The sequence below is a fragment of the Cygnus atratus genome, chromosome 8, assembly GCF_013377495.2.
Source record: "Cygnus atratus isolate AKBS03 ecotype Queensland, Australia chromosome 8, CAtr_DNAZoo_HiC_assembly, whole genome shotgun sequence".
NCBI classification, from domain to species: Eukaryota; Metazoa; Chordata; class Aves; order Anseriformes; family Anatidae; genus Cygnus; species Cygnus atratus.
Genome location: NC_066369.1, coordinates 4201931 through 4346109, shown reverse-complemented (window position 1 = coordinate 4346109; position 144179 = coordinate 4201931). Strand labels below are relative to the sequence as shown.

General features: G+C 41.0%; 4 protein-coding genes, 1 long non-coding RNA gene and 2 pseudogenes across 6 annotated transcripts in view; 3 read left to right on the top strand and 4 right to left on the bottom strand.

Moving 5' to 3' along the window:
• Positions 1 to 35839, top strand: part of LOC118243634 (uncharacterized) — a 49177-nt gene extending 13338 nt beyond the window's left edge. Inside the window, exons 2-6 of the long non-coding RNA XR_004777296.2 lie at positions 29425 to 29527; positions 30665 to 30782; positions 31965 to 32201; positions 32998 to 33093; positions 35760 to 35839. This is a non-coding gene — a long non-coding RNA (uncharacterized LOC118243634). The remainder of the gene's footprint in view (positions 1 to 29424; positions 29528 to 30664; positions 30783 to 31964; positions 32202 to 32997; positions 33094 to 35759) is intronic.
• A 34838-nt stretch (positions 35840 to 70677) lies between these two features.
• LOC118243427 (pancreatic alpha-amylase) lies at positions 70678 to 75436 on the bottom strand. The gene is made up of 10 exons (XM_035537451.2): positions 75269 to 75436; positions 74506 to 74652; positions 74084 to 74281; positions 73117 to 73347; positions 72549 to 72682; positions 72339 to 72461; positions 72125 to 72224; positions 71844 to 71965; positions 71609 to 71734; positions 70678 to 70874 (listed from the first exon to the last, which is right to left on the bottom strand). Exons 1-10 carry the CDS (start codon positions 75434 to 75436, stop codon positions 70685 to 70687), a joined length of 1539 nt encoding a protein of 512 aa, XP_035393344.1. The 3' UTR covers positions 70678 to 70684.
• A 2212-nt stretch (positions 75437 to 77648) lies between these two features.
• Positions 77649 to 82444, top strand: LOC118243426 (pancreatic alpha-amylase-like; annotated as a pseudogene).
• Positions 82445 to 87935: 5491 nt separating this feature from the next.
• LOC118243425 (pancreatic alpha-amylase-like) lies at positions 87936 to 93380 on the bottom strand (annotated as a pseudogene).
• A 2208-nt stretch (positions 93381 to 95588) lies between these two features.
• On the top strand, positions 95589 to 100398 carry LOC118243424 (pancreatic alpha-amylase-like). The gene is made up of 10 exons (XM_035537450.2): positions 95589 to 95756; positions 96373 to 96519; positions 96725 to 96922; positions 97699 to 97929; positions 98376 to 98509; positions 98597 to 98719; positions 98834 to 98933; positions 99093 to 99214; positions 99324 to 99449; positions 100191 to 100398. Exons 1-10 carry the CDS (start codon positions 95589 to 95591, stop codon positions 100378 to 100380), a joined length of 1539 nt encoding a protein of 512 aa, XP_035393343.1. The 3' UTR covers positions 100381 to 100398.
• A 4173-nt stretch (positions 100399 to 104571) lies between these two features.
• Positions 104572 to 113252, bottom strand: LOC118243423 (pancreatic alpha-amylase-like). The gene is made up of 11 exons (XM_035537449.2): positions 112853 to 113252; positions 110688 to 110903; positions 109726 to 109872; positions 109230 to 109427; positions 107601 to 107831; positions 106573 to 106706; positions 106363 to 106485; positions 106149 to 106248; positions 105868 to 105989; positions 105633 to 105758; positions 104572 to 104889 (listed from the first exon to the last, which is right to left on the bottom strand). Exons 2-11 carry the CDS (start codon positions 110853 to 110855, stop codon positions 104700 to 104702), a joined length of 1539 nt encoding a protein of 512 aa, XP_035393342.1. The 5' UTR covers positions 110856 to 110903; positions 112853 to 113252; the 3' UTR covers positions 104572 to 104699.
• Positions 113253 to 114862: 1610 nt separating this feature from the next.
• Positions 114863 to 130270, bottom strand: RNPC3 (RNA binding region (RNP1, RRM) containing 3). 2 transcript variants are annotated; one of them, XM_035537447.2, is made up of 15 exons: positions 130000 to 130270; positions 129005 to 129052; positions 127772 to 127890; positions 126566 to 126646; positions 125736 to 125847; positions 125172 to 125240; positions 123503 to 123651; positions 122456 to 122581; positions 121523 to 121659; positions 120663 to 120824; positions 120384 to 120478; positions 120245 to 120303; positions 119564 to 119696; positions 118675 to 118747; positions 114863 to 115086 (listed from the first exon to the last, which is right to left on the bottom strand). In XM_035537447.2, the coding sequence occupies exons 1-14, from the start codon at positions 130201 to 130203 to the stop codon at positions 118688 to 118690; spliced, it is 1554 nt and encodes a 517-aa protein (XP_035393340.1). In that variant the 5' UTR covers positions 130204 to 130270; the 3' UTR covers positions 114863 to 115086; positions 118675 to 118687. The 2 variants fall into 2 exon arrangements, with proteins under 2 accessions (XP_035393340.1, XP_035393341.1); XM_035537448.2 differs by having other exon boundaries at positions 114863 to 115974; positions 130000 to 130242.
• Positions 130271 to 144179: the final 13909 nt, after the last annotated feature.

The following is a 144179-nucleotide window of genomic DNA, read 5'->3' as shown; positions in this document are numbered from 1 at the left end:
ACTCAAAGCCTGTTACCGTGTCATCTTTTCTCTAGACAGGGCAAATTCAGCAGTCGGTTTTCTTTCCTAACCACTCATAATACAATAGTTACTGTCTTCTGAACTTTGAGGATTTATTTTTTGTTGTTTGCTGGCTGCCCTAGTTAGGTCTCTTTTTTAAGCTACTGCTATTTGCCACTAGGGAATGTTCACAGCGGTGCTGATGTAGCCTTACTAGTGAGGACTATGTAAAATATTTCAATTCCATGTATAATACCTTTTTTTCATGTAGCCAAAAGGACAGTAATCTGGGATATCAGAAAACACTAAATTTGACAGAAGTCGAAGTCACTGGGTACTGTGGAAATTGGTGAAAAATGACAATTGAGAGTTTAAGGAGAATGAAGTATCTTAATAATCTTGTTAATAATACCGACTTGTAGATTTTTTTTCTTTTTAAGAAAAAAAAAATGTTAAATTTTATTTTTTTTAAAGAAGAACTTAGAAATAATATTTAAAATCCTTCTGTCCTTGTGTTCTCCACAAAACATTCTGGGCCAAGCTCCTTCAGTGATGAGCTGCCAGTCTTGAGTCAACCAAAGCCACAGTGCTTCACATGGTCTGCAGGGCACCTAGCTGGTGCCACTGTGCAATGCACTGCCCAAATGGCACCTCCTATTGTCTGGTTAATGCATCACCTCCTAAAGCACAATATTTACTGAGTGTAGGTGAAATATCTTAGCATGAAGGCAAGGTCCAGTTTGAAAGAACCTGCACTAATTTTGATTCAGAGTTAGGAGCATCTGTTTATAGTGATACCATGAAAAGGAACATGCAGCATATATTTTTCAAAATTCTTTTTAAATTGAAGGGATGAAGGGTTGCCTTATGCATAGATTATGTGTTTGTTTGCTTTATTTTTAATTTGCAAATAATTGTGTATAATGTGCACTTAAGATTATTTGAAACAAATGTACAATACCCCATCTTCTTTCTCTCTCAACACAGTGCCAAAAACTAATGGGGGAGAAGGATAAATCGCTTAAAAATATAAACCTTTAATTAAAGGTATCTGTATGCGAAGGTTTTTTTCCTCAGAATATTATTCAATGTTGCCACCTTCAGGCCAAAGTCTGTCAAAGCATTTAAGGAGATTTGACCAACCCAGAATCTTACAAATCTGTATTTTTACAGGTTTAAAACCCAAGGTAGTGCTTTCTCTTCTGCGTGTTGGGAGGGCGAGGGCAGGCAGGGGTAGCAATGTGAATTTGGGGAAATTAAATTCCTTGCACTTACGGAAGGGAAAGCCAAGGGGAGAAAAATACTACAGTTAATACATTAAACCTATAAAATGTATGGTGTCCTTTAATAAATCATCTCAGAGAATTAGAATGATGCTTGTTGGTCTGCTGCAGTTTACTTTTTGTTGCATTGCCTTTTGCAGATCTTTCCCCAGACTTTCACCTTGTCTTTCCAATTCTACCCTGGCAGGATAAAGGTGAATTGTAAAGTGATTATATTTGGCTTGGTTGAAATTCAGATCAAAGTTAAACCTGAACTTATAGGAGATATTCACTTAATTACAGAGAGAGTAAATTCTGCCAGAAAAGAAGCAAGTTCCTGTTATAGTAATTAAACTTTGATCTCAGTATGTAGCAAAATTGCTAAAGCTATTTGGTTGTACCAAATATTTGAGACTCTCTTTATGGGTTCAGTGATAAAATTGATAAATATAACTAACACTTCTAGATAGACACTCACATTAAGTAACATTCACTGTGTCCACGTTCTTGCCTCTGCTGGTTTCTTCCAGTGCTAAGTAGGGAGACCAGTCCATCGAGCTGAGTTATCGATTAACTGATGACACGGTCCCATTTCCTGTGTATCCAAACCCAAATCCTTTCGAAATACAGCATTACACAGACAGTGCCTTCCACCCAGAGAAAAATGTCGTGCTGTTCAGTAACAACAATGGCAAACACTCCCTTTGGACTGAGGCATAACGCTTCACTTCCCTCTTAAATGGTTTTGCACTGTTGCACTAAAGAGCTGGCACATTACTCCCCACAGGTGGCTGCATTTTAGCGGCTGGGTGAAGTGATTCTATTTCATCTTTCAGCCGAAGTGAGTACTAAACATAACATAGGGCTCCTCTATTTCCACAGGCTATTAACCTTCCAAAACATTCACCTCGGAGGCTAAACTTCGCAGTACTTCAACTTCGATTCTGAGAAATGCCTCTATTCCAGAATGACACATTAAGTGAGAGTGAATTAAGTCCCCGTGCAATAAATGGTAAGCATGTGCCAGAGCTAAGCAGGGGCTTAAACAGCTTTCTGAACTTAGTTCTTATCAAAAGTAGTATTTTTATTTTAAGAGATTTGAGCAAAACCTCTTCATCTGTCTTTAAGTAACGAGAGAATGTGAATAGGACACATGACCTGAATGAACTACTTTCTTTCTGTAAAAACATTTTAAAATATGGCACATTACCAATAGTATTTTCATAGGATGTGCAAAACAGAGCAGAAGTTCAGAAGAACTGAAAACTGACATCTCCAAAAGAAAGCAGTAGGTCTGCAAAGAGACTGGTCAGCATCCTTGACATTAAAAACAAACAAAACAAACAAACAAAAACCACCTAGCTTTCTTTCAGGGAAATAAAATCCTCAATCCTCATCCAACTGACAACAGGACCGCCTAAACAAATAGTTTAAATTCTCTTAGTTGATGGTAATATTTGCCTAATAGGACAGATGGAAAGGGTTATTCACAGTAAGTAGCAGGGCTTGTTTTTAAACCACTGGCACTTCAAGAGCTTAAAGTGTGAGTACAATCCCAAGTGAACTTTGAGGGAGGAGCTTTAAGAAGTAAAGGGGGATATGTATATATGTTACAGCTGGGTTAAACAAGATGCTGTATATGCCATACCTATAAAGTATTGCACAAAACCATAGTAGAGAAAGGCAATAGCTAAGTTCAATACCTTATTTTCATTCCCACTGTCATTTAGAAAATATGTCTGGAAATTAAATATTATCTGCATTTATAAAATGGACAATTATAACAAAAAATGAAGGGTTGTAGAAGTGGGTGGTTAGTCAGAAATACTATCTAATATGGAAGGAGGAAATAAAAGTGAATTTAGCTGTTGAAGGGAGGAAAGTGCATCCAACAATAATTCATCATTCAGTCACTGGAAAAGAGAGCTTAGCAGTCCAAACAACAGATTTTGAAGTATTTAATCTTCAGGATTTGTGGATTTATGTATAGGAATAGGTGTCTTGACTGTTTTCTCAAATTAAATTGATTCAGCTCTGTGCATTATACTACATGGATTTATTCTGATTAGATCTAAAGCTAAATGTCTTTCTACCCAAGGGAGATTCTGAGGCTCAAGAACTTTTTTTTTTTTTTTTTTTTTTTTTTTAAATAATGTCATGGATTTGTATCAGGGACACTGCAGCGTTGTTTCTTCATCTGTGGTAGCTCAGATACCAGCATGCCAATTGACTGCTCCCATGCACTTGAAAAGCTGCTATAGCTCAGTGTGGCTACACGGGGGCACTTATAATACACTTGTCACAGTGGTATCTAAGCACTGTATAATCTCTAAAGTGCTTGAGGATGAATGGTGTATATAAATGTAGAATATTATTACTGTATACTCTACTTAATTGGGACATGCTGAATAGGGATAGCTGCTTTACTGGGTCTATCTCCGTGGAAACTGATGACAGTGTATAGTAATGACTGTTAGTTAATCAAGGTAGTATTGGCATATGTTCTGCTTAAGAGGTCTGATTTAGTTTCTTCCAAATCAAGTGGTGTTTAGCCAGGTGACAAATGAGTGTGAAATACTGAATTGTTTTTTTAAATATGTAAGTTGCCAGATAAAGATGATGAGGTATATTTTCCTACATGCTTGGGTGCTTCAGTCCAGCATGGCTGAGTTCGGTGGCACTGGCTGAGGGTAGGAGCAGCCCACCAGTATAGCACCAGATTGCTTTGGATCATGGCACTGACGAGCCTGCTGGCAGTGCTAATTCTCACTTGGCATTTCTGTAGCTTGGAACAGGTGAGTGAGAATGTGCATTGCCCCACACACAGATATGCACCAAATACCATGTCACACCATCCGGTTATGGGTCTGATCATTCCAAAACAGCCCAGGGTGTGTGGTGTTCCTTCTTTCTGGTTTTCCCCTCTGGAAGGTATCAGAGCTTAGGGATTGTGTGCGAGCATGTCGCTCTCTTCAGCAAGTTGCCTTGTTATTACTTCTTCCTTGTCAGAGCCTTGAAAACCCAGTTTCAAGCACAGATGGGCCCAAGTAGATATTTTCATTTGAATTCAGTAAGTCTCCTTGGACTGTGGTTAAGTCAAGAGCAAAGCAGGACTTCTGCTAAATTTAGCTGCCGTCTGTAGAAGGACTAATTCGATTTTTAGGGTTGAGAAACACTGGCTTGATGGACTTGGCACATAGATGGAATTGCTACCACTTTATCATCTCAGATAGCCTTAATCCATTTGCTTAGCTGTAATATATGAGCGTATGAGTACGTGCCTTATTCCGTAAGAATGTTGATCTTCTCTCACCTGACAAATCATATATTCTTTTCATAGGAAAGAAACACAGTCTTCTCTGTTAGAAAGGTAATCACATTAGTAAATGTTGCAAATCATTGTATTCTTTGTAGCAGGGTACTAAAATGAAAAGCCCACAGATGCTCATTAATAATTTACAGCCTCACTATACAGCTGGTAAACACCATGGATTGTTTTATTTTACCATGGAACCAAAGAGAATTTACCCTTTCTCCCATATGAAGAAACCCTAGAGATACTGATAACTCATTTCTGATTAAAAATAAAAATGTAAAGTCACCATGAAAGCACTAGCTGATCTAAGAAATTATTTGAGCATTCTTTTCAAAATTATTATTTCTTTTGATACAAGAAGTACTGTCTTCCATATGAGAAAACACTCTGTGCAACGGATCTGGTAACTGCTAGAAGCCATCTTGCTAGAGCTGCTTGAAATACACATTGTAAAATTAAAATCATTCAAAGTTCATTCTTCTGAATTCACAGAATTTCCATAAAAGTTCGGAGTTTCCATAAAAGTTCCGTAACAAAAAAAAAATAGCGTTTCTGTGATTTTTCTTTTCACACAGTTATTTCTGCACTATAAAAAACTTTGGATTTGCTTCTTGTCCTTAGCTGAAAGGCATCAAAAAAGCTGAATGAAACCGTATGATGTTAATCTTCGGTTCTAACCTCAACAGCAGGTGTTGTTTGCCTGTGTACCTTGTACCCTACATTTGATATGTTTCTCAAAACTTCAGCTGCTGAAATCACATGCAGAACTAATCTTATCAGACTTATACTGTCTAAAAATGAAAGCGTCTGTTTTAAACTGGTTTCCTAAGTACTCATGCTTCATACACAGCTGTGTAAATAGCCTGTTTGGTGGAGTTCCAAGACAAGGTCAGGTGAGCCTCTTTCTGGAGATGCTTTTCTGGCCTTCTCCACTAACAGAAAGGGACTCTGGCTGACATGGATAGCCAAAACAGTACCTCTTTACTTTCTGAAACTCATTGTCTGGGATCTTTATGTTAAACTGCCATAACTCTTCACACACTTTTGATTCTCTACCTTCAAGAAGAATAGTGCACTGCATATTGTTTTTCTTTGCAGTTTCTTTTCAGAATAACGTACTGTCTAATATGGCTTCTATACTTCCTGCCTATTTCACATTCGACTGAAGATGGGGCTGGAAAGGTCTTTCTACTGCTCTGTATCGCAGGTACTGGAGCTCTTATCTGCCTCCCTGGTGAGGAAGGTTCTCGGTTTCCTCAGTGCAGAGGAGCCACCTAACCACTTTTTGTGGGACCAAAAAAGAATCGGGGTACCTCCTTGATGAAGCTCTCAGCAGAGCTCTTGGGACAGGCCATAAAAGCATTTCACATGCAAATATTCTACTCACATTTGTAGTTGTATAATCTAGATAAGTACCTCCTGATTTAGAGATTTGAGAACAAAATGTAGCCCTATTAACTTAGCTGTTCCTAGGCTGTCAGAATGTCAATTATGACTAGTTGGACCCTGGATAATTAGACAACAAATTTCTTGTTAACTGCCAGTAGGAATCAATTTTTTGTATGGTCTTAATTTATTGTATTTCACAGAGTAGGTGTATTTCACAGACTGATGATTAGTTTTATTCTGTGTAAGCCCTTTCAAGTCACAGGATGAAATAAAATTATGACCAAGTCTAACAATGTCCATGGATCAAGATGTTTTTTCTCTGTGTCATCAAATGCAGTGTTATGAAAAGGTTTCCTTCCATTATTAGTTTAGGAAAGAAGGCTAAAGTTGAAAAATAGAACAGAAAATAAAGGGAAGGCTATAGTCTGCAGTAGGCAGAGAGACACTATTTCAACTCTTACCAATTTGCTAGAAAATATCTTTGCGTATCTCATCACTACTTTTGATTTTCCCCATTTTCAGCTTCTGTTAAAATAGTCACTGAGGCTGTTGCCTTAAACTACAGTGGCTAAACAGCTTTAGTATGGGGTGAATTTGCAACAGGATTGTTATAATTTGTGTCCAGGGACTGGAAAGAACTGTACATCATTATGCAAGTGGCATATGCAATAATCTAAATGGTGAAACAAAAAGGAAAAGAAAGGAAATCACTCATGGACATGCCTGGGAATTGACAAAATAGTTTCCTCAGAAGCAATTCTTTCATATTATGAAAATATATGCTTGGACCATTTTAAAACTTTTTATTATTTACTCAATAGACTGTAACAGCTCTGAAGCTTACTGCAGTGTTTATTCAGTAGATCAGCTCTGTATTTCTGGTCTGTCATGTAAATATATATTGGAACAATTCTAAAAGGGTGTATTTCACTCAACAGACCATAGTGGCCCCTCTGGTACCTGTTACATTGTACAGTATTTTGTAGTATGTTGCAGCTCCAATGTTAATACAGATATACTGATCTCCATGGCGTGCTCTTTTCTGTGCTCTAAGGACTGCTTTCCCAAACCACTCAGGTGCCTGAATGGAAAGTAAGATTGCTCCAAGCGGTATTATGGTGTGCCATGCTCCTGTCTCTCTCTTTAAAAACGAGGACCTTCTGGAGATGAGCAGTTGGGAATTGCCACTGTCCAAATTTTCCTAGAGGAACCTACAGTTAAACTAATGTGAAACAAACACAACTTCCTCCAATCTCCAGTAGTCTCTAAATGCATATTTGAATATTTTGGTTTGCTGGTTTATCTGTGAATGTCTCAGTGATGTTATCTTAAACACACAGGATTTGATGTCTTTTTGAGATAGATATTCAGCTTTGCCCAGTTCTTGTCAGGACTCCCCACTAAGGATTTGCATGCTTCTAGTGACCCAAAAGCAAAGCTGGAGCAGCAAGCTGGAACATTTTAATAAAGTCCAAGGTGCAAAGGTTTACTTCTGAAGCCCTGAGCATCTACAGGTTGTGGGAGAGAAGCACTTCTACCAACAGCTGTTACTCAAGACTACAAGGCTTTTCACCTGTGCCTGGCTTTCCCACACAGTGACAAAACCTGAGTTTGAGTCATTTACCTCAAATGCTCTGACAGGACTAGGATCCCGCATTAGCCAGGGAAACACTTAAAGGCTGGACTAGAGTCTCAGTGCATGTTGGCTGTATCACTGGAAATATTTTGTATTGTTCTCTCTGTTCTTTCCCTTATGTTGGTTAAACAAAGTTGATTAGTTACTGGGGTTTGTTTTCTTCTTTTTTTTTTTTTTTTGATTTTTGCCTTTTCTTGTTTTCTTAGTTCTTTCAATGCTGCTGGCATTGCTGAGGCATTAACACCAATAAGAGGGGAGTTTGCATATGCAAATTTTACTCCCTTAATTAAAATTGGGAGCACTTGATTATGCTGCTAAGCCCCACAGCTGCAAATATGTAAACAAAGGTTACATGCTTAGAAAGGAAAATTGAGCCTTAAGTCATGTTTTTGTGATAGACTTTTGTTGGTTCTTAGTCTACTGTTAACATGAAGCCCAGTGCCAAATTAAATTCCTTATTCCTAGATTGGAGTGCATGCTGTTCCAGGAACTCACTTTGTGGTTATTTTGTTTAGGTCTGGGATTGCTTCATTTTCATTTTGTATTTGCTCATCTGACTTGGAACCCCTTGCTTTCTGTTTGGTAGGAATAAATCAGATCAGGTGTAGCTTGTATAATGTGATGGGGACATCTACAAAAAGTGATTAACAGGAAAAAGAAGCCATGGGGGGTTGTTGGTTTAAATTATATTCCAATGTGTGGCCTTAGGCCTTGGAAACCCAGAGAATGCTGTGTTTTTGCTATCTCCAGAAGTTATGTATGATTTTCATTGGTGGACCTGAGAATGCAGGTTGGTGAGATATTTTCTCTTGCGGTAGACACCTTTCTCAAAATGCTTGTTCCCACCCTTGCACAGTAGTCTTTAGCAAGTTTCAGTTATGTCAATACAGCTCTCCTCGGTAATTGGATCATTCAAAAGATCCAATAAAAAGCAAAGCAATAAACCCAGCAGAACACTCTAGTTCTGTGTGCTTCCTCTAAAAGAGCTCACTTCAGTTATATAATTCAGAGCACAGTTCTATGCTATGCTGGTACCACCAAGAGCTGTAGTGTGAGCCAGGGAATAAATGGCTGGGGAGATGTAAATTGAGGAGCAAGAATTTCTTAGACTAGATAGAATATACCATTGTCATGACTGTACTGTGCAGATGGACTCTCTCTGATACAGACAATGCCATCGCATTTCAGTTTTCCTTATTTTTTCTAAGGATAAAACAACGTTGTGGTGCAGATTTGTTTTTCTTACAAACATATGGCTTATTGAGTTGTTAACTTCTCTTTTTCTGACCAGTTGTCTTCTAGTCTTAACACGTAACTTCAGTCTCAGAACAAATGGGAATTAAAAGGACAATAGATGCTTATTCCCACACACCCACATCTTCCCTAGGTGTTTCCTTAAGAATCCATGTATATGGTGCAAAGTAGGTGTGATATTCTGCCTTGCTGTTTTGTTATACTTGTTTTGTAAGGCAAAAGTGACTGTACGAGTCACTTGTCAGTATAAGACTGTTGTTATAGGCAAGAAGCTCTGAGATTTCCTAAGGCTTGATGTGATGTGCCCTGTTAAATTTTTAAGAAGGAATATAGTTGAAACTTATTTTTTTCAACATTGTTCTTAACTTTAACACTTTGAGGTCTTCTGTTATTACTGTCTGACTATCTATCGTTTTTTGTGTAATGTGAAATATATGCATCAAAATTCAGTATCTGCACAGACAATTTTTCCATAAATAGGCAGGCTTGGGAAATGGCACTGTCCCTCAGAAACAGCAAAGGACAATGCCAATACACCACATTTCCAGTTTGCAAGTTCCACCAATTCATTTCACTGAAGGATACAATTCAAGTCCACTCATCACCCTCCACATGCAGTCTCTAATTGATTAGGGATGACAACTGTAACAGAAGTTGCCACAAACTTCACGGGCCCCTGGGGAAACTCCAGTGAGAATATAGCTGTCGGGACCTAAGTTCGAGGCAGATCACAGCTACCTAATCACCTATCAGAGTACAGCCTTAGGTGAGATTTAGTGCAATTAAGAAATACAGTTTTGATCAAATCCCATAGAAGTAAAATATGTATTCACCTACTCTACATACTGACCCTGACATAAACATGCAAATTGCTGTGCTTTCATCTGTGATATAGAGAGAGACTTCACATCATCTGAAAAATGGATCTCTGCAGTTTGTCTTAATTTTGCAGAGTATTTAGATGCATGGCCACAGCAATACCCAAACTAGATTATTAATAGAAAGCAATGCATTTTCTAAAGATGAACTGGAACCCAAACACAAAGGGCAAGTTTCAGTTATCAAGATAAAGTATCTTCTTTTGTCAGTTCCTGCACATATTGCATTAACATTAATGACAGTTTCAGCCACACGCATGTGTATCTCTCATTAACACTAATGGGCAATACATGCACATAGATCTCTGGTTAATACTGGTGGGAATTACATATACGTGCAACACTCATTAGCATTAATGAGGGTTCTCCTGTGGATATCTAATGATCATTAATGGGAGTTACACGCATGTATATTCCCCATTAACATTAGTGGCACGTGCATCTCTCATTAATATTGATGGGAAGTACAGGAAGCCATATCTCATTAATATTAGTAGGAACGATACACACACTGCAAGGAGACAGCTATTCCTGCTATATCCTCAGTGAAGGAAGTTTGAGATGTTATTAATTGTGTTCGATGGAATCTTTAGTTTGTGCTGTATTTTCTTGGTGAATTTTCCAAGGTCTCCATGACCTTGGCCACAATGCACAGGTTTCCTTCCCACATGAATAACCTCTTTCTGAAAGAGCCCAAACGTTCTTTTCTTTGATACCAGGTAGCATGTCATCTCTGCAATTTTTCTAAGCAAGCATAGTTCTGAACTGCTGTTATTTCAAAGGAAATCTGTATGTGCTTTTCACAGCATAGGGTGGCACACACCAGCTGCTGAGTTATTACAAATTCTTGTGATCATAACTCCATTTTACATCATGCAATAATGTGGTATTGTGTTAAATTCTGATATGGTTCCTGATGAATGTAGTAAAGACTAAAGGCCATAGTTTCCCTTTAGAGTTTTAGGGGAGGAAAAAAAAAAGTGCAGAGAATAGCTACAAAGCTGGCAAAGGGACTAGAAAGCAAAACACATGGGAAGTGGCCGAGGGAGTTGGGGTTGTTTAGTCTGGAGAAGAGGAGACTGGGGGAAACCTCATTGTTCTCTACAACTACCTGAATGGAGTTTGCAGTGATGTGTTGTGTCAACTTCTTTTCTCAGGGGACAAGTGACAGGACACAAGGAAATGGTCTCAAGTTGCTCCTGGGTAGGTTTAGATTGGACATGAGGAAGTATTTATTTATGGGGAGGGTGGTCAAGCACTGGAACGGGCTGTCTGGGGAGGTGGTAGAGTCCCCATCCCTGGAGGTGTTTACGAGACTTGTGGACATGGCACTAAGGGAGACATGGTTTATTGATGGGACTTGGTAGGTCAGATTGATGGTTAGAATTGGTGATCTTGAAGGTCTTTTCCTGTATGACTCTATGATTCTCTTCTGTGATTCAGTGTTGCATTCAAAAATGTGTTCTCACACCTGCCAGACGGCTTCTGCGGGACTGCCTATAGGACTGTATGTTAAATCTCCTTTTTGAACATCTGTCTTTGCTGGTGCACAGTGTCAGTGCAGAGATCCATGTTTCATGTGGTGGGGCAGACCTGTCCTGCTGGGCTGCTCCTGGGCTGCTCTCTCCTCCTTGAGGCAGCCACACCTGGGCAGGAGCTGAAGAGCAAGGGAGAAAGCGCACGTGGTGTCCTTGTGGTGTGAACAGGCAGAGCTGAGGAAGGCTGATCTCTCTGCCAAGTTACGTACATGGAGAGAGGGGAAGGTGTCATGTAAAGTTCTGGTCTGCGAATCAAGTGATCTGCAGTCAGTTCTCACCTTCATATCCCATTGTAAAATAAATTATTTTTCTGTTTCATATACCTACCACCTTGTACACAGGAATTATAACCTTAAATAAGATAGCCAGATGCCACCATAATGGCTTAGCTACAGTTAATGCTAACAGTAACAGCCATATCAGATATATGTTGTTTAAAACAGAAAGTAATATATCTAGTTTTAAAAGTGTCCTTTGGTAAGATAGTCGTATTGCTTTTCTCATTACTGTACAGAACTAGAATATTCATTGCCCATGCAAATTAGTTACAAAAAACGTTTGCAAATAACAAATGAAAATTAAAGGATTATGCTTGGCAAACACAAGTGTACTAAATCAGATTCCCTAAGGCTGGGGGAGGTATAGTGCACCTCCCTGTGCCAGTAAGCCCCCTGCTGTACAAGAAAGCTCCACCACAGGCAGAGGCAGGCTGTACCAGGGCGGCTGCTGCTCCATTTCAGGAGCCTTCTGGAGAGAGGGAGTGGAATGAGAGTGTGAGAGCAGTTTTAACTCCTGCAGGAGCTGCGCAGAAAAACTGCCTTGCACAATCCTTTTCCACCTGCCTTAGCTCTATACTTTTGCTAGCTTGCACAGAGTACTCTTTTGTTACATATTGGTTCCTTATCATTACTGTGGTGCAAAAGTTGTTGGTTTGTTTACCAGCAGATGCTTCATGGCTGGGCTCCCTGACCTTGGCGGGGTCCATATGTGTCCTGTACGTAATCTGTTTCAATTCACATGAAAATCAATAATGAATTTAGATACAGCAGGCATATATGCCTAAAACTTTGTAAGAGCACACATACGGACTCAAACATATGCTTGCGTAAGACATGTGCATCCACATTCATCCGTTCTGGAAAGTCTAATGCAGGAAAGGTGATTCAAGTGCTAAAGGATGACAGATGTCAGAAGACATCAAGGAATATCATAACAATAATATTCTGTTTGGCTACAGCAGCATTAAAGATTCTAAACTGTAACTACAGCTTTCACTTATAATTCAGAATTCAGCTGCTAAACAAACTAAATAATTTATCAAGTACAATATGTTCTAACTCTGCAGCTTGCAAAAGCTGCAGCCATACCTTTGTTTCAAAAAGTCACCAAATGGTGGAAATGTCAAGCTCTTCCTTAAAGTGCATCTTCCTCAATTCCCTTGGTAGATACAACTGATTTTTTTTCCTAAAGATGTTTTATTGTTTTTCTACTTTTCATCAGGGTGGGGTTGCCATGGCAATAAAGTAGGATGTCTTGCTGGATTTCACCTTTGCTGTCTTGCTTCATATGGTTCTCTCTCCTCAGAGCAAACATGGTGGATGCAGTGCACATACAGATGTCTGATTTCAGATTTGTTTCTCGAGTGTGCTTGGCAGCTGCTCTCCTGAGACAGGCAAAGCAGCACTTCACAAGCAGCAATTTGCATTCATCCTCCCACTCTCTAATGGCCACCATCACGTCTCACTTGCTTTGTGAGCTCTCTTTCAAGACGGACAAAGCTTTTCTTGAAAGACTTACTCCCAATGTGAGCAGAAACTTTTGTTTAAGCATTTCAGTTAACTAAACGACCAAATCAATTCTGTCTGTTGAAGTTGGTCAGGGTTAAATGCTGAAATATGCCACAACAGATGGATGATTAGAAACATCCATCTCACATCCCAGCAAAATGCCCAGAATTAAGCTGGTTACTGGATTTATAAGGCTGGTTTTAGGCTGTGGCAGTGCCACCATGACTGAGCCTCTGGATTGGTCTCTCTTTTTTCTTTCTCGGTTGATTTTCACCTCAGTTTTCTTGGTTAAACCTCTAGAACTTCTCCTAGGAAAAAAAAAAGTTCAAAATTTAAATCACTCAGATTAATGTTTTTCATTTTATATATCTCTCCTCACATCTTTCAAATACTTGATTGTAAATCTGTTATCTATATCTAAATTTCACAGTATTAGAATCTCAAAAACCCAGATAAAAAAAGGGATAATAAATGCAAACTTAAGTGACAGTCCTTCAGTTTGAACCTTGCTGATGAGCTCTCCTCTCCTCATGGATTACTGTTAGTGGAAACAGCTGATATTTTATATCCCAGTAGCTTTATGTCACCAATAACATAAAATAATAATGTGATGTCAAACTTTTCACTTCAGTATTTTGATTTCTCTTTGCAATTCAGCCAAATTAAAATTATGGTGATGTTTCACACAAACACCTGTGGATTAGTAGTGATGTCTGCCTTTGCCATTTCTCAATACTCTACTTGAAATGGCCAAGCTGAGAAAAAAATTCCCAGTTTCCAGTTCAAAGTCTTATTCTCTGATTTCCTTCTGTCTTACTCAGTAGAGTTGCATTAAATTTCCTGAGTCCTCTGACTTCACTAACATTGCCCTGGCAGAACTTCAGTGTCATTTTAAAGTATCCCTATATTTGCTTATCTAACTACATTGGTCTCTGACTGCTGGTCCCGCTTTTTCTCTTGAACAGATAGTGTTAGTATAATTATTATTCATGCATTGTAGCACCCAGGAGATACAGGCATTGCCTAGCTCTCAGTTAATGCCTTAGAAATCTTACAGTCTGGGTAGAAGACAAAAAGCAGCACATGGATAGCAAGACAGAGGGGAACAAAGGTGCACAGAAACTACATGACTTTGCATACTAAACAGCAGTATCAGCACTGTGATATTACCTCCTACTTTTTGGGTATCGTGATAAAAGTGATTGAAGGGGAACCTCTGGAGCTGTCAGGTGGTTGTGCAGCTGTTCCTTCGGGAGCTTTTTCATTGGATGATGGGCCAAAGAGCATGAAGATATTTGTCTGAAAATCTTGCAGTTAGCATAAGAGGTTGGCTTGACAGATGAATGGGTGATAGGAGTTGATATCTTAATAAAGAAGTCACTCCGAAGATTGAACAAACTTTTCTGTGAGGTGAGAAAACTTAGTGTACTTTATTTTGATGAACTGAGACTTCAGTTTTGAGCGTGGTAATAATGGCCTGCAAATACAGATTCACTCCTGTCATCATGACAAGAACGGTATGTACTTTACAAGACAGACTGTGTTTACCATTTCTACCCCAGACTAACACTTCCAAGCATGGTATGTCACAGTTACAGTGATAATCATGGTTGTAGAGCAAGCTGTGCTTTGGCTTCTCCTCCAGATTGCTTCTCAGAGCAAAGGCCAAAACTTCCTGCAAGTCATTCACACAGGACCAGGAAATCCTGCAGTTTTAATACAGACCTCAGCCCAGTTTGCTCACACATAATGTCCAGCTTCGCCTGGCACCAGAAACCTTTCCTCAGAGCCGTTGACAGTGCCTAGTTATACTGACTCAAAAGCAGGCTCTGCACAAAAAGTGTTCATTCTCTCACTTGATACACACAGTGTGTATAGGTCCCTTGTCCTGGAAAAATTAAACTGTGGCTGCTGACATGCAGCTATTTTAGGAATGCACCAAACTGCGCATAGCAAGAAGAAAATTAAAGGTTTTTAAAGGTAGTTACATTGCTTAGCATCTTTAACAGGAAGATTTCAAAAGATTTTGTGTGAGTATTACTATTATACCCAGATTATACATGGTGAGACTGAGATAAAGTGCTGATCAACTACTTCTTCAAATACATGAGAGAGTTAAGTGATTAAATCAGGAATGGGACCCACCACCTTGGCTTCCCATTGCATGTTGTAACTATCACATAGCCCCATGTCATGTACATTTGTGGTATTTATGATTCTAACTCAGCTGTACTCTGTGCCATTTAATTCAATGAAAATATGTGCAGTTTGTGTGGAAAAAAAAAAAATATTTTCGGGGCAAGCCATGTGTGCTGATTACAGTCTAAAATTCATTTAGTGTGAAAATCTGATGGCTCTTGAAAATATCTTCCTGGACTTTTTTTTGCTGAGCCTGCCAAAAATACTGATAATTAACAGAAGTCATTTTTGTGACAGAAGCAAAAAGACCGACCATATGTTTTGTTTATAGTCCTATACCATTTCGCTGAAAGAAAAATGGAACTTCAAATTAAGAAATATCGGAACTGAAAACTTGGTTTATTACTTCTCATGTTTACACTAAATAAAACCAGAATTTAGTTTTTACATTTAGTTGTGTTATTAGAAACATCTAATACTATATGATTAACAATTTCTTTATAGGCTCAAGGACACAGTTATCTGAGCTGAGGTGCTGAACCATATTCCAGTGTGGTATTGCCTATGTTCTAGCATGTGAACTGTGTCCATAGGTGACTGAAATGGTAAAGTTCATGAGCTACATATCAGCTTTGTCATGTGTATAGTAACCATGATGTCTGCATTACAGCAAAGGTTCAGTCAGGTCCTGTTATTTTCCCCTAGCTCTGTAAAACATTTCCATTAAAATAAATAAATAAAATATAAAAAAGCTATCTCAGATTACCTTATTCTGGGGGAAGAAAAGAAAATCAACGTCTGTAGCTGGAGATGATTCTCTCCTCAGTTCTGCTGAATGAATAAAGTTTTCAGTGGCTTCATTGCTGTAGAATAAAGCCAATAAAATGTAGCACTGTGACTACAATAATGATGGACTACGTAGAAGTGTTTAATATGTATATATGTTAATATGTGAAATACATTTTATTGTAGTCCTTCAGAAAGTTTTTGCAAACCAGATAATGAAATGCCTTAGATTTATCATATCATGTTTCAACAATAACAGTGGTAATGGGTAAATTCTACATATAGTAACTTCTTTGTGCTGAAGTAGTAAAGTTATCTGTGATTGTCATCTAAACAGCAGATTCCCCTAAGCAATACCTGTCCCCATTTCAAGTAATATTTCATATATGCATGCATCAGGTATTTATTTGGCAACTATGTAAGTTGTAGTGTTAACAAATATTTTTTTAGGGTATCGGAATGAGTCTTCCTAAGATGACAAATACTCAGTCACCCTTCTACTCGCTTTCTAATCTTTCTGTTGAGATGCCCAGTGAGTCTGTTAATTGCTACTGGTCTCATGACAGGAACAGCAGTAGAGGGACCTGTGACCCTCTCCTTCTGTTTAGGAGGTTAACTTCAGCTCCTTTCTGCTGACCTGTACTGAATTCAAATTGCTATCCTAAAAGGAAAAGCCTGTGCAAGGGCCAAGACAAACTTTAAATGCAGGTATATTTTAGGACACTTTAGCAGGGGGCAAGTGGAGATGAGTAAGATCCTGAACCAAGGAGACTGCTGCACCTCAAACAAATAGTGAATATCTGACCTATAATTGAATAGAGGTCATAGTGTCTTATTTTTTGTGTGTATTATAGTACCCCCAGGTAGTCCAAGAGGCAGAGGATTTGTGATATTAACACAGTTCATATGCTGACGAGCCAGAGTTCTGTCATGTCAGAACTCAGGTACAGTTTGTCCATGCAACTGGATGAGAGCCATTTCAGTTTGTTATCCTGGTACTCTTCAGTTCTGTGATGCTTTAAATATTACCCATTGTTTTTATTTCTGTATATGAGCAGTTCCCTGAAAAGGGGTACAACATTTATAATCTTAAATAGGTTAGAAATTTGTTGATATATACTGGTGAATGCTTTAATCACCTTGCCAAACGAAATCAATAAGCAAATATCTGTTGCCTGGAAAATGCTTCAGATAAATTAAGCAGTGTATCTGTATGCATTTCTTACTGCAGCAGTAGTAAACAAACCAGGTCTGAATATTCTCGTTACCAGAAATTTGATGCAATGTTGATTACAACAAGCAAGAGGAAAGAAAGAAAAAAAAAAACTTTCTGATTAAAGAGGACAGGGAAGAGCAGGTCAGCAATTGATTTGGTTGCTCATTTTAGACACATGATGTGAATACATCACTGTTATAAATCTGAAGGACTTAAATTTGTCAGTTTTATAGTGGACCAAAACTAAAATTCTTGACAATCACACTACTCAGCCTGAGAGAGCAGGACATTTTCCCCACTTCCAGAAACCTGGAAGCGCTCTCTGAAAACAAGACCCAGTTTGTATCAACACAACATACAGAGAGGTGTCAGTGAGGGCTGTAACTTCAGTCAGGCATCTCAGAGAAAAATTGGATGAACTCTTTAGTAACAACAATTCAACGTTAGTGCAGATGCCACTAGTTTTAAAATAGAAAGGGGAAAAATGACATGCTGTATAGGTGAAATCTCAGTAGACTGATTCAATTTTTTTTTCCATGAAGCATTAACAAGGTTTTAAATAGCTGCAAACTGCATATTAAAATGCCCATGTGTATAATACATGAATAAGGGCACCTTTACTGAATATATTTTGGAACTGAGCTGTTTTCACCCCCTTCACAGTCTTTCTTTCACTTGATTATGTGAATACACAGGAATAGTGAGGAGCCCTTATCAACACTTAAATTTGACAGTGAATCAATGGATTAAGATGCTATATAAAAAAAAAAAAAATCACTCCATGCATTCCTTTCTTTCCACTGAATTCTCAAATCAGGCCATTTCTCTGCAGCTCTTTATTTAGACACAAAGCCTGGTTAATGATCATGTTTTATCCACAGACTGGGTTGTCTTTTTGGCTTTTTGTTGTTGTTCGTTCACCTGCTACTCCAGCAAAGAAATAAATAATCCTATCTTCATTTATATACCTAAGAGATGATTCAGATACAGGAAAGAATGTATGCTACTGAAAGGAGGCTGTTACATCTGCTGTTCTTGATGTATGTGTACTGTGGCAAAAATCTCTCTACAGTTGTGTTTAGGATGAGAGTATGTAATAATGCACTTGCAAGGCAGGAATGACTCACTGAGTATTTCAACAAGATATGTAGATCTTATGCTGTGCTATTCAATAAAATATATTTATTTAGATAAACGGTATATTTCTGGCACATGAGCCCATTTCAAGAAGCAGATGCAGAATTTTTGGATCAAAGTAACTTGATTTTTTCCCCTTAAGTAGTGATTCCCTGTGTAACCATTATTTTTCAGCTCTGTAGAAAGGCTAGCAATTCTGCTTTTTAATGATGCACTCTCTCTAATGATAGAAAGAAAAAGAGTGGAAAGTTTTGTGGTAGAGATGGCTCTTGTCTATGACACTGGTTTTTTAGCTCTCAAGTCAGTGGAAACAACGTATAGCTCCAAGTGACAAAGCTTATGAATTGCTGTTATCACTGAGAGCTTGCTGAGAAAATGAAGTGCATGCCTACACTTCTATTTTATATTTCATGGAAATTAAAACAATTTTAGGCCCTGCATGCAGGCCTATACATATACCCGAACCATGTTTTTTCCATCTGACTCATGCCTTTGTGAATCATTCACAGCACTTTCATAGGCAGAGAGATTTTCTAAGCTATTTATGATCCTTCTTTGAGTATACTTAAGCCCTCCTTTTTAATGGGGGCTAGGGGTGCACAGAAATAAAGTTAATTCTGGACAATGCTTTACAATGAAATAAGTTACAATTGTGTTTAGAAAATGAAAAATCCCTTCCTACTGTGACCACAAACAATTTCTAAGTAGGAGCAGGCTCTAACCTGTACTTCCTAAATCTCATCATAAGTAAGGAAACCTCTTTTGCCCCTTCTTGTGTGACCCTGACAAATCACACAATCTCAGCAAACTAAGATTTCACATGGCTTCAGAGTTCTTCAAGTCCTAGGCTTCACACAGTGGCAGGGCAGACCCAGCCCTGTGTGGATGCTACTGAGATTGTGCTGGAGCAGTTGTTGGCAGGGGGGCACTAAACTGGCAGAGCTACTGTGTTTGCTTAAATTAAAAATAAAATCAGCAAACAAAGGCATTGGAAAGTAAAGGACTCAGGGTTTATTGTTACCTCCAGTGTAGGTTTCACTGTCCTTGTGTTGTGCAGCATCCTATTACACTATGGGTATGGAATTAAATTTTCTTTCTTCTCCGGGACTATTTGCAAGCTGCTACTGAGTCCCGCATCAACACACACTTCTTTCTTGGAAATGGCTGCCAAATTGTGAAGATAAGAAAACAAATAAATCAATTCCTGTTTAAAATGATCAGATAGTAGTTAGCAAAAAAAACACATTTTTTTTCTGGCTGCGTTTTCAAACCCCTAGTGAGATAAAAGGGATGTGTGTGTGTGTGAACAAATCTGAAACCTCTAAGACACAGCCCTTTCCTCACAAGGTTGGAATGGTCTTTTCATGGCTTTCTTTTTATTTTGATAATTTTCAGAAATACAGATTAGAACAGACTAAAGAAAAGGATTAGACAGCCTAAAAGGAAAACATGAAACAATATTTAAATGATGTGTGACTTCATTCTTGCCTGAAGGCATTCTGAGTTCATGAAGAAAGTCCCCCAGGATATTTCACAGTGTGGTGGTACACAGGCTGCTTCCCTGACAGGTCATTATTGCACATCACGCTGGGATCTGGTACATGGCACACTGGTGGCTGCTCAATCTGCCTTGGTCTCAGGGTAGCCCCTGTAAATATAAGTCAAGGTCTCTGTCTTTGGAATCCCAAAAGTCCAGGCAGGCTCCAAAGACAACAGGTGATTGATTTGCACAACAGGATAGTACTGTCAGAATAATTTCTCTCAAATTCAGAAGGCTTGCAGACGAGCTTCTTGCAAAATCTGGACAGCAACATGGACATCTGTGTGGGGCTGACTTACTGAAGTATGCCTTTCTGACTTTATGCAAAGTAGCAGACTAATTGAGTGACTGAAAGAAATTCATTAAAAAAGGGGAAGGAGCAGAACAGCAAGGAGAGAAGAATAGGAGGAATGAATGTAAAATACATAATAACAATGTGTTAGGATGGATGAAACTGCAAGGAAAAAATACTTCATTAGTGAGCTGTGGTGAAGGTACAGCTCACAGCTGGCAGAAAACCTGCCTTTCTGTGTTGCATGGTGTTTCTCAGATAAGAAAATCTGTGGTTGGTATGAGGGTTTTGCACAGCCATTTCAAAACCTGGGCTGGCTCCTTCTGACTCACAGGAGGTGTCAGTGGCACTGATGGCTCTGAAGAGCAAAGAATTCCCACACAGGCTGTGTCCCTCTGGTAAGAAAACACCATCCAGCCCTGGCCCGTGTTGTGCCCAGTCAAGTAGCACAGCAGCAATAGAGTAAATAACGTGTATTCGGAGACTGGACTGTTTCACAACCAACTTGAGGACATTGCACTTGCATTGCTTGTACAAACTATTGGTGAATAAAAGCTTCTCAGTAGTGGCTGGTGTTTATACATGACTTTGAGAGGAAAAACAGTCCAATTTCCTCTCTGAAAATGAGTGCAGCTGTGAAAGTTTTAAGAATACATGGATAATGGGAAATGTAATTTTCTTTCTCTCCAGTAAAATACCTAGCCTTCTGGAAGCAGACAAAATTTGAAGGCTTTTGGGGTATGTTTGTTATTTAAATCTCTTTGCATTTGGATTCAGAACTCGAAAAATGAGTCTTCTGGCAGTATTAGTATACTCTTAAAGCTAAAATACCAGTTAGTAATAATAACATAGACTTTCAAGTTATGCGCATACAGTGTGAAAAACAAACAAACAGAAACAACACAAAATGTCCAGCTTTCATGCTAGATATACCAAATTTGACATTTGGCCAGTTAGAGTAATTCTTTGAATCTACTGTTGTCTTTTTGTAACTTTTCTGACTGATTAGATTTTGGAATTGTTTATTTTTTGAAATGTAGTAAGAAAAAATAATCTGGTTAGTATTAGAGGGGAATTGTAACCTGTGATCCTGTTGTTCTGATTTCAAGTCTGAGTGATTTTTTTCTTATTATTGTGGAATAAAAAAATGTGAGAATCAATAAAGGGTGCTTTAGTATTACCTAGCAGAATTCAGGAAGTGCAGCTGAGGATAAAAAATAGCTATAGGCTGCTTTGTAGTGGTTACTAATCTACCTTGTGAAATCTTCACCTTTGTACTTTTCTTTTCTTCCTTTCTTTCTTCTTTCTGAGAAGTAGCTTCAGTCAGTTTATCGATTTGTTTTTACCACAGCTTTTTAAATTGTAAAAGTAGTTGTGACTCCTAGATACCATCACCTTGACAGCACTTGTAAGCTTGAATCACAGCTACCTGCTATGTTTGGGAAAGTCCTTAGGTTAAGAAGGCCCTGCTAGATAGTAACTGAAGTTATCTTACTGCACTTGTTTGCAACACAGCAGAATACGTCAATGGAGTATGCATCAAATGTGATCTTTAATAATAGTAGTTTCTTATTTCAGCACTAGTGTTTTTTAAGCTGGCAACACAATAATATGATGACCGGAAGGCAGGGTGTGAAGGGCAGTTATTTATCAATGTGGATTAAGGAATAAGTGAAAGGGTCAATGCACTTATTATATGATGACATGGCTAATCAATGCATGCTCATTCTCTGTTTGATCTGCTTTCCTGAGTTAAATCCTGCTGCTGTCCTTTGTGGGTACAGAGGGCTCCTTTGCACTACAGTTTTTTCTATGGAAAGATAGAAAATGGTGGGTGGCCACATGGGTATACATGGCCAGTAGACTGCACAAAGCTTAATTTCTTCACTTACTCACATAGTAGTAACAGCCAGTAGCAGAGCTGAAGTAGAAGAACTACTAATTCTAGAATAGAGATAAATTTAATGCCTAGTCTCTTTCTGTGTGTGTAGCATTAGTGTGGTCATACCATGCCATATCAGGAAATGAAGCTTCTCTGTCTCAGCTTCCCCATCTTTAGAAGAGATTTAGAATCATAGAACAGTTTGGATTGGAAGGGACCTTAAAGACCATCTGGTTCCAACCCCCCTGCCATGGGCAGGGACACCCCCCAGTAGACCAGGTTGCTCACAGCCCCATCTAGCCTGGCCTTGACCAGGGATGGGTCATCCATAACTTCTCTGGGCAACCTGCTCCATTGCTTCATGACCCTCAAAGTAAAGAATTTTTTCCTCATATCTAAATCTACACTGTTTAAGTTTAAAGCCATTCCCCTTTGTCCTATCACTCCACCCCCTGACAAAGAGTCCTTCCCCACCTTTCCTGCAGCCCCCTTTAGGTATTGGAAGGCTGCTGTAAGGTCTCCCCAGAGCCTTCTCTTCTCTGGGCTGAACAATCCCAACTCCCTCAGCCTTTCTTCATAGAAGAGATGCTCAAGCCTTCTGATCATCTTCATGGCCTCCTCTGGACTTGCTCTAACAGGTCCATGTCCTTCTTGTGCTGGGGGCCCCAGAGCTGAACACAGCACTCCAGGTGGTGTCTTAGAAGAGCAAAGGGGAAAATCACCTCCCTCACCCTGCTGATCACGTTTCTTTGGATGCAACCCAGGATACGGTTGGCTTTCTGGGCTGCAAGTGCACATTGTCAGCTCATGTTGAGCTTCTCATCAACCAATGCCCCCAGATCCTTCTCACCAGGGCTGCTCTCAGTCTATTCGCCACTCAGCCTGGATTCGTGCTTAGGATTGCCCCAGCAAATATGAATTTGGTCTGTATAGTTTCTTGGCATCATTTTTTTTTTTAACTACTCTATTGATCATGCAAGTTTTCTTCCAGGATACTGTTCGTAATTTAAAGTGGTTCCTAGTTAGGACACTTTTCTTCATGCATATTTGCTTTTCTAATAACCCAGTATTTCTAGTTTTTAATATCTATATCCCATTATTCTCTCAGCCCACTCTCCTAAGTTCTTCTCCCAGCATGGTGATAGTTACCATACAACCCTTGGTCAATGTTCAGTTACATTACATAATTCTCATAAATGTTTCTCATCATTCAAAATGTTCTGGTGCTTAAACATTTGCATTGCTTTTTTTTTTCCTAAGCTCAATATCTCACCATCTATCATTACCCTTCATTTATAGCTTGTCAGCCAATTTTAAATCCATGAGACAGTGCTCATTTCCAACCCAGCTGAGATTAATTTCTCAAGTACGATTTCTGAGGTATTGTATATGATGTCTACTAACACTGGGTACATGATCCAAAATTGTTCGTTCTTATAAATTTGCAACCCCCACTGTAGTCACCCTGTGTTCCACCATGTATATGCAGGGTCATAATTTCACTCATTGCTGTTTTTTGCTCATGTTTCTGCTGTCAGGTGCTCATTTTCCTTTTTTTTTTAAAAAAAAAAAAAAAAAAACTCCCATTATTTTCCTAGGAATTGTAATGTGATTTACCAGATGATAATTTCCACAATTACTCTTTATTCATCTTCTAAAGTTCAGTGCCATCCAGCCATCTGGTGTCTCATTAGTTCTGCAAAAGCCTAGCCTACAAAGAAGAAAAAATTACTCACATGGCTAATTTTATGTATGTGAATCCTAATGATGCAAAGGAGACTGCTCATATTTTTTAAGCCAGGCGTATAGATAACTCTTGCAGGACCAGGCCATAAAATAAATTCAAAGGATTTCTTTAGGTTAATTGCATAAAGTAATTAGTATGAACACTGCAATGTACTTCACACAGAAGTGCTAATAGGCCCGTATTAAGGTTTTCCATGCATTTCTTTACTAGCCTTTTATCAATTACCTAGGCATTAGGTTTTTTGACAATATGAAGAGCAGTGTAAATCAGGGTTAGTATGAAGCTTGTTGATGAATGTAAGCTCTAACAAGAATTGAAATCGGATGCAAAGTCTTCATTTCTTATCTAGCCATTTTTCTTTCTCTCTCCATTGTAGTGCTAGAGACCGACATATAAACATGCTGAGTTTACTGTGATCTTTTTTGGTCTTCTTCTTTAAATAGCAGATTTTCTGTCTCAAACTACTTGTTCTCACTGATGTACATATAAAGCCTCATCTTATTTGTCTTGTATTCTGCAACCAGAATTCACTTTTTCTGTCTTTGAAAGATGTTACTGCAAAGGAGCAGCCCTTTTCCATACCCCCTTTCCTTACTTCATCTGGGAAATACCTTTCAAATCGTTAATGCACTGCTCAGTAAACACATCCACCCTATATGAATTTAGAGTGGTATTATTAAGGTTTGAAGCATTTTGTGAAAGGCAGCTTGTTATTGCTATATATTGCAAATATCTGTCAAACACCCACTCTTTGAACTTGTGACTCATCAGTCTGGCATCTCAAATTCCCTTCTGCTAATTACAAAAAACACTGATTTTTCTCATTACCATCATAACAATAACACCTAGTTAGGAAGAGAATGCTACTTCTTCTGGCAAACTGCAATGTCTTGTGTTTCATTGCTTTCTACCACTTAGCTTATTAAATCAGCTAGCGCACAGCCAGTTTTTCACACGCCTCTGCAAAATCCTGAATGTTCTCTTGTAGGCTTCTGAATTCAGCCTGGTTGACCTGGAGGACGTGTCACCCTGTCCTGAGCAACATGTTCCCAAAATACAGAAATCATAGATTCAACCATGGATGATACTAAAAGGCCTCCCTTTGATGCTCTGTTGTAGGAAGTAGGGACAGGAAAACTTGGGTTTTCAGGGAGATATTGCAGAGGGAAAGAAATCCAAGGCTTTATCATGTTACATGATTTATCAGAAGGGAGGTGCAATGAGGTGTTTACTAGTAGTATTTTATTCAACCATTATTTTTTCTTTTTTAAGATCTTTATAAAGTTCAAGTCTCAAGGGAAAGAAGTCAAACTGGAAATCAGAAGGTCTGATTATTTGTTTGCAATACTTAGAACACTTTCATCAATAAATGTTTCCTATTTGAGGGGAAAAAAAAAAGTGACTTTCACCTTACATGAGAAGATTGTAAAGCAGAGTTGTCTAGAAAGGCTTTCACTGGTGTGTTTTGACATTGATATATGCCACTTCCTCAGAACATCTCTAGAAGCATGTTTAGTTTACTGATTTTCTACTTTAAATGTGCTCTCTGTCCTGCCATTTGGCTTGCCACACTATTCCATGTCTGCTCTTACGGGCCTGAGCTTTCCACAAAGCCCTTGGAGCTGCTCCATAGCAGGACAGCTCATAGGAAACCACGCTCCAGGTAAACCTGCAACCCCAGAGCAGGTAAATTCTCCTGCAGCCGGCCAGCCAGCTGATTTGCCTCTCAGTGCGTCTGCCTTTGTTTGGCTGCCTTTCCATGGGCTCCATTGCCCTGGAAGATGGGCAGGACCTGGAGAAGGGAGGATCTCTGTTACCTTTTTCTTTTTTTTCCTTCAGGATGAAAACTCAGTGCTTTTTGTTTGGTTTTCCTACTGTGGAATGTTCCGTGACTGATCCACTCTTTATTTGAGTCACTGACTGATGAATACTTAAGAGTCTGAGGAGTGACCCGTAAGAACCTGTTGTGGTTTAATCCGGCTGGCAGCTAAACACCACACAGCCGTTCGCTCACCCTCCCCCCTCCCTCCCTCTCTGGGATGGGGGAGAGAAATGGGAAAGTGAAGCCTGTGAGTTGAGATAAAGACAGTTTATTAAGACAGGAAAATAATAATAACAATAATAATAATAATAATAATGATAATAGTATTACTAATAATAATGTGTACAAACAAGTGATACACAATGCAATTGCTCACCACCCGCTGACCGATGCCCAGCCTATCCCTGATTAGCCGGCCCCCCCACCCTGGCTAGCCACCCCTATATCTTGTTCAGCATGACGTCAGATGGTATGGAATACCCCTTTGGCCAGTTTGGGTCAGCTGTCCTGGGTCTGTCCCCTCCCAGCTCCTGCTGCACCCCTAGCCTGCTCGCTAGCAGGACAGAGCGAGAAGCTGAAAAGTCCTTGGCTTGGTGTAAGCACTGCTCTGCAACACTTAAAAGGTCAGCATGTTATCAGAAAACATAGCACCCTACCAGCTAACAGGAGGAAAATTAACTCTGTCCTAACTGAAACCAGGACAGAACCAAAGCCAGACACCTCGGTTAGTTGGTGGCAAGGAAAATTAGGGCACCTCAGAACATCGCGCTAGCAGTATTTGACACAGTTACTGCCTATCAGAGACTAGTCAAAAGAAACCAATAGCAGAATGTCAAAGATCCTGAATGGACCATTCAAGGTGTATAAAGGTATCCTTTTAATCACAAGTAAACATCGGATAAACATCCTGACAAAAGAAAAAAATCGCTTTTTTTGGACAGCCTCCAAATTAAAAGCACTGTGAATTGATTTCAGGCTTAGCATAACGGTCCTGGTGGACCAGTGTGCTCTGTGGGATAAGAAAACAGAACATCTCCAGAAGGAGGAGGCTTCAGTGGAGCCAAGTCAGTTCAGGATCATTTAATTCAAAATCTCCACATAATTTCCTTTTATTTAAGCCATTATTAAGAAATATCCTTCAGCTTATCACATGTGAAGCATAAGCTTCCTTTGGTATTAACTTTGACACATACAGAGCACTTGGGGGATTATATTAATTTAGGTGATAGTACCTGTTAGTGAGCATTTGATTTTCCTCAGTGCAGAAGGATTTACTCTTGTTATTGATTTGTTGGCAAATATATTGGGTGGAAATCCCCCGGTATTGCTGGTAGCTGCAGATTCCAAATTTTATTGGATTTGTGAGCAATTTTCCTCTGTGTTTAAACTTGTGATCGCTTTATAAAAAGAAGAGCCCAAGAGTAAGGTGAAAAATGAATGCTAGTTTTTATTTTGCTGAAAAGGAAAGCTGCCTTGTTTTGCTTCTTTCCTGGTTGTTGATTGCATTAGTCTGGCTTTTGTCATGGTTACTCTTGCAAGAGGCAAGGAACCGAGAATACTTTGCTACAGGAGACAGCAAGAAAGAAGCCATTACCGCTAATGGGCAAGGGGTCATCAGGGCAAATTTGTCCTGTGCAGAGGGTAGAAATCAGACCCATCCACCCTTTTAAGTGCCACAAATAAACGTACGGGCTGGTGTGACTTCCTTTATAGCACTGTTTTCCTCCTAAATAATTTTCCTTGTCCCTTTAGGCAGCAGTTAATGAAAGCCGAGAAAAAGTCAGGTTGAACCTTTGCCATCCTGACCCCAGAGGCCAGGGCCACGTGTGTCCAGGCAGCTCTGTCCCACTAATGCACACTGAGGCAGGCCAGCCCTGGGGCCAAGCAGGTGCGCGTGGGCTGCCCCAGGGCTGCAGGCAGGACAGAGCCAGGGACAGGTCCAGGCACCACTGGGAGCATCTGCTGATGGCAGCAAGAGCACCAGCATCCCCATTCCCATGCTGTGCCTTGGTTTGTGCTCCAACAGTCATTATGTTCTTAGTCCTTGTTACCGCATCCCCAGAAAAGGCAAATTGTTTTGTCTTTATCTGTTCTTTGCAATGCCTGGTCCGTCTGTGCCTACACACCGAAAATTCTGGTAGAATACCAGAGGAGTGTCAAATAATGAATGCAGAATTGGGCCTCTAGGACAGAGAAATGTCTCCTCTTCAGATTTTCTTAAGACTGAATCATACAACTTGATCAGAGTTAACAACAACAAAAAAAGGGAGTTTAATTAAACCCATATTGGAAAATATCTAAAGAAATAGTGTTTCATTATATTCTCTTATTATATCCTACAATATTGATCCAATTAAGGTTAGCACTCAAGTTATTTTTAGTATATGGCATGAATAAGGTAACCTAAGATATGGTATGTTTGCTCTAGCTGAGACATAATAGTTGAAAGTCAATTTTTCCAATAAAAATAACAGTGAACAGTGCTATTAATTCATGGTGATGATGCCACTGGGAGAAGTATATGATTTCTACTGCTGAATAATCAACAAAAGTAAATTAGCTTTAAGCAGCAGAATGTGTGTGTATATCTGTCTGAGTCTTAATGACCTTGAGAATAAAGAACTGAGAAAAGAGAATTAAATAGTTTTAAGCAACACAATAATATATTTTTAAACTATATATTTTGAAAAGTAGTCCATGTGAATTCAAGAGTCTGCAAAGCATAGTGAATTGTCTTTCTCTTCTTATGTATCTTAACTGAAATGCACAGATACATACATCTACCTGAAACCTTTCCAAATTTCAGCTTTATCACATGAAGAAATATGGTTCCTGGTACATTTTATTTTTACTTCTAACTCAAAATCAGAAGCAAAACATTGGTTGTAATAAATCTGTAGTTTCTTATCCTTTGTTTCTCAGTCCTCACCGTCTCTTTCAAGTTGGCTGCTACTTAAAGAGAAAGCATTTATCTCCATTGTAGACACTTTTGATCAGCCTTTTAAAGCTAACTTAAAACATTCAACATCTTAACTTTGTAAAATCATTTTTTATTATGCATATCTATTAACTTTTTTTCTCTTCCTTTCTAACTCTTCCTGCCTCCCAGAAGGGTACATATTTTTCTAAAACTGCCTGTTTTTCACTTTAAGTACGTTTTTACAATTTAATCACGTGCTCCAATTGCACTTTTACCTCTTCAAAAGTAATTGGATAGCTCAAATACACTCTTCTCAGCTTTGAAATAAAATAATTTTTCTTCTTTTTGCAATCCATTTCTTACATTTTTTTAACATATGTAGATACTCTACTCACCTCTACTCACTCATTGCATCTTTGCATTTCTTCAGATCACTTTCCTTACAGTTCTTTGTATAGCTTCCACATTTTAAGAAACTGAAATCTTACAGATATGGTAGCATAAAAGATACTAATGTACAAAACCTCATAGTATTTCAGAAAATCTTGAAAATTAAAGAATTATTATGACAAGCTACTGTGTTATAAGATTTTGAAAGAGTTAATGTGCTCTTGTTTTGTTTTGGAGTCAGTTTCCTCCTGTAAGAACCACCATGGGAAAAAACACACAATCATAGTACTTCCCAGAAAATTTCGGCCAACTCTGCTGCACTGTCCTTCCACATACTCATCTGGGGTCCCATCTTCCTACAAGGAGTTGATTGTTCTGGAGAAGGACTCAGAGTGAATCAAACACTTCTTGTTAATGAAGACATTATTAAAAGCTTAATTTGGTTCATGGAAACTTCCTAATAGTAATCAGTCTTACTTTTTTTTTTTTTCAGTCATGCTTCAAATAAAATTGGCACATTAACTTGGAAGAGGAGAGAAAAGGACAGTGGAGGAAGGAAGCTGAGCAGAGAGATGAAGCTAAGCAACATCTGAAAGGTAAGCACTTTCTCCGCATGAGGCAATGTGTGTTGATACATCCTATGTGTGCACATATAGGCACACTCATTTTACACCTTCTAACAATAGCTTGGTGAAGAATCAACACTCAGTATACCAGTTGTAAGATTCAGACTCTTCTTGGCAATGAATTATCTGAAATAAATGGTGCAATGTTCACATTTATCCATTATATGGTATTATTCATTGAAAAATATATAAATAATTTTGATTGTGTATCGTAAGTTCATTGTAACTATGCTGGGTGTCACTGGATAAGTAGACAAATATGTCTTTCATTGTTTAGAATTTATGCCTTAGATTTTTGTTCTCTGGAAATATCTAAAACTGAAACATTGCAGCTAATATAAAGTTTATATTTTCTTTTATGTCTCTTAATGATAAATCTTTTTTAAGGCATTTCCAGAAGACAAAAACATCAACAAGCCACTAAAAAATAAAGAGCTGTTGGAAAAGTTTGTAATGTTTTCGCAAGTTGACACAGAACATAACATCTGCAGGTATTGTCCCAGCTGAAATTTGGTTATCCTAAATGTATTCCTACTGAAGACATGGGAAGTAAAGAGAGAAGTATTGACTTTCGCTAAGTCTGAATTTGATACAATACATATATTAAACAACATCTAAGAAGGCTGAGTTAAAACTGAGAATCCAAGAGCGCCATCTGGGAAAGGGCACTCAGTAGCTGATTGGCAACTGAGATGGTGATGAAGTCACTTAGGTCCAAAAGTTTTCCTTTTTTGTTTTTTTTTTTTTTTTTCATTTTCACATATCTATAGGCTAGGCAATTGACAAATTTCTACTAGCAGAAAGCGATAAGACAGATTTTTATCTTTGCAAGTTGGGATTTGCTCAGTGAAAGTTTTCTGCAATATGACAAATGTAATTATTTCAAACTCTTGCAGGTAGCTGGACAGTGCAATGGATGTTTTAGACTCAACAAATACCCTGTTAAGCTAGATTCCTAACATAGCCATGAATTTTCATTTCTGTTCTGAAAGAATTTGGATCTGATGTAACCCAGGTGTTTTAAGTGTGTGGTTTTCAGAGCTTTCTGCATACAGAAAACATATTTGGTAGAAAATTAATTTACCTATATCTGAAAATGTACCTTAGATTCATGAAGAATATATGCATAAAAGTATTAGTCCTGCCAGAAATATTCCAGCCCATCAAAAGAGAATAGAGAAACTTGCTGAACTCTGGAAGGCAGTGGTTATATGGAGAAGAAAAGGTAAGAGTAATTTCTATGCATTTCTTAAGGTATATTTATTTGAAGCCTGGCATAATTTTTTTTAATGATAGAGGTTTTTAGGTACATAGTCTAGATGCATAGGTTTTTTTACAGATCATATCAATGATATAGGGAAGAACACTGGACGTGTTAGGAAATGAAATATTTCATGTATTTCAGAATGAAAATGCAAAAAGAAAAGCTTCTGATCTATTTAAGTTTTGGGAAAGAAATACATATTTTGAAAAATATATTACAATGTAAAATGTTAATAACAGAGAGACTTGCCTTTTATTAAAATCTTTGTAACTTTTTCACAATTCATTTTGTGGTTTTAACTCAATTTTGGAACAAAAAAGTCTCTGAAAGCATAAATTCCCTAGCAGAATATATATATATACTGGTTCAACTGTAACTTTCTGCTTGTGAACATAACCGTATTCTCAAACTGATTTTGCAATGGAATTTTTAAAATTAATTAAACTTATTAAATTACTAAAGGTCAAGGTTTATTTAAAAGCTGGGTATTAAAAACTAGGCCCCAGTAACTAAGAAAGGATTTTCAGTGTAAAAAGTATTGGCAGTATCTAAGAGCAAATATCTAAAAGACTGAAGTAGTACTCCTGGCTTTTTGGGAGATGGCTAAGATGCGTTGTTTAGATACAGTTTAGAAAATCATACTATCTAAATTTATCTTTGTATTTTGAAATATGTTAGGTATCTAGATATCGTTACTAACTTCACTGTTGCTGGTATTTATTTTTTCTCACCTGTTATACAACCAGATAAAAGAATCCCTTTCAAGTTAGCAAGCTGAAGCAGGTGCATTTGAGGCCATATTTGGTGTTTTGAGCAAATTTGGTGTTTTGAGCACAGATTTTTTTTTTTTTTTTCCAGAGCTGCCATTCTATCAGGTAGTGCTCCTGCTACTTTTGCAATAATAATAATAATTACGCAAGTTAGGAAGACAAATCATGTCATCCTTTGGCACAGATGATAATTTATAAGGAAATCAGAAATAATCTAGACTACCCCCAAAATCCATAAAGAGATTATTTTGTAAATTGCAAACTTCTGATTTACTTTGCTTGTCATATTTGATACGTATCCTATAGGGGACAACATCAACCAGTGTATTGAACACCAAGTGATCTTAGCTTGTAATTTCTTCATTTGTTTCAGGCTGCATTTCAGTACATCAGAGTTCAGATGTTGTATCTGATGATGCAAGCAGGAATTTCATGTGCTTTCCATGCAACAGAAATAATAGATGAATGAAAATGTCTGCCATGCAAATTCTTTACTGGAATGGTAAATGAGTTTGTGACCTAGTTACTGATTAGAGGTGATCACTACAGTATTGATTCATACTGTTCTGAAGCCATGGTAACTAAGGAGAATAATGCTTTGGGCATACAGGTAAAATTTCAGGGAATTATTTAAAAATATGGATTTTGTACTATTTCTTAAATTCCTTTTCAATATATGTACTGCATATTGTTTCCTTTATATAAAAAAAAAAAGTCAGAATGCTTTGCTTATGTTTGTTAGTAGGTTAGTCTAATTCATTTGTTTTAATTACCTCTATCTGTAAAAAGTCAGGACCAAAAAGGCCAGAGTTTTGTTGGCTCTCATCCAATAAATCATCCAGCTCTCATTAGCTCTCATCCAGCTAAATATTAAGCTAAAAACTATCCATGTCTTAAAATGTGTTTGTCTTTGAGTTTTCTGTTTCCATTATCAGTTTAAAATGAATGTCATTTTACTAGGATAGTAATTTAAGCATAAGAACAGCTTTACATACTTTTGTGTGTTGATCTGATTCTAGTTAGATGTCTCAGAGAAGACAGATGCTAGGGAAAATGCATAAATGCAGTAAGTTACCTATGATAAGCTTGAAGAGGAAGTTCCTTTCCTTTTCCTTGTGAGCAGATAATTCATGAATAACATTTTGTTCGATTCATGCAGCCTATTTCTGCTCAAGAAATATTCATATAGAAATAGCAATTTTTCTCAGATTTATTCAATATTCAAATGTATTATCCAAATAACTTTTAAAATTGTTTTATCTTTGGTGTGATCTCCAGTTCATGTTGTTTTGTTTAGCTGTGAGCTGCCAAAAGAGTGGTTTGCGTGTTTTTTTGTCTGTTTGTTTTTGTTGTGTTTTTTTTTTCCCCACGCACTCGCTCATTAGGTGATCATCCACAAATTTCAGTTTACAGCACTGAAATGGGCTATCTGCACAAGTACCAGGAAAGGGCATCAGCCAACTGTCAGTTAGAAACAAGGACAGAATGACTGCAAACTTAAGGTAAAGAAAATTCATTCACAAACACTTGTGAATAATTATACCGTTAGCCAACTTGTTCTAATCTTACCCAGTTATACCATACATTAGCATAAGGCTTAAGCTATTTGCAGACTATGCTCAACACTTAATGTTGTGTGTGAAAACAAACGCGCAACTTCCAGCTCTGTAAACAAATGAGGAATATCAAGAAATATTTTGTCTTGTCCTTATAAAGAAAGAGGAGGTAAGACAAGATGGCAACATTACCGGAACAGTACTTTGCGCAGTGGGAGTCTGTAGGCAGTACGGTGCTGAACTGCAAAACAGATTTCTAGGACGCTTTGCACTAAAGTGAGAAGAGTGGATTTCTGGTAAGGGTATATTGTCTGCAAAGATCTAGGGAGTATTTTTGCTGAGTTCTTTATAATTTTTCAGTTAAAGAGTCTGATGGAAATACCAGCTAATGGCTGATTGCAGTGAGTAAGGAGAGGCATATGTATGTGTTATCCTTTCAGTCCCACCTGGGGGTTGCATTAATGCTGCTTTTAGCAAGCTGGAGGCAGAAGATTTTAAGTCTGCAAGGATGTGCCCTGGTGGGAAATTTTGGCCATTTAGATCTTGTGGTCTTTCTTCCAAATGTTTTTGAAACATGACTTTTTGCATATTGCCAGATTTTGCGATATTTGCAATAATGGGAAATGTTCGGTCTTTCTGTAGTATATGCATTAGAGTTGTTCAGCGTATTACACGATTTATCACCAGACTGTCCTTCCCAGAGAGACTTGTGTACTGCATCTTGAGGAAAAAATGAAGTAAAAACTGACATGAAATTGTTTATCACAGGACCATGTTAATTGCTGACTGTGCAGGGTATGAAATTTGTCCTGTTTTTCTGGTTTCTGGGAGTTGGTGGGCAGGCAGGGCAATGATGATATTTCTTTTGGGGTTTTGTCATTTACTTTTCTGTTAAAGATAAGATGATCTATGTTCAAATGCCCATGACATCTGTTACCAGAGCAGGATGATGTCTCGAGCATCACTGGAAAGAAAGATGCTGTTGAAAGAACGAACAAGCACACCCCATGCCTCCCCCTTACCACACACACACACTGTATAGAGTCTGATGGGCTTCAGTGATCTTCAGAGTTTTGGAGAACATTAGACATATTAGTGTCAATAACAGAAAAGGAAAGATAGAGCATTTATATGACAGGAACTCTTCTTAAGCTACTCTGCCATCCTCCTCCTTCTCCACTTCCCATATTATGGCCATGGGGCTCCCTCCCACACTCCTCCCCCCCACCCACCCACCCACCCATAAGCACAGGGTATGGGAATGCTCTCAATTCAGAACTGAAAAGGAATTGTGACTTTGCTTGAATCACATCTTATTTTCAGGTTTTGTCAATATCTAAAATATTTTTTATTTGACCTGTTAATTTGTCAGGTTAGAAGAAACGTTAACCTATGTGGTAGGTGTTAGTGTGCATAGCTCTGTATGCTAGTCAGAAGGACAAATTCCAGCTGCTACAGCTGTGAAAGGCAGAACAGCGATCACTTAGTGTGATCAGTATCCTTCAGAGGACAATTGGTTGCATGCAGCATGTGTGTGCTTGCATGTGTACATGCGTAAAGCAGTCACAGACTACCTGGACTTTCCAAGCCCTATGTTTAAGTGGTGTTTCTAGTATTGACGCCTGAAAGCTTCAGCCCTGGTTAGATTTTATTATTATTATTATGCCTTGAAAGTACCCCTATACTGATAACCTGAGAAGCAGCAGAAATAGTAATGTACTTGGGGTCCACTGTTTCTCTGCTTTGTCGGGTTTTGTGTGTGTTTTTTTTTTTTTTTTAGTAGCACTTTGTAAAGTAAAATACTTGAAGAAATTTCATATAGACTAAAAAGATGAAGTTTTAAGGATCTTTAAAGATTGGTTTAAAAAAAAAAACAAAGTCCTTTACAAGGTTTTATCCAAAGTGTATCGATGTTGAGCATTGCATGGTAACAGTGAGGAACTGCACTGTGTCTCAGCTGTATCCCAAGAAGACCCGTGGCTGAAGTAGTGTTTCAGAAATTTTCAATGGACTACCAGTATGATGCAAATATGTGTCAAAGTGTGAGTCAGACACGAGAGCCCTGAAGACCAAAAGAGCCAAACAGAAAATCACGTTTTCTCTAAATTCAGGCCACCTAGAAATTTTAAACAGTGATTTGAAACTTACTGGCTAAATCTAGATATGAAAACCCAGATTTAGGGGATCAGTTTTGGCACCTAAAGTGATATTTTGCAATTTGATTTATCCTGAATCCTGACTGGTTTGTGAACAGGCTTAAAGCTTTTTCTCCTCTATGATTTATGACATAAATCATATATTGTTTGCTGACAAAATAGCAGTTGGCTTAACATTTTTGTAGTTTAACACAAATTGCACAAGCAAATCCATAAGAACAGCTAAGGTGCAAGTTAATGGTAATTAATTCTAAATGGTAATTCTAAATTCTAAGTGGTAAAGGAAGAGCTTGTTTTTCATTTCTTTTTCCCCCCTGTGAAACAGCAGTTAAAAACTCACTCACAGATTTATTTTTTTTTTTAGTAAAGCTGAAGAATCTTTAAAACAAATGGCCCTTATCTAATGCCACGCTAACCTATTATTATTATTTTTTTTTAAATATAATCTGACTCCAGTGATCTGTACTTTGGCCTTTGAAACAGGAGTATACTACAGAAGAACCTAGAAGAAGCAGGTATTAATAATGGATGTTTTTTGTTATTCTACGGCACTACCAATCTCATTTTCAGTTGGGCAAGTACTTACATGCAGCTGAAAGTGCTTTTATAGAGAGAGATGCTACACAGTTTGTTTTGCATGCTCATTTGGAGTTCTAAGAGAAACTTTTCAGGACCTGAGGTGAAAAGTCCTCCTAAGCAAATAAAACTGTAATAGTGATCTAACATATGCCTTCAGCCATCTGTGCTTTGCTGGCTTATAAAATTTTTATGAGAGTTTGTTTTGATGATGTAAGCAGCATTTTCTCATGCTTTCTATGCATGAGACTACAGACAAATGCAAGTATATTACATTGCCATTCCGTAAATGAAATATTCTCAATAATCTGTTTTCTGTGGGAGACAATACTATACTGGCACTCTGTATCTTCTCCACTATTTATAAAGCTGTAGGCCCAAGCCTTAGGAAAAAAATAAGAAAGAGAATAGCTGTCTTATTCATGTAGATTGTCTTCTTCCTCCCCTTTCTTCTAGTAAAGCAAATATTACCAAAAAGCATTGTATAAATCTGATGTAAGGATTCCTCTGTTCATATTTAACAAAAGCAGGAAGGGTTTAGAGAGATCATCTGACACAGAACAGGAACAAAGCAGTAATATATGATTAATGTGAATTTCTAAACTAAAACTCCTGAAAAGAGATAACATTTTTCTTTTAAAAAATGAAGAGGAAGACGGCTTTAATATCAGATCTCTTTGATGCTTTAAATTTTCCAAATAGATTTTAATCTATTTCCCCTAGCATAAATCTGAAGCAATGAAATTTTTGTTTTATTAAACTGGGTGGTAAAGCCACCATAGCAGGTTTCTCCATTTCCTCACAGTTTCTAGGAGCAATCATTAAGATTGAGCTTAAGTGTCCATGCTCTTGAGAACCTTTCTGTTAAATGCAATCTTCTACTCTTCTGACTTAGAAATTCAGCTGAAAGCTTATAAACACAAAAATAGCCCCTAGAGAGCTTTGTCTGAAGTGTTCTCTGGACTACGCGTTTTGCAAATGTGCATTACACTTTTGAAGCTGTCTTCTCTTTGTAGGGCTGTTCAGTGTAAGTACTAGGTGTTCAAAGAGCTGGGAAATCTGCTCACTTTACCAATCTGTCTTTTACTCTTCTGGTCAGTACTTCAATAACATGTTGAGAAACTAAATTTATAATTAATGCTTTGTTTTCTTTTGTAAAATTAGAATGTTTGCTTACTAAATAATTTACCTTGCAAAGGTGTTCAAATTACAAGATAACTGTCTATTGAATTTTTAATAAGAATGACAAAACTCAGACTATTTTCGCTTTCATCAAGCTTGCTGATGTTAGAGCTTTGCCTGAACCCCTTTTTGCTTATTTTTATATCTTTACATGGGAGTTTCAAAAATGCATTTCTTACACAGATGGACTCCCAGTTTTCTGACAAGGAGAGCAAGAGAACCAGTGAAAGATACACAAGCATAATGCCAAATGAGAGGCAAAATTGTAATGGAGTCCCTATAGGGGACTTTATCCCCAGAATGGATTTAGTTCGGGTAATACGGGAGAACAGGAATGATGAGGAAGAAGAATAAAAACTGAAAACTGTTCTCATCTATATGTTTTATTTTCGTAGGTTAAAGTTAGATGTGCTATCCAACGGATGCAGAACAGTTCACCGCATCTCGCTGATCATTATCATTTATTCTTCCTTTTTCTAGTTCTAGTAGTTTATATCATTCTGATTTGGGGGGTGATGCCAAGGGGAGAGAGGTAGAAATTTAAACACTTGTGTTAAAACTGTTTTAAATACTCTGCAGCAGAAGCATATAGGCTGGAGATAGATTCCAAATACTGCAATGCCAGCAAAGTTAAATAGAGAGTGACTAACAGGGCATTGATACAAGCATTGGAAGGGGATGGTTTAATTCTGAGGGGAATGGTAACCACACCAGCTATGCTGAAAGCAGCCAGAAGAGCATGTTTGACTACATTGTGCACAGGGCTGCCTTTCTTTTGCTAGAAAAACTTTCAAAAACAGAATAATCTTTGAAAAGCAGAACATAGACTTGAGTAGCAGAGGAAAGAGTTTGACAACTTGCAGACTTCTTGCAGTCTCATAAAAAGCTGAAAAAAAAATTCTACAAGAGAACCGTAGAAATGTAGATGAGTTCAGCCATATGTTGCTAAAATGATTAGGGTAAATAAATCTATAGAAACATGTTCAGAAGGCGTGATTTAACAGATAATATTTCAGCTGTAAAACCACTTATTGTGAACAGCTTAGATTCTTGTTGCTAGTAGGTTGATTTCACAAGCCTTCAATGTGTTAGCAGTATTAGTTTTGGATAGTAAGGGCTTGTCTACAGAGGAAGTGACTGCAAGGTAAGCATAAAGATATGATACTGTAGTATGCTGGGCTTTTCTGCATTAATTACTTTGTAGGCTAACTATGGGCAAAAAGCAAAAACTAACCAATTCCACTTTCAGTAGTTTTTCAAACAGTGTGTTGGGACCTCCAGAGGATGAAAGACATCCAGAAACAAAGACAATCTGATCCTTCTCCTGGTCTCCATCCACTCTCTGCAGACTGTCTTCGTCAAGGTCGTGTGTCTTCAGCCACCTCTCAAAAAACAAAACAAACAAACAAACAAAAAACAATACATGCTTCTTATCTCTGTGACAGCACTGTTGCTTTTAAATGGCAAATAAAAACTGTAAGAGAGAGTTTTTGCTGTAGGAAGGAGTCTTTAACCTGAAAATATTGGGAAGAAATAATCTGTGTTATATTTAAAGGAGGCTAAAGAATGAAAAGGCAAGAAACTCTCACGCTTAGAGGCATAAATGAGCCACTCTTTGAGCTAAGTAAGCAATCAATCACATCTAAAGAAGTCATCCCAGAATTTTCCCTTACGTCTTTTTGTTGCACTTTTTATAGAAGCTGTCCACTTTCAAAGGCAGAACATTAGGCAAAATGGGCCATGCTTCTTCGCTGGAACAGCAGATCCAGTGCTCATAGTCAAGGCAATTTACAGCACAGCTGTTGTCTTTTGGTCCTGTGGCATGTTCCCTATGTCATCCTCTGATAAGGTATGGCAGAGTGACAAGTCACCTAGATGCATTTAATGTGAAATGAAGTATGTTGCTTTTTGTTGCTTCTGTTTATTAAATTTTTATTTTAATGGCATGCCATCTTAAAATATATACTTGAATATACTTTGGAACTTGGGAGCATATTAGTCTACAGGTCACTTTGTTATTTATTCGTGCTTTCTTCCCACACTGATATGCTACCAAAATTGCAGCAGATTCTGATCTTTAGGAGAGCTGGACAATGTCACAGTGCAGAGTTACAAAATAATAATCCATAGTATCACACATTACTATATTGTTTTAGTGTGTTTACTTGTGATTTTTGAAGACTACTATACACAGTCTGGCCCATAGTCTTTGCAGAAGAAAATACTGCAAATTATCTGGTAAATTCTTTCCTGTTCTGAGCTTCCAAATCTCCCCTTAGTCATTGGACTTTTTTACATGCTGACCTGTAGCAGTTATGGCTTATTAAGATAAATCATGAAATGTTGTTTTTAAGTACAAAGGCCATACAGTTTTCCACGTACTGGATACTACGGGCTTGATGTTTTCAGCTGACTGCATACATAACCTTCGTTGTATTTCATTGAATACAAATTGAAAATCTGAGTTGGAAAGTAGCTAAGATGCTCTTTGCCTAATCAGCTGTAAAGGTAGAAGTCCCCATATGACAAGCAAACTTGCAGTTATGTGAGAACGCCTAACCTAAATTATAGACATATAGGAGAAAAATCTATTTCTAATACTTCAGTGGGGAAATGTTACTTCTTTCTCAGGAAAACTCGAATTGAGACAGAGAAGTTACACTGAAGTCAATGTGAAGTTTTTGCTGTCATAGAGAGTAGATGTTAATATCTGCTGATGATAACCACTCATAACAATCTAGCCTAAAAGTCATGCCTGAGCTGTACATCCATAATGCCTAAATGTTTAGGTGAGCAGCGGGTAGAAACCATGGATCCATCTGCCACTTTATGTCAACACGTTGAAAAGATTTCCAGTTGCAAGAGACTGTGCAATTCAAGATATGAGACGGATGAGACCTATAGAAATAAACAGATACTTGCTGTTGGTTATTTTTAAATTACTTATGTATTTTACAGTAGGTATCTCATTGTCTAATAAGTTTTTGGTTTGAAATAGTTTGGTTTAAAACATTTTCTTAGGAGTTACTATTTCCTAGAAATTCTGTAAGACTTTTCCATGAGAACTGGGCTCAGCATCTCAGTTCCAGTAGAAATGGCCGTATGTGGAGATAAGAACTGCATTCTTACATTAATATAAACAGTAGCTGTTCATAAGCATCCAAAGACACTGTTTTCTTTTTTCTCAGGGTATGTTCTACTTCATTGTTTCTGAAGTCTATACCCCTTTAGAGTTTATGGGAGTTACATGCTATAGTATGTATGTATCAAGGAAAAAGATATACCCCGTAGTTAAATATAACAACATTTCTCTTCGTAGATGGAATCACTGTATTCATGTTACTGAAAAAAGTATTTTGAAAGAGGTTCTGAACTAGCAATTTGTGTAGTTATTTGCATCTGTGAATGTAAATAGATATACTGAATTTGTCATGGCAGTTCGTAAACTAACACAAACTTCTTACAGTTCCATGACAAACCTTTAGCATGCAAATCATTTCTGCAGCCTGCAACTGCCATCCTCCAGCAAAGTCCTGTATGAGACAGGGACGTAAACAGTGAAGTGCTTGCCTGCTAAAAGGGATTTCCCTCATAATTTCAGAGGCGCGCGTGTGTGTAGGACTCCTCTGGCCATTATACAGTGCGCAGACAACACTAGATTTTCTTTTCATCAGTATGTATCTTCCTGGAATTGAGTTTCCTGATAATTTTTCCAACATTCCTTTTAGTGCTGTGTGATCATGCATATGTGTATTTATGTGCATTTCTCAATGAGCTCGTATATTTTTGGAAAATCTTTTTGCCTGGCTATGGGACCATTTAGCTCTCACTCATTACTGGTAAGGCTCACCACCTACCTTTTATGAGCTGCTGCTGCATAAGTAGTTTGTTTTGGTGTAATTCTTCTCTTTTTTTTTATTTTTTTATTTTATCCCAACAGATAATATCATTAAGTAATTAATAACATAGCTAGGCAGTGCCCTAGAAATGAGAATACAATGTGTACCCTATATAGTATTCTTTGATCTGCTTGCTCTGACTGGCACCTTTTGTATGCCACACATTTTGTATTGATGAAGCAATGCTGCAGCAGCTTCCTGCATCTGCTCTCTTTCTGCTGCCTGAAAGTGGCCGTAATTATTAACGTGAGAGCTAATCAACAAAAATAGCTGCCAGACACTGTTTAACGGCCTCAAACTTCTCATCTCCCGCAACTGGGGACATGAAAGAGAAAATGAGTCTGCAATATGTTCACCGATTGCAGTTTGTTCATTCTTATCTTTTATAGGTTTTGTGTTGAAATCCAGCAGCACAGTTCCACTGGAGTTTGAGCCAAGATATTGAACAAGAACCTGTTCTACAGTACTTGTTAAAAGAGAATCAAAACAAAGCCTGTGGACACCACTAACTTGTGATTATCTTCCTTGAAAACACCCATGTTGCACTGTAGTTGTAAAAAAGCGTTACGCATTCTATCTGTTATGAATGGTCATAACACTATTGTTTTAGTTCAGTAAGCTTTATATTTAAAACAGTATTGCCATCTTGTGGTTCTGACAAGTTTCATCAATCTGTTTCTTTCTGCAGCCATTTTTTTCTTTATTGTGTTGCCAAGAATTCCTGAAATGCCATGGTACGTAAAGTGGAACTGGTATTGTACTCTTGCAAAATGTGCATAGAACAATAAAATTAAAGTAAAATAAAGTAAAATAAAATAAAGTAAAATAAAGTAAAATAAAATAAAGCCTGTATCTGAACGTCAACAACTATTTTATCAATCTTTCAACAATATGATTTTTATTACCTTGCCCTGAAAGAAAGGGATCACCCACAGTCTAAATAGATCTGAACAGTCTTAAGAATACTTTTATTTCAGAGATTAATAATAAAGGCTCAGAAAAATGTACTGAATTCAAGGTAGAAGAAATCCAAAATGTTTTTTGTCTGCTTTCTGTGTTTATACACTGCTAGTGTAATGGGATCTTGCTTTGACTCACTTGTTAATAACATACTAGACTTAGAGGATGTCCTGTCAGAGTGCAAGGTGTGCAGCCCATTTGGCAATGGATAGGACTGCTCAGTACTTCAGATATTGAATGCAACAAGCCTCTCAGTCCAGAAGACTGAAGATACAATGACTTTGTCACCTTCAGTGACAAATCAAGCCTTTTCACTGCACAAGTCATTTGTCAGATAACTAGAGAGCTCTGCCTCATCAGGTGAGTTGTTGAGCACCTGATGTTACTCAGTCCCACTGAAAGAAAGAGGTCATGACTTCTGGCACAGCTTTAGAGATGGGCAGGTTTATTTCTTTTATTTCTTTCTATGAAAAATGCCAAGTTGCATATTTTCTGCTCAGTTTTTTTATTTTATATTTTATTTTATTATTTTTAGTTTTTTTTTTTAACAGAGAATAGCAAATCTCATACCAGACAAACTCATATTCTTCTGGTGACCCCAAGAGAGTGGCACCCATCCAGCCTAGCACCAGGGCTTTCCACATCTGAAGAACCTGTAAACGAGCAATGGTTTCCCTGGGGCTTTGCTCTTTTCTACTCATCCTGGAAGTGTTCTACTTGGTATAAAATCAGTTGCTGTCACTATTCTGAGTCTGAGGTCCTGTAGAAATCTGTACATGTTAAAATCTCATCAACATCAAACACTGTATTCAGTACATGAACTCATTAACTTCCTGTTTTTCTTTCAGTACAGTTTCATGCTAAGCCCAAGGACGTGCCACATGGTCAGGGAGGAAGTTTTATTGACAAAGAGCTTTTCTTGACAGACCAAAAATTCCTGACGAATTTTCTTCCTATTAAAGCTTATCACGGCTATATATGTCTGAGAAATATTTTGCTTTTGATCATAGAATCATAGAATCATCTAGGTTGGAAAAGACCTTCGATGAATACCTTCTCATGAAAAAAAGCCATAACCTCAGAAATGAGACAATCCTTGATTTACAGTATTGCATGTGAAGAGATAAGTATATTTGACATCTATACGCTTCATAACATTGTGCTCTAAAAGTCTATTCTGAATGTTTTTTATTGCTATTCAAAGACCCCGTACACTAAGAGTCTGCGTTGCGTGCTGCCCTATAGTGGTGAGTAAGGGGTAGGTTCTCAGGCTGTTCTACACCATACTGATAGTGACTTTACTCTCACCAGGTTGATTTTTTGTCAAATTGTTCCAAGTTGAAGTATTCTGTTATAAGTTTCCTCATGATAAATACATAAAGATAAGTTTCTGGAAGTATCATCTACAGTCTGGAAAGTCTGAAGATGAGTAGCCTTCTAATGGAAGTAAGCTAAACACAAACAGAATCTGTATTTACAAATGAGCTTCAGGGCTGTTATATGCATATATAATTTTATATATATATGTACATACACACATACTGCCATCAAGTTTTTGGTGCTTGAGCAGCGAGCACTGCTAGAGAGGACCTGTGCTAAGTAGTTCCTATTTTTACTCCTAAGTTGAACAGCCTATTTTGAAAATAGTATTTTTTATGAGTAAGAAAATGTTTATCTGTAACAATGATGAAACTATAAAGCAAAGTTATGAAAATAAATTGAGATTTTAAAATTATTTTATCCTCTGATATATCTGTAACAAGGGACAAAAAACAAGGGACATCATTCTTTCACTGTAGTGATACCAGAAAATGAAGAGCTATCATGGTTCAGTTTTCAAAATACACTACACGTGACATAGCACATTCTTTACACCTAGAATCCAGATTTAGGAGATAAAAGAGGAGGATTATGTTTGTCTATGCATGAATGTAGGGAACATCTGCCAAAATCTATCTAGTTATTTTCATTCTCTTTTTCAAGAAAGTTGACCATCTGCTCTGTCATCAGCAAAGATCTTGTTATAAAAGCTAAATCAAAAGATCACCCATCTTGTGCACCTTGTTTTCACTTAACATAAACAAAGTTTTAATGGTATCCATCTGTAAGTGCGATTAGTGACCTGAAGCAGGTACATACTCACTGAGTCAAAATTAGCAGCTGGAGACAGAATGATGATTAAAATATGTATACTCTATTGGTAAATAAAAGGCATGCAATTGGGCGTACTGCTTAAAACAGTCCTTTTGTATAATTATACTATAGAATCTTTAGACGCTTCTAAAAGCCAGTGACACAGAAATTAAAATATACAAACTCTCCTCCACGTGATGCTAAAGCCTGCAATGAACCTGTTGTGTCTGTATTTTCCTCGTATTTCTGGGTACACATATAATAACACGGAAAGATTCTATCGCTGTGTAAATATAAAATGTAATACAATAACAGATTGAAAGTTTAGTGTTTGATATGAGAAACTGAGTTTCGTAATGTTTTGTTTTACTACAGAATAATAACATATATTCTGCCAAGTTTTTAAACTTTTTTTGTTTCCTTCCCTGCCAAAATGAGGGAAAATAAGAGGCAGGTGTTAGAAGCTTTACATGACTTCAATGCTTAAAAAAAGAGGGAGGAAGGGAGGGAGGGAAAGGAGAAGAGAAGAGAGAAGAGAGGAGGGGAGGGGAGAGGAGAGGAGAGGAGAGGAGAGGAGAGGAGAGGAGAGGAGAGGAGAGGAGAGGAGAGGAGAGGAGAGGAGAGGAGAGGAGAGGAGAGGAGAGGAGAGGAGGATATTATCGTATCATTGGAGTTAGTTAATGGGCTTCTATGTTGCGTGCTTTGCCATTGCTGGCCTTGCAGTTTTCTATTGCATTAGTTTTATCAAGAGGGTGGAAGCTTCGCAGGACCACAAAGTCTTCAATAAAGTACTAGTTTCTCATAGGAAGAAGACAGCCAGAGCTAGTAATCACAGGGACTGACCCCCCCCCCGCCCCCGGCTCAGACTGCTGGAGCAGCTGCACTAGCAGGAACCTCAAAGATGCATGTTACTGCAGCTCAGGCCAGCTGAACCAGGGCCTGCAGTCTGCTGCAAGGCCTTGCAATGTTTTGACTTCAAGACCTGAAGTTTCCTCTAATTAAGGCTGCAGACAACAATATATTAACAAAAGGCAGCCTTTATACTAGGTGCATATTTGCAATTCACTAGAACTATGTCATTTAGTATTGGAGTGAACTTATATCTGTTCTCAACGTATAGTACTATCAGCAAAAATTACATGACTTCATCAGTCTTTCTTAATACCAATTAGTAGTTATTTTCCAGTACTGTACAATTTAGATTAAACTATAATTAGTACTTATATTATCCTAATGATCGTGATCCAGCTCCTTTAATTAAGGACATCAGCACATCTATGTAAAGATTGCTCTTAGGTAGACAGTCTTCACTTTTTTTTTTCTTAGAGGCTCATTAACCTCACTGACACATCACGTTTTATTCCAAGAAAGACATAGCAATCTGGCCTTATCTCTGAATTACGTGTGATCTTTTTGAAAGATTATTTAATTGAACAATCATAGGATTGCATTCAAGGAATAGGTGACGTGCGGAAAACAGACTCCACAATCAGTAAGATTGTAAAGTAGGTATGTTTATTCAGTGCTGGGCAGCACGGGGGGGGGGGGGGGGGGTAGCCCCTCCAAATTCATGCGCACCTGACGCGGCAACTTGCCATGGTTATATGCAGCAAAGAGTTACATACGCATGAAGTTTCACAATACACCTATACATATTCATAACCTGTCCCCGCTTCATATTAAAATTAGTTCCAAGGAGTCATTTCCATAAACTCCTCCCATCTGCACTTGCGCAGTGTATTCTGGTGGTGGTCTTCGGGGGTCATGGGGATGAAGATTGATGGCTCTTCCTCGTCACCACTAGTTGACCTCTTGTCTCTGTGCAGACTCAGTTGCTTCTTGGATCTTGTCCATCTGCAGGACCAGTTTCTAAAGATTGGCTCACACTCTTATTAAGAGACTGACCTTGGTAAAGGGGCCCAAGGCTTCTTGCTTTAATTAATTTGCACAAGCACCATAGTTAGTAAAGACACTAAGTAGCATCCTAGTTTCATGCCGTCAGCACTCTTTCTCTACTTGCTAAGATTCCCCTAACTCCCTCTCTCAGTCCCCCATTCTCTAAAAAGTTAGTAAATTCTTTTCTAAAAAGTTAGTAAGTTCTTTTCTAAAAAGTTAGTAAATTGTTGTATTCTCCTAACTCCCTCTCTCATAGGGATGATTTGAAATAAAAAATTCACTGCATGCAAACTTAGTCTGTATATTAGTAGAGGCAACAGACTAAAATATGATGTTTCCTTACAATGAAAGCAAATTTCTTTTCTCTCCTGTGACTTTACTGTGTATCTGCTGCAGCACCCCTCACCACAGCACAGTCACCAGGCCCACACACAGGATTAGCTTTGCCAGGCGCAGGGAGAGCGGCATCACGGTGAGGCCGCTTGGGCCCCGGCAAGGCGGGCCAGGGCCTGCTATGGCTGGACAGGACCTTGGTGAGGCAGCCAGGCTGCAGCCAAGAAGGGAGTTGAGCCATCCCATTGGGGTGAGGCTCATCGAGGTACAGGGACATGGCATGGCTGGGACACAGGTGAGGCAGGGAGTGACCTTCGGGAAATACCCACCCTGTCTGCCATGGTGTCCTCCCCAGGCTGCCAGAAGGCCTGTGTGCATGGCTGCTCCAGCATGGCCTACTCCATAGGCTGCCAGGGAATCTCTGCTCCAGCACCTCCTCTTCCCCTCCTTCTCTGACCTTGGTGGTCACAGGGCTGTTTCTCACACTTTTTTCCTCACTCCTTACTGCCTGGCCAGCATTTTTTTTTCCCTTTGCCTTAAACATGATTTCACAGATGTGCCACCAGCTTGGCTGCTGGCTCTGCCCTTTGGCAGGGCTGCTATGGAGGCCTCACAGACAGCACCTCACCACAGGCACCCAGTAGGGTCCCTGTAAGGGAAATACCCTCAAACTCACACTCTATTTAGCTTTAAAGAAGTTCAGGCCTCCACATTTTCAAGGACTATAAATATAGATATTGACTGACTGTCATCAGTAATGTTGTAGGGGCATTACATGCATAAGATTAATCTAGTAAAGCCAAATATGCACAACTCTGGAGCTTTTTCAGACCAGAGTCTATGGTGAGAAGCAGACAAGGAGAGACCATCTACCTCTTCCAAAGGAGAGGAATAGAGAAACCCTTGATGTTTTTATTTAGGTAATAATATTTTAAGTATCTGTTTTTCTCTTAAATTTTCTGGAGACTAAGAGCTATGGCTAAGTGACAAGGGTAGTTTCTCATGTATGAGGTCAGTGAGCTCTGTCTTTGTTTTGCCTTCCTGCGGTCCAGACTCTCACAGCTACAGGGGTTTTCCTGAGGCCTCATCCTGTCCTCAGCCTCTTGCTGAGTTACTTTAGTTAACTGCTCACCTGGAAACTACTGGGAAAAAGAGGCCTATGGCATTTAATATATATCTGACACAATTTTTACAACATACAGAATGGCTTGTATGAATATAGCAGTTGTTAAAATTTGTGTTATAAGCATACTAACTCTGAACAAACCACTTTTCCTCTGCACTAAAATTGTCCAGGTAATGGTGAATAATTTTGAAGGTTGATGTTAAGTATAATTGAATGCATTGAGAGAACTGCAAATGTCTTGAAGCTGTTATTAACCATGCAAAACCACTTCCTCCGTGACAGTTTGTTGAGCATAAAAATTGAATTCAAAGAACCTAAGCTACTTATTTCAATTCAATGGGATTCTCAGCAAAGCTAATAACTCTGCTACATTCAGTAGAAATGCAGCACTTCGTGAACATACAGATGATCCCATCTATATTATAAATATAGATACAACACTTGATTTGTGTATACGTTTGTATATGTAATATATTAGACATCAGCAGCTATGGTACGAATGTATTTATTTTGCACATTTTAAATACATTCACAATTAGTGGCAGAATTGTGGTTTTATACACTCTATCTCTGTTCTATCGCATATGGATTATCAAGTAAATAGCAGAATGATTTAATATAACAAAATCAAGACCATGACGTCAACGGCACCATGAACAGCTTCACTAGAATCTCTAGATACTCACTTTAGAAAATATATTCATGCCTACACATGAAAAGTTTGGGGATTCCTCTGCTTTGCTGATCCACGCATTCATGGAGCTGGGTGGTATGAATCTGAGCTAAAAACAAGATAAAGACATCATAAACATAAAGAGTATTTTATTTTTTTTCATAGAATCCTAGAACCATTGAATAGTTTAGATTGGAAGGGACCTTAAAGATCATCAAGTTCCAACCCCCCTGCCATGGGCAGGGACACTCCCCACTAGACCAAGTTGCTTAAAGCCCCATCCAGCCTGGTCTTGAACACTTCCAGTGATGGGGCATCCACAACCTTTCTGGGCAACCTGTTCCAGTGCCTCACCAACCTGAATTGAATTCTTCACCTGAGTGAAGAATTTCTTCCTAATGTCTAATCTAAATCTACATTGTTTTAATTTAAAGCAATTACTCCTTGGCGTATCCCTACACCACCTGACAAAGAGTCCCTCTCCACCTTTCCTGCAGCCCCCTTTAGGTACTGGAAGGCCGCCGAAAGGCCTCCCCCGAGCCTTCTCTTCTCTGGGCTGAACATCCCCAGCTTTCTCAGCCTGTCTTAAAAAAGAGGGGTGCCCCAGCCCTCTCATCATCCTCGTGGCCTCCTGTGGACTTGCTCTAATGGGTCCATGTCCTCCTTCCTGTGCTGGGGGCCCCAGATGTGTAGCACTGTATATTGTAGCACTTAGAAAATTCAGTTGACATTTGAGATACTGTAGATTAGAAATCTTATGCAGATTTAATTTCATGTTATTACTGTCATTATGGTAGTAATTAAACATAGTTGTTAGCAAAATAGTTTTCTAATGATAAGACACAAGGATTTCTTTTTGTTTGTTTGCTTGTTTTTTAGGGCAGAAGTGCCTATTATGTTTCAAAAATGTATGGAGCAATACACTGAATAGGTGTTGCAAAGGTTCTCTATGGTAGTACATACTTAAAACTCTAAAGTAATTGTAATTAGCAGCGCAAATGTTTTTTGAACAGCTGAACAATGTTACCATGAGTCTGTAAACACTAACTGGTGGCCACTTTGCTCACAGATAAACTGAGTAATGTTTCCTAGGAATTGCCTTCAGACAAAAATCTTCAACTAGTGCATTTATAAGAAATAATTATAAAATATAAATTTTATTAATTTTCAGGCTTCTGGTAAGCAGAGATACCAATAAAATATCTTTATTTTCAATCAGGAGACAGCTTTTCAGTTACAGAAGATTTAAGCTGTATATTTTTCATGTATTTTTTTTTCATTAGATCTACTAAATATAGCTTTAAAATATTCACTTTATTGCACAACAGTTAAAGCATAGAAAAGCACAGTGGTTTGAAGCATTGTTAAGACAGTAGGAAAAAGAACACTAAGTTGTGTATATAGTTAATCGAGTAGTCAAAAAGCAATAAAAACATGAGAATAGACCATTGTGACAAAATAATTGTCTCATTCTCATACGATGAATTTCTTGATATTGAGTTGACGTTTATTTTTCATTGTTGTTTGGGCGTTTAGATTGCAGCTTTATCCACCATTGTGTTCAATTTACTGAATTATTCCCTAAAAATAAACTACATTCTATTGTAATCAATATAGCTAATATCATGCTACTGAGGATATTTTGCATTATTTATGATATCATCTTGATCTTGGACTCATTCAAGTCAGAGGTCCTCTTCAGACCACGGGATGTACTACTAGCAGAGTTGCTACATGCCTTTGGTACATAAGATGAATGATTAGCAACCCTTTCTGAGAAGTTAGTGGATGGGAACAGGTTAGGCTTAAGGCCTAATTTCAGTCTCGGGGGGCTTTGGTGCTCTGCTCCTGTATTTGCTCTACTAGGCTGCAGGTTATATGGGAGGGAAAGGAAGGGTGTCCTCTGTCTTCTGTTGAAACTGTGCCGCTAACTATCCAAAGTTCAGCCAAAGAGAGAGAGACTAGTCAGCAGTAAGGCTGATGCTGTGCCTAAATGAGATAAAGAGCAGTTTCCTTTAAGAGGAATGCTGGGGCTCTGGCTTCATGGGACAGCTGAAATACTTTTCAGCCCAGTGCGTCTTCCTGTTTCACATCAGGAGTATAGGACTGTCCTACAGAAACACCCATGGCTCCTGTACCAGTGATAATTTTATGGGTGTTATGGAGCTATTCTGAGGCTTCCACAACACTGCCTTATTCCTGCCTGAGTCTGTTCTGACCAAGTCCTTAATTGTGCAGGCTGATGGCCAGGCAGATCCAGGCTGTTCTTGCCTCTTACCTTTCCATAACACAAATCCTTCCCCAGCACAAGTTGCTGTGACAATAAAATTGTTCATATTTTCAGATTTTTTTATCTTAGGAGGAGAAGGAAGGGATGAGGTGTATAAATGCAGATATAAATAGACGTGGCCTTATTCCTCTCTTAGCCTTAAATTGAGCTCAGTTTAAGACAACTATTACTGTAATTAATGATGTCATTCAGAGAGTGACTGCCTTGTAATCAGATACCAAACAGACCTGTCAACTCTCATGCTTTCTTTATGAGACTCTTCCACGTGGACCCCACATGTTATTCCCCAACCACAGTATCGGCATAATAAGCACTCCCAAGGCAACTCCCTGGCTCCAGGCTGCACACCAGCATGAGCCACCGTGCTGCTCTGAGCTACAGCAGTGATGTTGTCTCCTGCTGCAAATCCTGAATTCCAAAACATCCTGCAGCATGGTCTGTGGCCCATGGCTAGGCTCATGATACCATAGTGATACCATACCTTCATTATCAGATGCTTATAGTCCACCAACAGAGTATATAGAAGGTGAGAAAAATCATCTTTCATTCTCTTTTTCTTCCTTCCAAACCTGAAGTTGCCTCCCATAGCTGTAAATATTTTGAGTAGCCATGTAGAAACAAAGTCTATACCTGCAATGTTGGTTACTGGCATCAGACATGAACAGGAAAACAAAAGCTTTCCGGAGTCAGATCAGCAAGGCATCAGGATGAAGCAGAGCAAGCACTTCCCCTGCACTGTTTGTCAGGATAAGAGTGAATTAAAAGTCCAGCTACGTGCAAAATCATACAGGCATCTCAAAAGTTGAGATTAGAGCTCAATATGGACATAAAAGTCATAATGTCACACATTTTAAGGGAAATACTCATACACCACAAAAAGGCTGTACCTGATCGTTGTGGTCTCAGTGCCTCTTTTTTTTTTTTCATACCAATTTCTGCTTGATAAAAATTCTTGATGCAAAGGTAAGAGGCTGGACCATTGATTATCCCTGAAATAACCCTTACTTGCTGATTCAGATCTCTTAACACTTATGACAGAAATAGAACATAATGGGAACTTGATATATTTCATATAATTTCCATTTAACTACCTAAGGGGTGTCCTGTAGGCAAAATGAATGAAAATACATACATATAAACATCCATTACTTGTATATGCATTATATATAATATGTGTATGTATATACATACACTCATCCTTATATTCTCCTTGATTTTGCATTAGCCAGACTACTTGCTTCCTAATCTTTTCATGGTAGACAAATGCATTGAAACAAGGTTATACCTATGATCACTACAGGTTAACTAACAAAGTTAGTATAAGTATCAGATAATGCAAAGGCAGAACAACTACTAATTCATGCAGGATCAGAAAAAAATCCTTTACCAGATTTTTGTGTCTACCTAGATAAAAATGAAGAAGGGAAAAAATGAAAGTGGCTTTCATTTTGTGACATTAGACTTAATTTTAATTAATCTATGCAGCACTGACGTACACTGACATTCAGCATAATACTAATTTCTCAGCTACCGAGAGGAAATGTCAGGGAAAGACAAGGCATTATTTAAGGTGATTAAAGAGTAATAAACTGTAATATAGAAGTTTGAATTTTGCCTTACTGATAAAAATAGTCTGTCTATGAAGTCCATTAGGCAGAAGATCAGCTTTTCAAAAGAAGCCACTGAAGCAACAACAAAGCTATGTTCAAAGTAGACCAGATAAAACTTAGGCGATTAGTGGAGAGGATCAACTTGTAATTGTAGTGCAGCTGAAATGACCCCGGTGGTCTTATACAACCTTCTGATTGCTAGGTGTGGAATAAACAGAATACAGCATTTGAGTGTGAAGACTGAATGATCAGGAAGCTACCTGTGACACTAAACATTGAACATTTTTATGAAGTCAGCGGACATGCAAAGAAAAATTGTTTTGCATTCGTGACTGTCCTGGTTTCAGTTAGGACAGAGTTAATTTTCCTCCTAGTAGCTGGCATGGTGCTATGTTTTGGATTAGAATGAGAAGAGCGCTGATAACATGCTGATGTTTTAATTGTTGTAGAGCAGTGCTTACACCAAGCCAAGGACTTTTCAGCTTCTCGCTCTGTCCTGCTAGCGAGCAGGCTAGGGATGCAGCAGGAGCTGGGAGGGGACAGACCCAGGACAGCTGACCCAAAGTGGCCAAAGGGGTATTCCATACCATCTGACGTCATGCTGAACAAGATATAGGGGTGGCTAGCCGGGGTGGAGGGGGGGCCGCCTGCTCGGGGATAGGAGGGGCATCGGTCAACGGGTGGTGAGCAATCGCATTGTGCATCACTTATTTTGTACACATTATTACTATTAATACTATTATTATTATTATTATTATTATTTTCCCTGTCTTAATAAACTGTCTTTATCTCAACTCACAGACTTCACTTTCCCGTTTCTCTCCCCCATCCCGGAGAGGGAGGGGGGAGGGTGAGCGAACGGCTGTGTGGTGTTTGGCTGCCAGCCGGGCTAAACCACAACAGTCCATTTGGCGCCCAACGTGGGGCTCGAAGGGTTGAGATATCGACAGATTTGACCAGAGTGTGTTAAACTAAAATTGGTATAAGTATTCGACCTGCTTAATAGTTGCTAGTCACAATGTTGATTGCCTTAATCTCAAGTCTGCTGTGCCTTTTTCCCAAATTGAGTTTTATAGCACGTTACTTTCTGTATGTGCTCCCTGTCGTGCTGTTTATCCTTTCCGGGCCCTGGTTTAAGATTGTTATGGTACTGTGTGGTGTAACGATGGCTTATGAAATGATGAGATTTCTGGTCATGACTCTAACCTGGTATTTGTACTCAGCACTGTCATCGACTCTATACTTCGGAAACCATATCTCAGAAACTATTAGCAACTACACCTATTGCCTTTTTTCATCAGGGAGTAAATCTGTGGAGGGGACAGGGGAAGATATTTTTTCCTACCTGTTCACTCTCCCTTCCTCCTTCACCACCCTCTTATCCCCCAAGCTAGTTACGGTAGCTCTCCAAGATGTTGAATATCCTTGGGATACTCAGACCAGCATGTTCTTGTTGTTATGTCTCCTGAATGCGCTTCAGGTTTTGTTTAAGGTTAAACAACTACTTAGGAATCTCATCCGGAGATCTGTCTTGAGGCGGGATAGTTGTGAGTGGCAGGGAGTGTGGGAGGATATGGGCAGGTTTCTAGAGCAGTGGGCACCTCCAGTGTTTTGGACATTCACCCCTGAACAACTGCAAAATCCTAAAAAACTGGTAGAATGCTTGAAAAAAAGGTGTCATGACTCTGGCAGTTCCAAAGTGACACAAATCACTGTGGTGTGCTGGGGTCTGGCTTGTGCCTATCGAGCTGCAATTGATGCTACTATCAACCTAGTGACAGACCCTGCGGCCGTTCCAGTCCCGGCTCCTGCAGCCATTCCAGCTCCAGCTCCCGCAGCCGTTCCAGCTCCCGCAGCCGTTCCAGCTCCAGCTCCCGCAGCCATTCCAGCTCCCGCAGCCGTTCCGGCTCCAGCTCCCGCAGCTGTTCCAGCTCCAGCTCCTGCAGCCGTTCCAGCCCCTGCAGCTGCTCCAGCTCCTGCAGCCTCTCCCATTCCTGTGGCTGGGTCAGAGAAACGAACTGTAGCAGTGCAAGTTGTCCCTGCAGAGGGTATTCCAACCCCTGTGGCAGACCCTGTGGCTGGGTCGGAGAAACGAACTGTAGCAGTGCAAGTTGCCCCTCCCCTGCAGAGGGTATTCCAACCCCTGTGGCAGACCTGTGGCTGGGTCAGCGAAACGAACTGTAGCAGTGCAAGTTGCCCCTGTAGAAAAGGTGAAAAAATGGTATAGAAACTCAGGTCGTTTAGAACGCAGACAGTCTTCTGCTAAGTCTGGGTATGGAGAAGACGGGGCTGGGCCATCAAATGTGCAGGAGGATGAAGATGAGGATGAGGATGTCGAAAAATCAACAGTAACTACCCGAACCCTATACCAGCGTGAGCTACGAGATGTGCGAAAAGATTTTGGTCTCTGTATAGGTGAACAGCTTGTCACCTGGCTGCTCCGGTGCTGGGACACTGGAGCCAATGGTGTGGAATTAGAGGGCAGGGAAGCCAGGCGGTTGGGATCCCTTGCTAGAGATGCAAGCATTGACAAAGCAATTGGAGATGAAGCACGATCTCACAGCCTCTGGAGGCGTCTCCTGTTAGCTGTGAAGGAGAGGTATCCCTTCAAGGAAGAACTTGTATGTCTACCAGTCAAGTGGACCACCATGGAGAAGGGAATTCAGTACCTGAGGGAATTAGCCGTACGGGAAGTAATTTATAAGGACCTAGACGACGCACAAATATCAATAATATGACAATAATAACCTGGAAAGACGGTGAAGACCCCACAGTGGGTGAAATGGCTAAACAACTCCGGGAGTACGAAGGAAATCTCTCCTCTTCCCTGCAGGCCTGCGTCTCGGCTGTGGAGAAACTCTCTGAAGAGTTCCACCAACTTAAAGAGAATTTATCTTCCCCCCCACCTGAACGAACCAGTGGCCACCAACTGAAAGAGAATACTTTGGAGAAACTTTTTGAAGAGGTCCACCAACTTAAAGAGAGTGTATTTTCTTCCCCACCTGTACAAACCAGCGTCTCGGCTATTAGGGGTAAACGCGCATCCGTGCAAAGAAGACAATATGGTGGGTACACACCCCGCGCCACCCTGTGGTTTTACCTATGTGACCATGGAGAGGACATGAGAAAATGGGATGGAAAATCTACTTAGACCCTAGAGGCACGGGTACGTGAGTTGCAAAAGAAAACAATCGGGAGAAAGGGGTTCTCTGACTGTGTGGATTCGATGGCCTGGCACGTCTGACGCACAGAAGTATAAGGCTTTAGTAGACACCGGTGCACAATGTACTCTAATGCCATCAAGCTGTAAAGGGCCAGAGCCCATCTGTATTTATGACGTGACAGGGGGATCCCAGCAGTTAACTGTATTGGAGGCTGAAGTGAGTCTAACTGGAAATGAGTGGCAAAAGCACCGTATTGTGACTGGCCTGGATGCTCCGTGCATCCTTGGCATAGACTATCTTAGAAGAGGATATTTCAAGGACCCAAAAGGGTTCCGCTGGGCTTTTGGCATAGCTGCCTTAGAGACAGAGGACATTAAACAGTTGTCTACCTTGCCCGGTCTCTCAGAGGACCCTTCTGTTGTGGGGTTGCTGAGGGTTGAAGAACAGCAAGTGCCAATCGCTACCACAACTGTGCACCGGCGGCAATATCGCACCAACCGAGACTCCCTGATTCCCATCCATGAGCTAATTTGTCAACTGGAGAGCCAAGGAGTGATCAGCAAGACCCATTCACCTTTTAATAGTCCCATATGGCCAGTGCGAAAGTCTAATGGTGAGTGGAGACTAACAGTGGACTATCGTGGCCTGAACGAAGTCACGCCACCACTGAGTGCTGCAGTGCCGGACATGCTAGAACTCCAGTACGAACTGGAATCAAAGGCAGCCAAGTGGTATGCCACAATTGATATTGCTAACGCATTTTTCTCCATCCCTCTAGCAGCAGAGTGCAGGCCACAGTTTGCTTTCACTTGGAGGGGAGTCCAATATACTTGGAATCGGCTGCCCCAGGGGTGGAAACATAGCCCTACCATTTGCCATGGACTGATCCAGTCTGCGCTGGAGCAGGGGGAGGCTCCTGAACACCTGCAGTACATCGATGACATCATTGTGTGGGGTGACACTGCAGAGGAAGTTTTTGAGAAAGGGAAGAAAATAGTCCAAATCCTTCTGAAGGCCGGTTTTGCCATAAAACAAAATAAAGTTAAAGGACCTGCACGAGAGATCCAGTTTTTAGGAATAAAATGGCAAGATGGACGTCGTCAAATCCCAATGGATGTGATCAACAAAATAACAGCTATGTCTCCACCAACTAGCAAAAAGGAAACACAAACTTTCCTAGGTGTCGTGGAGTTTTGGAGAATGCATATTCCAAATTACAGTCTGATTGTAAACCCGCTCTACCAAGTAACCCGTAAGAAGAATGCTTTTGAATGGGGCCCTGAGCAACGACAAGCCTTTGAACAAATTAAGCAGGAAATAGTTCATGCAGTAGCCCTTGGGCCAGTCTGAACAGGACCAGATGTAAAGAATGTGCTCTACACCGCCGCTGGGGAGAATGGTCCCACCTGGAGCCTCTGGCAGAAAGAACCTGGGGAAACTCGAGGTCGACCCCTGGGGTTTTGGAGTCGGGGATACAGAGGATCTGAGGCCCGCTATACTCCAACCGAAAAGGAGATATTGGCAGCATATGAAGGAGTTCGATCTGCTTCGGAAGTGGTCGGTACTGAAGCGCAGCTCCTCCTGGCACCCCGACTGCTGGTACTGGGTTGGATGTTCAAAGGAAGGGTCCCCTCTACACATCATGCAACTGATGCTACATGGAGCAAGTGGGTTGCACTGATTACTCAGCGGGCTCGAATAGGAAACCCCAGGCGCCCAGGAATCTTGGAAGTGATTATGGACTGGCCAGAAGGCAAGTACTTTGGGATATCATCAGAGGAGGAGGTGGTCCGTGCTGAAGAAGCCCCACTGTATGACAAGCTACCAGAAAATGAGAAGAAAGATGCCCTGTTCACTGATGGGTCCTGTCGTATGGTGGGAAAGCATCGGAGATGGAAAGCTGCTGTATGGAGTCCTACACGATGAGTTGCAGAAGCTGCTGAGGGAGAAGGTGAATCGAGTCAGTTTGCAGAAGTGAAAGCCATTCAGCTGGCCTTAGATATTGCTGAACGAGAAAAGTGGCCAGTTCTCTATCTCTATACTGATTCATGGATGGTAGCAAATGCCCTGTGGGGGTGGTTACAGCAATGGAAGCAGAACAACTGGGAACGCTGGGGCAAACCCATCTGGGCTGCTGCATTGTGGCAAGATATTGCTGCCCGGGTAGAGAACCTGGTTGTAAAGGTACGCCATGTAGATGCTCATGTGCCCAAGAATCGGGCTACTGAAGAATATCAAAACAACCAGCAGGTGGATCAGGCTGCTAAGATTGAAGTGGCTCAGGTGGACCTGGACTGGCAACATAAAGGTGAATTATTTATAGCCCGATGGGCCCATGACACCTCAGGCCATCAAGGCAGAGATGCAACGTACAGATGGGCTCGTGACCGAGGGGTGGACCTGACCATGGACACTATAGCACAGGTTATTCATGATTGTGAAACATGTGCTGCAATTAAACAAGCCAAACGGTCAAAGCCTCTTTGGTATGGAGGACGATGGCTGAAATACAAATATGGAGAGGCCTGGCAGATTGATTACATCACGCTCCCCCAAACCCGCAACGGCAAGCGCCACGTACTTACAATGGTGGAAGCAACCACCAGATGGCTGGAAACATATCCTGTGCCCCATGCCACCGCCCGGAACACTATCCTGGGCCTTGAAAAGCAAGTCCTATGGCGACATGGCACCCCAGAAAGAATTGAGTCAGACAATGGGACTCATTTCCGAAACAACCTTATAGACACTTGGGCCAAAGAACATGGTATTGAGTGGGTGTATCACATCCCCTATCATGCACCAGCCTCCGGGAAAGTTGAACGATACAATGGACTGTTAAAGACTACACTGAAAGCAATGGGTGCTGGGACATTCAAAAATTGGGACACACATTTGGCAAAGGCCGCCTGGTTAGTCAATACTAGAGGATCTGCCAACCGAGCTGGACCTGCCCAATCAAACCTGTTACGCACTGTAGAAGGGGATAAAGTTCCTGTAGTGCACGGAAGAAACATGCTGGGTAAGACAGTCTGGGCTACTCCTGCCTCAGGAAAAGGCAAACCCATTCGTGGGATTGCTTTTGCTCAGGGACCAGGATGCACTTGGTGGGTAATGCAAAAGAATGGGGAGGTCCGGTGTGTACCTCAAGGGGACCTAATACTGGGTGAGAATTGCCCATGAGTTGAATTTAGTATGTTAATTATCATGTAACACTGTATGTCATCACTACCATGGTTGCTATATATCATAGATGAAAATGGTGATTAATTAGAAGGTATTGGAAAGAGTGTAACCTGAGCATGACATAAATGGTATGGAATAAGGGGTGGATATCTGTCCTGGTTTCAGTTAGGACAGAGTTAATTTTCCTCCTAGTAGCTGGCAGGGTGCTATGTTTTGGATTAGGATGAGAAGAGCGCTGATAACATGCTGATGTTTTAATTGTTGTAGAGCAGTGCTTACACCAAGCCAAGGACTTTTCAGCTTCTCACTCTGTCCTGCTAGCGAGCAGGCTAGGGATGCAGCAGGAGCTGGGAGGGGACAGACCCAGGACAGCTGACCCAAACTGGCCAAAGGGGTATTCCATACCATCTGACGTCATGCTGAACAATATATAGGGGTGGCTAGCCGGGGTGGAGGGGGAGCCGCCTGCTCGGGGATAGGAGGGGCATCGGTCAACAGGTGGTGAGCAATCGCATTGTGCATCACTTATTTTGTACACATTATTACTATTAATACTATTATTATTATTATTATTGTTATTATTATTGTTATTATTATTATTATTGTTATTATTTTCCCTGTCTTAATAAACTGTCGTTATCTCAACTCATAGACTCCACTTTCCCGTTTCTCTCCCCCATCCCGGAGAGGGAGGGGGGAGGGTGAGCGAACGGCTGTGTGGTGTTTGGCTGTCAGCCGGGCTAAACCACAACAGTGACAAATGGGAAGATAGTAGTAGTAATTCAGGGCTAGATGATGTGATGGTTTCTTCTTTTAGAAAAACACAGCCCTGTGCAGTGAAGTTACATCACTTCTCCAATTCGCTTTGAAAATAAGCTGCAGACTTGTTGAGACAAACGTTCTCCAGTCTCGTGGAAAAGTTGTGCAGTAAGTTTATGATGTTCACACAGTGCTACAATGGAATGTCAGGAACAATACTTGGCTTTCCTCATGAAGAGAGGTTAGAAGGCAAGAGTCCCTATTCCCACAATGTAGAAAATCAGAAAAGTGGTATTTATTGCAGCTATTGTGACTTCTGGTTTTGCATATATAGGGGCTTCATTTGCAGAACTGCAACATAAACTTCACTTGCCTTGGCAGATAGCAAGCAACAGAGCACTTATCTGGAGGGCACTGCTTAATCTGCAGTATTGAGACAGGGGTTGAATGTGGCAACCATGATATATTAAAGCTGGCAAATAAAAAAAATAAATTTGTAGACACAGAGACTGAAATGGATTCTAAAATGTGGAAAACTAGGTTCAAATCTAAAGCTCAAGTTTTCCTGCCACATCTCCTTCTGTCTTGTATCATCTGAAGTCTCCTATCAAGAGTTTTAACATCCTACTCCTGTTACATAGCGTACAATCCTGACAGTACAATGCGGCAGTCTATTTTTGCTGACAAGATTATTACTTTTATTCCCATAGAGTGTATAGACAATTTGCTACAGGTTAAAGCATCATAACAATTCTGTCATAGTTGTTCTAAGACATAAGTTCTTTTCTCATCTACAGCATCAAAGTCCCATCTGCTATACATGAGCACAGCACTTGCTGATCCACTTGCCTTCCTCCTGTCTCTTTGTTATTTCAACCATCCACAATTGCTACCTGTGAATATATAGTTTGGCTCCCTAGCTAAATTATCCAGAAGGAGTTTGCCTAGTCTCTGTGTTCTGTCTTGTTGTCTGTTATTTGTGTTTGTCTTGTCATATTACCCATTTATCAACATCAGTATTCATTCTGTCTTACTAGCTATCTAATTGTTCTGCCATGCTGTCTATTCACCACTGACTACTCTATTGCATCACTATCACCACTGTGCATACCAGCTGTCTGTCTCTAACTACACTGTCTAGCAAAGGGCAGATTTAAGGAGTATTTATGCAAAGGCAGAAATGTGCACTGAACCCAAACTGAGAAAGCTAAAATTCTTTCCTTATATGCTATTAGCTTTTATTGCCTTGGCTACTGCTCTAATCCATTATCTGTCAGGGGAACTAGTTTGAGTTGCAGTGAGGTTAGCTTATGGAAATCCACATTCCCTCTATTGCAATTTTTCCATCCTAGGGCCTATGCCATCTTAACAGGAAGGATCTGATGTATTATTAATCCTTCTATTATCTGTCTGCAGCTCCACAGTAAGATATTGCCCTGCCATTGTCTACCAGATTATGCAAATTATATATGTCTAAATACAATCAAAATGGATGTTACAAATGCTGAAAAGTGGGAAAGTAAAAGACAACAGAGGTATTCAGATGTCCTTAGAGAGGTATGGATATATATTTGTGAATCTACTTCATTTCCAAGAAACTTCAGTTTAGGAAAGTGCTGTCCTTGCAAATTTTATTGCCCTGTGAGAAGCATTACTAGGCCCGCAGACCAATGTTGCAGTTGCATCTGTTGTACTTTTAACAGTGTACTGTGACTCCATGACTCTTAACAAATGACTATGAGATATGAGAGTATGAGTGGTTTTTTGTTTGTTTGTTTTTGGTTAACTGAGGCTATTCAAGAGTATTTTTCTGTTTAGTTTGGGTTTAGTGCTGGGTCTGGGAAGTAAGTGGGAAAAAAGGAACTCTTCCTCTCTTTCTGGACTCAATCTGGCTAGCTCAAAGTTCTTGTCATCATCTTTTTGTTGTTGCAAAACATTATGGTTGGTGAGATTCAACTTGATTACGATTTAAATTACCTAAATTTTGTCAGTGGCTATTCTGCAAGTAATTTTAGCCTATGAGCTCAGGCGGCAATTACTTGAGCTTAATCTTCACAATTCCCAAGACACAGATATGTTCACAAAATTTCAAAGACAGAAGAGGAGACTTTGAACAATAATGATTTAACGTATAGTTCATTTTAAACACAGACGAATTCTGATACTTAAAATATACTACTCAAAGTACTGTAATATGTCAAGATGATGAATCAAAATTTTAGTGATTGCCCCCCTCGCACATTACAAGGGAATAATACCAGCATAAATTAGTCTACTATATTAATGTTCATCATTGTAAACATAATGAGTTCCCTGTAGTCATCTTGCCCAAATTCTTAAGGTTAACTTTTTTTCATGGGTCTTCTGATTGATTTTATATTCCACAAAACATTCAGAACATTGCCAAAATTAGCATCCAGTTATTACCATTTGTCAATTACAGACAGACAGAAATTGCAAAGCTTCCAAAGGTTTTCTTCCCAACTGGAATGAAAAATAAAATACGTGTACCATTGCACATGATGTCACCCATTCTTTGTTTCTGAAATAAATAAATAAATAGATAGATAAATAAATAAAAATTCTTGGGATAGTAAGGAAGTATAATGCAGCTAGTTAAAGTGGCTACTTCTCAGTCTTGGTGGATGGTTAACGCAATGCAGTTCTTAGTTTAGGACTAAGGAGGACAATGGAATTTCTTTTTCTGACAAATATTTTTTTAACTCACAAGCGTCATAGAATCTCTCATGTTTTACTCCTCTTTTAAAGGGTGTAAGTCAGCTTCTGCATCATACATGAAATGTTCTGGCTATTTATCCCAGAGAAACTGGTGTGACAACTGGGTGAAAACCCAAGCACTTTCACTTTGGTTGACTGGAGATAATTCACCACTATCTCAAACTGTCACCAGAATATTTATGATGAAGGCCTTTGTATTAAATGTCATCTGAAGGGCAACATATTTAGTAATGTTATTTCTACTTTCTACTTCATTTCTTCTTACACCATTCTGATTTAAATTTAAGGCAAAGTGAAAATTGCTATAGCATGAAAACATTTACAAAGGCAATATCTGTACGTTGTTCACAAAATGTTGTGCAGTGAGACTGGTAGACTAAGACAGTTAAATATACTAATTGCATATAAAGGAACCATACACTTGATCAGCAATTTAAAAGGTAGTGTTTTGAGTTTTCATTTATTTCCCTTTAAAACAAAATGCTAAATTAAATAAGATTTTCACAGGCTTTATTGAGACAATAGACTGCTAGTTTCCCTTTACAGCGCTTTCTTCTGCTAGAAAAATAACAGTGGTTCAGAGAAATAAGCTGACACAGAAGTATGTAAGGCTGAACAGAAGTTTCCAATTATGCTGTTGCATTGAGATGGGAAAATAAATTGCCAAGAATAATTCAGTAATTTTAACCTTCTGGTCCACTCATAGAAAATCAGCTAGAAGGTCATGATTTTTCTAAATACATTGGTTATTTCACCTTATTTCACAAAAACATAATTTTAACTCTGTGGCTTAAAAACACCAAAAGGCCAAATATATAATAATATTGTGATGTATCAGACCTCCCATTTCTCTTTTTTGATTGGGTGATTGTGAAAGCGTTTGCCTCATAAATATGCCTATATGTTTAACTTTTATTTATTCTTGGTCAGGTTCACATACAGTGTTGCCATTCACTTTGCTCTATGGCACATCACTTCCATTAAATTCTGATCACTTCTATATCTGTGGAAAGCTACACATAAAGATAGAACTATAGTAAGAAATAAATATAAAAAAAGATAGAAGTATAAACTCATTATGCATGTACAGAATCATAAAATAAATTATATTGGATTTTGGTTTTGTATAAACATTGCCATGGGTGTCAAACTATACCACATTGTCTTTGAGCCACTGAATATTTCACCTAGATTTCCCTAATAGTCAGATAAAATATGGGAATTGACAGTGATTTATTAAAACTGACTTTATTGAAAATATATTTAGCCAACATTCCTAGAAAGCTGTACAGTTTGGAAAAGTTGCACAGCTCAGTAGTGAATTATTTTTCCCTGTTCTAAAGTGAATGCTTGCAGATGCTGAAGTCTTCAATCTGATTGCTATTGTTTTAGTCTGCATAAACAGAAATGCTATAAATATTCACTGAAAACATAATACTTTTGTGAGCAGATTAGGAAATGCAAGAGATAATTTATAGCAGCATAGCCTTTATAGCTCTAGGCTCAATATTTCATGTAAGGTTCTAATGAGATTGAGAAACTGCTTTTCTGAGGATATTTCTATACTTTATCTTCCTCTCATAATCTACTGATAACACTAAAAATGTCCAATTTATAACTTACCTGGTTCACTAGTTACCACTAGTAAAACATTCTGTTCTGCTCAATACAGTGCAGGGAGCTTTGTCTACACATATTCAGAGAACATGTGGCCTAAGCAAAGGGACGCAACAGGAAAATGACATTTATTGCTACGCTTCCTTTTTTTGTTCTTTTTCTATGTTTTAATTGCCAGAATTTTAAGTGAACAATAAGTGCTTTATACTTACAGGATTGACAACATTCTACTGCCTTTCCCATCCCATGACACCCACTACAATTAAAACACTTCTTCGCAACAATTATTTAGAAAGCAAAGGACATTTATTTCTTTATGACCGAATTTAACACAAGAGCAATTATTGAATTGAGTAAAATTTGTAAAGAGCACCTCCTCTTCATGGCTGCCTGAACCTAACATACAGCCACAGTTCCTCTGAGCTTTCTGAAGGACATGGGAAGAGCTGACTAGGAGTGAAGTGGTATTCAGCACGTGGCAGATAGAGCAGAAGAACAGGAAAAACAAAGCTGTGGCAAAGGTGTGGAGAAGTATAGTAGAAAAAAAACTTTTGCACCAGACAAATAGAACACAGGGCAGTTCAAAGAGCGAAGCAGAGGCAAAGGAGAAAAAGAAGGCCAGATTTCTCAGATATGGTGTTATCCAATTTCTAATATGTGGAGATGGACAGATTCACCTTCTTCCCCACAGAAGTCAACTGAGCAGTTCCTCAGACATGTAAATATTTTTCTGCAGTGAAGGAACTGAAAAGGAAATTGTGTAACAGAAATACTTAAACTCCTCTAAGAGAGAAATCTTGTACATACCAAGGAAAAATAACCGATTACTATCCACGATCTTTCTTCCATTCAATCTTAAACCAGTCTGACAATCTCATACTATGTAAAAAGGTAAGAATATTTATCTCTGCTAGTAGTGAAGTTTCTTACAACCTGCTACATTAAAAATAATTAATCTAAGAATGTGTAGGGTTTGAGCTGTTGTTCTCCAAGGCTTGAGACGGGCAATATTGCAACAAAACTTTAGAATATCAGTCTATAACAGGTTTTGACATTACTCAATTAAACTGACTGTTGAACAAGGAAAGTGAGCACTGCTTTGTTTGTGACAGAAAATAAACTATTGCATAATGCCTACAAAATTCTGAAATATTACACTTCAGCAAATTGATTAGATGTCCTGCTGTGCTCAGGAAAATACATTACTTTTAACTTCATAAATTCTCATAAAATGACTTCAAATTTTAATCATTACTGGCATACAAAAATAAGGCCTTAATGATATCACTGCATATAAAGCAGAAGAAATAATAATGAAGAAAACAGCGCTAACTAATTCTGAAGATCAGCAATAAACTTGACAGTACCACTAGGTTTCCTGACTCATCTCAAAGACCTGTTGTTGTTCTGGAAGATACTTGCTTTTTTCACCTTCTTTGCATTGTTTTAGGAGGCAAATACGTACCAAAAAAAGCTTGAAACAAAAGGAACAAAAACCCTGGATGCAGGCCTGATCCTTCAAAAGCAGTGAACAGTTTGGCCACCAAATTTTGAATTCACTTAAGAAGACAGTGACAAGATTTATTTTCTTCGACGTGGTATATAGTTCTACAATGAAAGAGACAGCTAAGGCTCACTCTTCAATTGCTACATCACATAAAATAAATGCTGCACACAAACATCATGGAAAATTTGGATTCAGGAATGATCACAAGCACAGATTTATTCATCTCTGTATTCTGCATGCCTTTATTGCCTAATACGTAGAGAAACCTCAGGCAGATACATGTCATTTCAATCATTTTCCACAAAAGGTATGGTGGTTAGAGCCTGCAATCTTTATGGCTAGACTTTTACATTTTGGGTTAGGTAATGTCTGTCTAATAGCAGAGAAACACCCAGCTTGTAAGTGTTAGAACTGAATGTCAACATGGGCCAGAAATAAAACTAAACAAAAACAAAAAACAAACCACAACCAAGAAAATAAAAATAAAAATAAAAATAAAAATAGTAATAATAATAATAATAATAATAAAGAGGAGGAACAGCCTGTGGAATCGCCAGCATGGCCCTTAGTTTGCAGCAAGCCACTGGGGATAACGGGATAACAATTATTCCAGCCTCTGACATCAGTCAAGCCAGTGAGTGGCCTGGTTCACACTCAGTTTAAGCCCTTTAGCAAACGAAAGCTCAGTTCTCCCACCGTTATACCCTTTGGTTTGCTGCAAACTAATGTTCATGCTAGCTGTTCCAAAGGTAAATATGAAATGCATGTCTTTCTCAGGCATACTCAACTTAGACCTTGTGAACCAGTCTGAAGGCACAAATCATATTTGTATGTGTTTATATATAATGTTTAATTCCACTGGTACGTGCAGTGCTGAGGCCGAGTCTTCAATTTCTACATCACATAAAATAAATGCTACAGTCCAACATGATGGCAAATTTGGATTCAGACATGATCACAAGCAAAGACATATCCATCTGACAGATGATGCCAAGTTGGGGAGACGTGTCTGTCTGCCAGAGGGTAGGAAGGCCCTGCAGCAGGACCTGGACAGGTTGGATTGATGGGCAGAGGCCAATGGGATAACGTTCAACATGGCTAAGTGCTGGGTCCTGCCCTTTGGCCACAACAACCCCATGCAGCGCCACAGGCTTGGGGCCGAGTGGCTGGAAAGCTGTGCAGACGAAGAGGATCTGGGGGTGTTGGTCAATGCTCACCTGAACATGAGCCAGCAGTGTGCCTAGGTGGCCCAGAAGGCCGACGGCATCCTGTCTTGTATCAGGAATAGTGTAGCCAGCAGGACCAGGGAGGCGATCGCTCCCTGTACTCTGCTCTGGCAAGGCCGCACCTCGAGTACTGTGTTCGGTCTTGGGCCCCTTAGTACAAGAAGGACATCGAGGCCCTGGAGCTCGTCCAGAGAAGGGCTACAAAGTCGGTGAAGTGTCTGGAACACAAGTCTTATGAGGAGTGCCTGAGAGAACTGGGATTGTTTACTCTGGAGAAGAGGAGGTTCAGGGCAGGCCTTACTGCTCTCTACAACGACCTGAGAAGAAGGTGTGGGGAGCTGGGCGCCGGCCTCCTCTCGCACATTACAAGAGGGAATGGCCTCAAGTTGCACCAGGGGTGGTTCTGGTTGGAAATTAGGAGAAATTTCTTCTCAGAAAGAGCAGTCAGGCACTGGAATGGGTTTCCAGGGAAGTGGTGGAGTCACCGTCCCTGGGGGTGTTCAAGGAAAGATTGGACTTGGTGCACAGAGACATGGTTTGGTGGGTGATACTAGTGGTAGGGGGATGGTTGGACCAGATGATCTGGGAGGTCTTTTCCAACCTTAATGATTCTGTGATTCCGTGATCTCTGCATTCTGCATGTCTTTGTTGCCTGTTATTTATGGACACCTCAGGCGGATGTATGTCATTTCAATCATTTTCCACAAAAGGTACGGTGGTTAGAGCCTGCAATATTTATGGCTGGACTTCTACATCTGGGGTTAGGTAATGTCTGTCTAATAGTTAGCAGAGAAACACCCAGTTTGTGAGTGTTAGACCTGAATGTCAACATGGGCCAGAACCAAAACTAAACAACAATCAACCAACCAACCAAACCCAAAATCAACCAACCAAAACAAACAAACAAAAAAACTTTACAACAACCTAATGCAGCATGCAGACAAGCATACGCTGTGCTCCAGTCTCTGTCCGGATATCCATTGCAAACCTGTCTTTTGCCCCTGGGATCAGGCCAGGGAGCACTCCTGCCCCTTTGAAAGAGGCTGGCTCCCCATTCCAGTTGCTGCTTGACTGCCAGGAGCCTGTTGCTTGCAGTGAGGGATAGCACAAGGCAACACAGAAGGCAGTGAAAGATTTTGGTCAAGCCACATCTGCACAGACAGAGAATGACTTAGCATTGTTTGCTTGGAAGAAAACAGTTGTCTTACTCATGAGATATGTCATGAACAAATTATTGATGGTCACCATTTCCAGAGAACACTTCCTAGCAAATGGATAAGCTTTAATTAAGTGCTCTTTTGCAACAATCGTTTTGATCAGAATAGGATCAGAATGGGATAGCTTGCAGTTTCCACTCTCTAAATTAGAGATCTCTGTCTGAGATGGTTTTCTTCTGCTGTTCTTTTGGTGTTGTTCGTGTTTTTATGTGTTTTTTCTTTTCTTTTTTCTTTTTTTTTCCTTTTTTTTTGCCGCTGATCAGCTCCAAAACTGTGAAGGTTACAGACTGATTTTAAAGTGCACCTTGTCAATAAACGGAGCTTTAAACTTTGCACTGTCAGGGAGGGAGGAGATCTGCTGGTTGTAAAAATTAAAGGAAGGCTGAGTACCTCCATTTTTTAGTGTCCTGATCAAGGATGAAGTGACACAAACTTGTCCTTAGACAGACACAGACACAGATTTCTAGGTTGGAAGAGACCTCAAGATCATCGAGTCCAACCTCCGACCTAACACTAAGTACCCCACTAAACCATATCGCTAAGCTCTACATCTAAACGTCTTTTAAAGACCTCCAGGGATGGTGACTCCACCACCTCCCTGGGCAGCCCGTTCCAATGCTTAATAACCCTTTCGGTAAAGAAGTACTTCCTAACATCCAACCTAAAACTCCCCTGTCGCAACTTTCGCCCATTCCCCCTCGTCCTGTCACCAGGCACGTGGGAGAAAAGACCAACACCCACCTCGCTACAGCCTCCTTTAAGGTAACTGTAGAGAGCGATAAGGTCGCCCCTGAGCCTCCTCTTCTCCAGGCTGAACAATCCCAGCTCCCTCAGCCGCTCCTCGTAAGACTTGTTCTCCAGACCCCTCACCAGCTTGGTCGCCCTTCTCTGGACTCGCTCGAGCACCTCCATGTCCTTCCTGTAGCGAGGGGCCCAAAACTGAACACAGTACTCGAGGTGCGGCCTCACCAGAGCCGAGTACAGGGGCACAATCACTTCCCTAGACCTGCTGGCCACACTGCTTCTTATACAGGCCAGGATGCTGTTGGCCTTCTTGGCCACCTGAGCACACTGCTGGCTCATATTCAGCCGACTATCAACCAATACTCCCAGGTCCTTCTCGGCCAGGCAGCTTACATGCTTACATTCTTACATGCTTACATTCTTACATGCTTACATGCTTACAGCTTACATTCTCGGCCAGTCCTTACATGCCAAGCCTCTTCAGTGTTGTGTCACAAGAAGCAAGAGATCTCAGTGGAAGGGAATCTGAGACGGAGCAGAGCTACTTCAACACGGAGACAATATTATGCTATGCTTTAGCTACCATCAAGAGGACTAAGTGATGCTTGGCTATGCACATAATCACACAGTATCATCTAGGCTGGAAGAGACCTCCAAGATCACCGAGTCCAACCTCTGACCTAACGCTAACAAGTCCTCCAATAAACCATATCACTAAGCTCTACATCTAAACGTCTTTTAAAGACCTCCAGGGATGGTGACTCAACCACTTCCCTGGGCAGCCTATTCCAATGCCTAACAACCCTTTCAGTAAAGAAGTTCTTCCTAATATCCAACCTAAACCTCCCTTGGCGCAACTTTAACCCATTCCCCCTCGTCCTGTCACCAGGCACATAGGAGAAAAGACCAACACCCACCTCACTACAGCCTCCTTTAAGGTACCTGTAGAGTGCGATAAGGTCACCCCTGAGCCTCCTCTTCTCCAGGCTGAACAATCCCAGCTCCCTCAGCCGCTCCTCATAAGACTTGTTCTCCAGACCCCTCACCAGCTTCGTTGCCCTTCTCTGGACTCGCTCGAGCACCTCGATGCCCTTCTTGTAGCGAGGGGCCCAAAACTGAACACAGTACTCGAGGTGCGGCCTCACCAGAGCCGAGTACAGGGGGACAATCACTTCCCTAGCCCTGCTGGCCACGCTACTTCTTATGCAATCCAGGATGCTGTTGGCCTTCTTGGCCACCTGAGCACACTGCTGGCTCATGTTCAGCCAACTATCAACCAGTACTCCCAGGTCCTTCTCTGCCAGGCAGCCTTCCAACCACTCATTTCCCAGCCTGTAGCGCTGCTTGGGGTTGTTGTGCCCCAGGTGCAGGACCCGGCACTTGGCCTTGTTAAGCTTCATACAGTTGGCCTCAGCCCATCGGTCCAGCCTATCCAGATCATCCTGCACAGCCTTCCTACCCTTAAGCAGATTGACACACGCACCTAACTTGGTGTCGTCTGCAGACTTACTGAGGGTGCACTCGATCCCCCCATCCAGATCATCGATAAAGATATTAAAGAGGACTGGCCCCAGTACTGAGCCCTGGGGGACTCCACTAGTAACCAGCCTCAAACCGGATTTGACTCCATTCACCACAACTCTTTGGGCCCGGCTACCCAGCCAGTTTCTAACCCAACGAAGCGTACACTAGTCCAAGCCAAAAGCAGCCGGTTTCTTGAGCAGAATGCTGTGGGAAACGGTGTCAAAAGCCTTACTGAAGTCAAGGTAGACCACATCCACAGCCTTTCCCTCGTCCACCCAGCATGTCACTTTGTCACAGGAGATCAGGTTAGTCAAGCAGGACCTGCCTTTCATAAAACCATGCTGACAGGGCCTGATCACCTGGTGGCCCTACAAGGTGATGCAGCTCACTTCACATTTACGGGGGAAATAGCAAGCATGAACGTTAGTTTGCAGCAAGCCAAAGGGGATAACGGTGGGAGAAGTGAGCTTTCGTTTGCTAAAGGACATAAACTGAGTGTGAACCAGGCCACTCACTGGCTTGACTGATGTCAAAGGCTGGAATAATTGATTGGCACAGCCCAGCTTCATCTGCTGACCTGGGCTCCACGTTGGCTTTGCCCCAGAGAAGGGACATACTGCCAGCAAGCAGAGGCACTGCTTGCAGCTGCCTGCCACAATGTGCCTGCTCCAGGTTACGGCTATGCGTGCACCTACCAGCCTTGGAAATAGAGCATTTTAACTTCCTCAGGTGCTGGCTCCTTTTGTCTTATTTTTTATTTTCTTCTGTGTTTCTGTGATCTGGGAAATGCAGTGCTCTCTTGGTAGCCTTAAGAGCTACCAGTGGTATTGCCCCTGGTTATGATGTGATAATGCTACTACGATCCAGTTCGTTAGGAGAAGAGACATCACTCTTCAGTTTGATTGCCATTTATTATTCACTGGGTACGGAGAATCACTCATTCTAGAACACCAGGGAATCGCAAATGGGGGAAACAGCATACGTACAGACCGACAGGAGAGAAACAAATTTTGATTGAAGTTATAACTTGGCATCAACGTGAATTGCAACAAATGGATCTTCGTCACTGTTACTGATCTGGAAGTTAGCCTTTCCATCCCCGGAAACATACACCTGCTTTCCAGTACATTTGTTGCCCTCCTTTTGTCCAGAAATAACATCACAGTAGGTACCAGCAGGCAGACCAGTTTGCAAATTGGTGTTCATGTACCTGTGTGAAAATCAGTGAACGCTGCTTCTCCATTGATTTCAAAAAAGGTATTTCAAACTGGGTAAAGGAATTCTGAAACTGATGCTATTGCATGGCTTGGAAGGGCAATGTAATGCAAGGGAGTTCTGAGCCTGACCCTGCTTCTCTCCCTGCACTCTCTTTTGGCCCTCCAGAACTGGGGTGCCACTGCGTGAATCTAGCTCAGGCTGTAGGAGTTGTTCTCATTGGAAGAAAAGGACGGGACAAAATCAAAGCATAAAAGAGCTTCACAACAGGACATGTGCTCCTAAAGGTAATCCTAATTGTGATGATCGTTCAATGCATTAGGGTTGAACTGGGCTGGACTGGCTTGGATTGGACTGGCAAGTTTCGATGAGGGAAGTGAGAGAGTTCCCTCTCTACTCAGAATTACCAAAACTTCAGCTCCTACTGCTTACATCCTTGGGCACTGCTCTGCCTCAGCCTCTTCTAATGTGAACTCATATGTGGGTGCACTGGAGACGACATGATACGTGAGGGAGACCACAGGAATGGGATGCTCAAGAGGTTAACGAGCAATCTGTACATCTTCAGACACTCCACTCAGACACCTCAGCCTTGCTTTCGATATTCTCCATTCACCTGACTGTGCTCTAGCTCAGGGACATTCCTCCTAAAAACATCTGAGCCCCTTCAGCGTTCCGGTTGGGAAGCTATGCTTCTACTTAGGGATACGGTCTCTCCTACCGACTTACCAGTCGTCGTTATTAAAGACGATGAAGCCTTTATTGCCACGGCCAAACGCTATTTGATTGCTGCCGTTGTCCCACCAGTTTGAGAAAGGCTGGCTGCCTACCACGTTACGGAAGATAACCATGTTCCTGAAAATGCAAGGAATGGCTGTCACTGCAGTTGCAAGAGCTCCACAGCCAAGAGGCTCATGATGCAAAAGTCACTGCTTTTACTGCGTTTTGCTCCAGAGTCTCCTACTTTATCTGCCGCCAGCGATGTTCACAAACCCAGCCGTTGCCACAGGTGGTGTCCGCATTGATTGTAACAGACTTTGTTGATCCATCTGAGTTGCTAGGTGGTCCGATCCAGTCGTTGGCATCCTTTTATTGAAAAGAGACATTTGAAAGTTCTTACTGGAAAACGCAGAGCAAAAAGCGGGATGGATGGCACATCTAATTTCCACCCACCCGATCCAACACGGGACAGAGAAATCACTTGAGAAGGTTAGCAAATGTGAATCTTCAGCGTTACAAACTTACCTGCCCATTTACAAAATTTCTTGTCCAACGATAACTTGACATCACACGTGTGAACCCATACGGATGAGCCAACATGAAACCAACGGCCATTTTATAAAGCCTGATGGGCCAAAAGCATAATGAGACGTGGCAAGAGAAAGCGTGCCGGGGAACAAACAGACAAACAAATCAGCAAGAGGAAGAGGCATCACCCAGACAACCCAGCATTCCTTACCTGGCGTCCCAGAAGGTTAGAATGGAAGCTCCACCAGCCCCGTGCCCCCGCTGGTTGTCATGGTTATCCACAAAGACCAGGGCTCTGTCAGAAGGCACAAAGCCCCAGCCTTCTCCCCAGTTCCTGGCCAAAAACACAAAGACTTGAATCTACCCCGTCAAGCTGCGCATCCAGCGTATCCTACGCAAGCTGCAGGATGGTCGCCCTTACTTTAGGTAGGACATCTTTTCTCCATTCCACTTGCGGATCACTGTCCCCAGTTTTGCACCGTATTTGAATTCGGTCACTCGGCCATTTCCAAAGTACTGACTGCCTGTGATCGGCTCGCCACCCAAGTCAATTACCTAGTAGAGGAAGCAGAAGGTAATCATCTGTTCTGGTCCCACAGAGACAAAAATTCTGCAGCATACAGCCGGCAACATCACCTCATGCTTTAGATCAAGAGAAATACATTGAGCAGCACATTCATTTCTGCCAGGCAGATCAACCAAAAGTTGGTACAATACATGATGTAACCATGTGGAAAGATGGGGCTGTAGAGTTGCCCTAAGTTGCCACCTACCACCTCCTAGTTAGTTGACCATTAGAAATCCCGACATAGTTTTCAAGGCTTCTTGCATTTCTGAAGGGCAGTAATCACTCGCCCACTGGACTGCAGAGCTCAGTCTTTCCTGGTGTATAGGAACCGGCCCATGGCATCACTGCCACCTCTCAGGAGGAGGAAGGTAAAAAGGACACATGCATAAAGGGAGGCAGAAAGGAAAATCATGGCAATTACCTCTTGGTAAATGAACGGTTTTGTTCCTGAAGGAAACCATCGAGTATTCAGAGTGCTCAGCTTGTCCAGAAATGCTTTGATGTCCCCAGGCCACATATGCTTGGCAGCATCAATCCGGAAGCCTGCTACACCAATACTAATCAGGTGATTCATGTACTCTGCAACTTTGGTGCGCACATAGTCCTTGTCCAGGGCCAGATCAAGAAGACCACTCAAGCGACAGTCACGAACCTGTGTAAGGAAAAAGGAGCAAGGTAAAGGAAAAGGAGAAAGGACAAAGGAGCAAGGTAAAGGAGAGGGAGAATGGACAAAGAACAAAGGTAAAAGGAGCAAACAAAGGAAAAAGAAAAGGACAAAGAAAATGTACAAAGGATGAAGGACAAATGACAATGGAAAAGGAAAAAGAAATAAGGAAAAGAAAAAGGATGAAAGAAAAGGGAAAGGAGAAAGGAGAAAGGAGAAAGGAGAAAGGAGAAAGGAGGAAAGAGAAGGTAATGGATAGCATGGTGGTCTCACTCCATGCAGCAGCTTATAGAGCAGCAGTCAGTAAAATATCACCTCCCCAGATTGATGTCATCAGCGTTCAGTGTGGGAATTGGCACTGAGTGTCGTTGCAAAGCAGATGAAGGCTGAGCTGTGACCTTGAGAAAGAACTGCCACACATTCCATGTACAAAAAGACTGCCGCGTGCAGCCAGGGTAGCATCTTGCACTGCTGCCAGTTTTGCAGGGGGCACCTTATCAGGCTCAGCTGAGTTAACCAGCCGTAAGGAAGAGCTCACTGGTGCAGCTGAGTGCTTTGGGCTCCATCAGTTCACGCGCACACTCCTGCTCATGCCCACATGAAACATGTGTGGCAGGTTTGTGATTTCTCAGTGCCTACAATACTGTGCACCACAAGTGCCATCCCTGTGTAATCTTTACACAACAGGTTAAAAAGAATTCACAGTTCTCCCATAGAAATTTACCTGATTCATGTCTCCATAATTCTGAATTTCTCCATTTGAGGTGTGACATTTGCCATCATTGAAATCCCAGCCAGAGTATGGCACTTCTGGAAAACTTTCGCTCCCAGCATTGAAATAGCTTCCACACGTTGAGTGGGTTCCTGAGCCACCTGCAGCCCCACACATGTGGTTGACAACAGCATCCACATAAATATAAACCTGGAAAAGTAATGATTGCACTTCAGTATGCTTTGTAGCACAGGGAAGCAACAGTCAGAGCCTTACCGCATCACTGTTAATTCAACCGTTTTCCCCTTTCAGTTTCATTTCTCCCCTTTCACATCATTCTCCATTTATGCCTCCTTTGAGGACAGGAGCAGTGACTTCCGTCAGCTGAAACCGCACTGCTTGCTGTATCAGTTACATGTTTTAAAGGCACTTACTCCAACGTTGTTGCATCTGGTCACCATGTCTCTGAATTCATTTTCGTTTCCTGATCGAGTGCAGATCTTGTAGCTGATGGGCTGGTATCTTTCCCACCAGGGTCTGTTTGGGTTAGTAATGACAATATTTTCATTTGGAGGAGAAACCTGCAGGTGAGATGGTGGACCTCAGTAAGAAATGAGTAGTTTTTATTTCAAGTTCTAAGTGCAAAACGTGCACCAAGATTAGTCCTGGATTTCCATGAGAGACAGGCTTTGCGCCAGACCCGGTCTCTCTTGCTCTCTCTCCCTCCCTGCAGCACGAGCTCGGGTCTGCGAGATGTCTGTCTTATAGACTGGTGACAAGGAAGTTCTCTTTTGTCCCCATGGGCTGCCCATGTCCAGCCTGGGCCTGCTGTCCAAGGACATGCGCATGGGAGGGCTGAAGCCACAGGAACTACTTTTGTCTGGAATAGAGACATCCTTTGGAAAGCCAAAACTCCACGCTGAGACACTTGCCTTGGTAAAAAGGGAAGAGGAAAACTTAGCCTTGCAAGGGAAGCCCGTCAGGGGAAAGCATGCACCTTTGCAGCTGGTCTGCTGGAGAGACACTCTACCCAGGCCAGCAGGATCTCTGGTTGCACCTAACAGCATTTACTACTTCCATCCCCACGTTCCACACCAAAGTTACTTGGAGCTGGCTGTCTCCGATTCTGGCCTTCTGCGGTTTATTAATCAAATGCTACAAAGCAGTTTTACTACCTACGGGCAGGAAACAACGTACCTGAACTCCTCCAAATCCATTAGGAGCTAAGTAGCGTTCACACTCAAGAGCAATATCGGCCCAGCGCCATTCAAAGAGATGTACAATAGATGTCCTCCCAGCCTTAGTGTTGGGGTTGTACTGCGCCCCGCAAAGCCCTACGGCCACGAGGAGAAGGAGAACTTGCATGGTGCCTTCAGCATAAGGCTGTGGTCTCTCCACTGGCCATTTATACTCCTGCAAGATGACAAAGTTCCTATTGCAGCTGACAGATTTCTCAGAGATAAACACTATCAATTATTGTTTGGCTAGCGAGCTGGGTATCACTCTTCCATTTTCTTTTTTTTTTCCTGAATTGCCCCACAGCTGAAGATAAAATACCTTTTCACAATGTTTATGCCTTATCATAAACCAAGCAGTCTGTGCACAGCGCACCCAAATTTGGGACTGTATTCTTTCCAGTCGTATAAAAAAAGATAATGTATCAGAAGTTAGCCCAGGCGTGACACGTGGACCCTCAAGGGGAGCTCTGGAACGTAAAAGGAAAGGAAAGGAATTAAAAGACAAGTGGAACTCTAATAGCTCTCAGAGAATGAATGAATTCATCAGCATTCAGAGGCATCTAGCGCTCACAATTAATCCCAGCTCACACCTAGGTACCAGACCAGCCACTCTCAGTCAATAGCAGATGCATCACACAACACGTTGTGAGACTTGAACAGCTGAATCACACTGGTAATTGGAAATTGGCCGTATGTTTTTTTTAGTGTTATTTCACAGTGCCTGCTAGCCAATATTAGTTTTTCATCACATAGTCGTGCAGAGTAACTGTTGCTCTACCCGACTTAAAGTGATGAGTTTCGAGTACTTTCCTGTGGAGCGCCTCCATAAGCTTTCACCTTCCTTTAAATGACCACTGATTTATCTGAGTCAAGGAGGGAAATGCAAAATTACATGTAAAGAGATAGTGCAGATGAATTTTTGATGTCTGTCATAAAACTGAATTGGAAAGCCAAATGGATCTGTTGCCTAAGCCTCTGCTGGCTGTTCCTGCAATTTCCTCTTTCAAAAACCTTCCCGCTTTTGCTTGTGACATGGTATGAGGATCTCATTTGGAACTAATACATAACATCAAGTTCTTAGTACAACACTCCGTGAGTAAGCTGGAGTAGGGCCGATGATAAAACAACACTCTGTGAGAATTCAAAAACCAGAAAATCCCTGACACTTAGTGAATAACCGTGAGAAAAGCAAGAAGTCCACAAACAGGCATACCCACTCCAAGAGAAAATGTCATTACACTTTGTACCTGAACTGCCTCGAGTATGTTCTTTCTAAACTAGCCATGACATTCCATATGTGTCAGATAAATTCTTGTCTTTCCCAGAATTTGTGTTCAAGGATGAAATGCCAAAGCAGGTCCTGTTTGCCCACCTGTTCATTTTCGTGTCATAGACCTTACTAGAGGTCTTTTTGCACTACAAAAAATGAAATAGTAAATTGCCTTTATTTTAACTAATAGCAATGGCACATTGATTGGTGGGAACTTTGGTTCATTGGTTTCTACCTTCAGTACTGGCACAGTAGAAGACAAATATTTCCAAATGGGAGCAAGAGGGAATAGGGATTCTAACATCGTAAGTAAAAGGACTCAATTCATTCTTCCAAAAATATGCACCAGCTCCAAACATGACCTTGTCTACTCTTCAACAACAAGCAACCAATGAGGTGACTACAAATTGTGATTATGAGGATAGTGAGAACAAACCTATTGTTCGTCATCATTGGCAAGATCAACCCAATGCATCTGAGGTCAAATTTTAAAACACCATTCCCTCTAGGCTTGTCTTAAGCTAATGGTAAGTGATTCAGCTGTTCAAGTCTCACAACGTGTTGTGTGATGCATCTGCTATTGACTGAGAGTGGCTGGTCTGGTACCTAGGTGTGAGCTGGGATTAATCGTGAGCGCTAGATGCCTCTGAATGCTGATGAATTCATTCATTCTCTGAGAGCTATTAGAGTTCCACTTGTCTTTTAATTCCTTTCCTTTCCTTTTACGTTCCAGAGCTCCCCTTGAGGGTCCACGTGTCACGCCTGGGCTAACTTCTGATACATTATCTTTTTTTATACGACTGGAAAGAATACAGTCCCAAATTTGGGTGCGCTGTGCACAGACTGCTTGGTTTATGATAAGGCATAAACATTATGAAAAGGTATTTTATCTTCAGCTGTGGGGCAATTCAGGAAAAAAAAAAACGGAAGAGTGATACCCAGCTCGCTAGCCAAACAATAACTGATAGAGTTTATCTCTGAGAAATCTGTCAGCTGCAATAGGAACTTTGTCATCTTGCAGGAGTATAAATGGCCAGTGGAGAGACCACAGCCTTATGCTGAAGGCACCATGCAAGTTCTCCTTCTCCTCGTGGCCGTAGGGCTTTGCGGGGCGCAGTACAACCCCAACACTAAGGCTGGGAGGACATCTATTGTACATCTCTTTGAATGGCGCTGGGCCGATATTGCTCTTGAGTGTGAACGCTACTTAGCTCCTAATGGATTTGGAGGAGTTCAGGTACGTTGTTTCCTGCCCGTAGGTAGTAAAACTGCTTTGTAGCATTTGATTAATAAACCGCAGAAGGCCAGAATCGGAGACAGCCAGCTCCAAGTAACTTTGGTGTGGAACGTGGGGATGGAAGTAGTAAATGCTGTTAGGTGCAACCGGAGATCCTGCTGGCCTGGGTAGAGTGTCTCTCCAGCAGACCAGCTGCAAAGGTGCATGCTTTCCCCTGACGGGCTTCCCTTGCAAGGCTAAGTTTTCCTCTTCCCTTTTTACCAAGGCAAGTGTCTCAGCGTGGAGTTTTGGCTTTCCAAAGGATGTCTCTATTCCAGACAAAAGTAGTTCCTGTGGCTTCAGCCCTCCCATGCGCATGTCCTTGGACAGCAGGCCCAGGCTGGACATGGGCAGCCCATGGGGACAAAAGAGAACTTCCTTGTCACCAGTCTATAAGACAGACATCTCGCAGACCCGAGCTCGTGCTGCAGGGAGGGAGAGAGAGCAAGAGAGACCGGGTCTGGCGCAAAGCCTGTCTCTCATGGAAATCCAGGACTAATCTTGGTGCACGTTTTGCACTTAGAACTTGAAATAAAAACTACTCATTTCTTACTGAGGTCCACCATCTCACCTGCAGGTTTCTCCTCCAAATGAAAATATTGTCGTTACTAACCCAAACAGACCCTGGTGGGAAAGATACCAGCCCATCAGCTACAAGATCTGCACTCGATCAGGAAACGAAAATGAATTCAGAGACATGGTGACCAGATGCAACAACGTTGGAGTAAGTGCCTTTAAAACATGTAACTGATACAGCAAGCAGTGCGGTTTCAGCTGACGGAAGTCACTGCTCCTGTCCTCAAAGGAGGCATAAATGGAGAATGATGTGAAAGGGGAGAAATGAAACTGAAAGGGGAAAACGGTTGAATTAACAGTGATGTGGTAAAGCTCTGACTGTCGCTTCCCCGTGCTACAAAACATACTGAAGTGCAATCACTACTTTTCCAGGTTTATATTTATGTGGATGCTGTTGTCAACCACATGTGTGGGGCTGCAGGTGGCTCAGGCACCCATTCAACCTGTGGAAGCTATTTCGATGCTGGGAGCGAAAGTTTTCCAGAAGTGCCATACTCTGGCTGGGATTTCAATGATGGCAAATGTCACACCTCAAATGGAGAAATCCAAAGTTATGGAGACATATACCAGGTAAATTTCTATGGGGAAACTGTGAATTCTTTTTTAACCTGTTGTGTAAAGATTACCGTAAGGCCACACAAAGGGAGTAGTTTACCACAGATTCAGCACTTCGCCACCTGACCAGTGAATACAGTGGTGAGCGTCATAGGCTTCTCTTCAGGGAAGGCACTTGTGGTGCACAGTATTGTAGGCACTGAGAAATCACAAACCTGCCCCGCATGTTTCATGTGGGCATGCCCAGGAGTATGCGCCTGAACTGATGGAGCCCAAAGCACTCAGCTGCACCAGTGACCTCTTCCTTACGGCTGGTTAACTCAGCTGAGCCTGATAAGGTGCCCCCTGCAAAACTGGCAGCAGTGCAAGATGCTACCTTGGCTGCACATGGCAGTCTTTTTGTACATGGAATGTGTGGCTGTTCTTTCTCAAGGTCACAGCTCAGCCTTCATCTGCTTTGTAACGATACGCCGTGCAGATTCCCATCGTGAACACTTATGACATCAATCTGGGGAGGTGATATTTTACTGACTGCTGCTCTATAAGCTGCTGCATGGAGTGAGACCACCGTGCTATTCATTACCTTCTCCGTCCTCCTTTCTCCTTTCTCCTTTCTCCTTTCTCCTTTCTCCTTTCTCCTTTCTCCTTTCCCATTTCTTTCATTCTTTTCTTTGTCCCTCATACTTTGCCTCTTTCCTTTCTACTTTTCATTTTCATTTACCTTTTTCCTTTCTGCGTTTCCTTTACCTTGCTCCTTTTTCCTTACACAGGTTCGTGACTGTCGCTTGAGTGGTCTTCTTGATCTGGCCCTGGACAAGGACTATGTACGCTCCAAAGTTGCAGAGTACATGAATCACCTCATTAGTATTGGTGTAGCAGGCTTCCGGATTGATGCTGCCAAGCATATGTGGCCTGGGGACATCAAAGCATTTCTGGACAAGCTGAGCACTCTGAATACTCGATGGTTTCCTTCAGGAACAAAACCGTTCATTTACCAAGAGGTAATTGCCATGATTTTCCTTTCTGCCTCCCTTTATGCATGTGTCCTTTTTACCTTCCTCCTCCTGAGAGGTGGCAGTGATGCCATGGGCCGGTTCCTATACACCAGGAAAGACTGAGCTCTGCAGTCCAGTGGGCGAGTGATTACTGCCCTTCAGAAATGCAAGACGTCCTGAAATCTATGTCGGGATTTCTAATGGTCAACTAACTAGGAGGTGGTAGGTGGCAACTTAGGGCAACTCTACAGCCCTATCTTTCCACATGGTTACATCATGTATTGTACCAACTTTTGGTTGATCTGCCTGGCAGAAATGAATGTGCTGGGCAATGCATTTCTCTCGATCTGAAGCATGAGGTGATGTTGCCGGCTGTATGCTGCAGAATTTTTGTCTCTGTGGGACCAGAACAGATGATTACCTTCTGCTTCCTGTACTAGGTAATTGACTTGGGCGGCGAGCCGATCACAGGCAGTCAGTACTTTGGAAATGGCTGAGTGACCGAATTCAAATACGGTGCAAAACTGGGGACAGTGATCCGCAAGTGGAATGGAGAAAAGATGTCCTACCTAAAGTAAGGGCGACCATCCTGCAGCTTGCGTAGGATACGCTGGATGCGCAGCTTGACGGGGTAGATTCAAGTCTTTGTGTTTTTGGCCAGGAACTGGGGAGAAGGCTGGGGCTTTGTGCCTTCTGACAGAGCCCTGGTCTTTGTGGATAACCATGACAACCAGCGGGGGCACGGGGCTGGTGGAGCTTCCATTCTAACCTTCTGGGACGCCAGGTAAGGAATGCTGGGTTGTCTGGGTGATGCCTCTTCCTCTTGCTGATTTGTTTGTCTGTTTGTTCCCCGGCACGCTTTCTCTTGCCACGTCTCATTATGCTTTTGGCCCATCAGGCTTTATAAAATGGCCGTTGGTTTCATGTTGGCTCATCCGTATGGGTTCACACGTGTGATGTCAAGTTATCGTTGGACAAGAAATTTTGTAAATGGGCAGGTAAGTTTGTAACGCTGAAGATTCACATTTGCTAACCTTCTCAAGTGATTTCTCTATCCCGTGTTGGATCAGGTGGGTGGAAATTAGATGTGCCATCCATCCCGCTTTTTGCTCTGCGTTTTCCAGTAAGAACTTTCAAATGTCTCTTTTCAATAAAAGGATGCCAACGACTGGATCGGACCACCTAGCAACTCAGATGGATCAACAAAGTCTGTTACAATCAATGCGGACACCACCTGTGGCAACGGCTGGGTTTGTGAACATCGCTGGCGGCAAATAAAGTAGGAGACTCTGGAGCAAAACGCAGTAAAAGCAGTGACTTTTGCATCATGAGCCTCTTGGCTGTGGAGCTCTTGCAACTGCAGTGACAGCCATTCCTTGCATTTTCAGGAACATGGTTATCTTCCGTAACGTGGTAGGCAGCCAGCCTTTCTCAAACTGGTGGGACAACGGCAGCAATCAAGTAGCGTTTGGCCGTGGCAATAAAGGCTTCATCGTCTTTAATAACGACGACTGGTAAGTCGGTGGGAGAGACCATATTCCTGTGGAGAAGCATAGCTCCTCAGCTGGAACGCTGAAAGGGCTCAGATGTTTTTAGGGGTGATTTCCTTGAGCTAGAGCACAGTCAAGTGAATGGAGAATATTGACAGCAAGGCTGAGGTGTCTGAGTGGAGTGTCTGAAGATGTACAGATTGCTCGTTAACCTCTTGAGTATCCCATTCCTGTGGTCTCCCTCACGTATCATGTCATCTCCAGTGCACCCACATGTGAGTTCACATTAGAAGAGGCTGAGGCTGTGGACAGAGCAGTGCCCAAGGATGTAAGCAGTAGGAGCTGAAGTTTTGGTAATTCTGAGTAGAGAGGGAACTCTCTCACTTCCCTCATCGAAACTTGCCAGTCTAATCCAAGCCAGTCCAGCCCAGTTCATCCCTAATGCATTGAACGATCATCACAATTAGGATTACCTTTAGCAGCACATGTCCTGTTGTGAAGCTCTTTTATGCTTTGATTTTGTCCCGTCCTTTTCTTCCAATGAGAACAACTCCTACAGCCTGAGCTAGATTCACGCAGTGGCACCCCAGTTCTGGAGGGCCAAAAGAGAGTGCAGGGAGAGAAGCAGGGTCAGGCTCAGAACTCCCTTGCATTACATTGCCCTTCCAAGCCATGCAATAGCATCAGCTTCAGAATTCCTTTACCCAGTTTGAAATACCTGTTTTGAAATCAATGGAGAAGCAGCGTTCACTGATTTTCACACAGGTACATGAACACCGATTTGCAAACTGGTCTGCCTGCTGGTACCTACTGTGATGTTATTTCTGGACAAAAGGAGGGCAACGCATGCACTGGAAAGCAGGTGTATGTTTCCGGGGATGGAATGGCTAACTTCCAGATCAGTAACAGTGACGAAGATCCATTTGTTGCAATTCACGTTGATGCCAAGTTATAACTTCAATCAGAATTTGTTTCTCTCCTGTCGGTCTGTACGTATGCTGTTTCCCCCATTTGCGATTCCCTGGTGTACTAGAATGAGTGATTCTCCGTACCCAGTGAATAATAAATGGCAATCAAACTGAAGAGTGATGTCTCTTCTCCTAACGAACTGGATCGTAGTAGCATTATCACATCATAACCAGGGGCAATACCACTGGTAGCTCTTAAGGCTACCAAGAGAGCACTGCATTTCCCAGATCACAGAAACACAGAAGAAAATAAAAAATAAGACAAAAGGAGCCAGCACCTGAGGAAGTTAAAATGCTCTATTTCCAAGGCTGGTAGGTGCACGCATAGCCGTAACCTGGAGCAGGCACATTGTGACAGGCAGCTGCAAGCAGTGCCTCTGCTTGCTGGCAGTATGTCCCTTCTCTGGGGCAAAGCCCACTTGGAGCCCAGGTCAGCAGATGAAGCTGGGCTGTGCCAATCAATTATTCCAGCCTTTGACATCAGTCAAGCCAGTGAGTGGCCTGGTTCACACTCAGTTTATGTCCTTTAGCAAACGAAAGCTCACTTCTCCCACTGCTATCCCCAGTGGCTTGCTGCAAACTATCAGCCATGCTGGCTGTTCCACAGGCTGTTCCACCTCTTTATTTATTTATTTGTATTATTTTTTAATTTTTGTTGTTTTGTTTGTTGCTTGGTTTTTGTTTAGTTTTGCTTCAGGCCCATGTTGACTTGCAGCCTATCACTCACAAACTGCATGATTCTATGCTAGCTATTAGACAAACATTTCAGAACCAGAAATGTAAAAGTCAGGCCATAAAGAGTGCAAGCTCTAACCACCATAGCTTTTGTGGAAAATGAGTGAAATGACACTCATTTGCCTTTGCTTTCTATAAATATTAGGCAATAAAGGCATGCAGGATACAGAGATGCTTGTGATCATTCCTGAATCCAAATTTTCCATGATGTTTGAGTGCAGCATTTGTTTTATGTAATGTAGCAATTGAAGAGTCAGTCTTAGCTGTGTTTCATTGTAGAACTATATACCACGTCGAAGAAAATAAATCTTGCCACTGTCTTACGTGAATTCAAAATTTGGTGGCCAAACTGTTCACTGCTTTTGAAGAATCAGGCCTGCATCCAGGGTTTGTTTTTGTTCCTTTTGTTTCAAGCTTTTTTTAGTACATATTTGCCTCCTAAAACAATGCAAAGAAGGTGAAAAAAGCAAGTATCTTCCAGAACAACAACAGGTCTTTGAGATGAGTCAGGAAACCTAGAGGTACTGTCAAGTTTATTGTTGATCTTCAAGTTTTTCAGAATTAGTTAGCACTGTTTTCTTCATTATTATTTCTTCTGATTTATATGAAGTGGTATCATTAAGTGTTGTTGCAAACTAATGTTCATGCTGGCTGTTCCAAAGGTAAATGTGAAATGCATGTCTTTCCCAGGCATACTCAGCTTAGACCTTGTGAACCAGTCTGAAGGCACAAATCATATTTGTATGTGTTTATATATAATGTTTAATTCCACTGGTACGTGCAGTGCTGAGGCCGAGTCTTCAATTTCTACATCACATAAAATAAATGCTACAGTCCAACATGATGGCAAATTTGGATTCAGACATGATCACAAGCAAAGACATATCCATCTGACAGATGATGCCAAGTTGGGGAGACGTGTCTGTCTGCCAGAGGGTAGGAAGGCCCTGCAGCAGGACCTGGACAGGTTGGATTGATGGGCAGAGGCCAATGGGATAACGTTCAACATGGCTAAGTGCTGGGTCCTGCCCTTTGGCCACAACAACCCCATGCAGCGCCACAGGCTTGGGGCCGAGTGGCTGGAAAGCTGTGCAGACGAAGAGGATCTGGGGGTGTTGGTCAATGCTCACCTGAACATGAGCCAGCAGTGTGCCTAGGTGGCCCAGAAGGCCGACGGCATCCTGTCTTGTATCAGGAATAGTGTAGCCAGCAGGACCAGGGAGGCGATCGCTCCCTGTACTCTGCTCTGGCAAGGCCGCACCTCGAGTACTGTGTTCGGTCTTGGGCCCCTTAGTACAAGAAGGACATCGAGGCCCTGGAGCTCGTCCAGAGAAGGGCTACAAAGTCGGTGAAGTGTCTGGAACACAAGTCTTATGAGGAGTGCCTGAGAGAACTGGGGTTGTTTACTCTGGAGAAGAGGAGGTTCAGGGCAGGCCTTACTGCTCTCTACAACGACCCGAGAAGAAGGTGTGGGGAGCTGGGCGCCGGCCTCCTCTCACACATTACAAGAGGGAATGGCCTCAAGTTGCACCAGGGGTGGTTCTGGTTGGAAATTAGGAGAAATTTCTTCTCAGAAAGAGTAGTCAGGCACTGGAATGGGTTTCCAGGGAAGTGGTGGAGTCACCGTCCCTGGGGGTGTTCAAGGAAAGATTGGACTTGGTGCACAGAGACATGGTTTAGTGGGTGATACTAGTGGTAGGGGGATGGTTGGACCAGATGATCTGGGAGGTCTTTTCCAACCTTAATGATTCTGTGATTCCGTGATCTCTGCATTCTGCATGTCTTTGTTGCCTGTTATTTATGGACACCTCAGGCGGATGTATGTCATTTCAATCATTTTCCACAAAAGGTACGGTGGTTAGAGCCTGCAATATTTATGGCTGGACTTCTACATCTGGGGTTAGGTAATGTCTGTCTAATAGTTAGCAGAGAAACACCCAGTTTGTGAGTGTTAGACCTGAATGTCAACATGGGCCAGAACCAAAACTAAACAACAATCAACCAACCAACCAAACCCAAAATCAACCAACCAAAACAAACAAACAAAAAAACTTTACAACAACCTAATGCAGCATGCAGACAAGCATACGCTGTGCTTCAGTCTCTGTCCGGATATCCATTGCAAACCTGTCTTTTGCCCCTGGGATCAGGCCAGGGAGCACTCCTGCCCCTTTGAAAGAGGCTGGCTCCCCATTCCAGTTGCTGCTTGACTGCCAGGAGCCTGTTGCTTGCAGTGAGGGATAGCACAAGGCAACACAGAAGGCAGTGAAAGATTTTGGTCAAGCCACATCTGCACAGACAGAGAATGACTTAGCATTGTTTGCTTGGAAGAAAACAGTTGTCTTACTCATGAGATATGTCATGAACAAATTATTGATGGTCACCATTTCCAGAGAACACTTCCTAGCAAATGGATAAGCTTTAATTAAGTGCTCTTTTGCAACAATCGTTTTGATCAGAATAGGATCAGAATGGGATAGCTTGCAGTTTCCACTCTCTAAATTAGAGATCTCTGTCTGAGATGGTTTTCTTCTGCTGTTCTTTTGGTGTTGTTCGTGTTTTTATGTGTTTTTTCTTTTCTTTTTTCTTTTTTTTTCCTTTTTTTTTGCCGCTGATCAGCTCCAAAACTGTGAAGGTTACAGACTGATTTTAAAGTGCACCTTGTCAATAAACGGAGCTTTAAACTTTGCACTGTCAGGGAGGGAGGAGATCTGCTGGTTGTAAAAATTAAAGGAAGGCTGAGTACCTCCATTTTTTAGTGTCCTGATCAAGGATGAAGTGACACAAACTTGTCCTTACATGCCAAGCCTCTTCAGTGTTGTGTCACAAGAAGCAAGAGATCTCAGTGGAAGGGAATCTGAGACGGAGCAGAGCTACTTCAACACGGAGACAATATTATGCTATGCTTTAGCTACCATCAAGAGGACTAAGTGATGCTTGGCTATGCACATAATCACACAGTATCATCTAGGCTGGAAGAGACCTCCAAGATCACCGAGTCCAACCTCTGACCTAACACTAACAAGTCCTCCAATAAACCATATCACTAAGCTCTACATCTAAACGTCTCTTAAAGACCTCCAGGGATGGTGACTCAACCACTTCCCTGGTGTCCTGGTTTCAGGTAGGACAGAGTTAATTTTCCTCCTAGTAGCTGGCAGGGTGTTATGTTTTGGATTAGGATGAGAAGAGCGCTGATAACATGCTGATGTTTTAATTGTTGTAGAGCAATGCTTACACCAAGCCAAGGACTTTTCAGCTTCTCGCTCTGTCCTGCTAGCGAGCAGGCTGGGGGTGCAGCAGGAGCTGGGAGGGGACAGACCCAGGACAGCTGACCCAAAGTGGCCAAAGGGGTATTCCATACCATCTGACGTCATGCTGAACAAGATATAGGGGTGGCTAGCCGGGGTGGGGGGGCGGCTGCTCGGGGATAGTCTGGGCATCGGTCAACGGGTGGTGAGCAATTGCATTGTGCATCACTTATTTTGTACACATTATTACTATTATTATTATTATTATTATTATTATTATTGTTATTATTTTTCCTGTCTTAATAAACTGTCGTTATCTCAACTCACAGGCTTCACTTTCCCGTTTCTCTCCCCCATCCCGGAGAGGGAGGGGAGAGGGTGAGCGAACGGCTGTGTGGTGTTTGGCTGCCAGCCGGGCTAAACCACAACATCTGGGCAGCCTATTCCAATGCCTAACAACCCTTTCAGTAAAGAAGTTCTTCCTAATATCCAACCTAAACCTCCCTTGGCGCTACATTAACCCATTCCCCCTCGTCCTGTCACCAGGCACATAGGAGAAAAGACCAACACCCACCTCACTACAGCCTCCTTTAAGGTACCTGTAGAGTGCGATAAGGTCGCCCCTGAGCCTCCTCTTCTCCAGGCTGAACAATCCCAGCTCCCTCAGCCGCTCCTCATAAGACTTGTTCTCCAGACCCCTCACCAGCTTCGTTGCCCTTCTCTGGACTCGCTCGAGCACCTCGATGCCCTTCTTGTAGCGAGGGGCCCAAAACTGAACACAGTACTCGAGGTGCGGCCTCACCAGAGCCGAGTACAGGGGGACAATCACTTCCCTAGCCCTGCTGGCCACGCTACTTCTTATGCAATCCAGGATGCTGTTGGCCTTCTTGGCCACCTGAGCACACTGCTGGCTCATGTTCAGCCAACTATCAACCAGTACTCCCAGGTCCTTCTCTGCCAGGCAGCCTTCCAACCACTCATTTCCCAGCCTGTAGCGCTGCTTGGGGTTGTTGTGCCCCAGGTGCAGGACCCGGCACTTGGCCTTGTTAAGCTTCATACAGTTGGCCTCAGCCCATCGGTCCAGCCTATCCAGATCATCCTGCACAGCCTTCCTACCCTTAAGCAGATTGACACACGCACCTAACTTGGTGTCGTCTGCAGACTTACTGAGGGTGCACTCGATCCCCCCATCCAGATCATCGATAAAGATATTAAAGAGGACTGGCCCCAGTACTGAGCCCTGGGGGACTCCACTAGTAACCAGCCTCAAACTGGATTTAACTCCATTCACCACAACTCTTTGAGCTACCAGTGGTATTGCCCCTGGTTATGACGTGATAATGCTACTACGATCCAGTTCGTTAGGAGAAGAGACATCACTCTTCAGTTTGACTGCCATTTATTATTCACTGGGTACGGAGAATCACTCATTCTAGAACACCAGGGAATCGCAAATGGGGGAAACAGCATACGTACAGACCGACAGGAGAGAAACAAATTCTGACTGAAGTTATAACTTGGCATCAACGTGAATTGCAACAAATGGATCTTCGTCACTGTTACTGATCTGGAAGTTAGCCATTCCATCCCCGGAAACATACACCTGCTTTCCAGTACATGCGTTGCCCTCCTTTTGTCCAGAAATAACATCACAGTAGGTACCAGCAGGCAGACCAGTTTGCAAATCGGTGTTCATGTACCTGTGTGAAAATCAGTGAACGCTGCTTCTCCATTGATTTCAAAAAAGGTATTTCAAACTGGGTAAAGGAATTCTGAAGCTGATGCTATTGCATGGCTTGGAAGGGCAATGTAATGCAAGGGAGTTCTGAGCCTGACCCTGCTTCTCTCCCTGCACTCTCTTTTGGCCCTCCAGAACTGGGGTGCCACTGCGTGAATCTAGCTCAGGCTGTAGGAGTTGTTCTCATTGGAAGAAAAGGACGGGACAAAATCAAAGCATAAAAGAGCTTCACAACAGGACATGTGCTGCTAAAGGTAATCCTAATTGTGATGATCGTTCAATGCATTAGGGATGAACTGGCTTGGACTGGCTTGGATTGGACTGGCAAGTTTCGATGAGGGAAGTGAGAGAGTTCTCTCTCTGCTCAGAATTACCAAAACTTCAGCTCCTACTGCTTACATCCTTGGGCACTGCTCTGTCCACAGTCTCAGCCTCTTCTAATATGAACTCATATGTGGGTGTACTGGAGACGACATGATACGTGAGGGAGACCACAGGAATGGGATACTCAAGAGGTTAACGAGCAATCTGTACATCTTCAGACACTCCATTCAGACACCTCAGCCTTGCTTTCGATATTCTCCACTCACCTGACTGTGCTCTAGCTCAGGGACATCCCTCCTAAAAACATCTGAGCCCCTTCAGCGTTCCAGCTGAGGAGCTATGCTTCTCCTCAGGGATACGGTCTCTCCCACCGACTTACCAGTCGTCGTTATTAAAGACGATGAAGCCTTTATTGCCACGGCCAAACGCTACTTGATTGCTGCCGTTGTCCCACCAGTTTGAGAAAGGCTGGCTGTCTACCACGTTACGGAAGATAACCATGTTCCTGAAAATGCAAGGAATGGCTGTCACTGCAGTTGCAAGAGCTCCACAGCCAAGAGGCTCATGATGCAAAAGTCACTGCTTTTACTGCGTTTTGCTCCAGAGTCTCCTACTTTATTTGCCGCCAGCGATGTTCACAAACCCAGTCGTTGCCACAGGTGGTGTCCGCATTGATTGTAACAGACTTTGTTGATCCATCTGAGTTGCTAGGTGGTCCGATCCAGTCGTTGGCATCCTTTTATTGAAAAGAGACATTTGAAAGTTCTTACTGGAAAACGCAGAGCAAAAAGCGGGATGGATGGCACATCTAATTTCCACCCACCCGATCCAACACGGGACAGAGAAATCACTTGAGAAGGTTAGCAAATGTGAATCTTCAGCGTTACAAACTTACCTGCCCATTTACAAAATTTCTTGTCCAACGATAACTTGACATCACACGTGTGAACCCATACGGATGAGCCAACATGAAACCAACGGCCATTTTATAAAGCCTGATGGGCCAAAAGCATAATGAGACGTGGCAAGAGAAAGCGTGCCGGGGAACAAACAGACAAACAAATCAGCAAGAGGAAGAGGCATCACCCAGACAACCCAGCATTCCTTACCTGGCGTCCCAGAAGGTTAGAATGGAAGCTCCACCAGCCCCGTGCCCCCGCTGGTTGTCATGGTTATCCACAAAGACCAGGGCTCTGTCAGAAGGCACAAAGCCCCAGCCTTCTCCCCAGTTCCTGGCCAAAAACACAAAGACTTGAATCTACCCCGTCAAGCTGCGCATCCAGCGTATCCTACGCAAGCTGCAGGATGGTCGCCCTTACTTTAGGTAGGACATCTTTTCTCCATTCCACTTGCGGATCACTATCACCAGTTTTGCACCGTATTTGAATTCAGTCACTCAGCCATTTCCAAGGTACTGACTGCCTGTGATCGGCTCGCCGCCCAAGTCAATTACCTAGTACAGGAAGCAGAAGGTAATCATCTGTTCTGGTCCCACAAAGACAAAAAATCTGCAGCATACAGCCGGCAACATCACCTCATGCTTCAGATCGAGAGAAATGCATTGCCCAGCACATTCATTTCTGCCAGGCAGATCAACCAAAAGTTGGTACAATACATGATGTAACCATGTGGAAAGATGGGGCTGTAGAGTTGCCCTAAGTTGCCGCCTACCACCTCCTAGTTAGTTGACCATTAGAAATCCCGACATAGTTTTCAAGGCATTTTGCACTTCTGAAGGGCATTAATCACTCGCCCACTGGACTGCAGAGCTCAGTCTTTCCTGGTGTGTAGGAACAGGCCCATGGCATCACTGCCACCTCTCAGGAGGAGGAAGGTAAAAAGGACACAAACACAAGGATAGTCAGAAAGAGAGGCAGAAAGGAAAATCATGGCGATTACCTCTTGGTAAATGAACGGTTTTGTTCCTGAAGGAAACCATTGAGTATTCAGAGTGCTCAGCTTGTCCAGAAATGCTTTGATGTCCCCAGGCCACGTATGCTTGGCAGCATCAATCCGGAAGCCTGCTACACCTATATCAATGAGGTGATTCATGTACTCTGCAACTTTGGAGGGTACATAGTCCTTGTCCAGGGCCAGATCAAGAAGACCACTCAAGCGACAGACAAGGACCTATGTAAGGAAAAAGGAGTAAGGTAAAGGAAAAGGAGAAAGGACAAAGGAGCAAGGTAAAGGAGAGGGAGAATGGACAAAGAACAAAGGTAAAAGGAGCAAACAAAGGAAAAAGAAAAGGACAAAGAAAATATACAAATGATGAAGGACAAAGGACAAAAAAAAGGAAAAGGAAATAAGTAAAAAAAAAGGATGAAAGAAATGGGAAAGGAGAAAGGAGAAAGGAGAAAGGAGAAAGGAGAAAGGAGAAAGGAGAAAGACAAAAGGAGAAAGGAGAAAGGAGAAAGGAGAAAGGAGAAAGGAGAAAGGAGAAAGGAGAAAGGAGAAAGGAGAAAGTAGAAAAGAGGAAAGAGAAGGTAATGGATAGCATGGTGGTCTCACTCCATGCAGCAGCTTATAGAGCAGCAGTCAGTAAAATATCACCTCCCCAGATTGATGTCATCAGCGTTCAGTGTGGGAATTGGCACTGAGTGTCGTTGCAAAGCAGATGAAGGCTGAGCTGTGACCTTGAGAAAGAACTGCCACACATTCCATGTACAAAAAGACTGCCGCGTGCAGCCAGGGTAGCATCTTGCACTGCTGCCAGTTTTGCAGGGGGCACCTTATCAGGCTCAGCTGAGTTAACCAGCCGTAAGGAAGAGCTCACTGGTGCAGCTGAGTGCTTTGGGCTCCATCAGTTCACGCGCACACTCCTGCTCATGCCCACATGAAACATGTGTGGCAGGTTTGTGATTTCTCAGTGCCTACAATACTGTGCACCACAAGTGCCATCCCTGTGTAATCTTTACACAACAGGTTAAAAAGAATTCACAGTTCTCCCATAGAAATTTACCTGATTCATGTCTCCATAATTCTGAATTTCTCCATTTGAGGTGTGACATTTGCCATCATTGAAATCCCAGCCAGAGTATGGCACTTCTGGAAAACTTTCGCTCCCAGCATTGAAATAGCTTCCACACGTTGAGTGGGTTCCTGAGCCACCTGCAGCCCCACACATGTGGTTGACAACAGCATCCACATAAATATAAACCTGGAAAAGTAATGATTGCACTTCAGTATGCTTTGTAGCACAGGGAAGCAACAGTCAGAGCCTTACCGCATCACTGTTAATTCAACCGTTTTCCCCTTTCAGTTTCATTTCTCCCCTTTCACATCATTCTCCATTTATGCCTCCTTTGAGGACAGGAGCAGTGACTTCCGTCAGCTGAAACCGCACTGCTTGCTGTATCAGTTACATGTTTTAAAGGCACTTACTCCAACGTTGTTGCATCTGGTCACCATGTCTCTGAATTCATTTTCATTTCCTGATCGAGTGCAGATCTTGTAGCTGATGGGCTGGTATCTTTCCCACCAGGGTCTGTTTGGGTTAGTAACGACAATATTTTCATTTGGAGGAGAAACCTGCAGGTGAGATGGTGGACCTCAGTAAGAAATGAGTAGTTTTTATTTCAAGTTCTAAGTGCAAAACGTGCACCAAGATTAGTCCTGGATTTCCATGAGAGACAGGCTTTGCGCCAGGACCGGTGTCCTGGTTTCAGTTAGGACAGAGTTAATTTTCCTCCTAGTAGCTGGCAGGGAGCTATGTTTTGGATTAGAATGAGAAGAGCGCTGATAACATGCTGATGTTTTAATTGTTGTAGAGCAGTGCTTACACCAAGCCAAGGACTTTTCAGCTTCTCGCTCTGTCCTGCTAGCGAGCAGGCTAGGGATGCAGCAGGAGCTGGGAGGGGACAGACCCAGGACAGCTGACCCAAACTGGCCAAAGGGGTATTCCATACCATCTGATGTCATGCTGAACAAGATATAGGGGTGGCTAGCCGGGGTGGGGGGCCGGCTGCTCGGGGATAGGCGGGGCATCGGTCAACGGGTGGTGAGCAATCGCATTGTGCATCACTTATTTTGTACACATTATTACTATTAATACTATTATTATTATTATTATTATTATTGTTATTATTTTCCCTGTCTTAATAAACTGTCTTTATCTCAACTCACAGACTTCACTTTCCCGTTTCTCTCCCCCATCCCGGAGAGGGAGGGGGGAGGGTGAGCGAACGGCTGTGTGGTGTTTGGCTGCCGCCGGGCTAAACCACAACACCTGGTCTCTCTCGCTCTCTCTCCCTCCCTGCAGCACGAGCTCGGGTCTGCGAGATGTCTGTCTTGTAGACTGGTGACAAGGAAGTTCTCTTTTGTCCCCATGGGCTGCCCATGTCCAGCCTGGGCCTGCTGTCCAAGGACATGCGCATGGGAGGGCTGAAGCCACAGGAACTACTTTTGTCTAGAATAGAGACATCCTTTGGAAAGCCAAAACTCCACGCTGAGACACTTGCCTTGGTAAAAAGGGAAGAGGAAAACTTAGCCTTGCAAGGGAAGCCCGTCAGGGGAAAGCATGCACCTTTGCAGCTGGTCTGCTGGAGAGACACTCTACCCAGGCCAGCAGGATCTCCGGTTGCACCTAACAGCATTTACTACTTCCATCCCCACGTTCCACACCAAAGTTACTTGGAGCTGGCTGTCTCCGATTCTGGCCTTCTGCGGTTTATTAATCAAATGCTACAAAGCAGTTTTACTACCTACGGGCAGGAAACAACGTACCTGAACTCCTCCAAATCCATTAGGAGCTAAGTAGCGTTCACACTCAAGAGCAATATCGGCCCAGCGCCATTCAAAGAGATGTACAATAGATGTCCTCCCAGCCTTAGTGTTGGGGTTGTACTGCGCCCCGCAAAGCCCTACGGCCACGAGGAGAAGGAGAACTTGCATGGTGCCTTCAGCATAAGGCTGTGGTCTCTCCACTGGCCATTTATACTCCTGCAAGATGACAAAGTTCCTATTGCAGCTGACAGATTTCTCAGAGGTAAACTCTATCAGTTATTGTTTGGCTAGCGAGCTGGGTATCACTCTTCCGTTTTGTTTTTTCCTGAATTGCCCCACAGCTGAAGATAAAATACCTTTTCATAATGTTTATGCCTTATCATAAACCAAGCAGTCTGTGCACAGCGCACCCAAATTTGGGACTGTATTCTTTCCAGTCGTATAAAAAAAGATAATGTATCAGAAGTTAGCCCAGGCGTGACACGTGGACCCTCAAGGGGAGCTCTGGAACGTAAAAGGAAAGGAAAGGAATTAAAAGACAAGTGGAACTCTAATAGCTCTCAGAGAATGAATGAATTCATCAGCATTCAGAGGCATCTAGCGCTCACAATTAATCCCAGCTCACACCTAGGTACCAGACCAGCCACTCTCAGTCAATAGCAGATGCATCACACAACACGTTGTGAGACTTGAACAGCTGAATCACACTGGTAATTGGAAATTGGCCGTATGTTTTTTTTAGTGTTATTTCACAGTGCCTGCTAGCCAATATTAGTTTTTCATCACATAGTCGTGCAGAGTAACTGTTGCTCTACCCGACTTAAAGTGATGAGTTTCGAGTACTTTCCTGTGGAGCGCCTCCATAAGCTTTCACCTTCCTTTAAATGACCACTGATTTATCTGAGTCAAGGAGGGAAATGCAAAATTACATGTAAAGAGATAGTGCAGATGAATTTTTGATGTCTGTCATAAAACTGAATTGGAAAGCCAAATGGATCTGTTGCCTAAGCCTCTGCTGGCTGTTCCTGCAATTTCCTCTTTCAAAAACCTTCCCGCTTTTGCTTGTGACATGGTATGAGGATCTCATTTGGAACTAATACATAACATCAAGTTCTTAGTACAACACTCCGTGAGTAAGCTGGAGTAGGGCCGATGATAAAACAACACTCTGTGAGAATTCAAAAACCAGAAAATCCCTGACACTTAGTGAATAACCGTGAGAAAAGCAAGAAGTCCACAAACAGGCATACCCACTCCAAGAGAAAATGTCATTACACTTTGTACCTGAACTGCCTCGAGTATGTTCTTTCTAAACTAGCCATGACATTCCATATGTGTCAGATAAATTCTTGTCTTTCCCAGAATTTGTGTTCAAGGATGAAATGCCAAAGCAGGTCCTGTTTGCCCACCTGTTCATTTTCGTGTCATAGACCTTACTAGAGGTCTTTTTGCACTACAAAAAATGAAATAGTAAATTGCCTTTATTTTAACTAATAGCAATGGCACATTGATTGGTGGGAACTTTGGTTCATTGGTTTCTACCTTCAGTACTGGCACAGTAGAAGACAAATATTTCCAAATGGGAGCAAGAGGGAATAGGGATTCTAACATCGTAAGTAAAAGGACTCAATTCATTCTTCCAAAAATATGCACCAGCTCCAAACATGACCTTGTCTACTCTTCAACAACAAGCAACCAATGAGGTGACTACAAATTGTGATTATGAGGATAGTGAGAACAAACCTATTGTTCGTCATCATTGGCAAGATCAACCCAATGCATCTGAGGTCAAATTTTAAAACACCATTCCCTCTAGGCTTGTCTTAAGCTAATGGTAAGTGATTCAGCTGTTCAAGTCTCACAACGTGTTGTGTGATGCATCTGCTATTGACTGAGAGTGGCTGGTCTGGTACCTAGGTGTGAGCTGGGATTAATTGTGAGCGCTAGATGCCTCTGAATGCTGATGAATTCATTCATTCTCTGAGAGCTATTAGAGTTCCACTTGTCTTTTAATTCCTTTCCTTTCCTTTTACGTTCCAGAGCTCCCCTTGAGGGTCCACGTGTCACGCCTGGGCTAACTTCTGATACATTATCTTTTTTTATACAACTGGAAAGAATACAGTCCCAAATTTGGGTGCGCTGTGCACAGACTGCTTGGTTTATGATAAGGCATAAACATTGTGAAAAGGTATTTTATCTTCAGCTGTGGGGCAATTCAGGAAAAAACAAAACGGAAGAGTGATACCCAGCTCGCTAGCCAAACAATAACTGATAGAGTTTACCTCTGAGAAATCTGTCAGCTGCAATAGGAACTTTGTCATCTTGCAGGAGTATAAATGGCCAGTGGAGAGACCACAGCCTTATGCTGAAGGCACCATGCAAGTTCTCCTTCTCCTCGTGGCCGTAGGGCTTTGCGGGGCGCAGTACAACCCCAACACTAAGGCTGGGAGGACATCTATTGTACATCTCTTTGAATGGCGCTGGGCCGATATTGCTCTTGAGTGTGAACGCTACTTAGCTCCTAATGGATTTGGAGGAGTTCAGGTACGTTGTTTCCTGCCCGTAGGTAGTAAAACTGCTTTGTAGCATTTGATTAATAAACCGCAGAAGGCCAGAATCGGAGACAGCCAGCTCCAAGTAACTTTGGTGTGGAACGTGGGGATGGAAGTAGTAAATGCTGTTAGGTGCAACCAGAGATCCTGCTGGCCTGGGTAGAGTGTCTCTCCAGCAGACCAGCTGCAAAGGTGCATGCTTTCCCCTGACGGGCTTCCCTTGCAAGGCTAAGTTTTCCTCTTCCCTTTTTACCAAGGCAAGTGTCTCAGCGTGGAGTTTTGGCTTTCCAAAGGATGTCTCTATTCCAGACAAAAGTAGTTCCTGTGGCTTCAGCCCTCCCATGCGCATGTCCTTGGACAGCAGGCCCAGGCTGGACATGGGCAGCCCATGGGAACAAAAGAGAACTTCCTTGTCACCAGTCTACAAGACAGACATCTCGCAGACCCGAGCTCGTGCTGCAGGGAGGGAGAGAGAGCGAGAGAGACCGGGTCTGGCGCAAAGCCTGTCTCTCATGGAAATCCAGGACTAATCTTCGTGCATGTTTTGCACTTAGAACTTGAAATAAAAACTACTCATTTCTTACTGAGGTCCACCATCTCACCTGCAGGTTTCTCCTCCAAATGAAAATATTGTCGTTACTAACCCAAACAGACCCTGGTGGGAAAGATACCAGCCCATCAGCTACAAGATCTGCACTCGATCAGGAAACGAAAATGAATTCAGAGACATGGTGACCAGATGCAACAACGTTGGAGTAAGTGCCTTTAAAACATGTAACTGATACAGCAAGCAGTGCGGTTTCAGCTGACGGAAGTCACTGCTCCTGTCCTCAAAGGAGGCATAAATGGAGAATGGTGTGAAAGGGGAAAAAAGGTTGAATTAACAGTGATGTGGTAAAGCTCTGACTGTTGCTTCCCCGTGCTACAAAACATACTGAAGTGCAATCACTACTTTTCCAGGTTTATATTTATGTGGATGCTGTTGTCAACCACATGTGTGGGGCTGCAGGTGGCTCAGGCACCCATTCAACCTGTGGAAGCTATTTCGATGCTGGGAGCGAAAGTTTTCCAGAAGTGCCATACTCTGGCTGGGATTTCAATGATGGCAAATGTCACACCTCAAATGGAGAAATCCAAAGTTATGGAGACATATACCAGGTAAATTTCTATGGGGAAACTGTGAATTCTTTTTTAACCTGTTGTGTAAAGATTACCGTAAGGCCACACAAAGGGAGTAGTTTACCACAGATTCAGCACTTCGCCACCTGACCAGTGAATACAGTGGTGAGCGTCATAGGCTTCTCTTCAGGGAAGGCACTTGTGGTGCACAGTATTGTAGGCACTGAGAAATCACAAACCTGCCCCGCATGTTTCATGTGGGCATGCCCAGGAGTATGCGCCTGAACTGATGGAGCCCAAAGCACTCAGCTGCACCAGTGACCTCTTCCTTACGGCTGGTAAACTCAGCTGAGCCTGATAAGGTGCCCCCTGCAAAACTGGCAGCAGTGCAAGATGCTACCCTGGCTGCACGTGGCAGTCTTTTTGTACATGGAATGTGTGGCAGTTCTTTCTCAAGGTCACAGCTCAGCCTTCATCTGCTTTGCAACAATACGCCGTGCAGATTCCCATCGTGAACACTTATGACATCAATCTGGGGAGGTGATATTTTACTGACTGCTGCTCTATAAGCTGCTGCATAGAGTGAGACCGCAGTACTCTTCATTACATTCTCCGTCCTCCTTTCTCCTTTCTCCTTTCTCCTTCTGTCTTTCTCCCTTCTCCTTTCTCTTTCCTTCTTTCTCCTTTCATATTTCTGTCATTCTTTTCCTTTTCCTTTGTCCCTCATACTTTGCCTCTTTCCTTTCTACTTTTCATTTTCATTTACGTTTTTCCTTTCTCTGTTTCCTTTACCTTGCTCCTTTTTCCTTACACAGGTTCGTGACTGTCGCTTGAGTGGTCTTCTTGATCTGGCCCTGGACAAGGACTATGTGCGCACTAAAGTTGCAGAGTACATGAATCACCTCATTAGTATTGGTGTAGCAGGCTTCCGGATTGATGCTGCCAAGCATATGTGGCCTGGGGACATCAAAGCATTTCTGGACAAGCTGAGCACTCTGAATACTCAATGGTTTCCTTCAGGAACAAAACCGTTCATTTACCAAGAGGTAATCGCCATGATTTTCCTTTCTGCCTCTCTTTCTGACTATCCTTGTGTTTGTGTCCTTTTTACCTTCCTCCTCCTGAGAGGTGGCAGTGATGCCATGGGCCTGTTCCTACACACCAGGAAAGACTGAGCTCTGCAGTCCAGTGGGCGAGTGATTAATGCCCTTCAGAAATGCAAGACGCCTTGAAAACTATGTCGGGATTTCTAATGGTCAACTAACTAGGAGGTGGTAGGTGGCAACTTAGGGCAACTCTACAGCCCCATCTTTCCACATGGTTACATCATGTATTGTACCAACTTTTGGTTGATCTGCCTGGCAGAAATGAATGTGCTGGGCAATGCATTTCTCTCGATCTAAAGCATGAGGTGATGTTGCCGGCTGTATGCTGCAGATTTTTTGTCTCTGTGGGACCAGAACAGATGATTACCTTCTGCTTCCTCTACTAGGTAATTGACTTGGGCGGCGAGCCGATCACAGGCAGTCAGTACTTTGATAATGGCCGAGTGACCGAATTCAAATACGGTGCAAAACTGGGGACAGTGATCCGCAAGTGGAATGGAGAAAAGATGTCCTACCTAAAGTAAGGGCGACCATCCTGCAGCTTGCGTAGGATACGCTGGATGCGCAGCTTGACGGGGTAGATTCAAGTCTTTGTGTTTTTGGCCAGGAACTGGGGAGAAGGCTGGGGCTTTGTGCCTTCTGACAGAGCCCTGGTCTTTGTGGATAACCATGACAACCAGCGGGGGCACGGGGCTGGTGGAGCTTCCATTCTAACCTTCTGGGACGCCAGGTAAGGAATGCTGGGTTGTCTGGGTGATGCCTCTTCCTCTTGCTGATTTGTTTGTCTGTTTGTTCCCCGGCACGCTTTCTCTTGCCACGTCTCATTATGCTTTTGGCCCATCAGGCTTTATAAAATGGCCGTTGGTTTCATGTTGGCTCATCCGTATGGGTTCACACGTGTGATGTCAAGTTATCGTTGGACAAGAAATTTTGTAAATGGGCAGGTAAGTTTGTAACGCTGAAGATTCACATTTGCTAAACTTCTCAAGTGATTTCTCTATCCCGTGTTGGATCAGGTGGGTGGAAATTAGATGTGCCATCCATCCCGCTTTTTGCTCTGCGTTTTCCAGTAAGAACTTTCAAATGTCTCTTTTCAATAAAAGGATGCCAACGACTGGATTGGACCACCTAGCAACTCGGATGGATCAACAAAGTCTGTTACAATCAATGCGGACACCACCTGTGGCAACGACTGGGTTTGTGAACATCGCTGGCGGCAGATAAAGTAGGAGACTCTGGAGCAAAACGCAGTAAAAGCAGTGACTTTTGCATCATGAGCCTCTTGGCTGTGGAGCTCTTGCAACTGCAGTGACAGCCATTCCTTGCATTTTCAGGAACATGGTTATCTTCCGTAACGTGGTAGACGGCCAGCCTTTCTCAAACTGGTGGGACAACGGCAGCAATCAAGTAGCGTTTGGCCGTGGCAATAAAGGCTTCATCGTCTTTAATAACGACGACTGGTAAGTCGGTGGGAGAGACCGTATCCCTGAGGAGAAGCATAGCTCCTCAGCTAGAACGCTGAAGGGGCTCAGATGTTTTTAGGAGGGATGTCCCTGAGCTAGAGCACAGTCAGGTGAATGGAGAATATCGAAAGCAAGGCTGAGGTGTCTGAGTGGAGTGTCTGAAGATGTACAGATTGCTCGTTAACCTCTTGAGTATCCCATTCCTGTGGTCTCCCTCACGTATCATGTCGTCTCCAGTACACCCACATATGAGTTCACATTAGAAGAGGCTGAGACTGTGGACAGAGCAGTGCCCAAGGATGTAAGCAGTAGGAGCTGAAGTTTTGGTAATTCTGAGCAGAGAGAGAACTCTCTCACTTCCCTCATCGAAACTTGCCAGTCCAATCCAAGCCAGTCCAGCCCAGTTCAACCCTAATGCATTGAACGATCATCACAATTAGGATTACCTTTAGGAGCACATGTCCTGTTGTGAAGCTCTTTTATGCTTTGATTTTGTCCCGTCCTTTTCTTCCAATGAGAACAACTCCTACAGCCTGAGCTAGATTCACGCAGTGGCACCCCAGTTCTGGAGGGCCAAAAGAGAGTGCAGGGAGAGAAGCAGGGTCAGGCTCAGAACTCCCTTGCATTACATTGCCCTTCCAAGCCATGCAATAGCATCAGCTTCAGAATTCCTTTACCCAGTTTGAAATACCTGTTTTGAAATCAATGGAGAAGCAGCGTTCACTGATTTTCACACAGGTACATGAACACCGATTTGCAAACTGGTCTGCCTGCTGGTACCTACTGTGATGTTATTTCTGGACAAAAGGAGGGCAACGCATGCACTGGAAAGCAGGTGTATGTTTCCGGGGATGGAATGGCTAACTTCCAGATCAGTAACAGTGACGAAGATCCATTTGTTGCAATTCACGTTGATGCCAAGTTATAACTTCAATCAGAATTTGTTTCTCTCCTGTCGGTCTGTACGTATGCTGTTTCCCCCATTTGCGATTCCCTGGTGTTCTAGAATGAGTGATTCTCCGTACCCAGTGAATAATAAATGGCAATCAAACTGAAGAGTGATGTCTCTTCTCCTAACGAACTGGATCGTAGTAGCATTATCACATCATAACCAGGGGCAATACCACTGGTAGCTCTTAAGGCTACCAAGAGAGCACTGCATTTCCCAGATCACAGAAACACAGAAGAAAATAAAAAATAAGACAAAAGGAGCCAGCACCTGAGGAAGTTAAAATGCTCTATTTCCAAGGCTGGTAGGTGCACGCATAGCCGTAACCTGGAGCAGGCACATTGTGACAGGCAGCTGCAAGCAGTGCCTCTGCTTGCTGGCAGTATGTCCCTTCTCTGGGGCAAAGCCCACTTGGAGCCCAGGTCAGCAGATGAAGCTGGGCTGTGCCAATCAATTATTCCAGCCTTTGACATCAGTCAAGCCAGTGAGTGGCCTGGCTCACACTCAGTTATGTCCTTTAGCAAACGAAAGCTCACTTCTCCCACTGCTATCCCCAGTGGCTTGCTGCAAACTATCAGCCATGCTGGCTGTTCCACAGGCTGTTCCACCTCTTTATTTATTTATTTGTATTATTTTTTAATTTTTGTTGTTTTGTTTGTTGCTTGGTTTTTGTTTAGTTTTGCTTCAGGCCCATGTTGACTTGCAGCCTATCACTCACAAACTGCATGATTCTATGCTAGCTATTAGACAAACATTTCAGAACCAGAAATGTAAAAGTCAGGCCATAAAGAGTGCAAGTTCTAACCACCATAGCTTTTGTGGAAAATGAGTGAAATGACACTCATCTGCCTTTGCTTTCTATAAATATTAGGCAATAAAGGCATGCAGGATACAGAGATGCTTGTGATCATTCCTGAATCCAAATTTTCCATGATGTTTGAGTGCAGCATTTGTTTTATGTGATGTAGCAATTGAAGAGTCAGTCTTAGCTGTGTTTCATTGTAGAACTATATACCACGTCGAAGAAAATAAATCTTGCCACTGTCTTACGTGAATTCAAAATTTGGTGGCCAAACTGTTCACTGCTTTTGAAGGATCTGGCCTGCATCCAGGGTTTGTTTTTGTTCCTTTTGTTTCAAGCTTTTTTTGGTACATATTTGCCTCCTAAAACAATGCAAAGAAGGTGAAAAAAGCAAGTATCTTCCAGAACAACAACAGGTCTTTGAGATGAGTCAGGAAACCTAGAGGTACTGTCAAGTTTATTGTTGATCTTCAAGTTTTTCAGAATTAGTTAGCACTGTTTTCTTCATTATTATTTCTTCTGATTTATATGAAGTGGTATCATTAAGTGTTGTTGCAAACTAATGTTCATGCTGGCTGTTCCAAAGGTAAATGTGAAATGCATGTCTTTCCCAGGCATACTCAGCTTAGACCTTGTGAACCAGTCTGAAGGCACAAATCATATTTGTATGTGTTTATATATAATGTTTAATTCCACTGGTACGTGCAGTGCTGAGGCCGAGTCTTCAATTTCTACATCACATAAAATAAATGCTACAGTCCAACATGATGGCAAATTTGGATTCAGACATGATCACAAGCAAAGACATATCCATCTGACAGATGATGCCAAGTTGGGGAGACGTGTCTGTCTGCCAGAGGGTAGGAAGGCCCTGCAGCAGGACCTGGACAGGTTGGATTGATGGGCAGAGGCCAATGGGATAACGTTCAACATGGCTAAGTGCTGGGTCCTGCCCTTTGGCCACAACAACCCCATGCAGCGCCACAGGCTTGGGGCCGAGTGGCTGGAAAGCTGTGCAGACGAAGAGGATCTGGGGGTGTTGGTCAATGCTCACCTGAACATGAGCCAGCAGTGTGCCTAGGTGGCCCAGAAGGCCGACGGCATCCTGTCTTGTATCAGGAATAGTGTAGCCAGCAGGACCAGGGAGGCGATCGCTCCCTGTACTCTGCTCTGGCAAGGCCGCACCTCGAGTACTGTGTTCGGTCTTGGGCCCCTTAGTACAAGAAGGACATCGAGGCCCTGGAGCTCGTCCAGAGAAGGGCTACAAAGTCGGTGAAGTGTCTGGAACACAAGTCTTATGAGGAGTGCCTGAGAGAACTGGGGTTGTTTACTCTGGAGAAGAGGAGGTTCAGGGCAGGCCTTACTGCTCTCTACAACGACCCGAGAAGAAGGTGTGGGGAGCTGGGCGCCGGCCTCCTCTCGCACATTACAAGAGGGAATGGCCTCAAGTTGCACCAGGGGTGGTTCTGGTTGGAAATTAGGAGAAATTTCTTCTCAGAAAGAGTAGTCAGGCACTGGAATGGGTTTCCAGGGAAGTGGTGGAGTCACCGTCCCTGGGGGTGTTCAAGGAAAGATTGGACTTGGTGCACAGAGACATGGTTTAGTGGGTGATACTAGTGGTAGGGGGATGGTTGGACCAGATGATCTGGGAGGTCTTTTCCAACCTTAATGATTCTGTGATTCCGTGATCTCTGCATTCTGCATGTCTTTGTTGCCTGTTATTTATGGACACCTCAGGCGGATGTATGTCATTTCAATCATTTTCCACAAAAGGTACGGTGGTTAGAGCCTGCAATATTTATGGCTGGACTTCTACATCTGGGGTTAGGTAATGTCTGTCTAATAGTTAGCAGAGAAACACCCAGTTTGTGAGTGTTAGACCTGAATGTCAACATGGGCCAGAACCAAAACTAAACAACAATCAACCAACCAACCAAACCCAAAATCAACCAACCAAAACAAACAAACAAAAAAACTTTACAACAACCTAATGCAGCATGCAGACAAGCATACGCTGTGCTCCAGTCTCTGTCCGGATATCCATTGCAAACCTGTCTTTTGCCCCTGGGATCAGGCCAGGGAGCACTCCTGCCCCTTTGAAAGAGGCTGGCTCCCCATTCCAGTTGCTGCTTGACTGCCAGGAGCCTGTTGCTTGCAGTGAGGGATAGCACAAGGCAACACAGAAGGCAGTGAAAGATTTTGGTCAAGCCACATCTGCACAGACAGAGAATGACTTAGCATTGTTTGCTTGGAAGAAAACAGTTGTCTTACTCATGAGATATGTCATGAACAAATTATTGATGGTCACCATTTCCAGAGAACACTTCCTAGCAAATGGATAAGCTTTAATTAGGAGTGCTCTTTTGCAACACTCGTTTTGATCAGAATAGCCTTGGGATAGCTTGCAGTTTCCACTCTCTAAATTAGAGATCTCTGTCTGAGATGGTTTTCTTCTGCTGTTCTTTTGGTGTTGTTCGTGTTTTTATGTGTTTTTTCTTTTCTTTTTTTTTTTTTCCTTTTTTTTTGCTGCTGAACAGCTCTTTGAAGGTTATAGACTGATTTTAAAGTGCGCCTTGTCAATAAACGGAGCTTTAAACTTTGCACTGTCAGGGAGGGAGGAGATCTGCTGGCTGTAAAAATTAAAGGAAGGCTGAGTACCTCCATTTTTTAGTGTCCTGATCAAGGATGAAGTGACACAAACTTGTCCTTACATGCCAAGCCTCTTCAGTGCTGTGTTACAAGAAGCAAGAGATCTCAGTGGAAGGGAATCTGAGATGGAGCAGAGCTACTTCAACACGGAGACAATATTATGCTATGCTTTAGCTACCATCAAGAGGAATAAGCAGTGCTTGGCTATGCAGCTCACTTCACATTTACGGGGGAAATAGCAAGCATGAACATTAGTTGCAGCAAGCCACTGGGGATAGCAGTGGGAGAAGTGAGCTTTCGTTTGCTAAAGGACATAAACTGAGTGTGAACCAGGCCACTCACTGGCTTGACTGATGTCAAAGGCTGGAATAATTGATTGGCACAGCCCAGCTTCATCTGCTGACCTGGGCTCCAATTGGGCTTTGCCCCAGAGAAGGGACATACTGCCAGCAAGCAGAGGCACTGCTTGCAGCTGCCTGTCACAATGTGCCTGCTCCAGGTTACGGCTATGCGTGCACCTACCAGCCTTGGAAATAGAGCATTTTAACTTCCTCAGGTGCTGGCTCCTTTTGTCTTATTTTTTGTTTTCTTCTGTGTTTCTGTGATCTGGGAAATGCAGTGCTCTCTTGGTAGCCTTAAGAGCTACCAGTGGTATTGCCCCTGGTTATGACGTGATAATGCTACTACGATCCAGTTCGTTAGGAGAAGAGACATCACTCTTCAGTTTGATTGCCATTTATTATTCACTGGGTACGGAGAATCACTCATTCTAGAACACCAGGGAATCGCAAATGGGGGAAACAGCATACGTACAGACTGACAAGAGAGAAACAAATTCTGATTGAAGTTATAACTTGGCATCAACGTGAATTGCAACAAATGGATCTTCGTCACTGTTACTGATCTGGAAGTTAGCCATTCCATCCCCGGAAACATACACCTGCTTTCCAGTGCATGCGTTGCCCTCCTTTTGTCCAGAAATAACATCACAGTAGGTACCAGCAGGCAGACCAGTTTGCAAATCGGTGTTCATGTACCTGTGTGAAAATCAGTGAACGCTGCTTCTCCATTGATTTCAAAACAGGTATTTCAAACTGGGTAAAGGAATTCTGAAGCTGATGCTATTGCATGGCTTGGAAGGGCAATGTAATGCAAGGGAGTTCTGAGCCTGACCCTGCTTCTCTCCCTGCACTCTCTTTTGGCCCTCCAGAACTGGGGTGCCACTGCATGAATCTAGCTCAGGCTGTAGGAGTTGTTCTCATTGGAAGAAAAGGACGGGACAAAATCAAAGCATAAAAGAGCTTCACAACAGGACATGTGCTCCTAAAGGTAATCCTAATTGTGATGATCGTTCAATGCATTAGGGATGAACTGGCTTGGACTGGCTTGGATTGGACTGGCAAGTTTCGATGAGGGAAGTGAGAGAGTGCCTTCTTTGCTCAGAACTACCAAAACTTCAGCTCCTACTGCTTACATCCTTGGGCACTGCTCTGTCCACAGCCTCAGCCTCTTCTAATGTGAACTCACATGTGGATGCACTGGAGATGACATGATACGTGAGGGAGACCACAGGAATGGGATACTCAAGAGGTTAACGTGCAATCTGTACATCTTCAGACACTCCACTCAGACACCTCAGCCTTGCTTTCGATATTCTCCATTCACCTGACTGTGCTCTAGCTCAGGGACATCCCCCTTCCTTGATGTCCTGAGCCCTTTCAGCATTCCAGCTGAGGAGCTATGCTTCTCCTCAGGGATACGGTCTCTCCCACCGACTTACCAGTCGTCGTTATTAAAGACGATGAAGCCTTTATTGCCACGGCCAAACGCTACTTGATTGCTGCCGTTGTCCCACCAGTTTGAGAAAGGCTGGCCGTCTACCACGTTACGGAAGATAACCATGTTCCTGAAAATGCAAGGAATGGCTGTCACTGCAGTTGCAAGAGCTCCACAGCCAAGAGGCTCATGATGCAAAAGTCACTGCTTTTACTGCGTTTTGCTCCAGAGTCTCCTACTTTATCTGCCGCCAGCGATGTTCACAAACCCAGCCGTTGCCACAGGTGGTGTCCGCATTGATTGTAACAGACTTTGTTGATCCATCTGAGTTGCTAGGTGGTCCGATCCAGTCGTTGGCATCCTTTTATTGAAAAGAGACATTTGAAAGTTCTTACTGGAAAACGCAGAGCAAAAAGCGGGATGGATGGCACATCTAATTTCCACCCACCTGATCCAACACGGGATAGAGAAATCACTTGAGAAGGTTAGCAAATGTGAATCTTCAGCGTTACAAACTTACCTGCCCATTTACAAAATTTCTTGTCCAACGATAACTTGACATCACACGTGTGAACCCATACGGATGAGCCAACATGAAACCAACGGCCATTTTATAAAGCCTGATGGGCCAAAAGCATAATGAGACGTGGCAAGAGAAAGCGTGCCGGGGAACAAACAGACAAACAAATCAGCAAGAGGAAGAGGCATCACCCAGACAACCCAGCATTCCTTACCTGGCGTCCCAGAAGGTTAGAATGGAAGCTCCACCAGCCCCGTGCCCCCGCTGGTTGTCATGGTTATCCACAAAGACCAGGGCTCTGTCAGAAGGCACAAAGCCCCAGCCTTCTCCCCAGTTCCTGGCCAAAAACACAAAGACTTGAATCTACCCCGTCAAGCTGCGCATCCAGCGTATCCTACGCAAGCTGCAGGATGGTCGCCCTTACTTTAGGTAGGACATCTTTTCTCCATTCCACTTGCGGATCACTGTCCCCAGTTTTGCACCGTATTTGAATTCGGTCACTCGGCCATTTCCAAAGTACTGACTGCCTGTGATCGGCTCGCCGCCCAAGTCAATTACCTAGTACATGAAAGAACATTCCTTACAATTAGAACAGAAAGGGGCAAGGAAGAGTCACTACTTTTGCTAAGAATATTATCTTTTTTTTTTTTTAAATTGCATCAATTGCTATTTTGTTCATTTTATCTCTACCTCACTCTTAGCTTTTTTTCCATCTCCATCCTCAATCTATTTACTGTGTCTGATGACTACTGCATAATTATAGCTTGGGCAGTATGAGCTTTATCGAAAATGTAAGCACCAGTACCTGTGCTTCCAGCACATGGGCAACCTCATTACTTGTTTTCAGGATGTAGCTAAAAGACAACTATCTATTTGCCTCAGATCTTTTGGTAACACGTTTTTCATATAATGTATCTGGAAACTTTAGCTTTTGCTGACTGGAATCTGTTTTTTGGTTTTCTTACTCGGGTTTCTTTCTCAAACATCATACACAAATTGGGAACGTGAAATTAACACTGGCTGTGCCATGGGAAAATAGTTTCAGACCATTATGCAATCAGTTGCCATTTCAGACGTAATCACCATTTATAATACTCTGTTGCAATTTATGTACTCATAATTTACAATTCTGAGACTGAAATCTTATCTTTTTGAGATTGACAGAATTTTTACATTTAATTCAATGCAGTAAATTACATCTCAATAAGATTTCCAGGTTAATTAGCTCCAGAAGGTGCAAAACAATTGAGGCACTTTTCATGTCAATGACCTTCTGCAGGCAGATTAGATATTTCAAATTATGGTTATTAAATCTTGACATCGCTTTCTATAGATCAAGACTGAAAGTTGCTAAGGCCCAGCTCAAGCAAAGCACTGCTTTAGGTGCAGGACTGAGTCTACACTCTGCAAAAATATACATATGCAAACTACAATTAAGAAAATAGAGATTACCTCCTGATAAATGAAAGGTTTAGCTCCTGGAGAAAACCACTTAGTATTTAGATCTTTCAGCCTGTCTAAAATTGCCTTCACATCCTCTGGCCACATATGCTTGGCAGCATCAATCCGGAAGCCTGCTACACCAATATCAATGAGGTAGTTCAGGTACTCCGCAACTTTGGAGCGCACATAGTCCTTCTCCAGGGCCAGATCAAGAAGATTAACCAAACGACAGTTTCGGACCTATATTAAAATTCCGAAATGAAACATTTTTCACCTCACAACCCAAATCTAATGTTCTGCATGTTTCTTTGAATTTCTCTGTGTTACAATGACAAAAGGAAACCTTCACTGTTCATCATTCACCATGCATATCTTACACCTTGGACAGTCATCCAGACTGACATCATGGACAGTCCTCTACATAGAAGGAGCATTACAAAGCCTACGTTTGCCCAGCATACACAGATGCAAGTGATGAAGGAATGTACCAGAGAGCCATATATTAAATCTATAATCAGCTTTTTAATGCAAGTATAAGGCAAAAATATCATATGTTATTTTTAGTCCAGTGTATTAACGCGCAGATTTATTATTATTTCAAGTGCACTTATTTCTTTTGTGATGCAGGTAAGATTTCTGGAAATGATATTTCAAAATCTTTAAAATATATTTAGTTCTATAGTCTTACTAAACATTAAACTCTTATCTTCTGTCTCTTTTTTCACCTTAGTTTCTTGTAAATACAAAATGATGGTCATGGATTTTCACAAAAAGAGTATTTTAAAAAAGTGTTTCATTATACTCAGTATATGTTTAATAAATCTTATGTTGGGTTTCCACGGCTATGCACACATCTGCGTGGAAACAGCAAAGTACATCTGCCTATGTTGCAACCTGTACTAAAGAACCTGCAATAGAGATGACTCTTTAGAGCTGCTCAAGATTCCAGAGACATTTATGTCTCCCCCTCTTCTGCCATTTCCCTAAAACTCCTCTCCCCTAAACTTAGGTTAAGGCAAGATTAAATACATTTGAAAGGCGTAAGACATTGCTCAAGCAAAACAGGTATTTATCTTTATAAAATAATTTCAGTTCTGTAGTAAAGTCCTGACCATATAATCAGATACAGAGGAACACACAGACTCCCCTTATCTGCACACAAGGAGGTCAAGGGAGGCACACAAGGTAGCAAGGGAAATCTCTAAAAAGAACGTTGGTTTTCAGTATTATAGCCTTACTGTTTCTCTTTAGTAAACCCTAATCTCTCTCTTCTGAAACTGAGACCAAAGAAAGCTTCCAAATTATAGCAAGGGGTAAGTAATAATTCATATTTTTTTAAAGCATAGAAAACACAAATAAGAATCCCTAAATAGATTTAATGATCTTTAAAACTGTCCTTATAAAATACCTAAGCATATTACTTAAATCCAAAGGTGAGCCATTAGCTCAAGTAGAGCTATCCCTTTGCTCTAGATAAAGAAGTGGAATTCATGATAGTAACGCTAACCTCTATTATCAATTAGGATAGTTTTCCATGAGTTTTATTTTCTATATAATGTCTGACAGTAAAGGGGAGCAAAGAAATAACAGCCCTGAAACAGATGGACATAAAAAATGCGTTTATAGTTTTAGGTTTACCTGAGATGCATCATGATAATTCTCAATGTCTCCACTTTCAGATTTACATTTACCATCATTAAAGTCCCAGGCAGAATATGGCACAGCTGGAAAGTCTTCAGTCTTTGCATTGAAATAGCTTCCACAAGTAGAATGGTTGCCAGCACCAGCACTACCTCCGCACATATGGTTGATTACCGCATCCACATAAATATGTACCTAGAGAATAATGCTCACATTTCAGTTTAAGAAAGTTACTTTCCATAGCGCTACTAACTGAATAATATTCTCTTTCTCTTACCTCCTGCCATATCCTCCTATTTCTGCTTGCTTGCTTCCCCCAACATTTTATTTAAGATACTTCTTTTTATTAACATATGGCAGTTGTGGTACAACACACAACTCGACAGATAGAAGAAAAACATCTTTACTCCAATGCTACCTTGTCTTCCCTTCTAAATTAGCTGGTATCTATATCCTAGCGCTACAAACACCACAAGGTTTTCTAAGCACTTACTCCAACACTGTTGCATCTGGTCACCATGTCTCTAAATTCAGTTTCATTTCCAGATCGTGTGCAGAGCTTGTAGCTGACTGGCTGGTATCTTTCCCACCACGGTTGCCAGGGGTCAGCAATGATAACATTTTCATTTGGAGGTGAGATCTGTGAATAAGATGGTGTCTCTTGGTAACAGGATACCAATAAGTGTTTATTTATGTTTGCTCAGTATTGTTAGAGAAAGAACAATAAAAATATAAAATAAGGTCCCTTTAATGGAAGCAACTCACAATACCTAACCCATATAGACCCCCAGTATCCTCTTCTTAAACTGTAGTGAGCTGCAATTAAAATACTTAGGCCCAGATGTTCAGCAGTTAGAAACATACTATAAAAATTACGTCCATGGACATAGTTTCCTAATCATCTTTTGGACTGCATGCCTCACAGATCAAAGAGTCTGAAATAATGCAAAGCTGGGTCTTTTAATGGCATACTCGGACACTCTGACGTGCAGAGAGAAGCTTGCCAGCTTGGGTGAACAGAATTAGTAGCCTTTTAGTTTATTTATTTGAAATCTTCAGCACTTTGGTACTTTTCTTGGGAGTTCATTTTTCTTAGTCATAGTTTAATTTTATGTTTATCTAGTTCTTAAGCACTTCTCTTGATTTAAATATCAAGCAGATAAGTTTTGGTTATTCACAGCAGTATAAAAAAAAAAGATTTAGCCAGTGATAAGCAACTCTAATTCATTTAAACGTAATAGCATATAGAGCAAAACGTGCTTTGGAGCGATGAAGTAAATTCACTCTAACATGATGATGGCTGAGGAATATATTTGCCAGCATTTACTACTTGCACTACCAATTTCTATTTTTCTTTTTCAGTACCTGTCCTTTGGTAAATTGAACATTTTCATTTGAAAAACAAATTACCATCTATGAAGCAATTTTACTACCTACTGATAGGAACAGACATACCTGAACTCCTCCAAATCCATTAGGACCTAAATAGCGTTCACACTCAAGAGCAATATCGGCCCAGCACCATTCAAAGAGATGTACAATAGATGTCCTCCCAGCCTGAGTGTTGGGGTTGTACTGTGCCCAGCAAACCCCTACAATTAACAGAAGAAAACAGATACCCATGGTGTGCTCTGTGATCAGTTGTGCTCTTCTTACTGCTTATCTATTCTCCTGCAAGAGGGTAAAGTACACGTTACAAAACAGGCATTTACTGGCATCATATTTATTTAACTTCACTTGATTATCATTTTGTTTGAGAATTAGTTTTATCTAAGCCACATCAACTTCATGTACTAATGATAACTTAATTTTTCTAAAATAAAAATCAGATGTTTAATATAGGCTGTCTCTAGTGCACAAAGTAGTATTATTAGTATAAAAACAAAACTAATCACAAATACCAAAGGATTGAGTGGTTTATATAGACTGAAAATGACGTTTCATTTTTCATTTTAATGTATAATACTCTCCATCGCTATTTATCCTTGCAAGGCATCTTTTTTTCATACTCCATTACTATGACTTGTGCATATTTAGAAAAGGACTTTGAAAAGTCTTATGTTCCTTATCACGAATTGCCAAGAAAATTCGGGTATTTTGGAGGTCATGATAGACATGATGTCCACCATTTAAACACAAACACAAATCTTGAGGATTCCTCAAATAGAGAAGCGACCATAACAACTCCAAACCTGAACCACTGAACGTTTAATGCAACATTTTCCTGTTGTGTGCTTATGCTATAATATATATGTCCTGGTTTCAGGTAGGACAGAGTTAATTTTCCTCCTAGCAGCTGGCAGGGTGCTATGTTTTGGATTAGGATGAGAAGAGCGCTGATAACATGCTGATGTTTTAATTGTTGTAGAGCAGTGCTTACACCAAGCCAAGGACTTTTCAGCTTCTCGCTCTGTCCTGCTAGCGAGCAGGCTGAGGGTGCAGCAGGAGCTGGGAGGGGACAGACCCAGGACAGCTGACCCAAAGTGGCCAAAGGGGTATTCCATACCATCTGACGTCATGCTGAACTATATAGGGGTGGCTAGCCGGGGTGGGGGGGCGGCTGCTCGGGGATAGGCTGGGCATCGGTCAACGGGTGGTGAGCAATTGCATTGTGCATCACTTATTTTGTACACATTATTACTATTATTATTATTATTATTGTTATTATTTTTCCTGTCTTATTATTATTTTCCTGTCTTATTATTATTGTTATTATTTTTCCTGTCTTAATAAACTGTCGTTATCTCAACTCACAGGCTTCACTTTCCCGTTTCTCTCCCCCATCCCGGAGAGGGAGGGGAGAGGGTGAGCGAACGGCTGTGTGGTGTTTGGCTGCCAGCCGGGCTAAACCACAACACAATGATAGCCATAGAATTTTACTGGTACGGAAGCAGATCCATGTCCTTGTTTTCTTAAAGTAAATAATAAAATTGAGAAAGCAACAACTAAATTACACAAAGCAGTAGGAATGTATTTTGACCCAAATAGCCCAGGGCCTAGTGCTTGAGGAGGAGGCTGAATATAGCATCTGGTTTCTTTGGAATAAGGTTTAGGGCTGTTCTGGTGTCAATACCAAGCAACGACATGGGAATGGAGGTGTTGAAAGCCCCATCAGACTCTGAAGGTTCTAGCCTCAAAACGCTTTTGAAATGTGGAAGAAAAAAAAAAAAAAAAAAGGAAGAGGTCTGTATTCCCATTGGGAGGAAGAGAGAACCAGGCAGAGATGCACCTGACGCAAGCTGGAGAAAATGGGAGGGGATTGTTGCTCCTGAACAACTCTACCGTGGCCTGCCAACTTGTTTTCTACCGGGTTAAAAGTCAGTGGTACAAAACTCTGCTGGTATTTACACAATACCACAAGTGCTAATAATAGTATTTTTTTCTTAAAAGGAAAAATAAAGGCGGGAAAAGAACATGCATTACTAAATTAATCACTGTCTTTCATGCCTGGAGTCATCTATTTAATTAAAAAAAACCTCATATGACATGATCCAAAATTATAATTTATCAGTATCTAAGATTTCTTACAGAATTACAGTCCAAGAGCAGCCATAATTTTTATACAGCTTAAAACAAGCCTATGAAAACATTACAAAAGTTATTGCAAATGTTACACTTACAAGAATTACAGATTGGTATGAACATTAATGTCCACAGCCTAAGCACAGTTTGTTCAGCATTTTTACAATATCCTATCGATACCAAGCGTGGGCTTCCAGACTGTCCTCCTCTCGCCTCCAGCCAGAAGCTCTGCTCCGCGCAGCCTCTCACTAAGTATTCCGCCGTAACTGCTTATTTATTCCTGGGCCATGTGGCACGGGGTTTGCTTCGCGCTGTGAAAAAACGGCGCGTTTTGGGGTTCATTGAAGCTCCTGAAGCAGGCCGAGGAGCAAGCGGGCAGCGCAGAGCCGGCCCCAGAGCACACGCAGGGGCCGCGGCCGGGACGGGCTCCACGCGAGCTGGTGGCGCCCCCCCGGTACGGCTCGGCACGGCATTGCTCGCCGCGGCTCGGCACCGCCCACCAGGCCGGGCCCCGCCGACCTCACCGTAAAGGGAACCGCACGGAGGCTTCGGGCCGCACCGCCCCTGCGAGGCCCATGCCAGTACTTAATGGCGTAATGCCCCCAGGAACCCTGCTTGGCTTTGTTTGTGAGGGGAAGGCCACACAAAAATCAACTTTTATTTTATTTAAAGACCCTTTTTTCTCTCCTCTTAACAGCGTAAACCCTGCTGAAGGTCTCAGACGTGGCAGATACTCCCCAGTGCTGGCAGAGCACGCTCACATAACCCGCTTACACCAAGGGACCTGAGCTCAGCCCCGTGACAGTCCAAACAGCAGCCTCCTCAGGAGGACATCAAGAGTATCAGATTTATGAAGCATCTGAAACGTGCCTCGCTTTGTTCTGGGGCACTGATATGACTGACGCACCTCATATCATCCTACGGGCAGGGAGCTGCAATCCTAGAGCATGCCCCAATGCCAACTAGGGTCAGCTCTTGCTGGCTGGCCAGGGGTAGCGCCTGGCAAAGAACACATCTGACATCATGACAGAGAATGTGAGAGGTCATCAGCTTTCCCACTTGTGGTTCATCAACAAGTAAGATTAATTGGTACCAATATTGTGCCTTGCCTACACAGCAAGTGGCATTTCCCTCTTCCTCTTGCGTAGATTGCAGGTTTAACTACACTGATAATCAGCAGGTGTAGTTATAAAATCCATGAAAGAGGCTGTTGACATTCTATCATCCAACATGCAAAGAATGCTGTTGTCCTGTGACACTCACATATAGAGAAGTAGTTTTATTTTTCCTGGCCTACTACTCCAAAAACAGGTGAGAAACTAACAAACACATATAGCCACCACACAGGAATGCAGCAATAAGCTGAGAAGAATTCAAGTAAAGGCATTTTTGAGTATCTGTTAATCGAGATCATACAGAAAAACAGCTATGATAAAATAATTTTTGGTCCAGCAATCAATAGGCTGTTTGCAACTGGGATAAGACAAAAACCATCTTTACACTAGCATGTTATCACACCATCAGTTGTGAATTCATATTTTATAGAATAATTTTATCTTTAAATCTAATGGACCTTCTTGACGAGTGTCATTGCAACGTTTCCCATGTGATTTTGGAAAGCTGCACTAGCCTTCTCAGTACGCAGCAAATCTTACTTTGTGCCCTTCACAACGTTGATTTTTATTAAACATGGCTCACCAGGGCACCTATGCTGGTTTAACAGTGTTTGAACTGTTATGCTTGTTCCAATGACTTCAGTCGCACTAGTAGCATCTTTCAAAATGTGAATAAACAATGAATTATTAAGGAAAAATCAAAATATCTAGCTGCACAGAATGAATTCATGCCAGTGCACCAGTCCAGTTTGGTTTCCATGGTAAGATTTACACTAAAATGAGATCAGCCTGAGATTTACTTACCTTTTATACCCTGAACCACCAACAACTGAACATCAGACTTAAAGAGAACATTCACCCTCATGCCTATGAACACATATTGTGAATCATCTAGAACAAGTTGTACAATTAATTACAATTGGATTCTTTCTTTTCAAAAAAGTCGTCTTCCTTCTTCCCATTCCCAAACCCCACAAACAAATGCAAAATTAAGAGAAAGGAAATAATTTATTAGAGATTTCAAAAGCAAACGTACATACATTTACTGGATAAGTCTCATGACAGTTTCAACACATTTGGAATCTTTAAGATGAGAAAATTTATACTCTGCATTAAATACTTTAGAAATGCACTACGCACAGTTCAGAGTCCCGCTGATTACACTGCTTCTTCGCCAAGCTTGGTAATACTTGAAAGAGATGGAACACAAAAAGGACCTGGAACATCACAAAGGCATATTAGAAGTATGAACAGCCAGATAATAGTAGTGATATGCTTTCTTTTGACAACTAAATTGAAAGATGCTTAATATTCTAAAATTGTTATCTGAAAAAAATCTGACTTAATAGATACAGGCTGTATTAATTTTATATTACAGTAAATTAAACAATAACATAATACGAAATCCACAAGAAAAATAAGTCAGTGTGCTATATAACTCATACAGAATTTAAGTTCTATACACTACCTCAGTGCATAGAAAAAATAAAAACAAAGTAGTAGTGATTAATAGTTCAATGCCAAACTCTATTACTTCATTATGAGATACTATTAGATTTTGTCCTCTACTCAAAAAAGAAAAAGTACAAACTAAAATCAATAGACAGTTTCTCATATACCAGGACAACAGAAATCAAATGGTCTAAGACACTTGCCTACCCTTTAATAACAGTAAGAATGGCTTTGTGACATACGATATTTATTTAAAGAAAAGCAAGACATCCTCAATGTGAGCTCAGCACAGCTCCACACACATCAATGTAACACTTCAATCCCATACAAGCTAAAGAATTGTATCACAAATTAAGTTGTATAACCTTTGAAGAAAAAGGTGGAGGCCACCTTTTAAGATTATGAAGCTTCATGGCATCTATTCACCCAACAGAGACGACTGATTTTTTCCCCCCTGAAAAAGTGCCCTTTGCTTTTAAAATTGCCAGATTAGTTCAAATTCTAAAATGTATAAACTCCTCCCCACACCTACTCTAGGTGAAAACTTAAAGAGGTAGTTGAGTGCTATGGGAAACATTGCACAAAAAAGGATACAACAAGAAAGGATACACTCTGCATGACAGTATTATTGCAGTATTTACGCAGGAATGTTTCTAAAGAAGAACAGCAGAATGTTGTTTAATTTTACTTGATTCTCAGTATTGCGCACACAAGTTTATGCTACCTATCATAAACAAAAATGCCTCGTTTAATAAAATATGCTTTTGACCCCTTATGAGATTTAATGAGTGCTGATGAGTCCACCAACACAAACTCTATATTCAAAAGTAAGCACATCTTTTGATAACCACTATGACGATACCAGACTGTTCTGTCTCATTAATTCTCCTTCAAGTCTTTCAGTTTTACAGACTCACTTTTTCCATCAGGTCCAAAACCCAATCATGTTTCCATTCAATGCAGGCTTTCAGGTCACTTCTTCTCTACAAAGAAGCTGGTGACCTCTCAACATCGGTTTCTTCTATATAACCCTTATCCCAATAAGCTGTATTTTAGCTACAGAAAACATAGCCATCCCTAATACCAACTGAAGGAAGGTTTTGTCAGTCCATTAGAAAAAGACATTTCAGTTAGCAATGAGTCACAGCATTTTTACAAACCATATGTATTTTCCCTACAAGTGAAAAAAACTTTATAGAGAAAATAAAGTATTTGCAAAATAATAAAGTATTTGCAATAAATTTCATGAGCTAATGAGTTTTCTTCCTGTTCAAATATAATCAAAGTTTAAACTTATGTCAATTTAGTCTTCTTACAAGAAAAAGAAAAACAGATACTGAGATGCAGGACAAATCAAATTTGACATCTCCCAGATGTTTGCATAAATATATTTATACACATGTATTTTTTAAGTGAGATTCTTATGTCCTTCTTGCTTACAGACTCAAATTTTATCATGGAATTTTGCAAATCAGCAGCATCCATCAAAGTATTTCAGCAGGGACAGGAGAACACATTTGTGTATAAATAGGGTTCAGCCTCATCATTAGCATGGAAGCAAATGAAATAATCTGCGCTTAAACCTTTAGGATTCCAAGGGATCTGCATTAGTCTGTGGTGCACTCTGATCTTTACATATAAACGGGCAAGGCAAGGAAGAAGTCCTATCCACAATGTATTAAATCAGTGACAGTAAGGTAACCGATCTAGACTTTCAGATGTACAAATAAGTCTTGCATAAATGTTTGCTCATTCTAAAAAAAGCTAGAGTTGATCATCAACATGATTAATAACCAAGTAAGCACCTGTTTATTTCCTATAAGCAATTCAAGTATTATTTACCACATTTAGTGAAGTCAGTATCAAATTTGAGTAAACTGCCTGGAAAGGTATGGAATGCCTTAAATAAAACCATTCAGACTTCACTTCTAAGGCTTTCCACTAGCTAAAATACTTTTTTTTTTTTTTTTTTTTGCATTTAAAGAAACCTTAATATTATTCTTATCACACACTAGAGAAAATATAATGCAAAATAATTTAGTCACAGCTCATTTGTCTACTTTCAACAACGAATACAAAAGAATGCCTGTAAAAAAAAAGTCATCTTTAATTTGATAACAGATACAGATTTTGCAAACCACAAACCAGTAACTCAGAATAGGAACTGGTAAGACCAAACAGCACTTTAGAAATGAGGTAAAAAAGCTCTACTGGAATCTGATGAAACATTTTAGACAACTGACAGAACAAGAAACCTACGACTGTTATGAATAGTAGCTGTTATGAATAGGAATAGTACCCTCATAACAATAGTACCAGGGAATCAAAACAGTTTTTAAAAAATAAAAATCAGTTGTTTACATCTTTGCTTTCAAATTTCAGTTTTCTTCCAAAATAATAATAAAACATCCAGATTAAAAAAATATGCTTGAGTAAGCAAAATGTTTCAGAAGCACTCAACCTGAGCTTCAAGTTCAATTGTATTAAGATATAGGGATAGATAATGAGAGTGATGCCAAACTATATGTAATTCAGATAAACGCCCTTTAAACTTGAGCTAGTGGTGCTATCAAAGAGTGCAGGCTGAGCACAGAGTGCTTCTGTCTTCCAACCGTTACTTCAAATGCTAATTTGACCGTTCACTAAAATTTTCGGGGCCATGAAAATCCTCACATTAAATTACAGCTGATTTTGCTTGAGTTATTCTAGTATAAAGCAAATACTTAAGAGTAAGCAGAAATGAAGTTGGATGGTAGGAACTAAAGCGATTGCTTTCTAGTAGAAGTTACTTTCTCATCTATTTAGACAGAAATGCCAAAAATCAGCACCTGTGCAGTCTGTAAGGAACTGTCCTTTCCCAAATGAGACAAGCTTGAAGGATGCCGCAAAATTACTGAGATCTCATTTTCCAGAGTTACCAAAGGTCCTTTACAACGTGTGTGTGTGTCTGGGAGGGGGCAAAGGAGCAACCCTTTTCAAAGCCAAAACCTCAGAATATTACTATAAGGTAAGTGGTCAGATTCTACAAACTTTTTCTCCCCAGGTCCCGAGCCCCCTGATTAAGGATCAGAAAAACTGACAACCACGCTAGGATCTCAAGATTATGGAATTGGCAAATCTCCGGGATTCTAAACAGAGTTTTGATAAAGCAACACTTTTATCTTACAACAACTACGCATCCTGCAGCCTGTTTTTCTAGTAGAACACATTTAAGAAAAGAAAATTTGTATGAAATACTTCTATTTCACCATTACTATTCCCAAAGCAGACATTAAATAAATAAATAAATAAATAAAACACCACACCACAACTTTTTTCTTTTTTTTTTTTTTTTTTAGGTAGAGAATCCATACCTTCTGCAGCATTCTATTTTTTTCTTTTCCCTTCATTGGAATCCTGCTTTGGTCTAGCTGAACGAGCAAATTGCTGAGATTCTGTTAAGGACCACAAGTTCCAATGATAAACAGAGGAGTCAATCAAGGAGCAAAATGGGAGCATAATTTCAGCAAAGGGTAATTTAAAAACCATCCTTTTGTTTTTCTGTGATTCAGTTCTACTATGGCATTAAATATGGTAACAATAGTGTATACTAGTCAAAGATTAGGACTTAAAACACTTAGGGTAAAAAAAAGGGACAGGAAAAGATTTAATACTTCAAGACAAAAAAAAAGACAATCCAATCAAAAAAGGTAACTAATAGTTGCCTGCAAAGTAGCTAACAGTTCCAGCTGGAAAAGGAATCTAAATAAAGAGCACTGACTCTAACAGAGGCATTTCTAAATATTCCTGGTTTTACATTATAATTGAAATAGAATACATATTTGTGAATGTAAATCCTTGACAAAAGGAGTTTGAACATTATGCTAAAAAAAAAAAAACCACAACACACTTGACCTCCCAATTCTGCAAATGTATGCTTAAACAAGTTGAAAAACCTACCTAATTTAAATACAACGGTTATAGAAGCTAAATTATCTTTTTGATTGTGTTTGCAGGATCAAAGAGCAGAAAAGTCAATTTAAGTCTTACGTAAAGCACACTTACTTTCCTATTTCAGGAGGGGTGTCTACATATAAGTTATAATAAAATTAACAATAGTACGCTAGGTTATGCTGTCTGGTTTTCTTAAGGTATCTTCTCTTGCCATAGATTTCTAACAAAGCAGAACCCTCTATAAAGGCAAAACTAGAGACTGACAGAAATTCCAGAGAATATAATGTAAATATTTGAAGAAAAAGATACAACCACCATGGGTTTTTCGAATAAGACATATCCGTTTGCTTCTTTTAAAGCTTTAGCAGCTGCTTTTTCATTAGGAAGTCCAATGAAAGCCTGTCCTTTCATACGGCCTTCTTTCATCAAACGTATATCAAACCTAGAGGCAAAGTTGAGAATTAGGAAATACTGGTGTTTAAACACACTTTGATATTTCACAGTACAGTTACAATGCTCATGCTTAAAGTAGGAATGGCAAAAATAGAAGCAGTGACTACATGCAGGAATTAAGTCATTGGAGACCATCGGTATTTTGCCTGGGAGAAACTATTTAGTGGCATTAGGTTGCAGGATTGTAAGTTGGTGTGCAACTGCAGTAAATACAAGGTATGCAAACTGACCACATACACACTATTATCTGTGCTGTATTCATTCTGCATTGCTCAGCCAACAAACAGTAAATTTAGTAAGCAAAATATAAAGGCAAAATAAAGAGGTCTTCAGAAATTGTGCAAGAAATATTTATTTCTGTACTTCTGATGAAGGAAGATTTTCAGATGAGAAGCATTTTTCCTCCATAAAAACACAGAAGCAGAAAGAAAAGAGTAGAAAAAAGTAAAAATGACTAGTTTTCAAATAATAATTTTCACCAATATTACAAACTTAATGTAAAAGGTTTACTTTTAACCAAGTATCAAAGTCACTTACATATTTCGTTCCAGTTCTGACTGGAAGTCAACGTATCTTCCAAAAATGAACTTAAGATCCTGCAATTAAAGGACAGGCATAAAAAGAAAGCTGCTAAAAAGCCTTTTTGATAAATATTCAAATTTTGTTGTTTACCTACCTTTTCTTGAACTTGTTTAGCTAAATTCTTCACATATATTCTGCAATTTGGATCACCTGGCTCATAGTTTTTGAAGACAGAAAATTTTTCCATTTCTTGAAGAAGACAGAAAAACAGACAGTCTAAATATTTTAGGTCATGTAATTATTATATATTTTTGCTCAGTATAAAACAAATTACTAAATTGCATGCAATAAACTAAAAGAAGAAATACTTAAAACTTTTTATTACAACAAAGCAAAAGAGCTACTATTAAATAATTTATTCTCATCATTGTACCTTCTCTAGAAAGCCTGTTTTTCTCTAGTTCCCTTCTAGAAATAAATTCTGACGGTATTTCCTCATCTTCTTCCTCAGTTTCCATTTTATCATTTGAGCTAGGAGCTGGGAAAATCCTTCCAAATCCTGTGTTATTGATTTCTTCCATGGCAGCACAAAGGTCTATAATTTGAACACATTAAACAAGTGGCTCATATAATTATTCACAAGAGGAACAACAGCAAACAAAAAAAAGTATATTCCTTTTAGTAACATTTGAACATAGTTGACTTTGTAACTAAATACAAACACATCCTTAAGGAAAGGTGTCTTATTTCCTGGCTTGACAAATACATTTGATCTATATAGTTCAATGAAATCAACTGTATTACCAAGAAAAGCTGCAGCACATGCCAGTTAAATTAAAAGTAGGCCCACTGTTCAAGCCTGTATGAATGGTTTACTTAATTTTCATTAAAAAAAGTATATTATTGTAAAATACTGAAAAACAGACTGACCACAACCCTTCTAGAAACCATCACACCTCACTGTTAGCATGGCCCAAAAACGTTAAAGCAGATTATCACTGTGTCACAGAGAAGAAGCTGGCAAACACATGAATACTAGTCTAAGAGCTGGAAAAGGAAAATCTAAAATTAGCTTGATATATTCAATTACACTATGTAATAGTGTGAATGCATTTGTACCATATTTGCTAAAAGTAACCTAAATTTTTATAAAAAGAGCAGGTCACCATAAATAAACATGGTGAACTTCTAACAGCTTTCTCTGGAAAACAGGTTTTTTTATTTTTCCTAACAGCTTTTTCACTGAAACCACATCAAGTTAATATTAAATAAATTTGAAGTATACACTCTTACCATTTTTTTCTTCTCTTCCCGAGTTTATCTGAAGAACAGATGGGATGTCAGTAGTAATATGGAACTCAATTTTTTTATGACCTACATGCTGTGGCTGCTCAAAGACATCTGAAGGTGACAGCGTAGGGTGCAAATTACTGTTTAAAACAAAAACCATTAATTAAAGATTCAGTGACTGACAAATGCATAATCAATAAGATTTATTCCAGACAGAGTTCATCCTATTGTTTACCACAAAAAAACAAGTTCTTCATTTCATAAATTTCATTTAATACAATTCAATTTGATTAAAACACTGCAAATACATTAGGTTTGACTGGCACTGAAAACAACAACAACAAAAAAAACATACCACATTACAATATATGCAGACACTTCCCAAAAAGCTGTAGGGAACCTCAGTAAGAAAAATAACTGTCACGGCTGCTGCTCTCACATAGTGTTAAAATATACCAATTTTTTGAAAAATATATGAAAGCACATGGAGGAAGAGGAAGGCTGTTGAAAAAAATGTATTCTCAATAGATCATCACTGGATAGAAATACTTCACCAGTATCTACTATTTCAGAGTACTGCAATTTCAGAAATCAAAATGACTTAGGCCAAAGCAGTTTTTGTTATTTTTTAAGAGAGTCACCCCAGGCAATAAATCCAGATCACTTCTGTCAGCACTGTGACGTGACTTTTTTTTTTTTTTAGTGAAAAGGGGATTCTTGTTAGTTTGATAGCAAGATAAAGAGCTTGAACTAGGCAAGCATTACACACTGAAGTTGTTGAGCAGACTTTAGTTCAAACTACATGACAATTTGGGCTAATTACATACCAGTGAAGAACACTTATCAAAACAACACTAAAGCAAACAGAATGCAGAGAAAGACATTTAGTAAGAATAGTTTTCTTAAAAGAGGAAGCACCACAGAAATAATACAAACCTGTGGGGAGCACACACTGGAACATTAAGTAAATCTTTAATTCTTTGCTTTTTTCTAACACCACGCCTCTTTGTGTTTATTGGTCTTTTAGGCTGAAGGGTTGCTAATTCCATCAATTTGGTCATTCTATGATAAATAAAAAGAAAAAAAAAGCACGGTTTGAGAATGCGTATGCACAAATATAACCCTTCTCCCTTCCTTAAAACCCTGGAAATGCAACTTTTCAGAACACAAGTTATTTGTGAAGCTGCTTTAAGATCTAAACCACACTAAAACTATAACAAACAGTAATTTGATATACCTGGAGTAAAGGAGTATCACATAAGGGAACAATCAAAATCATGAATTCAGTGACATCCCTTTCTTCCCAAAGTATACATTTAAGTTGGACATCAAAGCAGTAAAAATACAAAAAAGCTCCAAGCTTAACCTTTGTTATAATGCTGTTTTCACATAACAGGACCTCTGTTTTTTCCAATTGCATGTATTTTCTGCATATAGCTAGTTACTTCCTCATTTACTTTTCATGTCAGTTTAAATGGCAGGAAAAGAAGATTGTTTCTTCATTTACTATTACTACAAAACTTAAAAAAACAGTTCTGATTTACACCAATTCAGCTCTAAAGCTGTAAGAGAATCCTGAGCACACACATTATTATTACCTATAGAGATACACACTGATATACAAAGAAAATTTTGGAAGTCAGAGTGCACAAACAATTGAAGCTGAGTAGTTAACTCACTAAAAATGTGTAGAACTGAAGAAACCAGAAAACAAATCAATTATTACTTCCTTATACTTGCATTCTCTCTCCATGATGAGTTTTGTTTTTCTTATTTGTACAAAGAAACATGATAATTTGTACACCACATGACCATGTTTTGTCTTACTGTGGTTCAGAACAGCATTGTCCTCCTGTTTTCAAGTTGCTCTGGAGCTTCCTTGAGGATGTTCACAGATTTCACCACTGGCAGAACTGAGATCTATACAAGTAAAAACACCACTTAAAAAACACACAAAAGCCTGCAAATGACTAAAATGCACACCTCTCTTTTTCCTCCTCGTTATCACTTTCATATTCTGATTCATCCTCACTAGATACTTGCTCTTCTTCCTCTTCAGGCAGAGGAGGCTCTTCAGGAGGCAGAGGTGGGATTGGGGGAGGTGGCACAGGCACTGGTAAATACTCTTCATACTAAGTATGGGGAGAAAGGAAAAAATCTTTAGGCAAAATTTTTATTTAAAAAAGGGACTATCTTGTTTTCCTTGTGCATAATAAAAAGGATCAAAGCAGTAAATTACAAGATGGCTAGAAACAACTTTTTAAAGTACATTTGCAGGGACCTAGACAGTATTTTGATAAACTACTTTAGTAATGAAAACTTCCACACTAAAAAAAAAAGTTTGCTGCTCTCTGAGATGCAACAGTGAATATTTTTATAATTTTAATTGGAAGAGTTAAACATAAAAGTAGAAATGACATCCATGGGTTTTTATTTTGCACTTGTTTAGAAGGACTTTTCTGAGAGGAGTATGGCCAAAGCATACACAAGGAGCCTTAACTTCCCAAACCACCTCAGGTTCTGCACTGAACTTTGTTTCCACCAACTATGAAAGTTACAGCATTTCTATTTCGATAAGCAGTGAGAATTTCATGAAAGGAATCTGTTTTCCCATTAAGATTACGGAAACCTCATATTGTAACAAATTGTCTATGTACAAAATCACCTCCAGTCCCACCTTCAACAATCCTACTACAGTTAACAACTACTTTTAGGTACCATCAATTCCATAAAGCACTGTTGCATACAAGCCTTAGAAATACTATGCACCCTTTAGAAACTGTGCTACGTATTCTAAGGACTGACTTCTCACCTTACTACTCATTTTTGCATGACTGCTAAATTCCCAGAGCTTAACCCAGCCCAATACCAGGCAAAGTTGTGTTTTTTTTTTCCCTCTGAAACATCAGTATGAATTAATTTATTTGATAATTTTTATAGTTTTCTATACAAGCCAGATCCATACCTTTGTTATTAAGAACAAGCTGTTCTGTCAAGACAAACCACAAAATCTAGTGAAGCACAGCTTCATGATACCCGAAGGCAGTAACACCAACGACTACATTAAGTCCTCACTTGCTCAATCTTCTACTGACAATCAGTTAAACTACGCTATCAGGGTAGTTTAGGAGAACTAAAACCACAGAGACAGTAGTTTTATTTCCCTTTAGACTTCTACAGGAACAGCTCCCTCTAAGCCTCTGCCAGTTGCCCTTACCCTGCCTCTTTCAAAAAAGATCCCAGAGACAGCAAATCAAATCAAAAAGCTCTGTACAATCTCATTAACAATCTGAATCTAATTAGAACTGCTAAGAAACACACAGATAAAAGAATGTAACTATCTTTTTAAGGCAATAGGCTAGCAATTTTCTAGCAATGCATCTTTAATACGATGCGACAACCTCCCTGTCTTTAAACTCGGTGATTTGAAATATTCCAGTACTATTGTCATACATGTGTATTTGTGTATAACTAAAAAGGTTTATTTAGAAGACTAACATACACAGCTCACCCAATGAAATGCAGCCGTATTTGATATTCACTAGACACTTCAACTTTTAGAAGTTTGAACTTTAGATCTCTTCCCATGTTGCTTACATTTTATATTATGAAGCCTTTTTACACTACTTAAAATGTGTATTAAACAAGTTACCATGGGAGGGCGAGCAGTAATTGGTCCGAAAGGTGGAGGAAGATTCATTTTATTCATAAGATGAAGTACCTGAAATAATTCAAGATAAGTAATATTTTCATTAGGGAATTAAGTATGAGTTCCTTGCTAGATATCACAGCTGATAGCATGTTGTACGTGTAAATCAGCATAGTTTTACTGAGAGCACAACTACATATCTTACTAAAAAAATAAGAAAACCTGAACTTGAGATGCAACACTAATGATAAATGCAAGCAACAGCCTAAAAAGGCTTATCAAAGTAGTACATAAATCCTCTTCTCAGTTTGAAATTAGAAGTGCTCAAGTCAGATCTAATTAGGATGATCACATCCAGTTAAGTCTTTAGTGTCAGTGAATTAAGACTTCATTGATCTGAAGTAACTTACTATCTCAACATGGCAAAGAATTAACATTGGTTAACACTATCACAAGAAAACCAACTTGCATTTACTACGACAAAAACTATTTCTGTGGATAATTAAGAAGGGGAAGACGAGATGTTTTTGTTTTTATACTTTTTTTTTTTTGCCTGTTTTTACTTACCTGGACATAAAATTTGGGCACACTTGCCAAGGCATTTGCTATATTTGCTAGAATTGTACTTGAAGGTGGTGGATACAGATACTTGAGGCAAGAATTGATGGGAAAGGTGAGACTGAGGAAAAAGAATAAAAACAAAGAATCTTAGCTCCAGTACCACAAAATAACTGATAACAATTAGTAATTAACTCGAGATTTAACTATTCATTACACCTGAAATGTCACCAAAATATTACCATTTCCCCTAGAACAGTGATACATATCATTTTGGCTGGTTGGGCCACTTACATTAAATCTTTACCATCAAGGAGTAGTCAGTCCCCTAACGCATGACAGACTTACTGGGCTTGGCTAAAATAAATCTATCAACACATGGACGAAGCCTAACAAGCACAGGAAACAATCAACATCTTCAAACACTGTAAACCCAAAGTTCCAAGTGCTGGATTTACCAGCCCACAAAGAAACTTACTCTTCATGTATGCAAAAACAAAGAACATAAAATGTCAAAAAAAAAAGTTAAAAGCATTCTGCTATTAACATTTGGACAGCCCAGCCAGCCCTTAAACTCCTCCTGAGAAAGAGACAAACTGCGCTAGCATGTTTTTATGTAATCCAGAGCTTCTTGTCTCAAAGCACCAGTCACTACTCAACTGTGAGGGTTCTAAACCTGACAATCTATGAATTTCATCTTTATGAAAATTCCTACATCTCTGCATGTAAAACAGCAGCGTACTATAAAACAAGACTACTACAGTCTCTTGTTCAACCATGTTTAACATTGATTTCAACATAAACCATAACAGAACAAAAAAAGTAAAGAAAGTACAAACCCATGGCTGGGTGCAATTCCATTGTCTATTTTAAGACAGTTTGGTTCTTTCTTCTCTTCCTCTTTCACCAGCTCTTCTGAACTAAAAAAATAATTTAACGTTAACTAAAACGGGGCAAAAGTTAACTGCCTTCCATAAAATATGAATGTTTCATTTCAAAAATTCAACAACACAAGAAACAGATTAGTGCAGTATTTTTTTTTTTAATCAACGGCATTACCAGATCAACTATGGTAGCCAGACTTTTAAGGCCCACAAGAACAAATACTCACGCAGATTTAAGTGAGTCTTCTATGTTTAAACACTTCTCACTTAAATCTACTCACAAGAAAAAAAGATAACGTTACTCTCTGTTCAGAGACTATAAGATCAAAAATACTAAATTATTGACTTGTTTATATTTAGAGTGGCTTGAGTAACTTTCAAAACCCCAAAGTTGATCTTAACTAGGCATAATCACATAGCTTTTATCACTATCACTTAAATAGTTTGGATTTCAATTGCTTGTCAAGTACTTAATTAAAAAATAAATAAATCGCATGGTTAGGCTTTCAGGTTTACCTGTATACTATCACAGTACTCAGTCACACTAGCATTGGGATTCATTGTTGGGTTTTTATTATTATTATTTATTTACATATTCTTTAAATATCTGAAGAGAGTGTGAGAGAGTTTTATGTTTGCTCTGCTCATGCTTTGAGCTAGATACATGCAAAGCAGCTCCAGCTGAGAAGCCAATGGCTACAATAGTATAGCCTTATACAATCATACCTGCAGGTGTCAATTCTGCCTAGACCACGATTAGATTAGAAAGAAACAACAGGAAAACACTGTATGTACCATTTAATAACAAAATAAAACTATAATCCTGACGCAAAGAAAGATGTATAAGAGGCTCTTTAAAACACAGGGAACCTGCATATCACAGAGGTCAGCTTATGCAGATGGGAGTCTTGCTCTGTGAATGAAAACTCACAGGACCATGTACTGGTGAAAGACACCAATCAATAAGAATAAGGATGGGAATTATTACATAATGATACTGAATGAAACAATACTAATGGGAGGAATAGCTCTGAACCTCCCCATAACATTTTTAAAAGGCTACGGTTTATCCTTTGACTTAACAGTACTATGAAGATGTTATGAATACAGAATTTCCTTTCCTTGACCACAAACATAGAAACTGAATTATTATCCACATACCTTTTGCATTTCTCTGAGGGTAAAGGCTGGCAAAGAACCTGCGCGCTGTCTTGTTCCTTTGCAAATTCAACCACTAAAGTGTGACCTAAAAGTTTCAGCTGATGCAGTCTTGACAAAGCCTTCAAGTAATTATAATGGAAAAAAGAAACGAGAAGGAAAAATGTCAGAATTGTTTCAAAGCATAACTGTTCTTCCTTTGGTTGGCAACCCAGCCATAGGACAGACTCCTAACTGCTTTAAAGCTAAGCCTGTCTTACTAGAGACACAGGTAGTGGTAGAGACACGTAGTTCCCACCTTCACAGTGCTGCTTTTGGCAGCCTCTTTCTTGCCAGCAGATCAGAGAAAGATTACATTGCACAGCTAGAACACTTAGGCCATCTGAACACAGTAGTGAGACTGCAGCCTTAACAACTTATTAGTCTAGTAAATCTCTACAATTTCAAGAAACAAATCCCTCTCTCATGAACTACACACATGCTGTAGTCCACCAGTAATACCTGGGAATTCGAAAATCAAGATGCCTAACTGTTCTTTACACTGTGAAGCTCCAGCCTTCTGCAAGTCCTGATAGGCTGCTAACAACTGACACAAAGCAACCTAAATTCACAGTGGTTCACCTCATATAGTCTTTGTACCTTTTTTCAATACTAATTTATAGCATAACCTAAAAAAAACTACCTAGAATATAGGAAGGAAAAATTCAGGACACAGGCTTTTTACCAGTCATATTTAAAAGGCATTATCAGTATTACCTTTTTTGCCTACATATCCTCCATGAACACATTGCTTTTCTTTTTCTTATTGAAGCTTGGCATTCAAGGCCGCCTTGAATTGCGTACATTAACTATGTCTGAATTTTCTCACATATATGATTGTGCAGAACACAAGAAACTTACGTTTGTTGTATAGTTAATACAAAAACACACATGCAGCCTGGATAAGGTACCATCAGCATCAACTCATTTAAGTTTGCCTTACTGTAAGTGACGGGTTGGACCCAAAAGATGACTTTCAGAAGCCCCTTCCATCCCATCTTTCCTATGACTCTATTTGAGTGTTCATTTTAGCAAATCCTTTGCGCATCTGCTGAAATACAATTCTAATACTTGACATTGCTCTGCATCTTTTTTCCTGAGACTGAGTACTAGATCATATGTAAAACACTGTGCAACAGAACTGGTAATTCAAAAAAGTACTTTTCTAAAACATTTAATAACAAACTCTATACAAACCTTTACAGCAGCATTTTCACTGGGAAAGGTAGCAAAAGCAGTGTGTTTCTGGAAAGCAAACAAAAAAAGTATCATATTGAATTCAAATCAAAAAGGTTAGAAAACTTCCAGTTACTAGATAACCAGCTCCACTGTGCTGCAAAGAACTAGGGAATGTTTTGCTAAGAATGTAGGACAGGCACTTGCTGTGTTTAAAAATTAAGACGGGGACCCCAGAGTCTGAAGAATACCAGAAAACAGTATTTTTGTTGCTGTTATTCTAGTGAGCAAAAGTCATCTTCATCAGTACCTACTCGCTTACAATTTAAGATGTTTTATCTTCTTTTCAAAAGAGGAAGCTTATTTCAGCAGCTCTTAATAAATTACTTTCAGCAAAGCTACTCCTAGAAGCATTGCTTTTCCTGCTACTGAAGTCATAACTATTGTTGTGCTCTGGATGGTTTCCACCCAATGCTTTCCCTTGCTTTTTAAGTATAAAACAAACTTTCACTTTCCATATTAGATCAAACCTTAAGTTCACCTTAAACTTACATCTGTTTTAAACACATTTTATTTCTTCATCTTGCCAATACAAGAGTCAGTATAAAGACAATAAGAATGTTAACACTGTTGTAATAGCACATATCAGGAAAATCATCATAATAAGGTCAGTATTTTTAATACCCTAGAAACGGAAGCGTGGCAGGGATGGGAGCCGCAGAGATCGCTCATCTGACGAGCGTACCAGGGTCCTAGCAAACAGCCTGCCTGGCCTGATAAATACACCTACAATGCTGCAGTGTGGCAAATAAAAACACCAAACAAGAGCTGAAGGGACAAAGCCGCGCAACCACCTGCCCGCGCCTCCCAAGGCGCACCTCCCCGCCGCCTTTACCCTCACAGGGCAAAAACCAGAGCAGCGACGCAGGCCTCGCCTCAAAGCCCGGACTCCGCGGCCCCGGGGCTCCCCCCACTCCTCCCTGGCCGCCCCCAACCCCGGGGCCCCGCGCCCTCACCAGCCTCCCATGGTCCGCCAGGACGCGCACGGAGGCCGCCCCGAAGTGCCGCAGCAGCTCCTCCTTCTCTGCCGCCGTCAGCTCGGCGGGCAGGTGCCGCACCAGCAACGTCCGGCCACGCCGCCGCGCCACACCGGTGGGCGAGGGGCCAGCCCCCGGCGCCAGGCCGCCCGCCCGCGCCTCCTCGCAGCCTGGCGCCGCCATGCCGCGGCCCGGAGAGCCGCGGTGCGGCCAGTTGCGACAGAGCCGGGACCGTCCGCGGCGCTCTCGCGAGAGCGGGGAGGGGCGGCGGGGAGGAGCCTCCCTGGCGCGGCTCCGGCGCCATATGGCGGCGGGCGGCTCCCTCAGTGGGGCTTGGGCTGGTGAGCCCGCATCAGGCGCACGGGGAGGCCTGCGGGTACCTGCAGTACCTCAGAGCAGCCGGCCGTGGGGTGCTGCCAGCTGTGCCCCTATACCGGCCTGAACGCGGCCAGGTGTCCGTCTGTGATCAGCCAACACTGTTAGGAGAACCTGCCTGCGTGGGGGACATTTCCCATGCCTCACCTGAGTTCCAGGAATTTTCCATGCCATTACCTGCTGTAGTTGTGCAAATAAACTGCGCCTTATTTCACTCTCAAATTCTTTCCTTGATAATTCAGCTGCTGCCTCTATGATCCTTATTTCAGGGCAACTTTATGTCAGTTGATCCTGTGGACAGATGATACACAAAATCATAGAATATCTTAAGTTGGAAGACACCCATAAGAGTCATCGAGTCCAACTCCTGGCACCATACAGGTCTACCCAAAAATTCAGATCATGTGACTTAAGAGCACAGTCCAAACACTTCTTAAACTCCGACAGGCTTGGTGCCATGACTACGTTCATGGGGAGCCTGTTCCAGTGCACGGCCACCATCAGTGAAGAACCTCTTCTGATATCCAGCCTGAACCTCCCTTGTCGCAGCTTGACACCATTCCCTCAGGTCCTATCACTGGTCACTAAAAAGAATAGGTCGGCGCCTGCCCCTCCACTCACCCTCATGAGGAAGTTGTAGACCGTGATGAGGTCTCCCCTCAGCCTCCTCTTTTCCAAGCTGAACAGGCCTAGTGACCTCAGCCGCTCCTCACACATCTTCCCCTATAGGCCCTTCACCATCTCTGTAGCCCTTCTCTGGATGCTCCACAATAGTTTCACATTCTTTTTGTACTGTGGTGCCCAGAACTGCACACGGTACTCGAGGTGAGGCTGCACCAGTGCAGAGTAGAACGAGACAGTCACTTCCCTTGACCGACTAGCAATGCCGTGCTTGATGCACCACAGGGTACGGTTGGCCCTCCTGGCAGCCAGGGCACACTGTTGGCTCATGTTCAGCTTGCTATCAACCAAAACCCCCAGATTCCTCTCTGTGGGGCTGCTCTCCAGCGTCTCGTCACCCAGTCTGTATGTATAGCCAGGGTTGCCCTGTCGCAGGCACAGGACCCAGCACTTGCTCTTGTTAAACTTCACGTGGTTGGTGATTGCCCAGCACTCCAATCTGTCCAGATCCCTCTGCAAGGCCTTTCCACCCTCAACAGAGTCAACAACTCCTCCCAGTTTAGTATCATCAGCAAGTTTGCTCAAAACACTTTCTATTCTTACATCCAAATGGTTTATAAAAACATTGAAGAGAACTGGTCCTAAAATGGAGCCTTGGGGGACCCCACTGGTGACTGGCCGCCAGCCTGATGTGGACCCATTTACCACAACCCTTTGAGCCCACCCATCAGCCAATTGTTCACCAATCGTGTGATGTTTTTGTTTAACTGTATGCTGGACATTTTGTCCAGTAGGATCCTGTGGGAAGCTGTTTCAAAAGCTTTACTGAAATCCAAAAAGATCACATCAGCTGGTTTCCCTTGATCGACTAGATGGGAGATCTTATCATAAAAGGAAATCAAGTTAGTCAAACAGGACCTACTCCTTGTGAACCCATGTTCGCTGGGACCAATGACTGCATTGTTCCCCAGGTGCGCTTCAATAACTTCAAGGATAATCTTCTCCATAATTTTACCAGGCACTGACGTGAGACTGACAGGCCTGTAGTTGCCAGGGTCCTCTTTCTTGTCCTTCTTGAAAATTGGTACAACATTTGCCAGCTTCCAGTCAACTGGGACCTTTCCAGATTCCCAAGATCGTTGAAAAATAACAGGTTGCGCAATGATGTCAGCCAGCTCTCTAAGCACCCTGGGATGAATCCCATCCAGACCCATGGACTTCTATGGATCCAGGTGGAGCAACAAATCCCGCACACATGCAGGGTCATTTGGGAGTTTATCATTCCCACCGTCACGGTCCTCCAGCTCAGGGCACCCGGGGTCCCAAAGCCCATCATCAGCGTTGAAGACAGAGGCAAAGAAGGCATTAAACATCTCTGCTTTGCCTGTGTCCTTGTCTGTGAGGTGACCATCCCCATCAAGTAGCGCACCTATGTTTTCTCTGGTCCTCCTTTTTTCTATTCACATATTTAAAAAAAACACAACTTTTTATTGTGTCCCACAGACCTGGCCAGCTTCAACTGTAATTGGGCTTTGGCCACACGAATTTTCTCCCTACAAACATGAGCAACGTCCCTGTATTCATTCCATGTTGCCTGACCCTGCTTCCAGCAGCCATACACTTTCTTTTTATGCCTAAGCTCCAGAAGATCCTTGGTCAGCCAAGCTGGCCTTCTGCCCCGCCTGCTTGACTTCCGATATTTTGGAATTGCCTTATCCTGTGCTTTTAGGAGGCAGTGCTTAAAGACTGACCAGCACTGATAGATGCCTTCAAAAGTGGTTTCCCAGGGAACCTTGCTAACTAGTTCCCTGAGCAGCCTGAAGTCTGCTCTCCCCATATCCAGAGCTGAAGTTATGGTGGCAGTTTTCCTCCTGTCATCAAAAATTTTAAACTCAACCACTTCATGGTCATTATGACCAAGATGGCCGCCAATTGCCACGTCCCCAAAAGACATTCTCCAGCAACAGATCTAGGAGGGCACCTTTCCTGCTTGGGTCCCTTAGCACCTGCACCAAGAAGTTATCATCGAGGTGCTTTAGGAACCTCCTGGGCCTGCTCTTGTCAGCCGTGTGGTAATCCCAGTTGACGTCTGGCAAGTTGAAGTCCCCTTGGTCCCTGAAATCCGATCTAGGCAAATCAGAAATAACCCTCCAAAGGGAGATACTTACCATGATCCTTGCCCTCTTTCCCTCCCTTCCCTAACAGTTATAAAATATAGCAGCAATCTCTCACAGGATCTATTGCTGCATTTTTGTTAGTGTCCTCCACATTGTCTAGGCAACATCTGTGAACTCAGAAGCAGGTGGAGGAACTGGCACAAAATTGAGTTACAACAGTGTATTTTCTCTGACACAGCAGTACTGTGTTTTGTGAGGTTGTTAAAACTTTAAAAAAAATGCTGGCCAGCCTCATGAGTTCAGTGTGTGGCCTGTTTGTATAAAGTCCAGAAGACTTTCTGTAAAATGCTGGTCAACGTGCCATTGTAGCAGGTGGGAGCGTCAGGACTGCAAAACCACATCTGTGGTGACCGCATTGCTCAATCCTGCATAAACTGGGCTTTTAGCTCACTCCCATGTTACGATACAGAATTTTTTATGCAGCAGGTCTGTAAGTTTTGTAGGTAAAACAAACGTTCCAGTTTTCCTCATAGTTCTCTAGTGCCTTCCACTTATTAATCTGCAGATAGGTCACCAGCTGGTGAAATAATGGCAAAACTCCAAATATGTTCTTCTCCCAGAACTGAAAAACACTGTTTTCTAGTAATATTGAACACTGAAGTGACAAGAATATTTTCACAGGAAACAATTCTAGTGTCTGGTGGGTGTTCAGCCCACCTGTCCACCTCAGCACAGATTCACCTTCAAAGAGGGAGAAACACTGTACTAACATCTGTTTATCATGTCAGATAAGGCCCCTGAAGCTGAACATCTTTAGAACAGAGGTTTAACAGAGAATATTATGCAAGTCAAGAAGATAAAAATGGTGGGTGGGTGGGTGGTTTTGTTTTTTTTTACACCCTTAAGCTGCAGAAAGCAAACAATTTCAGTTTTTCCTTTCCTCTTCCCCTCATCCCCACATTAAAAACAGATCATTTATGTTTTTTCTTTTTCTTTAAACTTTCCAGAATGTTAATTCTGTAGATACTTGAGTAATAGGGTTCCTCAAAACATCTTTTCTTTTGTGTGTTGAGATTCTAGGTTTAGGAGTACTTTGCTCATACAGAGAGAAAGTTTCAATGCAAATGTTTTAATAATAACAGTATGAGTCAGAAACACAGATTAATTCAGGTTGAAAAGGAACATGGAGGTTTCTGGCGCATTCTTCTATACAGAGCAGGGTTATCACTTAATCTTAATTTTAATTAAAAAAAAAAAAAAGCTTTATTATGAGAGAGAGCAGAAACACTGTTTCTTGAAGCAATAAGATGCACAAAGATAGTTAGGTCATCATCCTGATAAAATGAGACCAGAACAAGGCTGAATCTTGAATATCTGCAGTGCTAGATTTCTGGACCCTGCTGTTATCATTATTGGTTATGTCTTCATATATACATATATACACACACACACATATATGCCTCTAGGCATTTTCTTTATCTCCAGTAGAAGAAAAAAAAATGCATCTATTTCAGTTGACTGGATACAAACAAGCTGTGAGTGAGGAGGCAAGTGGCTGTGTTAGTATGGAGATATGCCCAAGGTAGAATGCCGCATCTTTCCTTGTCTACAAAATACTGTATGCCCACATACTTAAAAATCTCCAAGGACAACCTAACGTTTTGGAACTCTTGTACAGCTAGGACCAGAAGGGCCAACAGAAACAGAGTTTTAAATGGCCCCCAAACTGGTTGCACAATCCACAAAATAAATAATGCTGTATCGTGGGGACACACATTCTTTCAGTAATGAGGTTGCATATTAGAGCTGGCACTAAAGACAGACGCACGTTATATTCACTGGACCTTCTAGTTTTGCTTTCATATTTTACTGACAAGAAAAAGCTTCAGATTACAACAGCAGCAACTCCAAATAATATTTCTTATGCAGAAAAGCAGAAGTACCTCACAGAAAAAAATAAACCCTGTAGTTCTCAAATATGCCTTCATCACAAGTAGAAGTCTCTATAGCCAATCATATCCAAAGCTAGGGTACTCAGCCTTGTTCATGGAACAACTGTCAAAGTAGCTAATATAATTCCAAAGCACAGATTTGATTTTAGGTCTTAAACTGCACAGGGAACAGATGATCTGTAACTGTACAGTGACTTGCAGAACTTGCAGGCAGGAATTCTGTTTGACTGTTTGTCTTTTTGAGCGAAGCCTACTTTTACTTTTCCTTGATAGATTCAAACTGCGGGTTACAAATATCTATTGTGTAGTACACCAATTTGTACAAAGCTTCTACAACCAGTCTTGTATGTTTGCATACAATTACAGACAAATTGAGAGGTTCATAAGAATTACTTCATTCTTCTCATTGATTTCAAGGCCTCTACTGTCGTATTAGGCCTGTACTCCTGCATTACATTAGAGTGATAAAAGCTTTGCTCTTCTATACAGAGTAACTGCTTTTTACTACAGTTTATATCAAATTTATTTTTCAATTCAAACCTAAACAACAGTAAATTAAATTAGGCATACCCACCTGGTAAGAAAAATTGCTGTTACATCTGAACAGGCTAAGACAAAGCTCCAACAAGGTCTAGATAAATTCAACTAAAGCAAGTCTGACATGCCTTAGTCCTGAGGCTTTGCGAACAGTGAAAGCCTGTGGCATTTTATTAGCAATGGAAATACTGTATTTACTGGGCTACATGGTAACACCCTACATCACTAAGTCATTATTACAATAATTCTATTAATCAAAACTATGAGAAAAGTACTTGGTTCTACCTGTTTATCAAATTTAGTTCACAAAAGATAATTTTCCACCTAACTGCTTGTGAGCTAGACAAGGCCAGCAAGGACTTTGTTAATAGTTTCAATAATTAAAACATTTTTACTACGGCTACTAAGAAAAAGAAAAGCACAAGAGCAGCTTTGAGACACATGACAAAACTTCTGGGGGAAAAGTGGTTTTCATGATAGCAGTCCTGTAATTACATTCATGTTAAGATGAATAGTGTAGTATAAAAAAATAGCCATAGAAATCAGAATGTAACAGAAAGGCCAGAATGCCACTGTCAAAGGTAACAGCTTTTACTGCCAGCGTTACATTGTAGTGTTACAGAAGCTTCAGGCATGAACAAGAACTGTATTTTGTTAGGTACTATATAAACATGCATATAACAGAGACTCTAAAATTGATTGCTACATGTCATTTCATCTGACGTGTGTTCTACAGGTAATTTTATTTCCATTCCAAGTATATCTGAATATAGTAAGTCATCTCCTATAATGGTTTTATAAAATTTCATTATAAAATTTCATTTATAAAATTTCATTCAGTCATGAAAAGGAAAAAGAAAGTAGATATTAAAAAAACATAAGTCAGATCACTGTTTTCCTAAGCTTTGCCTGCAATGCTTCCTGAAATGTAAATAGTTGTTTACTTTATGCTTTTAGTTTTTCTGTCTCAACAAAGTACCAAACAATGGGTAATTAACCTAGAATTCTGCTTTTGATATTTGACCACTAGATGTTGCTGTGACTTAACTGCAAATGATACTGTACTGCCAACGTTTTGTTGGTCTTCTATTTTATAGAACCCTGAAGCATCTTCATATATAAAAATTAGTATTTTCTTTCTTGTTCTTGCATACATTATAGCTGTTACCTTATATAGACATAAAATCTGTCTTGGCCTCTCTGAAAGAGTTAGCCAGCCACACTGGGATATAATAGGGAAATTACAACATTGCATTATAATGCCAGCTTCCCCATTACACCATTTTATGCAGGCTCTGAGTTGAGGTATAATTCAACATTTGTTTTTAAGAGTGATCTTCTGCTTTTTAGACTTATTTACAGTTATACCAGAACTGAGCTCCTGTCATATAAGTATGTTAACTCTTTGTTTTGATGCCTGTCTTTACTAATTTACATTGAGGTAGACTTACATAAAGGACACCAAATTACAGTACTTATGCTGATTGTATAGCATATTTCTCATTTTGCTAGCAGGTATAAGCTTATTGGCCCCTTCCAAACCACCTAAAACTGCCTTCCAAAAACACCATTACATGCTTGCATAGGCAACAAATACATGAAATAAAAGTCTCTAAGTGAAATATTTGCCATTAAAATTTGTTGGAAATTCAGTACCACTGAACTGCAGTGTCAGGGACGTGACGAATCTACAGAGCACATTTACACAGCTGTGATGTGCATCCAGTAACAGATTCTAATAAGGCAGCATGATCCAGAACCAAAAGGCTTTTCTAGCTTAACCAGAGACCTTAGACAAATACCAGAGTCTAAGGTTCTAAGAGACCTAGAGCAAAGGCCAGAAGCCAGTCATCCTTCCACCCTTCCACACACTCAAGCAGGAGTCCATGACCTGGCAATTTAGACCCATTTTCCATTAGTGGCCCCACTGATATCCAGGTCCTGGATGAAGTATTAATTTAGTATTAGTAAGGATATCTGCATTTTACCAGGACTTTAACTGATCTTAAAACTATTGGTACACAACTAATGAATAAAATTGATGCATGAGGCTTTATCACCAGAATTTCCATTTAAATAAAGTAATACGTTTCAAAAACCATGAAGAGTCTTGGGTTGTAACAGACACCTACTTTGTTTGAGATAGTAATTTTAATTTTAGCATCTCAACTTATTTTTTGATGCTAGAAAGCACGTTAACTTATGCTGTGAACAACTTCACTGGCCAGAGGCTTCCACACTGAAAAAGTTTTATCCAATAACTTCAAAAGTCATCTAGAGATTTATTGATTTGAATTACAGCAGCTCACTTATCACTAAAGCTTCTGTGATGTACACAATACAGTGTAAATCATGGAAGAGGATAACAAATTTTATATGCAAATAAAATGAATTTCACCTTGTCACTGATGAATAGAAGAGCTAAGAGTCATTAATATGAGAGGTGTACATCTACTTATATATTGGTGCCAAAGTCAGTCAGAGATTGGCGTTAAGTTAAATTTGAAAGGAGAGACAGAGAAGAAAGAGGAGACTATCTTAATCTACATTGCAAAATAAAAGGAATATTCACTAAAATATAAATTATTTCCAGTAGAGAGCATCTGGACAAGCTCTTTTGCATCTCTGCTTCATTCAAGACTCTACTTAAAAGACTGTACTTCACCTTAGGTTCTTCTTTTTGTACTCTAAGTAGGGTTTCAATTTAGTGTTTTATTATTCTGAATCTACTGAATAAGAGCATGTTTCTTTCAGAAGGCTTTCAAGAGCACAGTCACTCTCAAGCCTTTTTTTTTTCCTGGCTTTTATACAACAAACTATTTTTGTGTTTGTATGATGGTCTTTAAGTATTCTCCCCTTAAGACAAACTTCTTTTGCACACCAAGTTCTGTGCGATAAAGCATTTTATACATTTAAAACAATGTTTTTGTAGCATAACTTTGATAAAATTCACAGTGAAGCATCACAATATCTGTATGCTTTCTGAATGGTCTGGCAGAAGTTTAAATGAAAAAAACTACTGCTTTTCCTTTCAGCTCATGCTTCTCTTCCTAGAACCTTTTTCCCCCCTATGAGGGTTAATATTTCTTAATTCAGGTTACTGTAGGCCAAGAACATGCCATTCAGTTTCACTGAATCCTAGTAGCTTCAAGAATTGTTCCACCTTGATTGGTCAGTTTGCCAAAAGTTTCTATGTACATGGTGCTGAGCACTCTACCTCAAGCAAGGCACTTCAAGCACAAGTGTGTTAGTCTCATTAGTTACTGGCTAGACTGAGCTCTAAATACTCAGACCTAAACCCACAGGGCAAACTACAATTTCAATTTTTCTAGCCATTGAAGGAGAGGGTGCTCATGGTATATGGCACACCCCGGTCTAAGGAACCTCTGGAATTTCCTTCCTACTCTTAGCTCCTTAATTTAGGAAGAAGAATGGGCATGCTGCCTTTTCTTTTTCTTTCTTTTTTTTTTTTTTTAAAAAAAAAAGACTGAAACGGGCTTTGTGCCTACTATAGGGAGGCCCAAGGGAGTTGAAGCGATGAAATGAAAAGAAACATGGCATTGCTGAGCACAGCCTTGGGAACATTGTAGTCAGAAGGTCATAAAAAGCAATTTTGAGGACCTGACTCTTAGTGGAAAGATCTGAAACTGCAAAGATATTGGCTGCTCTGGTTCCTTGTATAGCAAAGAAAAAATATTTTTACTGAAGTAATTCTTAGCACTCTCACTGCCTTTACCTATTGGAACAGAACAACAGGATCTCATCTTTGGCAAAAAACTTGTGACAGAAAGATAAAAAAAAATCAAGTCATAAACACTGGGAAAAAATAGTTTCTTCACAAGAAAGATGGCACTGTGACGAGTAATGGGTTGAAGCTTCTTTGGTGCTCAGAGCAACTGCTTTTATATTCAAAACTCTTACCTAAAGGAGTGTGGTGGGTGTGGTGACTTCATACGGCATTAAGAGTTTATGACAAACCATTACTTATCTTCTAACTCCTGAGATTGTTCTCTCACTTTTCACATATTCTTCATAGTGATTCTGATATATCTTATAAGAAAGTCACCTTCATCGACTTAGGAACAGATCAAGCCATGGAACTTTGCTTCCCCCAAGATAGGCACGCAGTAGTTCTACTTAAGATACCCAGTCGGGATTTCCTAGCAAAGAATGAGGGAGATCCAAAACTATGAGGCCTAGCAAGATCCTGTGAAAAACAGTGTGAAAGAAAAGACCAACAAAGAAATCAGTTGAAAGCCTGGAGAGAAGAAGGAACAGAAAATCTAACAAGGAAAGATAGAGATAGAACTAAGAAAGATTATTTGCTACTGCATAATGAGAAAATATATCAAAGACTACAGAAGTAAACATCAGAGAGCAGCACATGCCGGCTATTGTCTGAAGAAAAGCAAGGCATGAACTGAGCAGAAGGGAACCAACCTCACCAGCCAGGGCCCAGCCCCACAGTACCAGAGCAAGGCAAGCATGGCACATGCAGAGATGGTGACTATATCCACCCTGTAGCCCAGACCAAAACATTAAGTTAATTGTTATGAAGCACATCACATTGCAATCACGTGAGAGAATCAAGCCGTAGGTCAGGATCAGGTCTACTGGTTGCCACGCAGGCCCACAGTAACGTAACAGTTCAGAAAGTCTGTAGGTCAGGGCCTAAATCAAGGGGTGCTATGGCCAAGTATAGGTATAGTAAGCACTAAACAGACACTGGTATCCCTCCAGCAGTATCACAAGGACACCTGGACTGAGCTTAAATAGAGCTCCTGGGCAAGTGATATGAGTGGAGGCCCCTGCTGAGGCTGGTTAGGGCCATTGAGGCCTATTTAGTGTCATCAGGGCTGTCTTTCATTAGAGTGCTGTGACAGTGTGAAGAGCAAAACAGAGTGATGAATGTGAATAGATGAAACTCAGTACAAAAATGGAAGGGTTAATAGAGTATAATTGACAATAAACTGCTGCCTGTATATTCTCAACATGTCATTTCATGAATTTCTTATCAATCAAGTACAAATATCATCCATGAAGTTTTGGAAAGAAATTCCATGAAAGGAAAACTTCACAAAATGCAGTCATTTGTTTTTTTATCTACTACCTGGTATTTTTTTCTAATAAGTTTTGTCAAAATATTGTCAAAGATGGAAGTGGAAGAGGGGAAGGAAGGAAGGAATAGGAAAAAAGGTCTCTGATTTTGGTTTTATGTGACTTGCTCAGATAGAATCTTTCCATTGCTTTTGTTTCTGTATTCTGGTAATAAGTTATACCCACTTTTTTTTTTCTTCTTCTTTTTTTTTTTTTTTTCCAACTACTCAGTTGTGAGATTGCTTATTGCCCTAAAACTGCACAGGCTGGGTCTCTTCTGTTTTCACTTTTCCTTATAGTGGTTTATGCCACTTCCTCACGTTGACCACTGAGACATGCATAATCCTTCATTTTTTATATCATTTTCTTCTTTTCCTGGATCTTCCATATAGCAAATCTACGTTCTACTAAATAGCTTTATTTTGTGGTTTAAGAGGCAGATGATTAAGCTTTTTGTTTTGTGTCAAACTGTTAAGTAAGAGCTTACACAATTAATGCTTTCAGTGGTCGGCAGTAAATAGTTGCATGTTGCTAATTTTTTCAAGTTTCTCAGTATATTTGCATATCCTCTCAAAGGCAATTACCACTACTGTATGTGCAAATCAGTTAGACTTTTAAATGGATCAAAGTTTCGACAGCTGTTAAACATACCTGTTGTTTCATGTCTATGGTGATTAAAAATGCAAGTTATACCCATCTTGGAGCCAGTACCCATTTCAAGCCTCAAACTGTAACTCTCAAATCATTTATTGTGAGATAAATGGATTATTTAATATAGTAAAATGCACGTCCCATCACATTCTTAAATGCAATACTGGCCTGTCTGCCTAAATGTACCTGGTGGTGACAAGGTTATGTAGAACTGAGGAATGGTCCGTACTGGATATAAAGTAAACTAACTCCAGTTTTGCTGAAGGGTCATGTAATCTGAATAAATTGAAGGAGCATTGGGCAGGCAGCTTTGAAAAGATTTTTCATACAAGTCATGTTTTTCTGATTTAGAAGAAGAAATTTTCTACTTGAGTACACAAATCAGCATTTTCAAGTATTTCAAGGATACTTGAAGTGGACCAACCCATTAAAGTTGTAATTTACAGTAAATGGAACTGGTGTTGTATTATTTGGTTATAAAGTATGTTTATACTTGAATACTGTACAGGTAATTCTTTTGCCCCTTAATGCTAATAGAGTATCAAAAATAATATTACCCTTAGTTAATTATGGAATATGTCAGATTTTCTTAAGATTATTGTATTTGATGAAAAAAAAAAAAAAAAAAAACAACTGTGTTTTAAATTTCAAGCAACATTTCAGCTAAGAAAGATTAATTGAAACTGACATAGCATAGCAAAGTTCCCGAGTCAAGCTCTTGCTGTCAATAAGTAAACTTTTTAAAATTTTCTTTCTATTTTATAAAATCTTGTAACATCAAAGGTAAATCTCTGTTCAAAAACTCTGTTGCAAAAAGCTGTAACACCTCCAAGGAAAACATGTTCTATTTCCCAAACTGACGTTGGTTTTTAAAAAGCTAAAGTGACTTTGACATTTGTAAATCTTTAAAATGTACCATCTACCCTCAGGATATGAATATCCATTTTAAAACTTTTTTTTTTTTCTTTTTTTTTCCATTAGGCCCTAATAGGTACTACTGTAGCCGCTTTAAAATCAATTGGTGTTCAACAACAATTTTTCAAAGCATCCTGAAAAATAGAGGACATAACAAATGTCATTGAAATGAAGATACTAGTAACTGAAACTGCATACAAGTACAAGTTTTAGTCATCTATCTTGTGTCTTCTTTGACTACCTTACAAAGCATATCATTGAAAGCCGAATACTTCACTCCTTACTCAGGAACTATTCTCACTGAGCTCACATAATGTCGGTGGGACTGGACCTGAAATGTATAAATCTAGGGCAAATATATTTCTTAATGGTTTTTTTTTTGAGTCTTTTTGGTAAAGCCAATTTATTTAATTCTAATGTGCAATCTTAATAAACAAAAAGAATGTATAAAGTCATGGGACAACCAGCTCCCTGAAGTCATCACACAGGCATCTGGCCTGTGCTACATGATGTTCTTCTACAGACCAAGGAGTGCCACAGACCCCAGATTGTCTCTCCAGGGAAGGCAGAAGACACTGTGAGTTTACATCCTGTGTATTTGACAAAGAGGAACACAAATCAAAACCAGAAACAAGACATATCCTTCATCTGGATCCTAGAAAGCAGATCACTTCACTTTATGCAAGAGGATAAACTGAGAAACTGTCCCTTGTGTCTGAAGTTCTGCAGAGCCATTATAAAGGCACATAAAGTGCAGATAAACTTCTATGACTAAAAGCAACTCAGCAGCCACTGTGATTCAAAAATGTTATTAAATAAATTATTTCAAACCTGAAACAGGACTAAGATCAATTTAGAATTAAAAAGTGTTGAAACCCTAAGACATTTTCTTCAAGGTTCTCAGACTGCCCAGCTGAGATTCAGCACAGCCAGCTTTTGTAGTCAAGGAAGGCACTGCAATACAGTGTAGACATATCTTTAAACCAGCATGCTACTCACAGTAAAAAGCTACGCCACTTGAAATTCTGTTACAGTAGTACCCTAATAAATGTTTTTGTGAACAGTTACAGGAGGCTGAGGTAAACTATATAGCATGCAGAATAACAAACTGTAAAAACTAGTATTATAATCATATTTGGAAATCACTTACAGTTCACCTTTTTCTTTCTTTAAATAATTTTTGAAACCTATAAAGTCACCATACACTTTTGTTTTTGTGAATGAAATATTCTATATAAATTAGCGACAACTGCCAGAAGAGAAATAAAAATTTCCTATGCAATCCAAAGAAGAGTAAAGGAAATGTCATAGCAAGTATATTCAGATTTCTAATTTTGAGAATTCCAGTGTAATACCTGAAAGTATACTAGTGCAATTTGGATGCTTGTTTTGGCAGGTTGGCAAGAAAAAGTTATAGTGTCATAATCAGCTTAAGCTAAGTAATGCTGCTGTCAGAAGTGGTATTCCCTCCACCCTAGGCCACATGTTCTTGCCTGGTCTGGCAGGCTGCGGGTTTGGTTGTACCACTAGGTATTTCTGCTTGCTGATTGGGCTGATCTGGCTGAAAGCTAGCCCAACAACAGAGGAGTTGTTTAGCTTTAGGCATGTGCTTGAGACGCCTCTGCTACAAATTGAGTTTCTCTGTCCCAGTAGAGATTTAAACTCCTCCAGGGGGTAGTGCAGACCACTTTTAAGTTAGGAGCATTTTTTTACATTGACCATAGGAATCCTAACAGACTTTGCAAATAATCCTTCAAATAGCTAACTGTTAACTGTGCGCAACATTAATATTTATTTTCATTTTGAATATAGTGTTTGTAGAGTGCCTAAATGAGGTGGTTATGCTAAAAAACAGAAAGGGCTGTTCTAAGATAAAAGTACTCCATTCTAATCT

Bases quoted from the DNA above. Each gene is read 5' to 3' on its own strand.
- LOC118243427 (XM_035537451.2), bottom strand. From the start codon at position 75,436: ATGCAAGTTCTCCTTCTCCTCGTGGCCGTAGGGCTTTGCGGGGCGCAG. The intron at 71,966-72,124 runs GTAAGTTTGTAA...TTTCAATAAAAG, and splicing joins GAAATTTTGTAAATGGGCAG to GATGCCAACGACTGGATCGG. The intron at 70,875-71,608 runs GTAAGTCGGTAG...ATTTTCACACAG, and splicing joins GTCTTTAATAACGACGACTG to GTACATGAACACCAATTTGC.
- LOC118243424 (XM_035537450.2), top strand. From the start codon at position 95,589: ATGCAAGTTCTCCTTCTCCTCGTGGCCGTAGGGCTTTGCGGGGCGCAG. The intron at 99,215-99,323 runs GTAGGAGACTCT...TTGCATTTTCAG, and splicing joins CATCGCTGGCGGCAGATAAA to GAACATGGTTATCTTCCGTA. The intron at 99,450-100,190 runs GTAAGTCGGTGG...ATTTTCACACAG, and splicing joins GTCTTTAATAACGACGACTG to GTACATGAACACCGATTTGC.
- LOC118243423 (XM_035537449.2), bottom strand. From the start codon at position 110,855: ATGGGTATCTGTTTTCTTCTGTTAATTGTAGGGGTTTGCTGGGCACAG. The intron at 109,428-109,725 runs GTAAGTGCTTAG...ATTATTCTCTAG, and splicing joins CCAGATGCAACAGTGTTGGA to GTACATATTTATGTGGATGC. The intron at 107,832-109,229 runs GTAAACCTAAAA...ATTTTAATATAG, and splicing joins ATTATCATGATGCATCTCAG to GTCCGAAACTGTCGTTTGGT.
- RNPC3 (XM_035537447.2), bottom strand. From the start codon at position 130,203: ATGGCGGCGCCAGGCTGCGAGGAGGCGCGGGCGGGCGGCCTGGCGCCG. The intron at 121,660-122,455 runs GTTTGTATTATT...TGTTTTAAACAG, and splicing joins CCAGTGTGTGCTCCCCACAG to TAATTTGCACCCTACGCTGT. The intron at 120,304-120,383 runs GTAGGTAAACAA...CTTTAATTGCAG, and splicing joins CTAAACAAGTTCAAGAAAAG to GATCTTAAGTTCATTTTTGG.